Source organism: Rhipicephalus microplus, chromosome 7 (genome assembly GCF_043290135.1).
Source record: "Rhipicephalus microplus isolate Deutch F79 chromosome 7, USDA_Rmic, whole genome shotgun sequence".
In the NCBI taxonomy this organism is placed as follows: domain Eukaryota; kingdom Metazoa; phylum Arthropoda; class Arachnida; order Ixodida; family Ixodidae; genus Rhipicephalus; species Rhipicephalus microplus.
Window position 1 is genome coordinate 86,275,242 of NC_134706.1, and position 144,179 is coordinate 86,419,420.

The following is a 144,179-nucleotide window of genomic DNA, read 5'->3' on the forward strand; positions in this document are numbered from 1 at the left end:
CCATGCAGAGTACATTTCACAAATGCAGCTTGTATTTACGATACCTGGGACCATTAGACATTTTAGGCTATGTAAAGACAACAGTCGTGTTCACTGATCTGTACTAGCAGTTAACGTATGCTGAACGTGTCGCGTATGAGACTATCTGCTTTTGAATGATCGGTTTACGGTCATCGAGCAGTATGTGGACTGTTTTGTTCCACACATTGGTGAGGGCCGGAAAAGAATCAAAGTAGTTCTGTAGCACTACGTTTGAATTCACAGTGAAATATTTCAACCTCGTGTTACCGTACTCGGGTTTGACGTTACAGCACAGTTTAGTATTGCAAAATCTCAATCTGTGGGATCACCTCTTGCCTTCTCGCAGACGATGAGTCGCCCGCATCGATAACACCGAGCGCCATGCCTGACTGGAGGGGCGTAGGTGAGTATACTCGGAATTTATCAAAGGGTTTCCTTTATTGAGGGCACCTGTAACAATAACAAAATAGCCTTTTTCATTGTAACACGATGTAAATAACATATTTAAAGTGAATCGAGGCCGGGGCCGATTTGAACGTGTGCAGACGCGCGCACAATAGCGACGCGCAGGTCACGTGATATATTGATCACATCTGCGTAGGGTGTGGCTGCTCGACACTAATACAGTAAAAAAAAACAAATTAAAAAAGAAAAGTACGCACCCATTCTCATAAGAAGTAATCCACGTATTGAGCCTACTTAACACGAGGATGTTGTTTTAAAAGAAAAGGCACTTATCAGTGCTCATTTCACGATATTCTCTTTGGGACAGCCGAGCGGAGTATTCGGTACCACCGCTCTTTTCGTAAGTATATATTTAACCTTTTTTTAACTGCAGCATGTGCTTTTCGAAGTTAACACTAATAGATCACTCCTAGAGCAAAAGGTCAGATTTCAGTCCCCGAAATGAATGCCGCCGTCTGGACGAGACGGGAATACGAAGCATAAAGCGAGAGACAGACGGTACGATTTTTCATGCGGTGCTGCTTGCGGCGTTGGATCACCTGGAATGCGGCGTACGATGTTTCGAGACACATATAAGGTGAATAGGCAATCATCCGCATGCTCTACCCCCCCCCCCCCCCCCCCCCAAGGCGCCTCTGCATGCACGTTAGGAAGACATCGTATTGTCGTAATGAAGCACAGAACAACCAACTTTGCACAGCCACGCTTCGCTCTATCAAGAAGTGATTATTAAAATTACGCCATCGTGAACAACAACCACGTCACAACAGCAGCAACTTAACGGTAACTCCCGACTCGGACAGATATAGTGAGCACTGCCCGTCGCCTACGCCGCTCACACGGAAACTCGTCACCAAGCCCTTGTTTATGACAACCCGGTTACGCAGTGTACTCTTATGGAATGCGTTAGGATACGGTATTGACTTTCTGAACGTCATCGATGTGAAAAGCAAAGGTGCAAGTGAAGGGAGCCGGCTCACCTAGACGCACGTGTCACTGTGTTTACCTGCGACATGACCTTGCATCCCTGCTGGCGATCTCGCTAGTGGTTTCAGAAGTGGTGTAGTCTTGTAGGAATGGCGCACATCGATCATCACTTCGATCAATAAAGAGTTCTTTCACGTCACAACCGAAATGTACTCGATGTTTCTCACGCCACCGCGAGTGGCGTTGCTGGCAAATGCTCCGAGGCTTGACTCAACCGACTCGTCTTGGCCAAGTTAACTGGAGCGGAAACAGAGAGATGGCGCCACCATCGGTGTGACGACACACGCCTTTCGATCTATCATTGGCCGCGGCCGTGCGTCATTCCGACATGACGACGGAATTATACGCCTGGTTTCATGCACGCCTCGCATATCGACACGATAAAACGCCACGAAGCGTCACCATTCCTTCTGCCGCACTGCCGCGTCAAACGCTGCGTAACACGAAAAAAAAAAAAAAAACATGGCCCGAATCTGCATGTTACACTGCAAATGTCGTCGAAAGACGATAGTCTTGCGTCTGGGGAGAGTGAACAAATCGTTTATTTGATGTTCTGCGCAAGAAAATCGGTGAATGGTATTCTGGAGGCGATGCGTTAGAGTGCCTCGAGCGTGTAGCGAAGGCGAAAAGAGTGCATCGAGGCACGTTAGACCCGAGCGCCATCTGGCAGTTATCTTCGAAAACGAAGGCATGCACGCTCGCGGACAAAGATGCACGCCAGTCTCGGAGGTGATAAGGTGTAGAACGCAAAGCGACGGGCAGGTGCCACCACCGTGTCGTTGTTGCAAAGCGTTGGAAACACCATTTCGAGCACCGCGTTGCACTGTCAGCGCAGCGCGATAAACGCTACAGTCCTTAGAGTTACTTGTGCGTGCCTCTTCCAGCATAAAGACAGACATACGAAACATGGACGTGTTGTTATGGCGCCTCAGGTATGCGCAGCAATTGCTTTTTAATTGACAATCGCACAACTATGAAGGCTAAATCAGAAGCACTATTGGTGGGTGCTGCGGATGGGGTTGACCGTTTGGTGCCGATTGAGGTATCTTTCAAGGCGGACAAACAGACAAATGTACAGACAGACAGACAGACAGACAGACAGACAGACAGACCAAAATTTTTCCGTTGAAGGTCCCCAAGAAAGACTGCCGACTTCAAAAATAATACCGCTTGTCTCATGCGTACAAGCCATACAACACGCTACGTGTTCGCGATAATTGCTATGAATAGGTGAATCGTAGTCGGCGGATGTATACTAAATGAAATGTCGGGAATATGCTCATAGAAAACACCCCGCATTGCCACCCTTTCCCGTTTTCTACATAAGTCGGCAAGTGTAATTTATAACTGTGAATCAAGTCAGGTCGACAGCCGTACGCAATGACGCAGGGCCACCATGCATAAATGAGGAGCTCTGAAAGCATTTATGCCCCGAAAATCACTGTTATACACTTATTCTTTCTGCAGACGCGATCCACCTGAACGTACCCGCATATAATTTCACAGTAATAGCAAGCACAATCCAAGTGTTAGCGAAATAGTGGAGCATGCAGCCATGTTTACAATTATGGCGGTTCACTAGCAAAATATCCAAGCGGGGCAACACGCACTTCACATGTTCGCCTTGATACGAAATTGCTAAACTTGTTCAACTGCAGTCTTAGCGAGAATTATCAGCTGAGCATAAGGTGATAACAGCATAATTGGTATTATTGTAAAATATCTACACTAAAGTGCTGCTGAGTGGAACTCAAGTAATATTTTTTTTTTTAGAGCACGGTACACTGCAAGCAATAGCCACCACGTATTTTTATATGCGAGTAAGCCTATGAATAACGAGGTGTATTTTTAATGTGTTTTACACAGCCGCAGAGAGGTTTGAATGTTCAAATGTCATTTACGTTATACATAGGCCACAGAGTGTACCACAAAAAAAAAAAAAAAAACGAGCACCAGAGAGCAAGGATGGGCGTTTTGGCATGCTCGTATTACTCATGGCTGGCTGATGTGTTGGAGCAGCACAGTTAGAACTTGCCTACCTATAAACTTATGCATTACATGTGAAAAATGCGTAAGCCTAATGCTGAATTAGCACATGCGTTTTAATGGTTAACTCATGTTAGTACATGTTAATCCACTTACGACTGAAAGTAGAGTTCATAAGCTTGTATTTATTCCTACCTGCTTTTCAATTCTGAAGGTCCAGTACGAGGCACGGTGCCCGGTAAGTGTGAGCGGAAGTTTATTTCGCGCGTTTTCACTACACAAGTTGCAATACGATGCGCTATCAGTAGTGTTTATTAAAGCTCTGATGCCACCGTGAGGCTAACAATTCGAGAGATCATTGTATGAATGGCCACATGTCTATAAATCGAGCAGCATTGTAAGACTAGATATGTAAGAACTTATAGGTCAGTGCAGCAGACACAGCTCAACGGATACGAACACATCTGAGAGCTTAAGCAGAAACATTGCAACGCCCTTTAAAAAAAGCACACCAAGCAGCATAACAAAAAATTTAGGCCACCGAAGAAGCTGAAAAAATCGCCTGCGTATCTGCTTGCTTCGTTGCATATGTCGTCGAAGAACGATAGTCTTCTGCCAGCCGTCTTATTCAGCGCAGCATACGAAACACTAGTGTCTTTAGAATGACGTATCTTTATAATGTCTTGTGAAGGTACACACCAGCTTGCGCATTGATGTTGCGCCTGGAATATGCGTAACATTTGCTTTTGATCGACAACATTCACGAGTACGAAGGCAGCCACTAGTTCAAGATGGCTAGGCGTTCAGCAAGTGCCTAAACTCTTACCAGGTGACTGAATAGTGTGACCGACAGACAAACGAACAGACCACCATTTCCGTGTTCAACTATCCTAATAAAGACTATATCGTCTTTAAGACTACTTCGTGAAATGCAGAATGTGCAATAGGTTAATGCTTTTATTGATCCAGTATGTAAAATATTGGATTCAGATTTGTTTACTTGGAACACTTGATTGCGATTAGAGAAGAGTAGCCGGCAGCTGGGGTTGATATGTTTTCGCTAATGTTTGGAAAATTAGTAAGCCATTATGTACGCGTGCGTCCCCCTTGAGTGTTGCGATGCAAAATAAAATTTGGTTGCCTTATTTTCACATGCTCGTTTCCTCACTCTCGTACCACCCTTTCCTGCGTCTGGCCAGGTGACGACGACATGTACCAGATGCTCATCGGGAATGCACCAGTGCAGCACTACTCCGTGGGCCTATCACCCGAAACACCAACCTCAGGTATTTACCACCGTCGATACTATGGCGATGTCGTGGCGCAGTGTGTTCGCAGCTCCATGCTCTCTCTGTTCTTTGCTCAAGCTCCCATGCTTATTCAATGCTCACGAACAGTACAAAGGATAACAGTGCCATTCAATAGTTTTTTATAAAAATTGGCAGATACTACGTACAGTGAGAATCGATGATATGCGAAGCACGATTAAGAAATGTTGATGTGTCAGTTTAAAATCAGCACAACGTTACGAGGTGGAGCTAAATGATGCCGTACATGAATTACGTGTCATGATTATCATGTTTGGATGTGTTGTTTACCTTCGTCATCTATTCACGTTACGTGGTACCAAATTTAGTATATGTGGAGCTAGCAAAACGGCCGCGAGCATGCTATGAGCGGGGTATGTTGTCATGTTCCTACATAACACGCGTGTCAGGATTATGATGTTTGCACCAGTTATCTACTTCGTCATCCATTGACGTCACGTAACACAGAATTTTATATGTGGAGCCAGCAAAACGTCCGCAAGCACATCATAAAGGCCCCAATATACTCCAATTTATATACCGTTGACGCGCGCGCATGCTGGGCACAGTGACGCTACGTTAGCAAAACGCGAGCACGCTATATTCTGACGCAAGGCGCAACCAGTGTCCAGTCGTACAGTGTCCGAATAACGGCGTGGGCTTTCGGATGTCACTTAAAGGCCACTGTCTTTGGAAACTGAAATACTTCATGCTTAATACATGTTTTTTATAAAAGTTGCTAGCAGGTGCCTGAGCTGACTTGTAGTGAATGTACGCCACACAGAAAGAACAAGTTGACATGAAGCTCCCAGCTCTACTCCCATCCTCTGGTTCTGGAGCTTAGGCCGAGTAATATTTTTCCGTCCTACCATGCAGAGCGATATGGTACTGAACGTATACACAATGTAATCGCAGGCCAGATAACGACCATTAGTCAAGCGAGCCTTAACGACGCCGAAAGTTTCACACACAAACAAAGGAGGCACTGTCAGAAGTAGAAACACTTGGTGTTGCGCCTAGTCGTCTAGACGCAACCATGGAGTGAATCTATTGGTGAAACAATCGAGAACTGCAGGTTACTTGATTATTATAATGATTGATTGATCGATATGTGGGGTTTAACGTCCCAAAACCACCATATGGTTATGAGAGACGCCGTAGCGGAGGGCTCCGGAAATTTTGACCACTTCGGGTTCTTTAACGTGTACCCAAATGTAAGCACACGGGCCTACAGAAAACGGCACGTTACTACTAAAATCATGCTGTTAATCTCTTTTTTTGCAGATTATTCTTATTTCGCGTAAGTATAAAGAACATCTTTTATGAAGTCATAAATGGAAGGCGTAATTATGAATAATTTTAATGCGATAGCATCGTGTAAAAAAGACATGGCGACGGGTAGCACATGTGTGTGTTTGCAAATATGGCGACAGCCATTCCTATTTTCTAGACCAAGGCCTACGTGCTCAGCTGGGTGGGCCACATTCAAGAATTGTATTCACCAAGGACCGGCTTGGGTTTTTTTTTTTTGGTAGGGGGGTGGGGGGGAGTCGTGTGTTAAACGGCCATCTTTGGCGACTGGCGGTGACCGTTAAGCTGACTAAATAATTTATTATACCCCGCATAGTTGAAACGTGATAAAATTTCGGGCGGTGGGAGGGGTTTCACGAATTAATGAAACCACTAGAAAACTTGTTTCTGCAAACGAACTCCGGACTTACTACGCATAAAAATTTCAGTGAAAAAAAAAAAACAACAACGACAACGCAAGTTCCAGTAAAGCTTGAAGGAGGGCCCTTTATATTGCCACCCACGCTCACCTGACTTTACGCTATCAGGATTGAGCAGCGGAAAGGACAAGAGAAAAAAATTGGAGCATATCCACGCAGTGCATGATGATGAGTGGGGAGAAACATCCGTCAGTCCGTCCGCGTTTCCGCTCGTCCGTCCGTTTGTCCTTCCGTGCATCCGTTCGCGCATTCAACCGTCTGTGTGCCCATCCGTGCGTCCGTACATGCGGCCATCCCTGTGTTCGTCCGTCCACTCAACCGTGCATCCATCCGTGCATCCGTCTGTCCGTCTGCCCGTCCATCTAGCAAGCACTCCAAGTACCGCCATCTCACATATTGCAGTCATATATTCATCATATAAACGTACCGCCATCCAGCGGACATACCAAGGACTTAACGAGAGCTGGCAAGGCCGGACTAGAAGAGCGGCACGCATGCACTTTCTTACAGCCTGCGCTTCGTGTTTAGTTGCCACCTTCCACCACGGCTAGTTCACAGAACTGTGGCCCAACCCTCGGTAATCTTGCTGTGTTTAGAAAAATTTATTGTCACAGACGTCAATAACATTTCACCAGAACATTTTCTTGTTAGACATACAATGAGGATGATGACGAAACAGACTTCAATTATATGAACATGGATATGAGATGACGTGGATGGGACATGTACATTCGATGATGTGTGTTAAGAAAAAATGTTTCATGATTTCGAGTACTTCGTACTCAACTGTGGGAGAGCACTGAGCCGTGATTGATAGCTGGTCAGCAACGAATCTTCGATGGTTCACACAAACGCAAAACCAAATAAGTGACGCCCAGATGATTTACTATGCTTGGCAACGTTTTTTTGATTCCATATAGTGCTGAAAGTGCGTCCTTTTGTTACTAGTTTTGTTTTAGAAAGCTACAAATTCAAGGCAAAATTTATTGGAGATTAAGCAACCGATACTCGTCTCTGTACGTTATTTAATCAGAAACAACCATCTTTCTATTTATGAAAAGCGTGCGCGGGTTTCCTCCTCAATTCTAAGGAGTGCGCGCGTGCCACTTCTCTAGTCCGGCCGTCGAGGTGGCTACCTACTACTACTACTACTACTACAACCACCACTACTACTACTACTACTACTACTACTACTACTACAACCACCACCACCACTACTACTACTACTACTACTACTACTACTACTACAACCACTACTACTACAACCACTACTACTACTACTACTAATACTACAACCACTACAACAACAACAACAACAACAACAACAACAACAACAACAACAACAACAACAACAACAACAACAACAACAACAACAACAACAACTACTACTACTACTACTACTACTACTACTACTACTACTACTACTACTACTACTACTGCTGCTACTACTACTACTACTACTACTACTACTACTACTACTGCTACTACTACTACTTCTACTACTACTACTACTACTACTACTAACTACTAACTACTACTACTACTCATACATCGCGCACGCACGACCCACGGCGTAAGGATCTTCCCCGCTTCAAACGGCTTATCGCTCGTCGCAGGCCACGCCCGAGTGTATGGAACGCTTGCGACTGTATCCCAATCTTCGGACGAAATAGCGTTCGCGTTTCGAGTTCCGTTGGTTTCAGAAGTACCGCGAGCACCAGCAATTGCACTGGGATAGTAGATCGCGTGTGTATACGACTTCTTGAGCCGGCGACCAGATTTACCGCGTACCGACGATTGCGTCTGTCCTTTGAGGGTTACTTATTTTTCTATGCGCACGTTCTCAAAACAACGAGGTCTGTCTCTAGTGGCTTGTCTTTTGTGCCCTTTACCATAAAACCTAAGTGGGGAATGTTGTAAATGTTCAATTTTGACAACTTGTTGAATATGTATAAAAAGTCATTTTCTTTCTTGCTTTCTTTTTTTCTTTGGCTTCTCTGTTACTAACCTCCTAACAAGCTCTATAAGTTACAAACGAGCTCAAATTAACTGTGGCAGTGATACGTGGCTAGGATCCCACATTTGATACTTGTCATTTCTTTATGCATGAAATCGCCTATGGAGAGTCATGAATCATTGATGAGCAACTATGGAGTTCCTTAAAAATAACTTGAGGGTACTATGGCACTGCAATCATTCAGCGACCACGAGAATGATGGGTAGTACACAGATTTGCCTAGTATTCGTACTTGCGGGCATCGAATCGCACGTGTGGCTTTATTTATTGCTGTGTTTTGGTTTTTTTTGAATGAACGAACGAACCCTTTTGAACTTCGCGACCCAATTGGAAATAGTAAGCATAAAAAAGAATGTGGTGAAGCACAACCTCGGAACATTTGCTGCATTTTGTTTAGTGAGAAATTAGCTCCAAGCCACACGAACACACACGGAGCCAGAAGCAGGCCAGAAGTACGGAGATTAGACAAATCTGTGCACTACTCATTATTCGCATGCTCGCTGAAGCGTCGTGCATTACAGCTCCCATTACACTAGCGCCACAGATAACTCTAGTGGATATTTAGGAAACTCTATGATCGTGAGCACACTTAGGGTGAACATCGCAGCGCGTGTCGCACTGGGCCAACAGAAACACTTACCTACACATATTTGAAGCTCGGCAAATGCGTAGTGCATGGGAAGTGGGACTACTTTAGCACCACGAGCGCCACATCTTCTAGTCGCACCTTCCTCGAAGGTGCTCACCGATAGGTGGCGCTCACGCTAATAGTATAACCATGCGGGAAAAGAAGTGACCATTTGCAGAGCTTATTGTTGGTGTAGTTGGCGTCACTGATACCAACATGCGGCACGCACCCCCGTTCTCGCACCAATCACGATTGAACCTGCCCATAAGGTCCGAACGTAATTGTTCTCAAGTTCTTGGAAGAACACTGAAGAGAAACAGCGGCTTGATTTAGACCGATAAACTGAACTCCGAGATCTAACGCCATAATTTGATGAAATTATCTGAAACTTTGTATGCTACGTTCATGGTCGTCTTTATCGTGTAGAGGCTACGCAAGATTAAGTAGACACCACCAAAATTTACCACGTCACGGTGTTTGGTGCGGGAATCTGATGGGGTGTCTCCACCTTCATTTTCTTTTCGTGTGTTTTTTTTACTTACCGATTACCATGTGGCTGTATGAGTGGTGTTTTCGGGATTCTGAAATCGTACTTTACTTATACGCGACACACCGTTTTGCTCTTCAGTGTGGCTTTAAGTTGAGAGCTACGTGTGCACATACTCTATGTCGTTAGGATGTGAGACGTTCAAGCCACATACACGACAGTGCCTAATTACGGGGAATGCCTCCATTGACAGGAACTACATCACCACCAGCACGTGGGTCTGGTTCTTCCTAATCGTGCTCACGGGCATCATCTCCTTCACAACGACGCTGTTCGTCATCACTTTGGTCGGTGAGTTCAACGCATGTATCTTAAAAAGAATTGCCGAGGTGATGATGAGGACCAAGTGGCGATTGGTCAGTTATTACACAATAATGAAAAAAAAAAGAATATATGGAGTAACAACAACAATAACATCGGCGGTTTTACCTGCCAAAACAAGGATATGATTGTTAAGCACGTTGCAGTGCAGGGCTACAGTAATTTTTGACCTTAGATTGGATTGGAATGGTGGGGTTTAACGTCCTAAAATTACGAATTTTCGACCTTGTGTTGTTTCTTAACATCCACTAACAATCGCACAATACAGCAGTGGTGTTAGCTTCGCGGGAAGGTCGCTAAATTTAGCGTATTTTCAGTTGTGCTAGCGACAATTATATCTCTTCCGAGTCTTAGTGATTTCAGGGGGTACTTCCAAAGTTTAAGGTAGATTGTTTTAAAACACACATAGAAAATTAGGAAACTGCGAGAAGAGTCGAATGGTCGGAACAAGATTTAATGAGGCCAAAGCATATGGGATCAAACTGCTTGTGGCACTGTGATCTTTAGAGTGTAATGCTTACCGGTTCACAGTGGCGTAGCCGTGGGGTAAAAGCGCAGTCCAACGTCATTTGCCATAACAGAGATTGATTCAAAATGTTGTGTAATTAAAAAAATTGGCCCCGAATCGGCATGTTACACTGCAAATGCCGAAAGATGATAGTTTTACGTTTGGAGAGAGTGAACAAAATGTATATTTCACGTTCTGCGCAAGAACATCGGTGAATGGTATTCTGGAGGCGCTGTGTTAGAGTGCCTTGAGCGTGTAGAGGAGGCAAACGAGCGCATCGAGGCACGTCAGACGCGAGCGCCATCTGGAAGTTATCTTCGAAACCGAAGGAAGGCATGCGCACCCGCGGAGAAAGATGCATGCCTGTCTCGAAGGTGATAAGGTGTAGAACGCAAAGCAATGGGCAAGTGCCACCACCGTGTCGTCTTAGCAAAGCGTTGAAAACACTTTTTTGAGCATCGTGTTGCACTGTCAGCGCAGCGTGATAAGTGCTACGGGCATTAGAATTACTTGTGTGTGCCTTCTTTAGTATAAAGGCACACATACAAAACATCGAGGTGTTGTTATGGTGCCTCAGGTATGCGCAATAAGTGCTTTTTAATTGACAATCGCGCGAGCATGAACGCTGAAACTTGAGCAATATTGGTGGGCGCTGCGGATGGGGTTGGCCGTTAAAGATATTGCTTGGTGCCGTTCGGGGTATTGTTATGACGGACAAACAGACAAGTGTACAGACAGACAGATAGACAGACTAACCAAAGTTTTTCAGTCAAAGGTCCCCAAGAAAGACTATCATCTTCAACGAGATCAAAGCACACCTAAGGAGTGAATGATGATTGGTGGGGCGAAGCGTTCGTGAGCATGTGCATGCTTTCGTCCGTCGATACGATCTTGCTTTCGTCCGTTCATGCGCCCGTCTGTACATCTGTCAGTGTGTCAGTCCATCCGTGGGACCATCAGTGCGTCCATCCATACGTCCGTTCTTCCATCCACCCGTTAGTTCATCTGTCTGCCTTTCTGTCTGTTCGTCCGTCCCTGCGTGTGTTCGTGTGGCCGTCCCTCTGTCGGTTCATCCGCGCGTCTGCTCCTGTCTGTCTGTCTGTCTGTCTGTCTGTCTGTCTGTCTGTCTGTCTGTCTGTCTGTCTGTCCGTCCGTCCGTCCGTCCGTCCGTCCGCCCGCCTATTTAGTGAACAGTCCAAGTACCGCCATCTCACATATTTTCATTATGTATTCATTATGTGCAAGTACTGCCTTTTAGCAGACATTCTAAGGACCGCTCTTTCGGGTATGTGCCACCGGTGGTTACGCACTACAACGGGGGACGCACAGGTCACGCCATAAGAAGCTTCGCTCCTAAAAGTTATTCGTTTACGTGCTTTATCAAATAGAAATTAGGACTCATGAAAAAAATTTTCATCCTAATCATTGTTTAGCGACTTTTTGGAAGTGGTCTGGCAACATACAAAAATGCGTTACCACCATTGTATGGTGGCTAGAATTGGGAGGTGACGCCAACGGGAGCTCGGAGCCGCTCCTTCGTTTCGAGCAGCGCGGCGGTGGCGCTGTCGGCGGAATGGTGATGCTAGTTACGCGCGCGCGCCTTGAGCGCGCGGACCTTTCAAAGATGCTGTTGCTGAAGCATGATTCAGATAAATTGGCGATTCAGATAACTCACTGTGACGATGGCTGATAGAACGCCATTTCAAGCATTAAAAGAAATTGGCTGCCGCTGCAAGACTTCTGTGACGTTGAATCTGCGCAAATTAAAGCTTTCGTTCGCATATCCCTGCAGTGTTTTGGAGTGCAAGGCAACGGCGTTTTTTTAAAAAAAAATATTACCAAAGTTCTGGGCGAGGAAAATAAAACAAATATTTATTGCACATCATATTATTAGGAAGATCTATTGCACATCATGGAATACAGGGTAAAATAAAATAAAATGAAAAAATACGCACATTTACATACGCTCGGGAGTAGTTAAAAACATTGAAACATTGCACACAGACAGCGCATCGCTTGGCACTAAGTAATAGGAGGCATACAATCACTTTCCACTCGGCAAAAAAAAAAATCAATAGAGCTTAAAGTTACAATATCAAACTCAAAGCACGCGTCTAAGCTTCAGCAATTTCATTCTTTCCTGCTTAGCGTTTCGTTTGCTGTTCTGGGCTTTCACATGAAAGTGGAGCCTAGTAAGAACATAAAACTTGATAATTTTGTTTGTGAGGGACATACTGTGGTCAGGGCAGCCAATAAGTGTAAGCTTTCTTAACTGCAAGAAGGAAACCAAGTCCATGATGCTGTCAGGTTTGACTTCTGTAACACTGAAGCAGTGGGTAAAAGTGTTCTCGAGAGTGGTCACGAGTTCATTGAGCTTGACTGATGGGTACAGCAGGCCTCCTCGGTCAACAGCAGCCGTGAGGGATGCTGCAGCTGGAGATGGATCGTTCTCGCCTTGTAGGAGCTGCTGGCTGCACTCTGCACATTTGGTGCTTGCAACGCTTTTTCTTGCCACATATCCAGCCATGTAGAATATGAGTCTGGCATCGCTGCTTTGCACGACCATGTCTGCATGCTCGGTGCCGTGGCCGTATTCATTGAGCACTTCATGTGCTTCGGCAAGGTTTCCTACGTCAAGAAGCTCGTCTAATTTCCTCCGAGGAGTGAGGTCCTTTCCGTTGTCAGCTCCCAGCAGACTTCTCAGCAGTCCTGAGGACACATTGCTTCCTTTCGGTGGTTTTGCCAAATTCTGGAAGCTCAAAGTGTTGACCGAGATTAGGAACTGGGAGGCAGTCGGATGATCATTGCATCCAGACATTTGTCGGACGATTCCAAACAGCCTCTCCAGGGGGTCCTGACTCAAGCGGCATGTCATCATATAGCTGAAGTTCAACTTCATCGTCAGGTAGCGGAGAAGGTGTAGCGTGCTTGATAAGGTAACACGAAGCCCCTCGGCTGTACTGCGGCTTAGGAAACCTCCGGAGCCAGCAGCTGTTTCCCAATCGTCCAGGTAAGTCAAGAAGTTTTGAATGCACTTCTCGTGCATCCCTCCAGGCTTAAGTGCACCCTAACTGCACCTTGAAGTAATGGCCTCAATGAGCCTTCTCATTCTTTCCACAAAGCTGACTGTCGCCGCTGTGCTCCCATGCTTTTCTTCGATGGTTGCATTGTACAAGAAAAGGCCTCTGAGGACTTCATCACTGTAAAGCCGCACTGCATAATTTACCCTCATTTTCTCAAAGCCATTGGGATGCACAACCGATTTGCTAATATGAGGCATGGCTTTGAGAGTCGTGTCATGCTGTTCATCAAGCTTCCGGGCACAGTCAATAGGGTCAACACTGGCATGGCCTTCTGGCAGTTTCACGCCCGTTCGAACAAAGGTGTTCCTCACACATTTAAGAAGGTGTGGGAAGTCCGAGATGAAGTGCAGAAAACGTTCTGGGTCTGTAGGGTGCTGCCTTCTACATACTGTGTTTTCTTTCCTGCCGTGTACGCCGAATGAGTGCCACATGCTTCTGTTCCACGCAGCTCCATCAGTGGTGATAAAGTCTACGTGCAGGCCGGCGTTTTCGCTCATGACTACTGCTTCGAGGATTATTTTGCCTAACGTCTCGGACTTCACATTGCTGCGTGATGCGAACACACCAATAATCTGGTGCCACGTGCCTGTAAAAGGCACGAACAATACTACAAGGCCATGGTCACATGCTACGGAGCGCTCACTCTCTGGTGTGAACTTCCCAAGGTCCACAAAACCTTCGATGGTGCCATCGGTTCCCAAGCTCAAGTGTTCAGATAGCTTAATCTCATCAATTAACAGCCCACCATGGCGCTGGAACAAGTCCATAGATTTTGTTTTTTCCGCCACAGCAGCAAACACTTTTTCGCTCAGGCCGAATCCACTCCTGTAACGCTTGAGATATCGACGATGTGATGTTCGAGAAGGCAACGCCATGATGTTGTTTTTGCGTATATGCTCATAGAGGCGTGGGCTTTTCATGGACATAATAAGGCACTCTAGAGCCCATTCACTTTCATACTTCATCCCTTTCGTGGATTTTCTTTTAGCCGCAGCAAAGCACGCCTTGACTTGTTGCTGCTGCTTAATGGGTAGGGCCTTCGCCGCTTCTTCAAATGCTGTAGAATCATTCCGTGCATTCTTTTCTTTCATTTGTTTGATGAGTGATTTAGCCTGCAGGACACTCAGGCGACTCCTTTTCGCTTGCGCTGTTCGCAGCTTAAGCCTGTATGAAAGCTTTTGGGACTGGGCCACATTTTTGCCTTTTCTTCGCCTGTAGGACTCACGATTCAGGAGTAGTCTTCTGAGGTGCTTGCATTGTGGGCAGGCTTTTTCTGGCGTTGGAGCAACCCCACGGCAAGATGGGCTGAAGGTTCTGCCATCAAAAGTCTTCTCCTTGTACTTTAAATTCACTCCAAATTCACCAGTTTTACCAAACCCTCTGCATGGTATCATGGAGTCGACGTCGCGAAGCAACTCTTCTGCCATTTCGATGTCGGTAATGTCAAGGGTCTTTATTTTTGTGGCTTGCACAAAAGCTGTCGCTTGAAGTTTGTTTTCATCTGATGTCATTAGCACATACTTGTCAATAGTCAACTTGTCACCATCTAGTGCGCAAACTGTAAACACCGTGGCGTTGTCGGCTCCAGCAATTAGATGTCGAGCCCAGTAAGCGCTGGGAAGACCACACTTGCGGACGTCGGGAATTGCGGGCACATTCGGAACAGGTATTTGGTTACTGTCGCTTTCTGTGCTGTACGAGCCAGCTGTCTTCTCGCAAGCAGACGTGCTTGGTTCCTGTCGCCGAATTTTCGATGGTAGGCCGCAAGTGGATGTTCTTGACGTCCTTTTCTTCGGCACTTTCTTTGAAAGATACGCAGGAACATTTGGGAATATGGTTGGCACCGCGTCAGATTTCAGCACCGGTTTCCCTCGGGGAATCTGAACAGTTTCGCCGTTTATCGCATGCGTGTAAAAACGCTCAATAAACTGCTCGTCGAAATGAAGCTCACATAGCACCGACTTCACGTCCAACGACTTGTCGGCACGGGGTACGGCTCGTTGCTAGGCTTCGAAGAGGGCAGGGTCTTTGGGAACAGAGAAAAGAGAAGCACGCTGACCTTGCTCCCTCGATGACACATAGCCGCTCGTGCAGCCAGGAGCAAAGCAGTGGCGTTGCCTCGCTTTCGTAGTGCTGGAGTTCATCCTAAGGTCGGCACTCACACTGTCATGTCAGCAACTAAATACATTTTGCCATAAGCGAGACATCAACGCGGAAAACTGCACACACCCAGACACGCTTCCAGAGGCGAACCAGCGAACCCAGCGGCGAGTCGACGAGAGAGCGCGGAGCGCGCGCTTCGCCCGCATCACTATGCCGACAGGAGCGCCGTGGTGGCCGTCGCGGCGGCGCTTGAAAACGAGGATCGCGCGCGCTCGGCGAATATGCGGGCGCTGGCGTCACCTCCCAATTCTAGCCACCATAACCATTGTAACACACGCACCTTTAGCACTTTAACACCATCAAAATGCAAGCGCTCCGGAACTCCGGAATGACGCAGAAACCCGGAATTCACTTCCGTTGCGCCCATAACTGATGAAGGGGCCGATTTTGACAGCAGCCTATCATTTTTTCACGCAGACTCCGAGTATGGGGACAGCACGCCGGCACGTGGCGGGTCGCAAGACGTGTTTTTTGAGGCGTTGCCACCATCGCCGCCACAACCAGTCATTACGCCGTCGCCACGCAACGACACGCACTACGAAGAGATCATATTTTGAACATCTGACCACTTTCTTCGTTTTCCCCCGTCCTCTTTCCCAAATCACAGCACGCAGCGTATATGGCCATTGTAATACATACGTAACTTTTGAATGTGTTCTTCATATTATCTTCATTATCTTCTCGTTACATGCCCCTTACTCAGTTACATAGCTCCTGCACTGCATATTGGCTGCTGCTTTGTTTTCACAGCTTCAATCTCAGCTTTCCAAAGAGTAATGCAGTCATGTGCTCATAAATGCGGGGTGATTCTTAGTGAACTGCCGGCACAGTGAACAGAGCCGTCCGTCCGTCCGTCCGTCCATTCATCCATCTGTCCATCCATCCATCAATCCATCTATTCATTCATACATGCACACATTTGTCCGCCTACGCCTGGGTGGTCTCGGGATCACTTGATCACTTCCTTAACTTCGGATAGGCCAAACGTATTATGAGAGAATTAGAGGGTCTTAAAATACGCCCGACTAGGCGTGGATTAAACAAATACGTGAAAATTCGTCGTGTACGTCGTCAACACTTTACTGCAGACACGTGGGCCACAAACCCGTTTACCACAGGCCGCTGTATGCGTATATATTCGGCATGAGCAACAGGGGATTGAAAATTCACATCTCCACAGGAACTGCTGAAATGGTGCTTGAAAGGCGATCACGTTAAGTAAATTGGACATCGGCAGAGTTGACCGAATGAATGCAAATAATAAATATAAGGGTGCTAGCAGAATTCTGCGTGGCAATCAAGCTTCCCACGAAACAGTCATGCCAGGTCTCGAAGTGTCCTTGGAAAAGGACCCGAGGGAGACGTAATGTTGATAAAACGCCGGTTGTGGTTTCAATGATGGTCCCCTAAATTCAACGTGACAGCGTTACAGAGCTCATTTAGCAGAAATTACGCGTCGGCGTGATGCCGGCGTCACTAATTATGGGCGAGAAATTACCACAATGTACATGACCGAAAAATTGAGAAACATGCAAATAAAATACATCTCGGGGTCCAAGTGATTCTCGAACTCGGTTGCTCGCGTGGCAGGCAGGTGTTCTCGCACATTGCCAGATGTCTGTTTGGAAATACTGTCAAGATGCCTTCCTCTGCTTGAAAATGCCGTCTAAATTACGTTGATTGTTTACAAACACACGCGACCTGTGTACAGGCTTGACAATACAGCACGTAATATCAATATTATTGCGCGGTATAAGCGTATATTGCCATCAGGCGTGATAACCCGTGATTATGTCACAACGACTTCGTGGTTCAAAGCCGGCACAGATATTAGTGCGTGTATTCACTTAAGTCCACGTGGTGGGTACACAGAAAGCTCGAAAAGATTTTCTGCGCATATCGTAATTTAAAGCATGCGATACATTACCCAAAAGGCAGCCATTTACGAAAGCTTGACGGGAACAGCCACTTTCCACTTTATCGATTACATTGTAGTAATCCGCAAGATCTCGAGTAACATCATACAATAAAAACTACGCACTAAGCTGTTGAAGTACGCACCAGGGCAAGATATCGCCGTCGCATTTCAGCTATTAAAAGAGAAGCTTGAGGGTCCACCAATTTTCAAGAACGAGTTTTTTTTTTGGCAATACACTGAGTGGTTGATGTAAAGGTTAAGAGCCTTGGAGTTAATCAGAGGTATGTTCTGAGATATTAAATACAATAAAAATTTTCATTGGTAACACAGATAATGTTGATAGTGTCGCTGTGTATATATAGGTTCAAAACGGCAGCTTTTCCACCATGTTGTCTAAGTCTTCATTTCATGCGGCAAAAATTACAAATAAATGAAACAGATTAGCAGGAAAAAACAACAAAAGGGTGAGTTTTCTTCACCCGGTGCAGTTTTTACGCCCATTTAGTGAAAACTGGCCAGTTACTTTTCTGGAGGAGAATAAAGCAGGGGCCCGCCCGTAGAAAGCCGCCCTCAGTGGTCTAAATTGTTACCACATCAGCACTCATAATACGTGACAGATATCAAAAGCATGCCACAATCCAAGACTCGTGCAAAACATGGATCACTCACCTAAGCAAGTATCGACACCTCTCGTTCCCTTAGAGTAGAAATTTCCGGTCAACATGTAAAGAAGTTCTTTTTATAAAACTAACCTTCAGAGCTCCAAAATTAAATTATTATATGCATAAAGCTGGCCTGGCTGCTTTCCCTTTTTGCTGATTTTGTAACGATGACGAAGCAATCGAGCACTATTTTTTATTGGGTGGCTGCTTCAATTTACTGAGTAAAAACATTCTTAAACTGGCTTTCAATAAAATTAGATTTCATTTGATTTTTTCTAATGTTCTCTCTCGTCATTAGGTTGTTGTCAGCGGGATATCGGTTCCACTACAGAAAGACTCTTGATCTAATCTACACGCTTTTGATTGGAAATCTCTAATTTTGTAAAATTAAATTTGTCAAAACATTTTGCATTGCATTAGATATACAATGATGCCGCAATCACTTTTATAATTTTTTCTCGGCCGATCCTCCAGAGGGGGCGTGAGTCATACATACAGGGCATCATCATCATCATCATCATCATCGTCATCTCATAGAACCGCTTGGCACATGTAGGAGTCTGATTCAAGGAGGAAGAAGATATTGGCAAGCTGGACAGTATTGATATAGATGTCTAGGCAAGCTGGACATCAATATGGTTCTTGGCCGAGCCCCCTTTGTCGACGACTGCCATCAGTATGAGAGGATCATCATCATATTCATCATCATCATCGTCATCACTGGGTGTATTGCGGGCAACTGTTATTCTACAAAAGACTGCTGCTCTGAACTCAATGCGCTTCCTGTAGCTCATTCGTGGAAATGATTTAATAGCAGCCGCAGAGGACCTGCCCACGAATAACGTTTCACTGCGTGTCCATAGCTGGAATGTGGAACGTCCAGAGTTGTTCACTTTAATGGAAGACCCACAGCAGCACTAAAACGCTAACAGTTTGTTGAATGTATTACGCGGCTTTGGAAATTTGTTGATATGTACGGCAGAAAAAATGAGTAGCCCTTTGAGAGTAGGGGTGTGACGCAATTTGTGGCTATAGTTTACACTCTTAGTATCCGGGGTCGCGTTGTCATTGCCAACTATATGGTGAAACCAACTTTTTCACATCGAAAGGAAGCAGCAATCTCTCATAGCATTTTTGACTAGCAGTTGGTGTGTGCCTATAGCATGCAGAACTAGATAACTTGCGCCTAAATGTAGTGCATGCAGTGCACAAGAATGCGTGATAAAAAAAAATGTGCCTGTGGTGGCACGTATGTTGTCATGTAGTGTTTTGATTACTACTAAGAGCACGCATCACACACATGAGAGATTTATAGTAATAATTTTGATGACCTGTATTACGATCTTTATTGCAGGCGAGAAGTGGTAGCTAGATGGTAAAATCGCAAGATTTTCATTCGAATTCGCGATGTTTTTGCTATAAAAACTCTTAATATCTGCTACTAAGTACACGAACATTGGAGGTAATTTTTAACCTTAATTTAACGTTAAATTTCGATAAATAGCTAACTATGAATTTTCAGGAGTTTTATGGTGTGCATGTAGAAGTGTGTGCCACTGTGAGCTTTCACAGTACAATGCATATTAGCTTTACCAACTGCCATTCGTCCATTTCATAATGCAGCATCACGCAATTGGTATAAGTAAACTTCAGATCATTCGTCAACTATGTATTGGGATTGAACGTGCAAGTAATATGCCTAGCTTTCAGTAATAAGAGGATAAGGCAGAACAACAAAAAAAAAACACATGACAACAGATTTATCTGTCGCAGGCGAATTTCGAAATTCCTGATCTTCTACAATGCACACTTCGTGTTAATCGTTCTCTCATATTTCATACCCTATACAGGCCTGAATGTTAGCTGTTCTCATCACAATAGTATTTATTAATCAATTTACAGTGCAGTAACAATGAGATGACTACTCCGCAGAAGAATTTGACCTGATATTAGAGTACAATATGGCAAGCTCAGCTTGAGCAGTCATCAATTGCTGAAACTTTCTCGCAGCGCACGACTCTCCAGCCTCGCTTACTCCGAGCTCGTTAGGTGATTGGAGGCACATAGTTCAGTACACTCGTTACTTTTTAGATGCCAAGCAGCTCATGGCGGAGTTCTATCCAGTGTCCGGCGGGACCACTCTTGCCGTGCACGCGCAACAGCTCACCGAAGCACTGCCAGAACGCTCTCTCTCTCTCCTCTCTCTCTCTCTCTCTCTCTCTCTCTCTCTCTCTCTCTCTCTCTCTCTCTCTCTCTCTCTCTCTCTCTCTCTCTCTCTCTCTCTCTCTCTCTCTCTCTCTCTCTCTCTCTCTCTCTCTCTCTCTCTCTTTCTCTCTCTCCCTCTCTCTCTTTTTTTTTTTCGTGCTTTCACGCCCGAGCACTTCGGCCTGTGTAAGGGTCTGGTTGAGACGCTGTGGCCTCTCCCCTTACACTCTTTCATCAATATTGTAATGGCCTCTGGGAACTAGATTGTGCAAACGCACGTTGAATTGACGTATTGTATCGTAATGAGAACGCGCTGGCACGCGCTATAGCGTGTTCGGGCCCAACGTTATTCGGGCCTGCGTAAGTGGTTGTGTTAAGAGGCTGTGACATTTCGCCCTTATGTGCTCTCAACAATCACATGATCGCATCGGGGAACGAGATTCTACAGACGCGTTTCAACCCACATGCTCCTGGTTGACATGGCGATGAACCGGCGTGGCGTGCTCCCACAAGAGTTCTGGAGGAGTAACAGCAACAGAAACTACAGCAAATTCATGATGTGCTCCACTTGCAAGGACGCGTAAACATCGGGCAAGGTGCCCGTGATCAACGGGACTTCAAGTCTCAAGTAGCATGCTCACCAAAAATAAATTCTTATAAACATTTTAATAAGCTGCACATGTACCAGGCCTTATTTATAGAGCATTTTTCTGAAATATTTTAAGCGGTAACTTTTTTGTGCGCGTGACTACCTTTTGAAACCCACAAAACAGTGGAAAACACGGTAAGAAAAGAAACCTTCCTATAAATCGACCGTTCCGTGCATACTCTCAACTCTAGCTTTTTTATGTTATTCGAGCGTCTCGCTTTTATTTATTCATTCCGGTAGCTTTATATTTTTCACTCGTTAGCACGTAGGCAACATTGCGTAAGTTGTAACGCTTTCGGGCTTTTGTTACGAATAATAATAAAATGCATCAATTAATTTTTTCACAGTTTAGGAGAGTTGCTTGTTGGGAAAGTCGGTACATACTTACTGAAATAGTTGATTTGTTAGTGCCACGTCTCTGCTCTTCCTTTGTGTTTCTAGTGCTCTGCTTTTTCCGATTTCGACGTTTTGTGGCTTTCGCTGTTTACTATTTTTAGAAACCGTTTCATAAAACGTACCGCTTTTAATATTTTTGTTTTTGCTCTGTGCACTGCATAGGCCCAAAAATATAATCCTGAGCTTGGCAGAAAGACCACTTCAATCTATGTGGAGACGTCAGAAGCACTGTTAGGCGGTGCACGAAAGAATCAGTTGAAAAGCGCATATGGCTGAAGATCACATCAACCTCGTTCGCAAAAAGTTTAACCGGAGTCATTTTTGTTTTAGTTGAATTGTTTTGTAGTCTAGTTCCAACATTGCATTATTTTGCATATAAAAAACCAACAGCATTTGCTGTATAAAAATAAGTGGTAGTGTATTCGCAGTACATGATTTTAGCTTTTTTGTTAGTACTTTATTTTGTGAAATGCATATCAAGCTGTTGAAAAACCAAGATAAAACATATTTGGCTCAGACGCCACAAGAGCAGGTGATGAATAGGGAGTTTTATATCCGCATGCTCCGACACATGCGGGATGCATTGCGACGTCGTCACCACAGCCCAGCACGACAAAATTTCTCGCAAATCTCAGCATTACTGCACTTACATATCCGTCACACTCGCCTGACCTCTACTCGTGCAATATTTTGATGTTTTCTCGAGTGAAGAAAGCCCTAAAATGTCACCGCATGGGGAGCGCGGAGGCCATTAAAGAAGCCCAGACAAAAAAGCTGACAGCCCATCCAAGAGAAGTGTTGTTCAAGTGTTTCAAATACCTCAAGAAGCGTTGGAAGCTGTGTGTAGGCTGCAAGGAAAAATATTACGAAGGAGTGCTGGTAAAATGATTACAATGTTAAAGACTTTTTTTTATTAACTCTGTCTCGAAACTTCACGAACCAAGGTTGTGTTTTAACCAATCACAGCATTTCGAAAACCAAAAGTAAGTTCTTAACCGGGAGGGCTTGGATGAAAAGCTAGAATGGCAATCGCTGCTGGAGTCCGTAGAAAGTATGCAGAAGGGTAATAAAGAAACTTTGAAATTACGAAGCCCAAACTCGAAATGTTTTATTGACAAGTGCGTTCAGGTGCGACAGGAAATAACAGCAAACGTGCAATTGCATGAGTTCGGCCATGTCATGAGGTAAAAGTTCCGCTCGTTGCTGATATCGAAACAATCGACGAAAAAGATACCTAAACTATTGTCACTCACATAAGAAAACGCTATTGCATCGTATTTTTTCTTCATCGCCTAGAGTTTTTGCAGTTTCAGCCAGATACCTTCCGTGGGCAATCCCAGTAAAGTCTTTGCAGTATATGTAGGTGGTTTCTGAAGGAAAATGAAGATAAAAAGAAGTTAGACAACTATTCAAAAAATCCCAACGACATAACAATTGCCACCACGCTGAAATAATCGCAGTGATGTTCTGCGAGACTGCAGCCACAAGGTTGGTTTCTATCTATTGGTGAAGTATGTTTGCATACATCCCACGTAGCATTATTTCGACAATTACTTTGTATTTACCGTGAGGAGTCGTGGAATTCGTGATTTACACTTGAAGATTTTTGAAATTGTGCACGTAGCAAACTGCCATTTCTACCTGCTTAACACCACACTGTTAGAACGGTATGGAAGAGTAAGCTTCGGTGAGGTAAGACATGCTTATTTGACTAGGCAAGAATTTAGACAAAATCGCACTTCTCTTTCTTTTGCAGTTTGCGCTATAAGGCCACTGAACTATTGATGATAGTTAAGTGGCGCACGCAAGATAAACGCAGAAGAGCCCACAAACGTGTGCATATCACACGTTCATTGGGAGTGAATATGTGGTTCGCTGAAGTCGATGTCTCTGTGATGGCTGCCGTAAAATTGAAAAGAAACTTCAAATATGAGCAAACAAGGTTGTTTTTTGTTTGAGCAGACGAGAAATGAAGAACAGGTTCATTTAGGTACCCGATTAACCAACTTGAGCAAAGTTTCTTATGCTTAAAAGAAAAAAACGTCATGTTCTAGACAGACGAAGAAGTATAATTTTGATTGAGAGTTTGATAAAAAAAAACGTTTTCCTCATAACGAGAGCAGTGGCAAACTAAGAGCCCATATTTTGAAGAATATGTAAACTCGTCACTATGACACTTAACATCACTATGAAATGTTTTGTTTATAAGTGACTAAGTGTTCAATGAGACCACGAGTTTTAGCAATTAGGCAATCAAGATGTAATCAAAATCAAGATAAAAAATAAGGCTTGTAGTGAACATTTCTTTTCAATATTAGCATATTGTACGAGCTTTTAAAGCAGTCAAAGAATGCAGTTAGGATCGGACAACTTTTTTTCCGAGCAAAAAGGATTTCGTATTTTCTTGTGAATTTGTACACAAAGTATCTCAACATTAACGCTGCTGTTTACGTTGTAATGTTGGTAGCGCGTCACATGCGTCGCAACTCATGATATTGTTACGTGTACAATAACACTGAGTCAGTCGTAAGACACAGTACAGCTCACGCCCGAACGTCAACTTTATCGACTCTCTTCTCGACGCCTTTTTGAATTCGTCCCACTGTACACTGAGAAGGTTAGTGAAAACCCCGCAACACAAACCCTGGTGGCAAAAGCGGCGGCCCGGCGCGTCTATGTGGCCACTGCACAAGAGGCTAGCAGCGTTTGAGCCTTGATACGTGGACGACGTCACGAGGGAATAGAGGTGACGAGGTTGTGGGATTACCCGAGACAAATTCGTACGTAACGTCTGTTACTTGTCAAAGAACGCGGTATGGGCCCGTGAAACGTCAAAGTAGCTTTCTAGAGCGGCCGGCACGTCAAATTGGGGACCAAAGAAGAACAAGGAAACCGACTGAAAATCGTTCTTCGCGATGCCGCTCGTCGTAACGGTGCCTCTGCGTTTATTGAGAAGCAGTCAATCTGTTGCGGCACGCTGACAGGCATGGTCAGCGCGAGCATTATATCATCGCGAGAGCGTTTGGTGATGGACTCTGCAGACTCCAAAATATACGTATCCAGTGGCAACGTTGGTTCACCCCCAAACAAAAGGTAAAAAGGTGAATAGCCAGCAGTGTCATGGCGAGAGGAGTTGTACGTGATTGTCAGGTATGGCAGTGCAAGGCTCCTGTCACGGTGGGCGATCGTCACGTATTTGGACAGCATGTCTGTCAGTGTCCAAATTAAACGCTCTGTAAGCACATTAGTCTAGGAGTGGTATGAGGTCGTGCGCTTAGGCGCTGGGAAGAGCAGGAACGCAGGCTATTGTCAATCACTTGAGCAAGGAAGGTACGCCCTCGGTCTGTCAGCAGTTGGCGTGGGGAACCGTGCACTAAAATAAGGTCTCGAAGCAAAAACTTGGTGACGTCTATGGCGCAACTGCTTGGCAGGGCTTGGGTGCTTGCGTAGCGGGTCATGTAATCGGTAGCAACGGCGACCCTCTTGTTGCCCGAAGTGGATGATGGAAATGGACCGAGTAGATCCAAACCGACTCAAAAGAAACGCTCCGGTGAAGTGTAGATAAGTTGAAGATAAATGGCAGGACGTTTTGACGGCTTCTTGTGGCGCTGACAGATTTCACAGGCGTTGACATTATGTCGCACGAGCGTGCAGAGCCAAGCTAGTAGAAGCGGTGGCGTGCATGGTCGTACGTGTGAGCAGCGACAAGGTGACCAGCAGCTGGTGCGTCATGAAGCTCGCGGAGGACAGTAGAACGCAGGTGCCTACGCACGACGAGCAGCAGATCCGGATTGGTGGATGAGAAGTTGTGCCGATGTAAGGTGTTATCGTTTAAGACAAACAAGCGTACAGAGATGTCATGCGGGGAGGATTGTATTCAGTTGCGTTATTTGGCTTAGGTGCAAATCTCGACGCCGCTAGTCGCCGAGTCGAAGTAGGTGAGAAGAAAAAAAGATGCAGTCGATAGAGTCAGCGTTCGTAGAGTCGACGTCAACCACAGAGTAGCGTGATAAGCAACCCACATCTTGGTGCAGGCTTCCACTCTTGTAGACTACCGTGTAGAGTACTCTTGCAGGTGGTGTGCGCAGCGAGCGAGACTACCTGTAGAATCTTTTAAGGAGGTGAGCCAAAAAAAAGATGGTGGTAGGTGAGCACTGTTAAAGGTTGGCTATAAGTAAGGGAGAATTTCACAACTGCCCATACCGAAGCGAGGCATTCGCGCTCCGTGATTGAATAACTGCGCTTCGAGGAGGACCTACTGGCATAAGCGATCACGTGATTCTGCCCCCATTGTCGCTGTGACAGCACAGCACCGATTCCTTGACCAATGGAGTCAGTGCGGACTACTACTGGTCATGATTGGTCGAAATGGGCTACGACAAGGGAAAACATAAGAAGAGTGACGAGCTTGGAGAATGCTGTTTCTTGGGAAGGACCCCAGTTAAAGGGGTTGTCTTGTTTGAGCAGGTCCGTGAGAGGTCAAAAAATTTCGGCGAAGTCTTTGAAAATCCACAGAAATTAGGAGCATAGCCCCAAAAAGCTACAAACGTCCTTGGTGGTTGTCGGTGCAGGGCAGTCCTTCATGGCTAGATTATTTTCTGTATCCGGTAGTATGCCGGAACCACGCCCAAGCATCGTATTGTGGTGGCACCAGAACTGGCATTTGGACGAATTCAGCTGAAGTACATCTTGAGCTGAATTCTCACGGTGAGTTTCGAAGGTGGGCAAAAATACAATGACGTTGCATAATTAACGTAGACACGTCGCCGACTTGAATTCGTGAAGCATCTTCGTTCAAAAGTGGCTACAGCATCACAGAGGCCGAAAGGCATGACCTTAAAGTGGTGGAGGACATGAGCTGTTACATAGGCCGTCTTCTCTGGGTCCAAGGGATCCTCAGTAATCTGATAATCTGCGACGAAGGTCCATGAGAGAGAAGTACGTGGAACCATGCAGATACTAAAGGGCGTTCTCAATTCACGGTTGAAGGTAGGCGTATTTCCTTGTGATGTTATTGAGGTGGCAATAGTCCAAGAAAAGCGCCACAGTCCTTCTTTTTAACTAAAACTACCAGAGAGGCCCAAGAATTTGTGGATGGCCCTGCAATGTCCTTCCCGTGCATCTTGTTTACTTCCTGTTGAATGACGCCCCGTGCTGATGCAGACACCCTGTAGGGGCGGCGGTGAACAGGACTGGCATCACCAGTGTGTATGCGATGCTGGACGATGGACGTCTGACCTAAAGGTCGATCACCGACATCGAAAATGTCCTTCTTTGTCCCGAAGACATTCTGGGGGGCGTCAACATGTTCAAATGGAAGGTCAGCCGCGGTCATGTTTGACATTTGACGGCTGCCACAATTTGTTTTTGGTGTTGCATGCTGCATAGAAACAACGACATCCAGAGCGAAAGCTCCGACTTGTGAATCCAGCAGCGACCAAAGATGAGCTACAGATATGCCTAGTTGGAGCACGTAAGCAAGCAATATGGCTGGGACCTAAGTGTAATGCGGGCAAATGGGTTTCTCTACCTCGACAAACCTCCTCGTGCCTGGTTTAAGGCGCACGAACACGAAGTAGTGAGCTGGGACATGTTCTACAATATCACTGCACTAACCGAGTGAGTCCGCCATGCCCCACGGGTATAAACAATACTGCTATATACGGTCATAATATAGAAAGGCTGAAGACTATGTTGAGATTGGAAGAGCTATGCCTCACTTTGGAAACACTGTCAGAAGCATCTCCGCAATGTAAAGTAGAGGCTCCCTTGTACATGTAGATCTAAAGTTTTATGAACGCATGCAAGAGAGTGACAGTTAGCCGCAGAAGGGTGTAGACTTTTTACAGACGGCTCTCTAGGTGCCTCCTTAATCCTCGCTGGGCTGCACTTAACAAGCCTTATCCCCCACCCTCCACCCCAAAAAAAGCTCTATCGAGGCTGTGATTTCAGCCTTCATTCTGCCACGCCGAGCCCAGCATGACGGTGTTTTTCCTGTCCCGTGAAAAAGTTTGTAACTTCACGATTGGTACTCACGTCTTTGTACTTGCCGCTTGGCAGTAACCTGTACTTCGTGACGAGAAGGGCCACTGTGAGAGCGATCACCACTTGCGAGAGTGCAGACGCTATGCACTTCCGCGGTCCGAATCCGTAAGGGAGGTACGACATGGGATGTATGTTAGCCTTGTTGGCCCTGCTGAATCTGCACCACGGAACAAAGCCGAGGGTAAAAATATTAGCATAGCATAGCTAATTGACATATAAAATTCGACTCTACGAGACCAGAAATACAATCTACAATTCAAGAGATTGTCAATACGTGTGAGCCTTTTCTTTGTTTACTACTATTTGCCACCCAAAAGTTTGTTCAAAGATCTCCTAGGACAGTGCCCAACGAACTTTGCGCTTTTGGATACTTCTGCCAAAGCATGTCGATTCTGGCATTGTGGCAAAGGCAAAGCTGCTGCTGTCGTTATGGATTGATTATCTCACAGCACGTTCAGAAGAATAAGCGGCTTGGTGAGAACAGGAAATACGTCAACCGCGGTGGAGCAGTGGTTATGGTGCTCAGTCACGGACCCTGAAGGTCGCGTGTTTAATCCTTACTGCAGAGGTCACATTCCGGTGGAGGTGTGTAATGCCAGAGGCTTGCGTACTGTGCAATGTCAGCGCACGTTAAAAAAATGCGGGATGATCGAAACTTCGGGAGTCCTCCTTCACGGCTCCGGAACACAGTCGAGACTCGATAACACTAACTTGCGATAATATTAACTGGTCTCGTATGATGACATTGTAGATTTGGCTCGTAAAACACCAGATGAAACGCATATTGCCAGCATTTAATTTGCGAGGTATGAACGCACGATGGAGTCCACCAAAATTTTCTCGATAGTCTCAGTTGTGACGTTTGTCTCCCAGTTTCATACTGTTTTGGGGGGAATTGTCAGTAATAAGCACCGACTCGACATCCCTGCCGAAGCCAACCCCGTAACGGCTTTATATTTGTTTGCGATGAACACGTATTTAATTACCTTGCGAAAATGGCGGTATATATAAGCCCGGCTGCTTTCATGCTAACTATTGAAGAGTATCAATACTGGGGCCCATGTTTGACGAAATGATGTAACACAGAAGAGAGATGTTCATGAGGCACTAGTATCTATGCTCGCATTGATAATAAAACGAAAACGTCCATTTGACCCAGAGAATGTCGATTACATTCAATCAACAAATACAGGAGGTCCTTAAAGATAGTGCATGACGCTACAAATATACGTATGCACAATATTGCAACTTCAATACCAATATTACTAATTGCCAAGAAAAGTTCGCGATTTTGCATACGGGAGGGTGATACAGAAGTCGGGTTGCATTGGAAATTATGCCAACATTTTCAACACAAGATCGGACTTTAGTACGGCAATCATCTATTGCATCATTGACGTCATCTAGTGATTCACGGTAAAGATATTTGAAGTTTTATTTCAAAAAGCTTGCATTAGAGGGGGGAAAGAAAGTGCGGCTGTGTTTTGAGCCTACACCAAGAAAATTGTCGACGATCAGATTGTGGGCGCGTGAAACGACAATTTTTATGCATTCTATGTCTCCTGTGATGACCTAATGGGCTTCGCAGAAAAATAGTCATTTTCTTTCAGTATTTTGTTTTCGTTCTTTCAAGCGTTCTGTTCTCACATCTAGTCCACGCATGTAGCACACGAATTTCAATAAAATCTAGGTGACAGAGCCAGCCTTCTTGATGCATACATTCCCATATCATCGGTATTGTTCATAGCGCTTAGAGAGGCAAAGATATTATTTCTCGGCAGTGGCCTTTTATTTAGGCCTTATACGAGCTCACTCTAATCTTGAAGTTGAAAAAAGTTTTGCTTCGTTACCGTTCAGGGTCAAACTTTTCGGGTTCTGGCCACAGTGTGGGGTCGTAGTGTAGGTCGAGTGTGGGAACAGAGACGTTCATGCCTTTGAGGATACGAATGCCATTGTACTCGTAGTCCTGGTCACATATCCTGCGCACTGAGCTGCAAGGGCACAATCATTGTCACGGATATACATGACAGGTGGAATAGCCAAAAAAAAAAAGAAATCACTGGCTACAAAGGCGGTTATGACCACTAAACGTAATAAGACACATGCTCATTTCTGCGTTTCATGCTGCTGGTCTAGCGCACGTGCAGGTGGTGTGATGCGTAGTCCATGCGAGATTATCTGGGAGCACTCAAGAAGGTTTCAGCACCTGCTGTTGGGCTTAAGCGCGCAAACGTGAACGGCTGAGTTTGTACTGGAGTCCTCGACTATGAACCTACTGTTGCCGTTCCCTTGACTTTCATATTTTCCCTGAATAAAATATTGAAATCAATCAATCAATCAGTCAATCAATCTTGAACTAACGTAGTCACCCCAGATAAACCGCATGTGTGATGCTGCATTTTTAAACGCCTACGCTGCTTCCTGCGAATCAGATTGTCGACGGTGGCCGACGCTCTGTTAGCCGATATCGATATACGGCGTGTATTGCTTCAGTAGTGACGATTCTTTTCGTGGGCACAGTTTCACCCAAAAAGTGCCGTCTAAGAAAAACAGACTGCTGCCTTCGACAATATCGAAAACCCGTGACATACGGTGGAGGTGCTCGGTAACGACACGAAGAATGCACTTTATCGGTTATATTTATTGCTTATTGTACTTTCTTGCTTTACTATTGCGCTTCCATATGTTTCTGTGTCTAATATTACTTGTGGACGGCAACTTTCAGTCTTCGAAACACTGACTGTTGCCTTCATCAACGTCCCGATTCCGTGACAACAAGCTCAACTAAGGAAACGAACAGACAATGAGGCCGGGGAAAGCACAGGGGATTTTTTTATTGTTTTTAATCATAGGGTGACGATTTTCACCTACGTGGAAAGGAAATAAAAGGCCCGGCATTTATCTGGTTTTTGCGCTTTCTATGACTGTAAGCTCAATGCCCTTTAGCTACAGAAAAAGAATACCATGTTACGTTTGAACCGTGTGTTTAGTGGGAAGAGCAACATCAATACTAAAAACTCCCCGGGCTGGAACTTGAAGTACTGAAGTCTGAGCCAGTAAGCAGATTAAATTAGACAAAAAATACGAAATTCACAGGAAGCAATGTTGTATTCACAAATATTGACAACTTAGCGAGATAGAACATAAAATAAAGGCTGCTTGTTGCTCGGTGCATGATCGGTTGACTGAGCCACATTTCCTAAAAAAATCGTTATTGGCTCACCTGCTGCGCAACAAATACCACATATCCGACGTTTACCTTCACCTTCGCATTTACTTGAGCGTCCATCTGATATTCTAAGTTATGTTTTTTTTTCAGGAATATTCTCTTCTTGCTATATGTGTATGATGCTGCGAGCAAAGTCCATTCCGTTTGTTGAAGATGATGCCTTGCGGGGTGAAAACTTGTCTCAGGGAGGTGACCATACCTGGGAACATAGCTTTTGATTAATGAACTGATCTGGATACGATACTGGGTCAAATAATCTCAGAGAAGTTACATATGGCAAAGCGAGGGGGCATTAGGGAAGAAGTTAGATGTCTGGAAAGTTTAATCACCCCGTGGCTACTGCACAGATTTGCTTGTTCACGAAGGCTCCACAAGAAACTGTGACTTTCATATATGTGGCCATTGTTGATTTGACCTTTTTGTGACGACTATCGGGAACCCTACAAAGGAACCTAGGTAACCTAAATATGCTGGCCAAATGGTGGGTGCGGCGAAAAAGTTATAAAGAAACCCCGTACGGATTTTCAGGTAGAACGCATGCTGTTATCGTCGTCGTGTTTTTCAAGGCCGTTTATTACTTGCTTGCATGACGTTCTGGTGACTCCAAGCACACACACAAAAAGAAATTGATATGCAAGATTATGTGACTGCGCTGGACAGGCAAGGACAGGTGGGCGTGTGCGCGCTGTCTTCGCAATATCTAAAAAAATGACACACGACTAGGCTGAAGCGCGTATCAGGAAGGCGGGCCTAGATGTTGGGAAACTGCGTGTGTGTAGTGGTTTGTGACATATAACGCAACTCTCTATCATGTTTAGTGATAACAGGAATGCGTCATATTGCCGAGTAGCCTGTACGAAATTCTGCTTAGTCCTTTCATTGATCGGATTCTAAGCCGGTTCAAATTGCATTAGTTCTTTGTGAATAACAACAGACACAAGTTTAACCACAAACACTAAGCTGATAAGCATGTGATGTTTTAACAACTTGACGTCCCCTCTTTACCAGAATGAGATCGTGTAAAAATTCTTACGAGATTCAACAAACACTCGTATATGCTACCTAAAGCGCTCAGCTATGCCAAGACGAGATCCTTCATTTTGAACAACTTCAGAAGAGCTGATCAAGAGTGCATAAAAAGCTCATTTTGTTGCTTCGCACAGACTAATGAAGCCATGAAGGGCCCGGGGTGCAATATTTTTCACGTTTTTTAAAAAATACATTGTAGCAATCACAAGAGTGCAAATCAAATAAAATGGACGAAAAACAATATGTCTTCGGTGGGGTCGAACGTACAGCATTAGGGTTACGCGCTATACGCTCTAACGCTCGTCGTGTTCAATTTTTTGAACTCATTATACAATAAGAACAATACCGTTCCTGGCCAACAAGCTTCTGCCAAACAGCGACTACCATGGTGCTCCCGTGCCGCGAACGATGCTATGGGCTCCGGCTGACATGAGCCTTGGTAGTTATCAGGCGGCCAATTCCGCAGCCCGCGCGCTCAATCTCCGGGAACCATCCTCATCCGGCAGCAACCCGGACTCCTAAACTAGTCTCGCTTACACCCTTAACAAGACCGCAAAATCTTACCGATCCAATGATCATATCTATTCGAAACCCTGTTATGGCCTCATAAGGGCGTACGTGCTTTTACGCCTAACCTCTCAAACCCGCTTGCATGGGGAAATGCTCACACTGCGAGGGAAATTCCCATGACATTTTCCACATAGTGTTGGTGAGCCAAAAATTGATTAGTATGAACAATAAAGTTGACCACATTCCGCTAAAGGGAACTATGTGTAGATGCGAAGCCGCGGGTGCTTACGCTTACACTGGCGGCGACGTTGACGCTGGCGCTCATCAAGCCAAAGCTAAGTGAAGACGCCCTTGACTGAATTCCGAACGCGCGGTCCAGTGCTTACATATGCGGGGTCATCAGTGAACGGTTGTGCAGAGCGAGCAGTAGGTTTTGGACTAGCAGACGGCCTTGCAAGGCGGGACAGTTTTGTGGGTGTTACACACGACGAGTGGTGACAGGCTAGGGAGAAAGTGACGGTAACGCGCGCGCACTGCGAGGGAAGGCGTGACCTACCTCGCACCGCCCCAACACCTGCGGCCAGGGGAGCGTGGTGCGGACAGAGTGACAGCGTTACACAGACTAGTCAAAGAGCTGCTTCTCATCTATACGATCCCCAAATCTCATCCCTCTACACCACCCTTCCTGGGAGGACTGGGAACCAGCCCCGCTCGGCCGCTCTCTCCTGTCAGCCCTACAGGCCCTAGTTGACAGTTACCGGGCAGCGGCAGACGCTAATGGGCACCCGTTAAGGAGAGTCTACCTAGTGTGGGGGGCGGCTATTGTGTGGGGAGTCTATCGTGTGGGGGGCGGCCCTTTAAGTAACATTCTCCACTCTCCCTGTAGACATTTCCAGAAAAATAGTTCTCATCATTATCATCATTATAAGAAAGAAAACTACGAAAAAATGACTGCTATACTACCCATGGCTTTATCATCTTTAGATTTCATTCGTTTGTCTCTAATCAAAAATGCCCTGATGCGCACCATTTTTATTTGCACTATTTCATGTTTATGCAGAGCATAGGACCATCTCGAAGGTCACGCAATGAAAGCAACAAAAATATAATATAGCACCTTACCCTGGAAGCGAAGGGTAGAGTCTCGATGATTCGAACAGTACTTGGTGCAAGTACGTCAGTTCACTGAGATTGTCGTACGTGAGCTTGCCCTGCACGGTGGATGGTAGCAAGTCACGAGTGCACTGTTAGGAAAGACTTAAGAGCAGGTGGACAACGAGGTGGCCTTACTGGTTACACCAGAAAAAGAGGTAACGAGAGGAGTGGAGAGACAAAAATTATTAGTTTCAATGACACCAGGAGAATCACGCAATCAGTATAAGCATTATACAGGGAAACGGTTACTAGTACAGCGATCATCTTATTCGCTCGTGTAGTTATACAATCGGCATGGCATGCAACTCCAGACAGTTATCTTAAGGAAGAAAATTACATAGTCGTACAGTGAAGAGATCATGAAAAATTCAAGCCAGTTCCGCACCTGTGCAAATTGAGTAAACAGCGGAGCCTGAGAGCAAGCTACGGCAACTCGCGAAGGCAGATTGAGTTATTTCTTCTTTCCTACTTCATTCCTTATCTGTTTTCATATTTTCCTCTCTCTCACTTACTGTCCTCCGAACCTTTATATCAGTCCCCTTTATCGTCAATTCTCTTTTTCACCCCTTTCTATACTATGATTATGTTATAAGCTGCCATCCTATGTCCTTGTTTTTCTTTTCTCATACCCTCCTCACACCTTAACATGAATCCTACCCATCTTCCCTTCCCTCCCCAACGTCCTTACTAAGCTGAACAATAAAGGTCTATGCTGTGCTTTACTCTCTCTCTTTCTCGCCTCTTTCCCACCTCCTCAATATCATCCACTTTTCTTACTTCTAGCTATACCTTACTATATGCAAGGCTATGCTATACTAAGGAGCTGCTTGGAACATACTGTTTGTGGCGTGGCAAGTATACTATGCAATGCTATGCTATAATTTGTTCTCTCCCCTCCTACTTTTATTCTTTTTCATCTTCAGATTACTGCTGCTCACTGTCACTTCTATTTACCATCACCTAGTTATGCTGTACCATTTGAATGATTATGCTACACGAGGTGCTGCTTGGCACACAACTCCTCCCTGCAGCGCAGACTTACCAAGTTTTGATGGTCGCGCATGGAATTACTGCAAGCTTAAACACCTTCACTGTTAGTTAAAGTTATTGAGAAACACCCCCACTACCACAACCAATACTGCCGCCTCCACCACTGCACCGCCATAGTCTCAGCTCGAGCCTCCTTTAATACAAAATGAAGTTCTCACTCTCTCAACATGGGTATGAGGGTTGTCTAGGCGTTCTCGTGGGTGGACTGGACCGAATCATCAGCAAGGTCTACCAGTGCTACAATGTCTCGGTAACCACTGGAACACAACCTAATGTCCCCTCGATAAAACTTCAAAGACTTATTTTATATACTAGCTGTGCATACACCCTTCGTCGTGACGCTGATTACAACCTCTGATTGACAGAGTCTTAGAGAACGGCCAATTATTGAGGAGGCATTTTCTGACAGTGTTCGAAACTTGGCCGAGTGTCCTCCGTGTCAGGAACCCCACCTTACTTTACTGTGCCACCTGTGTTCAGAAATAGCTTTCACGAAGGTGTAGTCTTTTCGCATGGAAATGGCAGAGACCTCCAGCTGTGACTTATGCAAGAGTTACAAAACAATAGAACATCTTCTGTGTTCCCGTGATAATCTTTTGTGCGAACGCAACGTGCTACGCAAAACGCTGAACAAACTAGATGACTTTTTTTCAGAAGAGATCCTCGGATCATAGCTCTACGCGCCGCAGGCCAAGAAAGCGACGTGGGCATTGTTAGGTTTTTTTTCTCTTTTAAATCGGCCGGATTAAGTGACCGCTTCTAAACGTGCAATGTACAGGCGCAAGTGTACCCTCATGGTGCTCTCTTACCTGTCCTTTGTTTTGTTCTTTAATATCCCTCCTTTACCCTGGTGTAGGCTAGCAAACCACACCCGCGCGTTGTTGATCTCCCTGCCTTTCATTTCTTGCCTTACTCCTCCACCACCATATCTCTGTTTTCTAACGCCCCCCCCTCCCCCACACACACCAGGAACAACAACGATGACGGCGCCTACAGTAACAACATGTAGTGTGTTGTTATTATAAGGTTTGGGCTGGTTTGTAGCTGCTTACTAAGTTGTAGTAAGTGTAGTAATAAGGAAAGAGCGCGATTTTTCAGAAGGCGACAAGGCCGAAGGGATCAATAAGGCCAAGCGCTAGTTCTTGTCGCCGACTCTGGTTTTGTACCCGTATGACAAAGGCGCACTGTTTTTTATTACTGTCGCTTTATTATTAGTCTATCATGACTGGTGGAACGCACTTGCCTCTTTTTCAAGTTGGGCTTTGACTTCGGCTCGAACCTTGTCTTGTACTTCCTGGTGCTCCGACAGAAGGTACGTTGCAAAGGCGAGCGATGAAGCTATGGTGTCAATTCTGCAAGCCACGGTGGGCGCATGCGAAAAGTGTGCTAAATGAATTTATGAATATCACACTTGAAGTGTGGCATCAGAACTAACTTCGTGATCAGTGGGCATTACTTCTTGGAATAAAAATTGGCCGAGTGTGAAGCAGTCGAACGTCTCCACAACTAAACAACGCAAAAAGGTATATCTAAAAAATACTGCACGAAAAATTTTTTGAACTACGCGCTCCTCACCGCGGCACTACGCAATGTGGAGATAATGACTCATGAATTGGTTCAAACAAATATGAAGCGATGAAATATTACTGCAAAAAAAAGCACAAAATGAAAACAAGAAGAAGGGCGGATTTGGCTTTCTCTTGCGAACGTAGCACTCTATTTATCGTAGATTGCACTACCTTATCTCATCTCGTTAAACTAAACACCAGTTCTCCAAAACAAGACATTCAGTTCAAGAATGGGAATCATCAAAACAGCGTAATGAAGATAAATACTTCAACCAAGTGGTCCGATTTACTCACGCCATTTCTCAGAGAGAATATTTTTCACCTATTCATTTGTTAGCAGTAGTGTACAAGCCGTTCTGGTTGAGGAGCGCTACCATAGCGAAGAACGTCGCGTACTGTCGTGCGAATGCGAATGGGTTACAAATCCATACAGCTACTGTATATCAAACAGAATCGAAAGTTGGACTAGTTTTTGATTGCCTGCTTCCATATTCTTTTCTTTCCAATAAATCGTTTTGTTCCTAGAAAGCGCTTGTCCTCTCTTGCTTTGTGTTTATTCGTGTGTTTGAACCGTATCATGTATACCATACTTTTAAGTCGCGGAGTTGCGCGTCTATTTACAAAACGCCGTTTGCCAGCATGCGTTGAGTAGACGTTCAAACTTGGGTCCTACTTTGTGTTTTATGATGCCGCCAGTGCAGTGAACTGGACAAGTTATAGTTATTGTCAATAAAATTCACTGCCGGTCGGCAAAACGTGAGGCATGTCACCTGCAAAAGCAGAGTGAGGCCATCGCCGCCTAGCCGTGGTTGCTCGATGTGCCTACTCGCTACTGTATTATACTTAAAGGTAGCACATGCAGTAATTCTGTGTTCGAGGTCTCTCTCTCTCTCTCTCTCTCACACACACACACCCACACACACACACACGCGCACACACACGCACACACACACACACACACACACACACACACACACACACACACACACACACACACACACACACACACACACACACACACACACACACACACACACACACACACACACACACACACACAAACACACAAACACACACACAGTTAGGTTAACTATAACGAGGCCATGTTTTCCTATCTAATTAAGCTTAACTCAACGTAACAGCCTGTTTGTCTTCATATACATATATTTTAGTTTGCGCTGCCGTATTTACCACAAGAGAACAAATTACCACTTTGCTTGGCGAATAATTTGTATGGAATATGCTTACCCAGCAATAATGAAGATACAGGTGTTCGAGGACGTTATCAGCTCAAGCGGGTGTTGCGTCAAAGTGTGTGATAATTGCCGGCCTGCGGAATGAACGGTAGATATAGTATATGATGGAAAGGCAAATAACTCATGCCTTCAACTACGTACACTGAAACTTGGTCTAATGAAATCCAATTTTAGAAGTTCTCAATCGTACGTAGAATTTTCTATTCCTTTACTTGTGCCCATAGGGTGGATTTTGTTACCAGCACAAACTAGCAATACTTCCTTGGGCACAAATGAATTTTAACGATATTTATCCTGAAATAATGACTTCCAACTCATTCCGACAGAGACGGTTATTTATATAAATTTGATAATATTGTTAAGTCTTAACGTCCGAAAACCACTTTATGATTATGAGAAACACCGTAGTGGAGGGCGCCGAAAATTTCCACCACCTCGGGTTACTTAACGCGCACCTAAATCTATGGAGACAAGCCTCAAGCATTTTCGCTTCCATTGAAATGCGGCCGCCGTAGCCGGGATTTGGTACGGTGACCTGCGGGGACGGTTCTTTCTTCGAGGGGGCTTTTTATCGATATGACGTTAAATTATCGAGACGGCCTAGTCACGGCCCAGGCGTCGTCTTGTCCACCCTGTACGCAGCGCCTCTGCTGGGAACAACGGACTCAGCTGTCAGTCTTCTATGCAGCAAATAGACCTAGGGCGGCTACGGTTGCTTTTGCTAGAATAAAGGGCGCTTAAGATAAACGAAAATACATGGGCTCTCTTCAACAGTCTCTTAAGTTCCTTTCGGTATTTCATGGTTACCGCGACCGATGACATTGATCGTCCCCTCGCAACTTCCTTGTGCGGCCTGCTCGCAGAATCGCTGCGTTCGTTTTCCGTGTCTTTCCATATCAGCAGCCTTTTGCAGCTCCGCGTGACCGACTAACCGGCGTGCCCACCCACACATTGATCAACCCATGATCGGGTGACGTGAAAGGCTTCATCTCCGGGCCACCCCTGCGGACTTTCCGCCTTAATGTCAAGGGTTAGAAGTATTTCCACTGATTTGAGAGATTCTGCAATTCACTTGTCTACACGTTTAAGTCTGACAGGGCCAAAATATTTCCTTCTCGATTTCACGAAGGTACTGATTGAGCGAAATAATTGGACCTCGGCAGTTCCTTAGTGAAATCGAGTTCCAACGAAACAGGATTGATTGATATGTGGGGTTTAACGTCCCAAAACCACCATATGATTATGAGAGACGCCATAGTGGAGGGCTCCGGAAATTTCGACCACCTAGGGTTCTTTAACGTGCACCCAAATCTGAGCACACGGGCCTACAACATTTCCGCCTCCATCGGAAATGCAGCCGCCGCAGCCGGGATTCGAACCCGCGACCTGCGGGTCAGCAGCCGAGTACCTTAGCCACTAGACCGCCGCGGCGGGGCAAAACGAAACAGGAGCAGGTAGGTAAGCGCATATAGTAGATTGTGCAAATCTCGCAGTACTTGCCTTCGGCTTTTGCTTTGCTTATCATGTCTTGTTTTTCGGCATTTAATAGCAACTGAAGCACATCTTCTCGGTCAGGCTGTTGAGGCAAATGACGATGAAAACAGTAAAAAGGTGAAAGAAGTTCTTAGTTCATTTTCACTACAACACTCAATTTGAGAACCTGTCGAAGGTAGATGTTCTGAAAGAATAAAAGTTTGCCAAAAACATCCACTTTATCGGCGCACGTTATGAAACATCAATGACTGTCAATATTTTCCCTGTCGCACTTTCTTTATAAGTGTTTCATTTCAATCACATGTTTGATTGTATGACCTATTTGATGTACCATTGATTATTGATTGTAAGGATTGTAAATGATTCGAGAGAGTGTGTAGTATTGCTTCACTGTAAAAGACAAAACAAATACACTCGGGTGACGACCTGCTCTGTATAATGCAAATGCCTTACAATCAAATGAACAATGGCTGTCTACAGGACGTACATAAAAGTATTATGTATAATTAGTAGAATTAGCTGTGCTGATTGTCTTATACAGTAAAAAAGTATAAACAAAGTATACATTGCCAAAAAGAATAGTCCCAAACCTCCATTGATTAATATATATATCAAATGAGTTATATACCTAAAGAATATCGCCCATATTGAACTTTTCCACTCGTCACGAATTGCGAAAGCTTGCGAAAATTTAATGCTTTCTATTTGTATTGTGCTTTAGAATTTTTTTTAATTTGTATGCCTGAGAGGGCGCTCCATTAAGACGCGATTGAGGCAATTGTGGGCTTGTATGATTTATAAGGCCACTGCCATTTATTTATTAGTAGGTTTCTATTTGCATCTCAATTACAAACTCTTCAAGTTTACCGCACATCATATTGCGGAATGATTGCACGACTTCACTCTTGCGAAACCGATTTTATAGGCGTTGGTCGATTATCGGTCATAAGTAGTAAAACCAACGCGCTAGAAAAGTTGTTTTTCCGCATTTCGACTAGAAAACTAATGTTTCAAGAATGACTTCACCACTGCCACTCAGATGTATTTTGAAAGAGTAGGTTATCGTTTCATCCATGAGTAGATCTAATGATAAATAATGATCATTGATTGTTATCCTAAAACCACCGTCCTAAAACCACCATATGGTTATGAGAGACGCCATAGTGGAGGGATGGTAAATTCGACCTCCTGGGGTTCTCTAAAGTGCACCCACATCTGAACACACGGGCCTACAGTATTTTCGCCCCCATCGAAAATGCAGCCGCCGCAGCCGAGATTTGATCCCGCGACCTGCGGGTCAGCAGCCGAGTACCTTAGCCACTAGACCACCGCGGCGAAATTAACGATGCACCAAGGGCATGGGAGTTAATGTAACATATTGTTGCGTACATGCACGGAGACAAAGAAGCGTATACAGTGAACGCACTTGTCGCCCAGAGCGAGAGAGGAAGAAGAGGATCAGAAGGATCTTTCACCAGTCGGCTGCTTCTGAGCTGCCCCTCACGACCTAATAAACGGCCCCTTTTAACGTCTACCAGTCTCTTTCAAACGTAAAAGAGTGGTGGAGGTGCTGGGTAAGCGCTTCAACTACGGAACGATCGCTGCCACAGCTTCGACGAAGCCGTCGACTTGCCGGTCTCCCACCATCTGCCGTGAGTGACTTCGACATGCCCGAAGAAGCAGGCGTTTCCAGGACGGCACCATCTGGCCCGCTTCCGTACTACCGAGTTCCACCGCCCTTCGGAGGAAAAGCCGAAGAAGATGTCGACGCCTGGCTCACCAAGTACAAACGTGTGGGCAAGTCCAACGGTTGGGATGCAGCCGCTATGCTAGCCAACGTAGTGTTCTCCCTGACCGACACCGCACCGGTATGGTACGAGAACCACGAGGAAGCACTCACGACGTGGGATCTTTTTGTTGAAGAGCTCAGGGTGTGTTTCGGCGACTCGGTTGCTAGAAAGAAGCCGGCTGAGCAAACACTGTCGCAACGGGCACAGCTACCAGGTGAGACATGCACCACTTACATAGAAGTAGTGTTAAGGCTGTGCAAGGTGGTCTCCGCTACCATGTCGGAAGAGGACAAAGTTGGGCATCTGCTCAAAGAGATCGCTGAGGACGTGTATAATTTTCTAATTGGAAAAGAAAGCCTCAACTCTGTGTCCGACGTCATTCAGCATTGCCGAACGTTTGAAACGCTCAAGATGCGTCGAATCGCGCAGAAGTTTGGTCGGCTGGCTAACGTTACAACTGTTGCCAGTGTGGAGATGAATTCTGGCCTCGACCTTTTTTCTACCATTCGACAGATTGTTCGTGAGGAACTGTCCCACCGAGAAATGTCGTGTTCGACAGCTAACCATCGCGAGTTTTGTCTGCCACGTGAGGCTATGGATGTGCCTCCTTTGACCCCATGGCAACCGACGATGAGCGCGGCAACTGTGGAGTACAGCCCAGCCCCACAGTCAAGGATGACAACCAGATTTCCCGCGTCGTGGTACGACCGACGCTCTCAGCGCATGCCTCCTCGACAACCGACGTCTCGGTACGACGCACCCGACCAGTACATCCGTCACACAAGAGCAAAGATGACGCTCTATTCATCGACGACCGACTGATGTTTCGACCTCGGCCAATGTGCTATTCCTGCGGTGTGCCAGGCCACATATCGCGATTTCGCAACCGTCGGGTGACTCCTCGGTATCACCAACCATCCGACTTTTCCCGACCCTTCGAACAGCCTCATGGTGTGCGGCGGCCGGCCCACATACCACCTTATGATAACTATTGGCCCAGCAACTTCCGCAACCACTCCCCGGCATCTGACAGGAGTTTAACGCCCCCACCGCGACCTCGTGCTCATCGTTCTCCTTCACCGCTGCGTCGCAAAGCGCCCTCTTTGCCACCAGAAAACTAGCCAGCGCGGCCAATGGGGGTGAGGTCGCTGGAAATGTGCTACTGAGAGAAATACCTCCTGTGTGAATGCTTAAAAACAAAGTGCGTGTTTTGGTGGATCATGTGCCTGTGATGGCCTTGGTGGACACAGGTGCAACGATTTCCGTGATGAGTGGTTCTTTTAAAGAAGTGTTAGGGCGGAAAGTTGTTTTTACCTGGGATGAAACTTCGACGTTCTGTGGAGTGAGTGGAGAGCCATTGCGCCCTATTGGTGTGTGTAGTGCTGAGGTATTTTTGGGAGGCCTTATGATAACGACAGAGTTTGCGATTATTCCTCGGTCGACACATGATGTCATTCTCGGCATGGACTTCTTGCGAGAATGTGGTGCCACTGTAGACTGTCGCACGGGGAAAGTCTTTGTGAGTGGCCAGATGCCTTCAGAACTTCTGGAAACTCCAGCGAATGACCAAACTACGCTGTGTGTCTGTGGCGATACGTTCATACCTGCGTTGTCTACCGTACGTGTTCCTGTTGTTTGTCGCGGCGCTGATTCTGACAGCTTCGATGCGAGCGTAGAACCAATGCACATAAACTGCGTGAAGAAGAATGTGTTGGTTCCCCATTGTGTGGTGTCGATTGATGGCGGAAGAACTGGCCTATGGACTGTAAACTGTTCCTCTGAGCCCGTGATCCTACCCAATGGTTTGAAATTAGCTTCGGTCAGCAAAGAACACGCGACCTTATCAGTGGTCGAGCTCACAGACGTGCCGGAAGAACGTGACGGAACTGGTTGTCACAATCTAGACGGGGCGCTTATGGCAACGATAAATAAGTCACTTAGCTCAAGCGAGCGCCGAACTTTAATGAATGTGCTGTTGAAGCACGTTTCGGTATTTGACTTTGCGCAGAAGGGCAAAGTAATCCCTATCCCCCTGTCTCGAACGCGCCATACCATCAACACTGGCGCGGCAATTCCGATTCGCCAAAAACCGTATCGTGTTTCCCCGTCAGAAAAACAAATTATCAACGACCAAGTGCAGGAAATGATGCAAAAGGGAGTAGTACAAGAGTCAGCCAGTCCGTGGGCAGCACCGGTAATCCTTGTTAAGAAGAAGGATGGATCTTGGAGATTTTGCGTCGACTATCGCCGACTGAATGCCGTGACTAAAAAGGACGTATACCCGCTGCCCCGTATAGAGGACGCAATAGACTGCTTACATTCGGCCTCTTATTTTTCCTCCGTAGACTTGCGATCCAGTTATTGGCAAATTCCGATGCACCCAGAGGACAAGAAAAAGACTGCCTTTGTAACCCCTGATGGGCTGTTTGAATTCAACGTGATGCCATTTAAACTGTGCAATGCACCGGCAACGTTCGAGAGGTTTATGGACACCATTCTGCGTGGCTTGAAGTGGAACATCTGCGTGTGCTACCTCGACGACGTCGTCATCTTTGGCCGCACGTTCAGTGAACACAACTCTCGTCTGGATACTGGTTTGAACTGCATCCGAAATGCTGGCCTAATTTAAACTCGAAGAAATGCCACTTTGGAGACCGCCAGATGCTTGTGCTCGGGAATCTCGTTGACAAGGCTGGCATCCGCGCTGACCCCCAGAAGACAGCAGCAGTTGCGGCATTCAATGCACCGCGTTCCGTCAAGGAGCTTCGTAGTTTCCTGGGGCTTTGTTCATACTTCCGCCGCTTTATTCCAAAGTTTGCCGACGTTGCGTATCCTCTCACATGCCTCTTACGAAAGGACAATCCCTTTGAGTGGACTCCGGAGTGCGATTATTCATTCCGTCAATTGAAGTTTTTGTTGACGTCACGACCCGTACTTCAGCACTTCAGTCCTTCTGCTCCGACAGAGCTTCATACGGATGCTAGCGGCATAGGTATTGAAGCCGCCCTAGTACAACGTTACGGCGACCGCGAACACGTCATCGCATACGCAAGTCACTCCCTAAGCAGGCCGGAACAAAACTACACTGTTACAGAACAAGAATACCTGACGGTTTTATTTGCAATTCAGTGGTTTAGGTCTTACCTGTACGGACGCCCATTCACAGTCGTAACCGACCACCACTCGTTGTGTTGGCTTGTCAACCTTCGTGACCCTTGTGGCTGCCTTGCGCGCTGGGCGCTCCGGCTACAAGAATACAGTTTTACCGTCGCTTACAAGAGTGGTCGTCGACATGCTGACGCGGACTATCTTTCACGTATGCCACTTAGCACAACAGACTGTGAATCCGATGACCTTGACCAGCTTGTAGCGTCTGTGTCGCCTACGTTCCCGGAATATCCCAGTTTCAGAGCAGAACGGCGGAAGGACGCTAAACTAGCACCACTATTCGCCGCTCCATCCGCTTCCACTAGTGCACGCCATTTCAGTATGCGTGATGAACTGTTGTTCAAAAGGAACTTCTCCAGCAGTGGCGCGCGTTTCCTTCTAGTGGTCCCGGAGAGCCTGCGAACCGTTATTATGAGTGTCATGCATGACGACCCTACATCTGGACATTTAGGTATGGCGCGGACGCTTCACCGGACTAAAGAGCGCTTTTATTGGCCTGGTATGCAGAAGTCTGTTGAGAGTTATGTGGCAAGCTGCATGCAATGTCAGCGTCACAAACATCCATCAACTGGTCCAGCTGGTCTTTTACAGCCAATGCGAACTCGAAGCACACCTTTCGAACAAGTAAGGATAGACTTTCTGGGCCCCTTCCCAAAATCGGCTGAGGGCAACTGATGGATAATTGTTGCGTCGACTACCACACACGCTACTGTGAGACGGCGGCCGTCCCCTCCGCAACTGCCAGTGAAGTCTTGTCGTTTTTGTTACAGTACGTCATCCTCCGACATGGCCCACCTCGCCTGATTATCAGTGTTCGGGGACGACAATTCACAGCGGATGTCGTGGAGGAGCTACTCCGTTTATGTGAATCCCGCCTGCGTCACTCGACACCATACTACCCCCAAACTAATGGTCTGACGGAGCGTACCAACCGCACCATTATCAACATGTTGTCTATGTACGTCTCATGCGACCACAAGAACTGGGATGACGTACTCCCGTTCATTACTTACGCGTTCAACACCGCGAAGCATGAGATTACAGGCTATAGCCCTTTCTTTTTGCTTTATGCACGGTCGCCCCGGCACACAATCGACACAATATTGCCTTTCTGTGACCACGACAACGTCACTGTCGCCGAGACTCTCTGCCTCGCCAAAGAGGCGCGTCGCATAGCTCGACTACGCACATTGGCATCGCAAGACAAAGCGAAGGCACGCTATGACATTCACCATCGACCAGTAATTTATCGCCGTGGTGATCTGGTGTGGTTGTGGACTCCGATGCGCAAGCGCGGGTTATGCCAAAAGTTTTTGGCCACTTACGATGGACCTTTTGTCATCGTCGACAGACTTACAGAGGTCAACTATGTAATCGCTCGTCTTAAGGCGAGTGGTCAACGAGCTGCCAAAACTCAAGTGGTTCATGTTGCCCGCCTGAAACTGTACACGCCACGACAACTCGAATGACTCGTCCGGCGGCCTTCGTCTGTGCGGAGAGAAATGTTGCGTACTTGCACGAAGACAAAGAAGCGTATACGGTGAACGCACTTGTCGCCCAGAGCGAGAGAGGAAGAAGAGGATCAGGAGGATCTTTAACCAGTCGGCCGCTTCTGAGCTGCCCCTCACGACCTAATGAACGGCCCCTTTTAACGTCTACCAGTCTCTTTCAAACGTAACAATATTAAAATCGAATAGAGGAAATGTATAATTAACGCTTGCACAGGTTCTCTGGCTGAGGACACTGCTCTTCTTCCTCAAAACAATACATCAGCAATAATAGAGCGTTATTGGGTAAAATCACTTCTTCGTTCTCACCCTGGCGCATTTAAATGCTTCATTGATGAAATACATAGGCCGAATTGTCTTGTATGAATTCACACGCAGGCCCAATATCATCTTCGTATACCTTATGTCAGTGAGCTTACAGCGTCAAAAGATATAAATAGTGGATGTGGAATTATACAATCTGGTATACTACTTCCCAATGTCTGGCATCGGATGTCCGCGTAAGCTATACTACCGGCATTGGCGTGCGGACTAGGGAGGGGGTGGCTACACCCTCGTCACTTAACAGGGGGGGGGGGGGGACAAAGTCAATCACACACATTGACCTTATAGGGATGAGGGGACGCTGTGACTCGGAGAGAGGGCGCAAAGTGAGCCCCCTACAGTGACAACATAGAAAGGGGAAGTGCTTTGAAAAACTGTTGCCCCCCCCCCCCCCCCCTCCCTGGCTGAAGCGGAACTCTGCTTACGCCTCATTTCATTAAAACGAGACACAAAACAGGTGAAAACTAGTTAGGTGCAACTGTGTGCACGAGCTGTGTTACCAACTACAAGGAACAAGGGCGTAGCCAGGGGGTGGCACACAGGGCACGTGACCCCCCCACCCCAATTTTTTTTCAACGTGGCATAGAGAGCGAAAAATGGTCACTTTAAGGAAGTGCTCCTCCAAAACTCAAAATGATGCCCCCCCCCCCCCATGGAAAAAAATTGTGGCTACGTGCCTGCCAAGGAAGACTTGGATTAAGCTATACCGTATACCTGAAGAGCATAGACATACCTCAGGATTCGCTCTTCTGAGATTGATGATAGGAACCATCCGGTCAAGCATCTCGTCCGAAGGCAGCTGAGTGAAGTAGGAGCGGAATTTGACGAGCAATTTGTGCATTAGGGGACTGTCCGGGAGAAGATCTGAAAATTACAACCAAAATAAATTCAAAAATAAAGTTATGCCATACTCGAACGCTTGAAAACTTTGTGTGGCAGTTCCGCGTGTTACACTTAATGTTTTTAGCGTGACCGAGCCAGAATATTAGTTATTAGATGTTGAATAATAATTAACCATGGAATTAAAAGTAACAAAAGATGAATGAGTGGTTTGGCTCATCGGTGTTCAGTTTTTTACCAGTTTGAAGTGCAAAGAATGGTTAAAAAAGTGACGTTCGGCTGGACAATGTGCACACTCGCCACCATAGGTCGGCAAAAAAGAAGGAAAGTTGAATTCACTCAAACTCACTCAAAAAGTAGACCTCGTGCTTTGGACTCACTCGGACTCAGACTCATCAAAGTTTTTCATAGCCGGACTCGCTAGGACTCGCACTCACGAAAATGTCCTTCAACCATATTCGCCAAAATATTTATCACCCGGAATCACTCTGTCACACAGTCATGACTCGATATGAGTCTGAGTGAGCCCGAGTTGGTCGGCTCATGAGTAAGTTCGCTTTTCTATAGACAAATTATACCAGACATACGTCACGAAAATGCGGTGGCACTGACGTCTGGCATTTGGTTTCGCTTGGTAGGCAAAAGACGCCCTGCCTAACGTAGTTCCTGCCCCTGAAGTAATAACTGGCAGGAAACTTGGGATGTGATGGTGAGTCGCGTCTTACAACATCGTTTTGTTTGTTGGCGCACATCGCAACCCTCATTGCTTAAGGCGCGGGGCATGGAGTCGGGCTTTACCGCCGAAAATTGGGAGCAGTAGTTACGTACGGACGTCGTTGTAATTTTACCCGTAATGTCGATGTCCACCTACCTGTGTTTACAAACATGGAATGGGTCTATATTACCAGAAGAGAGGTCGTTTCACAAGCCAAGCGTATGTAGCGGCGTAGACGTAGAATATCTGCCGGTAAGTGTGAACGAATGCTTGGCCAGCAAAAAGTACCCACAGCTCGATTTGGAAAAGGTGGTTCGAGCTTAAGATAGTTAGTACAGGGCCCCGAAATAGGTAAAAGCGACAGAGGCAGGAAAGAGCGATGACTTTCAGCATTTTAACGTCAGCACTCTTTCCTTTATCTGTTTGTCCTTTCTACTTTTCTTGCGTTGTACCTACAATTTCCTGCGAATAGACTGGTGATTGAGTACGATTGGGTGGGTAGCTGCTCGCGTGAGTGTGAGCAAGTGAATAAATAGCCAATGAATATGTAAGTGATCGTGATATTATCTTAGAGATAGTTGTAGTAGCTGTAGTTATGCATCGAGATTCCTTCGCGAAATGTTTTGTATTTCAGCAGTGATATTCATTTAAGACGTATCCATTACAACGTGATCCTCTACAGGCCATGGGCATATTTAGTTTCTTGTTTTTGTCGGAAAGCAGTTGTGCTGTTTCAAAGAAGGAGTTAGGAGGACCTTAGCGCTACGCCAAACAAAGGTGGTCTGTTACGCTGAAATTGAAGCACCGATTTCTTCAGGTGCAGAGAAAGGCACGTTGTAAAATCACTCGGCACCTTGGCGGCAAATCGGTATTGCCAGTATATATATAATATGTGTAAAGTCTGTATTGTCAGCTATGTGAGAGGCGCCTCCCCCCGGGGCTGGTGCTGCATCCTTAATTTTTTACGATAACTAGATGACCCCAAAAGAGATGCCGAAGGACTTCCCGGCCATGAAGGCGGTGTTTATTTGTTATAACACAAACTCAAACCCTCTTCACCTATGGAGACGCTTCTCCTTTGCAAGCCTGTCCAGAGAAAAGCCTCTTGCACCAACGTATATAGTGACATTAACAAAGCAACTTTCCCCGCAAAACACATATTTGATGTATCACCCAATTCATTGGCAGCCGTTGTAAGGATTCAAGTGATATACTTAACATGAATGTTCTAATGCACTGCCACATTGTTCACAACGTTGTGCTACACCCGACAAATATCGTTGCAAAGCGTCGGAATCCTCGAGACGAAGTTGTTCCAGTATCTATAGGGCTGTATCTGCATTCCCGTAAACTTTTCCCTATTCACGCAAAAGTATCTCCAGGTTATCCTGAAGTATCTAGATCCCCCCCCCCTTTTTTTTTTAGGTGCCAAAAACTATTGAAGCACCACCGACGAATATCATTGGCTAACGGTCGCTTTCGGTAGGCACGTTATTCCTAACGCTTTTCCAGCAACTGGTGAAACGCGTGACCCGATCAGTAACGGGGGAAGGGGGGGATAGCTGACAGGAAGAGAAAGGCCCGTCACCGGTTAGCGAATTGTCCGCTCAACGATGCGGCCGCGGCCAGATGTATTCAGACATACGTGGCTTTGCAATCTTCATAGTTAGGTAGAAAATGGCGGCAGACACCAGCTGTGTGTGAGAAAGGGCCTTGAGAGAAGGCAGTTGTCCATACTTAAGTAAAAGCGAAACATCTACGGTACTTAGGATATTCCATTACGTATAAAACAGATGTATCTCAGTATCTGTATTTTCAGCTTACAACACGTGTCTTTCAACACCTGCATTGCGGAATACCTATCTGCGTATCTCTGCGCAGCCCTGATTGGGTACAACTGTCTGGCTGCTCATTTTACGTGAAGTTACAGTGTAGACATAACATAATATTAGAAAAAATGAAAACTGGCTTATCTTTAAAAAAGCTTTTATTGTGCCTATATTGATACAATTTTCTTGATTCCGAGGGGACCACAAGCGCTGGGGCATATACTGTTACGTTGTCTTTTTTCGCTGACTTCGACAAAAGAGTACTGTTTTCTGCTGGAGAGAAAGTTAATTTGAAGCCAACGTTAGACCGCTGTGACAATGGTTACTTACGAATAAGTTTTCATGTCGAAAACGGTGCTTTACCTTCCATATCGCCATGAAGAATGCCAGATCAAGTCGGAAAATTATTTTGCAATTACATACGATGTAGTATTTGATGGTGTAATAAATGTAAATGACGAAGGCGCTGTCCTCTGTCATCTGGTTCACTATACAGCTTCATCGGCGTATAGCCAGCGGGGTTAGGAACATTTCAAAACCCCCTACCAAAATGTTTCAATTTCGCGTGTCTATGTGCGCACGCAAAGGCCCACACGAACATACATAAACTATAGTTGAACCCGCTACCACCCGAAAAAAGAATAATTCTGGCTACGCTACTGTGCAAGTTCTTCGCTCTTTGCGTTGGCCATCATTGGTGCTCTTCATCTTCAGCCTTAGTGCGACCCTTACTTGGATCCACGTTCGTACTCACAAGTATTCGAAAACGGTATCATTCATAATCCATTTCCTTATTTATTGATCAAAGCTTCTTCCCTACCCCTTCTTTCAGAAATGTTCTCGACAAATATAGCCTGTGTTGACACCTCTTTCAAGAAAAAAATGTCCTGACTCGTTTGCGACCACTTATAACTAGTATTCGAAGGTACTATATAGAACAGCGCCGAGAAGAGCACCGATTACGTAACCATGATTGAAGAAGCTAATTTTAGTCTAACGTACCCATAGTTGACAAAATTGGACTAACTCAGACTCAGACCGGGGCGTGAGTCTTATTCTGAATGAGTCCAGTTGAGGGATATTTTGGTAATCTTGGGTACGAGAGTTTCCAGCTGAACATAATTTTCGTGAATGAGTCCGAGTGAGTGTGGATAGGGAAGGAATTGGTGAGTCTGGTTCCGAGGGAACCGAAAGCACAAAATATAATAAATGAATGAGTGTCAGTGAGCCCCCGAATTTTCGCCGGCCTATGGTACATTCTAACTTTAAACCTTGCCTGCGTTATTATATCTTCGCGTTCTTCTCTTCGCTGCTTCATCCGCATTCATTTTCATCCCCCACTAGCTAAAGCGAAACACATCACGAGAGGATATCTTATGAACGGCTCATTGAGTGGAGCACTCACTGAGCAACAGAAGCGCGGCGCTGCCGAATTGGCCGACGCTTTGGCGAGCTGCCTTGCACAGGGCCTGCGCGGCTTCGTTGTCTCTCTGCACGTCTGTGCGAGCGCCGGCGAAGAACTGCAGACCGAAATCAGTGGCCAGGTTGCAGAACGGTTGGAACACCTCGACGCAGCCGTCAGAGCCCGAGATCTTGGAGTCCATGACGCGCGAGAGCTCCTCGGCGCAGCCGTGCATGACAGAGAAAGCCTGAAATCAACGCAGCCAGGTCATAAGTTGACAGTGTTGCTCCGTAAGCTATGCGCTTTACTAAAAGGCCCTCTAAATGACTGCCTGTTTATTTTGTTTTATTCACCACTCCTTTCTGCACGTCTTACAAGCCTTGAAATTATGAATGAAAAATACACGACCTAAATAAGTGAACAAGGCAACCTTTGACATCAGCGAGTGTGGCCTCCAGAGCGCTTGACTTCACAGGCAACACGAGAACACCCGCGGAACGAGATAAGTTAAAAAAGCAACAAAAATAACTAACAATTAGCAAATGCTAAAAAATGTCACAGTTTCAGCAATGGTGAAGGATTGAATGGGATAGTAGCAAACTGTAATCTTATACAAAGTGAAGAAGACATCTAACTCTCGGATACGATCTGACGCAACTCTACAAAGCACTGGTATGAGACAATACGGCCGCTCAAGGAACACTTTTCGCACAGTCTCTTCGCATTGGGAGTGCAGTCCGTAGAACGATATGCGAGCCGACCGCTGATGACTGCCTAATTAGCGAAATAGCGCGCGTGCCAGCCACGGCGACCACGCCCTTGAAATTGAGGTTCACAGCTACTGCTCAAGCAACACTTTTCCACTCCCCCACCCCATCCCTAGCATCTGTTCATGCTCGTTAAAGTCAAGCGGGCCTATTTTCTGTGCTTCGGAATTCAACGGCCTGTCTAAGAAGGGGGTGGGGGGTGGGGATCCGATTCTATACATTTTTCTAGCGATGAAGATGGGCCAACTCACTTAATTTCTACTTCAGCCGCGATCATCACCCCCGTTAGTCCGCTATTACACTCGAGGAGGACGTATGAAGTGTTGGGGGATCTCATCGATTCGAGCTGTATACGGGGATTGACGGCGACGGTCAAAACAACCCGTCGAGACTGTCGATGTTATTGCTACCCCGGCAAAAACCACAACACACACTGACAGACTACATTGTTTCGCCGCAACAGAAGGCGTAATATTCAAAGGCAAGAGAGCCCGCTGCGCCTGAACAAAATAAATGACTGCAATGTCGACTACCGGCGTGTCTGTTACTTCACTGAAAAGCAGATCTTGAAAGGATTGGAAAAATACAGCCACCCTTAAAAAAAGCATTAAACGTTGCGCAGGAAGAGGCTTATATCAGTTCCGTATAGAGTGAACTAACAGAAGTCTATCACACGTGGGCTCTGGGAGATGAATGACAGATCTAAAGGAAGGGAAGAATGAAGCGGGAAATCCGGAGCCAGCTCTGATAGAGGAGTTCCATAACCACGGGTCCTCGTTCTAAACGGCTGGTATTCGGTTCACACGTGGACTGATGCCGCAAAATCCAGCACGTGCGCACCTTGCATACTCCGTTGGAAAGCAACAAATTCACAGTTAGTGGATCCACATAGAACACAATAACACTAACTCGAAGTTATGGAACATTCATATTCTCCAGTGAAGTTCGGGGGGTGCAACAAGATTCCTCTGGCGTTGTCATATTACTATGTGTGGCTTTACAACCCAAAACCAAGATGTGAATAGTAGATACACCGTAGTGGTGGGCTCCAGAAATTTTCGCCCTCCGGTGTTCTTTAATGTGCACTGACATTACACCACTCTTGGGCCTCTGGCATTTCGTCTCCATCGAAATGTGACTGGCATCGAACCCGCGACCTTTAGGTAAGCAGCCGAGCGCCATAGCCACTGATACACCGAAGCGGACTCCTCTGTCACTATGCCGTTACGACAGCGTAGGATAAGGTGCAGAAGATTGTATTGCGAAGGTAACCACAACGAACTCAATATATTCCACATGATGCGCCCATAATCTTTCGCAGTGCTTAGGAATCTTTTGCGACACATCTTTTCTTGTTCCCTATTTATAAATCACTCCCGGCCTATACCGAATCACAGTTGCAATGTGAGAGCATGTCGTGTCTGCACTATAGTAAGTTTTAGTACTTATACATCCTTCTGTTTAGAAATTTTCTAGAGTAGTTAAAGTCATTAAAATAGTTAAAGCAACGTAGTTAAAGTCGCTAGTTCTTGCAGAATCGACGGCCCACCTTTGGGATGATGCCATATAAAAAAACAGAACAGTTCCTGCCTCAGACATCAATACTTTGCAATCACAATTTTGCCTTGGCCAGAGGTGAACAAGTTGGAAAAAATAAGCAGGAGTAACATTGTTCCGACCCGTGTGCACATAACCCAGTGCAAAAGGTGGTAGATAAAGTCCCTCTATAGAGTGTTAATGCTGAGCTACCACAAAGATGTACTAGAAGCTGTTTTATGATTCATAGTGAGCACAACATATGCTCCAAACAGTCATTACTAGAATGGCAAAGAAAATAACAATGTTTATTATAATGAAAACAACGCACAAGTTGTAGTGTACAGATAGAGCCAAATGAGACATACTTTTGCCACTAAGAGAGCTTTGACAAGGCTAAATGAATAATCTTAGTGAGACCTACTGCTTGAAATCATTCTGGAGCCTTCCACTGCATCGTGTTTCTTTTTCTGGGCTGCAAAGTATTGAGACGCTAAGTTCTGTTAATTAATAAGCCAATATGTCCACTGACTCACCAACTGACCAGCGCGCCAGTGACAGAATGGTTGAATAAATGAATGACTCAACAAATAAATAATAAATGGTAAATAAATAAACAAACAAAATAAATAAATAAATAAATAAATAAAGGAATTAGAATGAAATGAGTAACAAAGTGTTTTGACCCACCTTCTTGATATTGTTCGTCTTGAAGGCGGGAATCAAGACATTCTTCAAGTAGCGCCAATCGTCTCCGGACACCCTGCTGAGTCTAACTTCATTGACAGGAAGGTTTTTCGACACGAGGGCCATGATCTGCCGAAAGAAGAAACGCGTGGATCTAATCGTACTTACACCCATAGCTCTCGAACATTTTAGCTGCATGCGCGAAAACTGACAGCAATATCTGACGGTACTCTCTAAAACGAGCAACGTGATGCGCAACTGTGGCTCTTAGCGAAACGGTTGCTATACTTACTTAGTAGAGTCGTATTTGTAACGAAGCGTTCAGCGAGTGTTTTTCTTGAGAAAAATTGCAGTGTCCCCACAAAAAGCAATTAGTGAATGCGAGAGCAACGAATTGTAATGCTATACACTATTTTCCAAACGCACTGAAGCGCCGCCATCTTGGACTGATTACGTTGCAGTTTAGTATTCGTGTCAAATAAACAAACTGTGCTACGGTGAACTCACACACGCGAAATCGCTTTGACGGCGCATTCAACGTTTCATGACCACAATCATTTCATATTGTGACATAAAAAATCTACAAAAGAAATGCTTACCAGTCCAAGACAGCGGCGCCCACGAGCCGAAAAGAAAATTGTGTACACTAGCTCCTCGAAGACGTGGATTATGCGAATTAAGGCTGGCAGCTTCCTTTTTCGGATTTGATTAACTCTTCAAAACATTGGCTTAAGAAAATGCGGCTGCTCCAGGTAGAATAGCGTATCTGACATCTTCTGTCGTCTTAACGAGAAGTGGTGAGAGCACAACAGATATACGAACTGTTTGCTGATGCCTGCTCAGATAGCGCTCGTGACCGCTTTTTCTTTATTTATTGTAGCATTTTGAAACTATAGTAAGCGAACGAAGACGGGAACAATATGAAGACACACAGAGCGCTCGGAGCCATGGCCCCTGAAGCAATCTCTGTGTGATCTGCTTGTTCCTGTTTCCCGTCTTCATGCGATTACCTGTTTTTTAATGTCGTTGTACCAACTAAGCTCGGAACCAGCCTCCGATTCAGTTTATTGTAGCGCTTGAGACCTGATCCTTATGGTGAAAGTTCATAGATGCAGTTCAAGCGACGCAACCACCTCCCCCTGGACTGGCGTCTCTTCATGGTCTTTACGAAAGAAGGACAAGGTAATTATTCCTTGCTTGAGGAGCACTCAACAGCCGGCCTCACACGCGGATGATGTCATCGCTTGCACCCTCTGTGCGACCGAGTCGGCTGGCTGGTTTCATTTCCGCTACAGCCTCATTCATCATCCGCACTCACGTTGTACTCCTCACTAGTAGAACGTAGTACGCTGCATGAACTTATGTTATATAGATTGTATATGGAAAAGCAGGTAACCGCAAAAATTCGTGGATATCAACCACATAACTGTTATCGCAATTAAGAATCGTGCGTGCCAATTAGAGTCCTCAATTCTAACTCGTCTCACCTGTCGTCCCGTGAAGTACTGAAAGTCGTTGATGAAGATGCGCTTAATCAATTCAAGATCTCGCGTCACGATGCCAGGCATGGCGCCGTTGTAGTAGCTGCAAAGAAAAAAGTAAGAGGCAAACTACGTCTTAAAAGATTATGCCATCCACAGCTAAAGAGAACCATGCGCGGATGACAAGCAGCGGGGGGATGGTGATCGGCACCCACAAAAGCTCGTCTACGTCGCCTCAAGCAGGTGCATCAATATTCAGAGCGTCTACCTGACTAACAGTGCCGATGATCATCATTTGACGCTGGTGACTGCTGCCGTGAATGCTTCCGGTGACCACGACTATAACACTGCTAAACAGCCAGTCCCTCAACGCACATTCCTGAGACATCGAACATGATCCTGTGTTAACCAAAGCAGGCGCGCTTAGTCTCACGGAAACGTGGAACGCCGCAAGACCGACTATCAACGGCCACGAAGTAATCGTTTGTATTCAGGAAGCGTCTCGTTGCCTTCAGCGGCGACTCGGGAGAGATGTGCGTAGAAGAGGACAAAGTGAGAGGGGACGCGAATGCGCGGGGTGGGGGTTGGGGTGTGGATGCTACGGCAGGGGAGAGAAAGGAACGGGTAGGAGAGGAGGAAAAGTAGGAGGGGACGCGTGGGGCAGGGAAAGGGTGGGCGCCGTTGGAGGGAGGGAGTGACGGACACATGCCCCGGCATCACAAGGACGCATCGCAACTAAAACTTGAGAGGGCAATTAGGTATCTTTACGTTCATTAAGCACGGTGCTTGCCTACTCATCTTAACTGTATGGAATTGCGTACTATTCTTACACTCGATGTGACATAGTGACACATGGCCACAACCTCGTCACGTTACCTTGAGTTTTTGGCTCTTACGTGGTGACGTGACTATGCTACAGGACGTGATCACTTAATAGGCTGCTTGAATCAAGCAATGTATGTTGTGTGATTGGGTCGCGCCAATATTTTGGGAGTGACCCAGGTTGGTGCTGGATCTGAGAAACCGAAATTTAAGCGTAAATCCATCAAATACAGTTGAATTACCTGCAAAAGCCCATGTGACGTCCAAGCTGAGTCACAAGGGTGTTCTTGTCTTGCGATGTTAACGCATACGTGTGTTCTCGTATCATAATAAAAACCATTGCAAAACGTCCGGTTTGCCACCGCTACCACACACACAAACACACACAAAAAAGGCAGATCCCACGTGCAGTGGGAATCGATGATATGCGAAGTACGAATGAGGAAGGTTGATATGTCAATTTAAAATCTGCGCAACGTTACGAGGCGAACGTAAAATATGCCGTACATGACTTAAGTGTTATGATTATTATATTTGGGTGTGTCATTTACCTTCGTCGTCTATTCGCATGTGACGTTATGCCAAATTTGGCATATGTAGAGCTAGCGAAATGGCCGTGAACACGCTATGAGCGTAGCATGTAGTCATGTTTTACATGACAAACATATGATGATTATCATGTTTGGACATGTCATTTACTTTCGTCGTCCACATGTCATGATGTCACATGACTTGTGATGAGTTCCATATTACTACATCTCACCTATGTTCATCGTAGAATCACACTGCACAATACCGAATTTCGTGTATATCGAGCTAGCGAAACAGGCCGCGAGCGCGCATGAGCATGGAATTGAAGTCGGTGTTTTATACCAGACATGTCGTGATTTACATATCACCACCTGCCACTTATGTTTGTCATACAGACAGGTCGTGCAAGATCATATTTGTTGTATATCAAGCTAGAAAAACAGCCATCAGCACACTTTAAGCGTGGCATGTAGCTCATGTTGTACACTACATGTACGTCATGATTTTCATGTTACACACATGTCGTTCATGTTAGTCATGCAAGAATGTTTCATCATACCAATTGTAGGATACATGAGGTGAAAGAAACGGCCACAGGAGCACCAGGGCCGTGGCATTCAAACCATACCGTTTGCGCATGACAAATTCTTCATAACAGTCATGATATGACCAGTCGTTAATGTTCGTCTTGGAGTCACGTTATGCCATACCCATTCGGGTGTAAGTCGCGATAACAATATTGTCTCCAGAGCACAGAGTCGTAGGCGGCTAGACAGATAGAATAATAGATACGGTCTACGTCAGCGAAGTTTGCTAAAAATTGCTCCAAATTTAAAATGACCGTCAAAAGGCTCTCGCCCAGGAATAGGCAAGCGGCAACGCCAATAACAAGCTGCTTCGCAGGACGCGAGAGCGCGGCTTGCAGCAGCTTTATGTCTACGCAGAGAGCAAGCTACACCCGAGGTGAGTGCTCGGAGGCAGCGGCAAAATGACAACGCCGATAACAAGCTTCTACCCCGGAGTTGATGACTAGGGAAGTGGAGACTCAATGGCAAAAATACATTTTATGTATGGTAGGCCTGCGTTGTTTCTCATTTACATGCGTGGGTGAGCAATCTCGCAGGTGATTTACGGCAGGAACGATTCCCAGTTCTTCGCCCACTTGTCATGGTTGACTTTGTGGATATGGAGATATTTTTTACGCTGGTTAAAACGCCGTTATTCCCTCAAGGGCATAAGGCATCATTCTGCTTGTGAGGTCAAAGCTTTAGTGCGTATCTCACGCAAACATTTACAGCAAACGAAATGCTGCCAGCAATGACTCATTCGCTTCCGTTAGTCTGGTAGGTTCGCGCAGCTGTAGAGCAACAGGCTACGCAGCGAAGAATAAAGAGAAGCGTGAACCACACAAAAGCTAGCGGTATCAAAATAACTCTGTAGAGAACTCCACTGCGGCATGTAGCTGGGAGTTTTCATAGTTATTAAATATTTTGCAAAGCCATCCTTCATAGTTTTGATATCGCCCCGCCACGGTGGTCTAGTGGCTAAGGTACTCGGCTGCTGACTCGCAGGTCGCGGGATCAAATCCCGGCGGTGGCGGCTGCATTTCAGATGGAGGCGGAAATGTTGTAGGCCCGTGTACTCAGATTTGGGTGCAAGTTAAAGAACCCCAGGTGGTCAAAAATTCCGGAGCCCTCCACTACGGCGCCTCTCATAATCAAACAGTGGTTTCGGGACGTTAAACCCCACAAATCAATAATCAAATCATAGTTTTGATGTCTGATGTGCTGTTCCTAATTTTGTGGGTGAGTTATATTCATCCAAGTTCATAACTCCTGTACAAATGAAAAAGATTATAGAACAAACTTATAACAAAGAAAAACAGAAACAAATATAGTTTGCCGGGACAAGACTGCAATGATCAAGCCGCCAGGCCTGCGTGGAGCGTGCAGCACAGTCGCAGTGAAAGGTGGAAGAGCGTCCTTTCAGAGCCTTTTCTAAACACTCTTTGTGTAACTGCTACAGGCACACTTGCGGGGTACCCACTACGCCATAAATCATCACAATTTTCGCGTAGTAAGTTGGCATTGACTATGTCAACTTTCGTCATTCTTTGGAGAAGCGTGGGACCTGCTACACACTTGCAAGAAATGTTGGGCAATTTTTTTTTATTCTGTGGCTGACGAATATAACAATTAGGCCTCAAACTTTAGTAATGGGTTAACACATTCAACGACACACTGGTTACGCAAATTGCATCGTGTAATACCTGGCTGTTTCTTGGATGTTCTTAAACGCAAGCTTTATTACTCATATGAACGCGAATCCTTTCCAGAGACCCAAACCTGTCTAAAGCCAGCTTGCTACAGAGTTTCAATCCCCGGTGTGGCTTTGTGGTAGAATACCGGGCTGGCACACAGGGAACCCGGGTTCGAATCCCGTTGTGTTCGTGATGTTTTTATCCGCGTACTTCCTAATTTCACGCGATAGTGGTTACGGACACCGGCGATGGCGAACAATTGCGGCGCATGTGACCCTTATTGTGATCTCATAACAGCTTTCGCTGCAAAATATAGAGCAGATACGAAAGAATAAATGTATTGATTACATTGTAGGGATGAGTGATGTTATATTCAAACTCGGAGTGCAATCAACTAAGCTGGTCATTACAAATAGGCTAACTAAAACGCAATAAAGGCAGAAATACGGTAATTAGGGATCGAACACAAGAACAAGTACTTTGTAGCAGAACAGGAAAGTGAACGAATTGAGTGCAGGAACAAAAAGTTTAGTAGGATGTTTTCTGAATCACCCGTTTAAAAGCAAAGCACTAGGGCCAGTTTTAAACAGATGGCAAAGAGACCGACAGGCATCAATAAAGTCAAGAAGATCTGGCCGGGGAGGACACCCTGGAGCCTCCGAATCGCCACTGGCTAATTAAAAAAAATAACAAGAGTTTTTCTCTTATTAGATGCAAAGCAGTGTTTTGACTAGCCTCTGTAACGCTTGATAGATATGTGGGGTTTAACGTCCCAAAACCACCATTTGATTATGAGAAACGCCATAGTGGAGGGCTCCGGAAATTTCGACCACTAAGGGTTCTTTAACGTGCACCCAAATCTGAGTAAACCGGCCTAAAACATTTCCGCCTCCATCGGAAATGCAGCCGCCACAGCCGGGATTCGATAACGCGACCTGCGGGTCAGCAGCCGAGGCCCTCTGTAACTCTGTCCATCCGTGTCTCCGTGCCAATGGGCCGCACCACGTTCTCCCCGCCGCAGTTGTTGGAACGATGCCAAGTAGGTCAAGTCGCAGCTGCTCATCGACGTCACTCTCTTTCACCCGCAGCAGCTGCCAGCTTCTCCCTACACACCTATAGTCGGGTGCAGCCTAAGAATAAATGCATGCTCCACCCCAGTACTGCAGCAAGCCTGTCGTTATTTTGTGGAACAGAACAATGATTGCCAATTTTCGTTCAAACCATAAGCAAATTTTCGCTGGTAATCAATATGTTACGCATAAAATACAATAAAAGTTTGTCTTCTCTTGTTAAAACGTTTCGCTTTGCAGAGCAGTAAAGGCCGAACTTTTCATAAAATTTGTCATAAAATAAAAGTTTCCGATCGAAAACTAACGAAATGAACATGATCCTGTACGGACAAGTAATATGGCTAGAATTCGTGTAATCTGCCTTACGTCATGTAAATAACTGACTGACATTCAGTGAAACATATATACAAATTCTGCCTGGGTGGGACGGTGACCACTGTAGGTGGAGCTTGCATTTATTCTTAGGTCTCCTCCGCCCGCTCGCAACACCCCTCTCCTTCGCTTCACTCTCTCCACCACCCGCAACGCTTGACCGCACGTCGAGTGGAAACATTCTCTCGGCTGGTTTATATAAGACAAAACTTACACAGAAACCAACCCGCCTTCCGTGCATTTGCGTTAAAACGGAAACGTTTACTCGAGTAAAGGCTAAACCAAGTTTTGCTTCAAACTGTTCTTCCAGCACCCACATCGACGCCCGTTTCAGCCGGGTCAACGGTGTGCTCACCACTGCTGCTTCGCAACCCATCATGGTTCCCCTCTAGGAGATGGTCCATAATTTTAAGTAAGTTAGACTTTCACAGTATTGGAAGCACCACTGTTGCAGCGAGAAGGCGCTTGGTACGCGAGAAAACGTGTAAAGACGAAGTATGGTGGGCGAAACCACTATAGTTCCCGTACCATGTTGCCGTGACGTCACAGATTTGTTACGGCGTCTGCAAACACCTACGTAATCATAGATCGGTAAAAACTGTTTACATTTTGTTCTGAGGCCCGAATTCTCAACGCGGCAGCTTCCGGGAGATTTCATTGATCCGCCGTAACCAAAACATTCCCCTCCCCACAACCCCACCGAATTAGTGACGTCATGATGACGTTTTAGAGCTGAAGTTTCGTCCCTAAATTGCAGAGGGAAAATTTGGCCTCTTCATTTCTTTTCTCGCAACTAACCTACACACTAGAGTTTTGAAAAGGGAACCGATTTGTCGAAACTGGCCTAATGTTTCACTTTATCGTCAAGTCCTCTCTGTCTCTCTATCGAGAAGGAATGTGAGACCACACCGGCATGGTCATATGTTTGTTGTTCTTGTCATTATTTTGCTTTTATGGTGGTAATGATGTTCGATTATGGTCTGGATTCTGTTCCAGATTGCCGTGTACTCGAGATAAGTGTGGATACCACAGTGCAACTTACCCAACGACGTCTCCGTACTGCTTCAACCATTTGCTCGAGCATGGACCCATACCCTGAAAAGAATAATACTCTCAGTCATCCTTGATTGTCTCACTTCAACTAATGCATGCAAAAGAACATGCAGCTAACTGATGGTGTCTGCAGATACACGTATTAAAGATTGTTTCTCGAGAGGGGCAAGAGTCTTTTCTATCAAAAGAGTAGTGTTATTGTTAACAGGATGAGAAGTGAAGTGCACGAAGCCATCATAACGTATTTGGGTTCCTGAATTATTTTCTTACCTCTTCATGACCCGCTATGATCCCCAGCATACTGACCATTATGGACAAGCATTTAGTCAAATATCCTGTCATTTTCAATAATATGAAAGAAGTGTAAACAAACAAAGTGCCGTTAAATTACCACGCTGCAGTTCACCACTTGAAGCGTCATGCTCGCTAGGCTTGACATTCGAGACGAGTGTGTACGGGCGTGTTCTTAGGTTTCACCATCCAGCTGAAAACCAATGAGGTTTCAAGGACACGTAATGATTGTCGCCGAGTTACCATGATGCATTCTCATTAGCTTGTCCGTATACTTGGAGGTTCGTGATGTATTTCCTGGGAAACAAAAAAGCTACAGAAAATGCTGACTACTTGAAGTACGCAAGAAACGGGAAGACTTCTAATTTTTATTTCTACATAGTCAGAACACGTATGCTTAGAGTATGCTTAGAATTACAGTTGAGCTTGTTTGTAAGCATTCATTCCAAAAAGTAGACACATACACAAGATAACATTACACGCTTTTGTAGTGTATCGATTTCTCTCGCGTCCGCGTTTGCACCCAGTCGTTTTGACACGCAACTATGTGCGCTGCTTGGTAGGCACTTTTGTGATTCTGCGCGTGTTACTTTGCTGTAATTACGGAAATATGGTGTATGGCAGTGGCACATTTCTAATTCCAGGGTGTGCCCACTGTAGGTATTTAAAACTAACGCGTTAGAAATAACGTCAATGGAGATCAGTTCAGCTCACTTAAAATAATTAAGATGGTATTCGAGTAGTTTGGATTACTTTACACTTTCGCTATCACCCTGCTAGCGTATAATAGGCCATGATTTTGACGGAACCATCAACTCCAACCTGCTTTCACTGTCATACAACAAGTATAACAGTTTTGTGTAGTTCCTAGCAAAGCGTGTCTACGCAGAGTATACTATAGGAAGGAGATGGGAAAGGGAAGTCAAAATGAAGGTGAATGATGCCAGGATGAGAAGGAGGTGAAGGGGTAAAACAGCATAACCACGCACAGCATAATTTCTCCAAGTGTGCTCCGCGGAACCTGCGGGTTCCGCAGGCTACTTCTCAAGGTTGCGCGGGCCACTGATAAATATTCTCTGGTTTCACAATCGCAAAGTCATTTAGATTGTAAATACGAAGCGAAGTCGATCTAAGGAACATCTGTTGCTCACGCCCGAAAGCCAATTAGCACATCTCGGCGCATATCTCACACATCTTAGTTCTAAAGCGATGTTATCTTTCACTGTGATGTATGTATTTTCTGGTCGGTATTCTCACTTGCAGTATTTTGCGTGCTTTCTATATTTTAATGTTTGCGTTTTTTCACATGCTTTGAAAACTGTTCAAGAAAAATTAAATATGTGTTCAACATATTTTTTTAAAGTGTATTCACAGTTTGTTTCTTTTGTCTCTTTTGTGCGACATGTATCTTTTGTGCAACCCACACTTGCCTATGGCTTGTCAAGCAGGCTGGAAGTATGAAATAAAATAAAAATAAATAACAGAAACGCGCGACTTGTACGGAAAGTCCCACCAGCTGCTTGTAGCCAGCCACACTCCGAACACGGGCGGCGTAGTTAAGCTTTTGCACCTGAATCTCGGAGGTCTTATATTACCGCCATACTCACTTCTGCGGTTTAAAGAACTGTGCCCGAGATCCAAAATCAAATTGCGAGCCGACAGATGAATACACGTAGTGGGATAATCAGGGTAAACATTGGAGTGCCTCAGATAGGCTGGCCGACGTTTCGATAGAAGAACCTATCTCTGTCAAAGACGCCTTGTTATCCTTGGCCTTGCCATGGATTACAAGGCGCCTCTGAGAAAGATATGTCCTCCTATCAAAACGTCGACCAGCCTATCTGAGGTGCCCAAGATAAGGCAGGGGACATGGGGCAGCCATTTTCAACCACATATGATTGTGAGCTGGCGTTCTTGACGCTAGACATCTGGTGAATGAGCACAGGAATCAGTTGAATACAGCACCCAAACCGCGGCTGGCCCTGAGTGTTATTGAGTCTCATATTGATTTGTGGGTGCAATGAAACCAAGTTAAATTGCATGATAGGGAGTAAAATTTTAGGAGCGAAGCTCCTGAAGACCTAACAATGTCCATCCGGCGCCAATCTGTCTAGGCGCCATGCGAAGTCAAAGGAGGGGTGAAAAACATACGTTCGCAAAATCGTCTATAGAGCGCACTTAAGATTCAAGAACAGACCGTCCATACACCTCTCCACCTGTCCGTGTACCCATGCATCCGTGCGTTCATCCATGTCTCAATCTGCCTATCCGTGCATCCGTTCATTCCTGCGTGGTCTGTCCGTGCGTGCTTAATTCTATAGTCAGCGACTTCAATGAAGGCAGTGCATTGTTTCGCTCAATCATCAGCATCAATTTCGTGGATAAGCGGAGTTTTTCTGTATACCTTTGCTTTCAGATCTATTGCACGTCAATGTAGCGTAAGCTAAATCAAAAAGAAGAATGCTTGCTTGGAAGTTGGAGAAGGGTAGGTTCCTTGGCAATTGATGGAGCTTAAGGGAGTTCCCTGGGACTGGCATGCTTGAAAACTTCTGATGTACAGTATAGACCAGCCGATATCAGTCATGAACGTATCGGGGACCCCGTGTGGACTAGTGGACGTTGCGAGACACCCATTGCAGTGACACGAATGGTGCTGCGAGTGTAGCTCATAAATTAAGACCACATGGAGCGTGAAGCATCTGCCTTATATTTCTCTCTGGTAAAGAATGGTCAAACTAAAGTACCGCGCCTATTACATCGCAACAGCTTGTCAGAATGCTGTGTGTTTTGCAGCCACATGTAACCAGTTTCTAGCGTATTTGCTCTATAAATATGTAAGTCTGAAACAATCTGCTCATGTGTACATGTCGTAGACATGTACACATGAGCATACACAGAGCCACAAAAGCTTTGCAGCTATTTCACTGACAAAGAAAACACAAGCTACAGCTCCGCCGTATCCCAAACTTCTTATGCTGTGAAGCTTATTAGAACTCGGAAAGGCTGCTGTTGTCGAAAATAGTGGGCATCCAGAAAGCGCGGTTATTTTTTCCCCGAGGAAAGTGATCATCTAATCTGCAAGATGATGTGATCGGAGCAGTTCAGGTAATGGTCTGACAATTACGCTAATTGTTCTACACAAGGTTGACAATGCAATGGCGTCCGCCAAACCGCACATTCGGGAGAAAACATGTGCGCAGTAGTCGGGCACCTAATCACCTGACGTGACAGTTTAGAGTAGATAATATATCGAAGGTCTATAAGCTGCTTTATGACGCCAGTGCTTTGTCTCCAGCGTGGCGCATATGTGTATCTTACCTCCTTCCAGATTTCCAACAGGTTGCCGAATATGAGGTTAGGCTCTGGCCCTGGGATGCCGAGTTCTTTGAACACGGAAAGTGTCCTTTTCCGCCATCTGTACAAGCTGAACAGACGAACTCGATTAGCGGCTGAACATCTCTATAGACTGACCGTAAAGTTCTGAAATCGAAAGGTGGTCAATGCAGAAACATTTACGGGCTTCTTCGCACAAAAGGAGCAAGCATGAAGAGTGACAAGGAAAACATGATTTTTTTTTAGAGCTACGGATACTATCGGTGTCAAATGATATGCATACAGCGGAAAGTATTAGAGACGGCATTGTGCACGCCATCGAGTCATCACCATTTACACGCGTGCGCCACTCAGGTTTGGCAGCTCTGCCAGTGTCTGTTGTGATGACTGGAGGGCGCCCACTACAACAGTGCTAATGCTAGCAGCTCTTAGCGTTTACTTTGACGTAGGCAGTGCATGGCTTTTGGAATAGCACCTCGTGCTCCGCAGTGGGGGTACGCCTGGCCTATTTGCGAAATAAGATGTCAACTTGGCCTCGCTAGTGGACACCAGAAGAACTGGGTTGCGTGAGGGAACTGGCCTTGCCTGAACTTTCTGGCCTCACCACACATGGCAGTGCCTGCGTGTGAGGTAGGCTTGGGGCGAGGTGAATTTGGAATTTTGGCCTGAAACAGCCAGGTCATTGCTTCATTTTACTGCCCAGCTGTGACGTTTGTTTTCTCTGGTGCTCTACCAGTCTTCTTCCTTCTTTTTTGTTCATTGTTTGTGCTGTTAGTAACCCTGTGGCATCGGTCGTTCTGTGAATGCACGCTCCTGCATTTACAGTTCTTTTCTCTGTAAATTGATTAGTCGTTATTATTCAAGGCCTTCGTCTGCACTACTTTGACAACGAATAGCACGCAGCAAGGCCATTGAGGAAATCGGATTGAACTTTGTCTCGAGTTGATCATTTCTGTGTCAGTGAATGATGCAGCGCTCGCGAATGCACACAAACGCAACACTAGTTGTCGCGAATATCTCATTCTTATTTCTATACAACGTTTTCTGATGATTCACGCTCACTCAAACGTGGGCTTAACGGCGATCAGCCGCTCTCTATATAGCAGTGTGATCTTTTACCAAGATAACTAGTCCCCTCACGTTGCCACTTTTAAGTGTTGCCTGTATATGGACCCATGATCGACGGGGTCACCTACAGCTACTGCAGTGTCGCGTGGATAAACACCCATTTCCGGGCATGGAAGAAAGAAGCAAGTTAGAACGGAGCATTACGTAATACGAAAAAACAAGAAACACAGAAAGAGAAAAAGAAAGAAAGAAATAAAGAAGTGGGATAACTGGGGCGCCAACCACCGCTTTCCTCTTTTTCCCGATAGAGGAATGGCTAGAGTTTTCATTGTCGACCTTAACGTGTTTATCGAAAGCTGTTCCACATAAGACAAAACAACCTGATTAGTAGTTACCGACGGTTGGTAAACACTACATGCACCTGTGTGTAACCTACGTCCTGACTGGCATGGGCACTGTTCTTTACTCAGGGCAAGGTCAATCCTCATGAAGAAATGGTGTTATTAGACTGATGCGTCGCGTTCCCTACAATCTGTTGACCAGAAATTACGACGGTTTGTCCGTCATTCAAGCCTGTGCAGAGCTGCTAGACTTTTTATTTTTTGAAAGAGACACCTTTTTCGGTCCCCTCTGAAGTTACTACAAGATATCGCGCTCGTAAAAGCCGACCAATGTGCTTTTTCTTAGGCCGAAAGACAATATGATCCCGTGTAGTGACAATGACAAAAGGCTTTATTTGCAATTTTTAACCTTTGACGAGTGAATTTATGAATACGTGTATAAAAATAGCTGGATACTCAAATAAAGAGTTTTGGTTTGTGGTCAATATACCACAAATTCTAGTATGACCATTGATTGATTTGGGGGGTTTAACGTCCCAAAACCGCCATTTGATTATGAGAGACGCCGTACTGGAGGGCTCCGGAAATTTTGACCACCTGGGGTTCTTTAACGTGCACTCAAATCTGAGTACACGGGCCTACAACATTCCCGCCTCCATCAGAAATGCAGCCGCCGCTGCCGGGAATCGAACCCGCGACCTGAGGGTAAGCAGCCGAGTACCTTAGCCACTAGACCACCATGGAGGGGCCCAGTATGACCATGCCAATGCATCTACTTAATAGTAAATATGTAGACAATTACAGAGGGAAAAGCTCGAGCGATGCTACAGCACAAGTTCTTGAGGGTGCCCTCAGGTATCTCATACTTCTTACAGGCATTAACACTACTCAAGTCATTGTATATGCCATGGCAACCGACTACTGTTGTAATCGTATGATCGTTAGTCCATTGGGACGGCTTCATGCTCTCCCATAGTAGAGTACCGCGTACTATAAATCGTTAAGCACTGATTCCAAATACATATCGAATTGTCTACGAGGGCTTTTCCACATTCACACCCAGGTACACTCGTACTGCGGGATATAACCTCCTTGGGTACCGTGCATGCGATGAAACGCGCTAGAGAAAATCAGTCAACCTATGAATTCTGGAATGGTGAAGGTCAACCATTTATAACCCCAAGAAAGCAAGGATATGTCGAGGAGCTGAGATGCCCCGTTACTTCGTACAGGTCTAAGGGACTACGTATACTGAACTCACTGACACGCATTCAGACATCAATGACAACATGCAAGTTTAAAAAGTGGGAAACCTTTGGGCTTCACATTTAAGAGGTTACAGCCATAGCGTTATACTGTCTTCGGTGCGTACTTCAACCATTTAGTGCATAAGCTTTATTGTGTGATGTTGCTCTAAAAGTTGAAATTGTGGATTAGTCCAATGTAATTGATTAAGTTAAAGTGGTTTGTGTCACTGAATCATTCGCATATGCCTGAATTCCGTGTAATAGGTAACCTGCTTTAAACCCGGGGCAACTATGCCCGCAAAATCTTTGCGACCTTGCTATGCACCCACTCATGGCCTTAAGGGATGCGGGCAGTAACGTGTCTCTTTTGTAATGAGTGGCTGGCTTTAAACTCCGAAGAAGTTATAATAAACACATGTTGTGACTCCCGATGGAAATGTACGCTTGTATACCGCGAAATATTACTGTGTCAATGTAGTCGATGGGCCTAGTACGTCCGTGTTGTATTGCGCAGCCTATATACAGGACACATGTGTTTGGAAATCACGAGTTATTTTCACTGCACGTACAAGCAGAGAAAGTTATTTTCATTGTATTTACAAACAGACGCGTGGCTCCGTGTAAGAAGACTTTTTGCCACGCAAACTACCTCGGTTAGATGCTCAGTCTATTTTATTTTATCGTCAATATTTATTTTACTTGCATCTTCGTTCATTTCTCGGTCACCAACAAGATGACGATTTTTCGCTCGCAACCAATGACACAGATGTTAAATTTTCGCAAAACATGCTTTTAACACTGTCGTGTAAAAGTTGAGCCAGAAGAAATATTCCTCAGGGCGTTTGTGACACCACCGCAGGTTAGCCACTAGCTTGTCCCCCCCCCCCCCCCCCCGACTAGCCTTCGTTGCTACGTAATCAATATGGTCATTCCAGGAAAAGTCCTTTTTGTATAAAACCCCTAAATATTTGTAGCTAGGTACAATCGTGAGGCTTTCGCCATCAAGAGAGTATTTAGTATGTAAAGTATGACGTTTTGTAGAAAACTGAACAATGTTACATTTAGAAAAATTTAGCGTCATATTCCACGTATTGCACCATAGTAGTATCTTGTCGAGGTCACTTTGTAGTTGTACACTGTCATTCAAAGTATTAATTTCACGGTAAAGACAACAGTCATCGGCATACAATCTGAGACGGCTTGATACTCCTTCGCCTATATCATTGATATCAAAAAAAAAAAAGAAGAGGCCCGAGTACAGATCCCTGAGGAACACCTGACAAGACTGTTTTATGTGATGAGGTCATTCCGTTAAGAACAACACACTGTTTTCGGTCAAGGTAAGGTAAGCCTCAATCGGTAAGGTAAGCCTCAATCCACTGGAAAAGCGCCGTGGGAATATTAAGGGCCGACAGTTTTACAAGTAATAAATTGTGTGCTACCGAGTCAAAGGCCTTTTGGAAGTCTCAGAAAATACAGTCCACCTGTTTGCCATTATTAATCGACAAAGCTATATCATGAGAAAACTCAATGAATTGAGTGTCGCATGAGAGACCTCTCCTAAAACCATGCTGTGCTGGGGTGAAAAAATTGTTATCTTAGAGATGAGCGATTAGGTTAGAGTAAATGATATGCTCTAGTACCTTGCATGGAACACTAGTTAGTGAAATAGGTCTGTAGTTTCAACTCTGTGTGTTATTGCCGCTTTTGAATATAGGAACTACATTGGCTGTTTTCCAGTCACGCGGTAAAGCACCGGAATCAAATGACTTTTAATAGAGAATCGTTAGAAAAGGGGCAAACGATGCAGCACAATTCTTTAATACATAATTCGAAATGTGATCGGGTCCGGGGGCTGACTTCACATTCACTTTTCGTTGTAGCGGTATTATTCCCTGCTCGCAAAAGGATATATCACTCATTTGTGCTAAGTTCAAAACAGTTTTCAGGCCACTGGCCTGGGGGATCGACCATACGAATACACATTCGAAGTAGTTACTGAACTGTTCAGCTTTTCCTTTGAGGTCACCGGCATAACTATTGCCATATATATTATCTGGAATGAGAATCTTCGTCGTTCGCTTAGTTCTGACGTACTTCCAGACTTCTTTTGGGTTAGCTTTCAATTTTTCGCCCATTGCATCTAGATACGCGCTTTCTGCCTCGCGCATTTCTTTTGTTATATTTTTACCGAGTTCCTTCCTTTCGTCGTAGAGCTTTTCCATGCCTTGTTTAGCCTTGTGTTCACTATACATCCGCAAGGGTAGACTTACGCAGCACTCCTGATTGCCATTGGGCGCTTTCCACCTCTCGGACTTGAGTACGCACCGAACGTGGTGTGACGCCCTCGGGCGAGCCACTGTCCGTTTCGCCGAAGAAGCCGAATTTTCCGTGCAGCCGGTGAACTCTATTCAACCACTGCGTTCAAATAACCTTGAGTGCGAGATACCAAAAAATGCGCCTGGACCATTTTGAGTCACTCAAACGCCGGAAGCAGGCCTCAAGCACTATTTTACTGCACGCCTCCCTGGCTTAGAACGATGACCAGCCGGTGTCTCCCTGGACTGCCTCCATGACCACTCTTCCATGAGAGCCGAGGGCCACCCGGCCCACCTCTCTCTGTCCACGCTCTAGCCATTCGCGGGTGCTCGTCGATAGGAACAGGAAAACGTTCGCGAAAGTATGGCAAGGCACATGTACCGCCTTTCATAGCTCGTGTACAATGACATACCAATTAAAACCCCACAGGCAGTGCTTCCGTAGGGTGCCAATCGCTCGTAGTGACGACTGCCTCAACCTGGCCTCGTGGACGACGTAGCACTCTCCATTGAAAAGTGTCACCCCGACGTATCGGTACTCGGTGCTGTGAAGGATCGGCTGGCCGTTCGGTAGCACCAGCTCGCATTCGTCCGCTGGCCCAGAAAAACGCAGTACCGCCGTTTTTTTCACATTGAACGTCCGTTTCAGTGAATCCAGGAGGTGGACGGATACGTCTATTAGGTCCTGCAGCTGATCGGTGTTTTTCGTTAAGAGCACCAGGTCATCCGCAAAAACCAGTCCCGGTAGTGTCTAGACCTGTGGCGACCCGGCATACTGGAATCGTAGCGCAAACCCAAGACCCAATTCAATGACGTCGCCCTCTAGCCCAGCAGTGCATAGCATGTACGGTAGCGGGGAGAGTGGACACCCTTGTTTCAGACTTCGACGAACCGACACTGGCTCCGTACTGGTCTGAGCAAAAGTCGCAATCGCCATGTTGTTGCTGTAAAGACCCTGGAGGAGGTCGATCCACGTTGGCGGCATGTCAATGTTCTGCATGCGACAGAGCAGTAAATCGTGTGGAACGATATCGTATGCTTTTGTCACATCCGAAAAAGCAGCCCACGAGACCCCGGGACTCCTTTCTTGCGCTCTCAATGGACTGTGTGAGGACAAACAGGTTGTAATCCAGGCGGCGTCGTCCCCTGAAGCTCAGAGAAAAGCCCATTTGCCTCTGCCCATCCCTTCATCCAGCGTTTCAGCGCCTGGGCGAATACCCTACTGTACATAATGGTATAGTTACTGTGATGGGTCTGTGGTCTCTGAGGAAGCTGGCATCTCCTCCTCGTTTCGGCACCAGACACACACGACTTTGGAGCCACTCAGCTGGTATCGGGTCTCCTGAATGATGCCTGTATAGATCGTCGCCAGGTGCTCTCGGGCTCGTTCGCCAAGGCACTTCATGAGCCCTACCGTAATACCCATAATGCCACGGCTTGGGTGGCGGTGCGTAATCTAGTGAGCATTGTTGGAATCATCGAAAGGGAGGCCTTGAGCGGCGAGCTGAGAAGTGTACAATAGAAACACCGGGGTACACGCCCGCGCCATCGGACAAGGTGCGAGCATAAGAAGCTTGTCGGAGTAGCTTCTAAAAACAGATGAACGCGAAAAATAAAAATCCCCCTTTGTGCGAGGACAGTACAAAGAGATTCTGCGTGGAAGCCGAGCATATCTTACGACAAAGCAACGTCAGGGCTAGAATCTTCTTCGAAAAAGGACGGCGTACAGGCGTTGCAAGAAGGCAACGTAATGTGTGCTGGAAGTGTAGGCTATCCGCTTTCGCAACAACCTAAGAATTTTTGCGTATAGAATTCTATGGCTGTTGAAGATGAAGCGCTCTAGACCCTGCAAGTTTGTACGCGACATTTTCCGACTGTAGCATGCGTTTTGTTCGCATGACACTGATGAGTGCCCGCTGTGAGTACAATGATCTCAATGCAGTCTATGGGCCTAGTACGCCCACGATCTACGTATGTACATCCAAGCAAACATGCTGATAAATCTCGGATCGCTTGGCTCACAGCACACTCACACACAAAAAATAGTACAGGATGCTTCGCAAAGCATACACCTGCCGGAAAGTTTATTCATTGCTCTTGAGCAAGCTTCTTGTTTCATTGTGTTCTGCGAATTCTGTCCTAACCAATGATTTCTTGAAATGACAATGATGATCAAGCGACACAGTTCAATTCTTTGTCTATGTATATTTATTTATTTTTAGTTCTAGCCGCTGTAAAAAAAATCTCTGGTATCGTAGCGACTTTCACTTACTCATCGGTTGGAGCTTTTTGCATGAAAATGTATTGGGCGATGTGAATCACGATTAAAACACGACGCAATGTTTATAGCGTGAGAAAAGCGCAAAATTCAAATAAAGAAAACGAGTGAATGGGGCCACCACTACCATTATCCATGAATTAGTTCAGGTTTGCTTTCCGTTCAGACTCGCTTGCGGAATAACGTTTCTAGTTGAAATGAAAATTGCAGGTACACGAAGGTTCTTGGTTCGGGTTCAGCTTCCCGCTAGCACGCACTCATAAACCATACTTTTTAGCGTTGCTTCTTTTTTTTATAACATCCGGACAATGTCTTTTATTATTCAGTTATGTACGATACAGCCGGTAGACATCCGGTGTGATGCCGTACACGGGTCATGAACGTGGAGCTGCGACTAGTTTTGCGAACATATCTACATGTCTCGAATCTTCAATGACGCCCCAAAGTATATAATTATACGTATCCAAATTCTACATCCACTGCCTTCCCCAATTTTATTTTTTACTGCAGAGGTCGCACACTAATATAACTCCGTCGGGTGTAGAAATCACTTGCCACGTTTATATAGATTTCACGGGATATGAGCGTCACAAAAAAAGCCTTCTTTTGTTAATTTTATTCATGCCACTAACTTTCTGTACACATGTGGGAAGTCAGGTAGCTATTCGTAGCCGGCAGGGTAAATATTTTTATGGTCAAGGAAAATTGCATTTGTGGCGCCCTAGTGCGGGCCACAAAAATCAGACTCGGAGTAGGAGATGACGATGACGACGCACCAAGCACGAGATGGTTGCACCTGTTCATGTTCCCGTCTGTGTAAACTGCTTCGCATAAAATGCATATTTTGTGGTAATTCGTGAAAACAGGCAGAGATGTGTCTTAGTTGTGATACCACAAACTATGTGTTTTATAAGAAGCAGCTTAGACAGACGAGAACAAGAAAAGGTGCACCAGCTCGTGCTTGGTTCGTCGTCGTCGTCCTCGCCTTCTCCTGGTCGGAAGCATGTCGTAAGTTCTTGTGGCCTGCACTAGTGCGCCACACCTGTGAGACATATTGATTGACAGGAAAATTGATTCCAATGTTCGCAGTTCCTTGAACTAACCGACTGAGCAAATATTGGGATATCGACAAAGCCAAGTGAACCATCATCAATACTGTGAAGTTTCTGACACACGTACGTCACCAAGGCGAGCGCTAAGCTCATGGTTGCCTCCTTTAAGCCCGCTTTGTCCCCCGTCGGACGTCCTTTACGACGTTCCTTTACGAGCGAAGAGTAGAAAGAGGGGGGGGGGGGGGGTATGTCACTGAGATATATGTTCTGTTGTAGAAAGATTCTGAATCGAATCAAGGCGTTTTGATCACATATCTCTCAATTAGAAAAATTGAATTTCGTCTAGTCATTATATCATTCATTAAAGTTACAATTATTATGTGATCCCCTCGATCTCATTACTCGTTTTTAGCCAATCCTCCAGAGTGGGTTTGAGCCATGCATTTAGGCCACCACCACCACCACCACCACCACCACCACCATCATCATCATCATCATCATCATCATCATCATCCTTATCATCATCATCATCACCACCATCATCATCATCATCATTTGAGTTCAGCTCCTGGCGAGTGCTTTCGAATTAAAGTGTCTCCATGCCCATCACAGTGCCTTTCGAAGTAGTGTTTTGAGAGGGGGTGCGCGCATATCGAGGCACCCTATCTCGAATGTGACTGTAGCGTGAGCTATAGGGGTGCCGGTTGGAACTAGCCGTTTTTATTGACGCTAGAAAAAAATTTAAAAAAATTCGCGGACGCCTGTCCATGTGCAGCGTTACTGTAAAAAATGGTGCCATGGGCTCACGGATTTCGCAGCGAGTTTTGCAATGGATATTAGAAGCGCACCCGTAATCAGGGTTCATATCGTTGCTCTAGCGTTGTATAACTGAGAAGTAAACAATAGCCATTTTCGTGTACGAAAATTCTCCTATGCTCCTATGCGAAATTTGCTTCTCACACAGCTTATCCTTTAATAGGTCATTGTAAATTACAAACTTTAGCTTAGGGCTGTTCTCTCCAAGTACACGGTAAAGAAAGCGTAATCATTTTCTCGCCAATTACTTCGTTTGAGTAACTTCGCAACATACACTCGACTGCATATGCACGCACGTTTTCTGCCACAGCACGTTGTCAGAAAACTTCTAACCATAAAATGAGAACACGGAGAAACGAAAACAAAATATGAAAGCAAAACCAGCGCTTGATGATAATTCAGTGCTTGCGTGTTTTTCTTTGCGAGTGCGTGAACGCGGCGTTTGTGCGCAGATTAATCGGTATCCCAAGGTGGTGATGGTGATGATGATGAATCCCGGAAGAATGGCACAGTCACTACGGGGGATCGAAGAGGGCACAGACACCACGAGGTGTTTGTAGTAGAAGTTGTGCAACAAAATAATGAAATAATAAAGCAGAAAAAGAGGGGAAAAGAAAGGCGGAAACTATCCGAAAAAAGAAAATCTGAAGATAAACAAAAATATTTGTGATAACTTTGGTACTTTCAATACAATGCTACTCGCAGTTATACATATGCACTAATTAATTGATATAGTTAACGTAAAAGTATTAATGAACGACAGTGTTGAAGTTGTACTGATAGTATTAACATGAAACTCGCTTTGATTATTTTAAATAAATAAATAGAGCATCGTAAATGAACCTGTTGCAGTGCCCTAGTGCCGACGCCCACAGGAAGAGCAGTGCCGACGTGAAAAGCTCAAGGTAACTTTTTAAAAAAGGCGGTATCTTCGACATTCCACATGGAAATGTGGTATATCGCAGATCGAGGAACTTACATGCATTACGGACATTGTCAAAGATTATCACCGCAACAGATTTTGGTTGTCGTCCTTACAACAATCGTCGTTGCAAGGTTCGCAACCACATGACGAAGACATTTTCTGTTAAGGGCACTGCATCACACTTTCATTTGAAAGTAAAAGGGGATTGCGACTGTGGCACAAGCAATGTTGTGTACATGCTTGATTAATCTGTGTGCAAACTCCAATACAGAGTGCTCGATCGTGTCCTACGCTCTCATAAGCATTAGCGAAATTCAAGGTCATTAAAGCAGCGCATTGGTTTTCCCATGTGTGTTTTGCTTAAAATATGATTAACTTGAAAGCATTCTTCAAGATGTCTATATAATAATCGCTCTATCAGCTTTACGAGATTCGAAGTTAGGGAAATTGGCCGAATGGTATGTATGACATAACCAGCGCCCTGTTTAGCAGCGGTAATATTTTTGCCACTTTCCAATCTGAATGGATGCATGCGTTTTCTATAGAAAAAAGTTTCTATAGAAAAATGTTTTGACTAGTCAAATATGTTCATCATAAAGTCATGTTCTGCCATACCAAGTTTGGTATCAATACCATTATTGAAACGGCCAAGAGAGCTAAAAGTCGTAGGCGGCTAGATAGACAATAGATAGATAAATAGATAGATAGATAGATAGATAGATAGATAGATAGATAGATAGATAGATAGATAGATAGATAGACATGCTCAAAGTCACCGAAGTTCGCTAAGAAATGCTTCGCATTTAAAAACCGCACGACTGATCACGCTGCACAACCATTCACTGGCCACTCGTACATGTAGACACTGGCCACTCCGTATACATGTAGACACTGGCCACTCCGTATACATGTATACACGTAGCGCCCCGCTATTTTGGCCAGCTGGCCGCCCAGAAAAAGAAGCGAGCTGCGTGGCATGCGGTGCGTGAGCCACGAGGAATTCAGAACGGCTTAGCTCCTGGCCTGGCTGGACGCTGCATCTGCGACCTCACCTACGCCTGCGTCCTAAATAAAAGCCACGACGACGGCACGGCCTCATGAACTGCCGTCTCGCCTCACGTTCCTCAACACGAGTTCAGTCAAGAAAGTCTTTAATTGGATTTCACTCTACGTTGAAAGCAACGCTTCTCCTTCATTAAATAAATAAGAATAATAAAGGTGAAATTACTATTGAGCATTCCTAAACCTCAAATAAAATGCAACATTCACGCAATACCCCAACTACTTCGCGACGCATTTACTTGAGCTCCCCCCGTGGGAAGATGCGGGCGGCAGCTTTAGGGGCGAAGCTCCTAAAGCCGGGTATGTCCATACACGTCTTTTGGGACCGATTTGTAAACACCCGTTTTATGACCCACACAGCAGGTGGTGCAAGTGTGACAGACAGACAGACAGACAGACAGACAGACAGACAGACAGGCAGGCAGGCAGGCAGGCAGGCAGGCAGGCAGGCAGGCAGGCAGGCAGGCAGGCAAACGAGAGGGCGGGCAGACGGACAGACGAACGGATGTACGAACGCATTGGCGGACGCACAGATGGACAGACGCACAGAAGCGTGGATGGACGGGCAGAATAATGGACAGACGCATGGACGGACAGACAGACGGACGCACGGACAGACTCACAAACGGACGGACGGACAGACAGAAGCCCGCACCGTGGAGTTTTTTCGGGAGAGTTACGGTTTATCGATGATATCCCCCTGTCGAGTATCATCAATCATTTTGTGAATATGGCATACTTCTTTAGGTTTCTTTATAAGGTTTTGCCAGGATTTAGATCGGTGATGCTAAGTTGTTTCTAGGCTGACTCTTTGGGCTGTTAAAATGACTGTAGAACGTTCTAAACTCTCCAGGTAACACTTTACTACATAGTACACCAATAAACTATGCCAGAGTGGTTGTTTTGGCCGGTATATACATTGTCAATAGAAAGAAAAAAAACTGCTAACGACAGGGTAACAGTACAACCACGGACAGCATTTATTCCATATCTGTCCAGCTGTTCGCTCTGTTGGCTTTCTTATATAAACTAGTAAAACCTTAAGATCAGGCAGGTTGAATAGCACGACCAAGGTGTTCGTTGTTGCGAAGGGTGTTGTGGCTATACAGTGACACAGTACCTGTAAAGAAGCGCCGCGAATGCCGCCAGACATGCCGTTGCGAACATCGCTCCCCTCTCTTCGACGACGAAATGAGCTCAGTTGATCACGGTTGCTAATAAAACAGCAGGTTTTCCGTCGTATTTCTCCGCAGTGCACCGTTCTTCGAACCTCAGTTAGAGCATCCGGTTAACCTTCATGAACGGATGTATACGATATATTTAAGCTGAATATTACCAGGGCCCGCGCAACAGCTGCGTGGCATCCGACAAAGTGGAGCCCCGGTTAATCTTTACGCCTGCACGGTGAAATGCGGGACACGTGAGCGCGTTTGATCGTCATATTGTGTGTGTCTGTGTTAGTGTACGGTGTTTCGCTGTGTCGATACAACATGCTTAATCCCCTGGCTCCGCGCTGCCACCAATAGTGTTTAGGCCTTCCTGACGACAAAATATGTAGATAAAAAAATTGGCCCCGTATCCTCATGTTACACTGCAAATGTCGTCGAAAGACGATAGTCTTGCGTCCGGAGAGAGTGAACAAAACGCTTATTTGATGCACTGCTCAAGAAAATCGGTGAATGGTATTTCGGAGGCGCTGTGTTAGAGTGCCTCGAGCTTGCAGCGGAGGCGAACGAGCGCATCAAGTCCCGTCACACGTGAGACATGAGCGCCATCTGGCAGTTATCTTGGAAAACGAAGCGCGCGCACCCTGCGCGCCCGTCTCGGAGATGATAAGATGTAAAACACATGGGGACGGGTTGGTGCCACCACCATGCCGTCTTATCAAAGCGTTGAAAACACACACCTTTTCGTGCAACCGTTGCACAATCAGCGCAACGTGATGAACCCGACGGTGCTTATAATTACTTATGTATGCCTTTTCCAGTAAGAGACACACATACAGACTATTAACGTGTTGTTATGTTGCCTGAGATATGCGCAATAATTGCTTTATAATTGACAATCGCGCAAGTATGAGCTGAGTGTTGAGCAATATTGGTGGGCACTGCGGATGGTGCCAGCCGTTTGGAATATCGTTTGGCCACTTTGGTGCCATTTAGGGTACCGTTAAGCGCAGACAAACAGACAAATATACAGACAGACAGATGGACCAAACTTTTTGCGTTGAAAGTTCCCAAGAAATACTATCGTCTTTAAAAGTAGGAAATGCTGGGAACATACCGAGCGAAATATGCAGCATTTGCCACTTGAGGCAACGTCGACAACTGGGCTAAGTGGTATGGTACAATTTTAGGTCCCTAAACAATGTCCCTTTTACGCCCCGAAAGAACGATACGTTCAAGGAACACACCGTAGTGGAAGGCTCCAGAAAATTTGGCTGTTTCATGCACTTTAGTCTAAGCATACGAGCTTCTAGTGTTCATCACCCATCGAAATGCTGTCACACATTCGCTGTCGTTCCCGTGACCTTTGGACCAGCGGTGGAGCACCATAGTCACATGACCACCATGGCCAGTTCGTTCGGTTGTTTGTTCAGGAAAAAGTGTAACGATTTGGTGTACTTGGTACCATACTTGGTACCATGAAAGAGCAGGAATCCGTCCCGAGTTTATCGCACGGGGCTTTTAGCGTAAGCGAGCAATAACAGAAACGAAGCCTGATGGACCCATTTAGCGCCTGTTCTGCCCATAACAATTCGTCCGTGTTGTTAGCGCGGCTTCTCTAAAGAATACGACTTGCGTACAGGCGGGAAAATTCATTGGTTTTAACGCTACCATAGTAGATTAAATAGACAGACAGCAGTGTTGAGGAGCCGTATGCTTAGAGTATCCTGTTGAACATCTGTTATATTAGTCATTCATGAGATGCGCCGGTTCCGACCTTGTGAGACTGCACACCAACTAACCGAAACACCACTCTACCACCGAAGACAAACAGCGACATTTTTCTTTTTTTTGTGCCTTGGTAACCTCATTCCATTTCTTTAGTTGTTTTTTAAAAAAAAGTTACAATAGTGGCAGTATACCGATGGAAGTTGCTCCTATTGGGCCACTTTTTGGGCAGGCTTCTGAATTTCCCCCTTTTTCGTTAAGCCAAAACTGGATGTTGAAAATGTAGGTAGTTAACATAGCAAACAATTTCTAGATATTTTTGTTGTGCAGTTAGGAAGCAGACCACAAACTTGCACATTTGAAGGCTCAATTAACAGTTGACCAAATAATATTGTAGTTTCTGAAATCTGGGCTAATGCGTGGAGAACAATAAGTGAGGATTAGAAATAAAAATAATTGAGTCAGGACTATAGGTTTTTTCATATAATTGTAAAAACAGCTGCATTGTAAGAATGTTAAAGCGAAATATAAGAGCTATCATTTGTGCTTCAAGCTATAACACTGTATTTGCAGTATACAAAGTAAGTCCTAAGCAAAGCCTTAAAGCCTGTCTTTTCAATAAAACGAGTGGCCGAAGCTTGTAGGCTAGCACACCAGAAAAAAGGACGCAGCCAAACTCTAACACAGTCGGACATAAGTTTTATATATTGTTGCGGGGAGGATGACTGAAAAGGACGTAATATTTACAGTCGACAGTAGTGATGGCAAAAACAACCAAAATGGTGAGAGCAGGCACCACTTAGTCCTCTTCCTCTTCGTCTTCTTGGTGAGCAGTACATAACATTACCCTCCGGCGGTGACGGCACCGACTCGGTGGAGCCGGAGAAGGGCTGCAGTGAACGTGGTCACTGTACATGTGTGTTGGGGGAGTCCGGTGTAAGGTAAGGCTTCAAACGGACAACGTGAACGATGTCCGTGCGGGGTGTCGTGAACGAGGACGAAGATAATTGTTCGACTGCATACGTGACGTTGGTCACTTGGCGGCACACACGGTATGGCCCAGAGTAGAGGAACAGTAGCTTCCCAGAAAGCCTAATACGGCGTGCTGGAGTTCACAGGAGAACAAGAGATCCTGGGGGAAAGTAAGCGTTTCAGTGACGGCTGCCGATTTTCAGCCCGCTTGCGAGTCAGTTAGCCCAACACGCGCAAGTTGACGTGCATGGTCGGCGCGAGCTATAGCTTCTTAAGCGTATTAAGTGGGTGAGTACGTCGAAGGAGGCATTGTTCTGCTTTACGCGCTCAGCAAAGACACAACCACACGAGACGCTAGCTAGCAAGGGACTGTTTATTGATGGCTGCCGCGCCGCGCGCGCGCCCTCTCTCAAGGTGGCCAGGTGAGGTGGGATCATCCCGATTTATTAAGCGGTGGCCCGCCTGGTACATCCTCCTTTTTCTTTAGGTGATGTAGTCGGCAAAGCGCGTCGGTGCTCTACGTGGCCTAGTTGATCTTCTGAGACTCGAGTCGGCTGCTTCTTGTGCCTGGCAAGTGACCTTATGCTGGGACGGGACCACGTCGGGGTCCCTTGATGGTTGACTTGCAATGGGTGGTGCACGTGCAGCTGACTGGTTCAGTAGAGCATCCGATGCAGGCGCCTGTTGTGACGGATGTCGTTCCTTTCGTGATGCGGATGCTGTTGTCAAATCGGGCGCTGTATCTGATGTTGAATGTTGTCTATGCTGTATAGGCGACGGGATTATCGGTGCGACATCCTTGTCATCCAGTGGGTCTAAGTGTTCGGGCGTCCTTTTTAGATGCTGACGATTCCTTCGATAACGCCGGCCTTCATCTGTACAGACTATGTAAGATCTAGGGCCAGCAAGTTTCTCTACTCGGGCTTTCGGAAACCACCCCTTGTCGTTTCTTATTCTGACGACGTCCCCTTCGGAGAGAGGTGTGAGAGGTATGCCTTTGCCGTGATCCTGTGGATGTTTCCGCACTGACGATGTCGAAGCCGATGAGAAGTCTGGAAGTCGTCCCCGAAGCATCCGTCCCATAAGGAGCTGACTTGGTGTGCGTCCGTCTATCAGGGGCGAGATTCGATAATTGAGCAGTGCAACCCAGAACTCCTCGCCAGCGTACTCACTTTTCTTCAAGAGGCGCTTTACGACCTGTACCCCTTTCTCAGCTAGACCATTGGCCCTGGGGAAGTGTGGACTGGATATGGTATGAGTAAAATCGTATTTTACTGCAAACTGTCTAAACTCTCGCGATGTGAACTGTGGTCCTCCATCGGTACAGACTTCAATGGGTATACCGTGGCGAGCAAACATGGTCCCTAGTGTGTCCACTACGACCTGACTTGTTGACTGAGGCAACTGTTCCACTTCTGGGTAGTTGGAGTAGGCACAGTACGCAACCAGGTAACGCTTGCCCCCATGGTCAAATAGGTCGACACCAATTCGCTGCCACGGCCGCGTTGGGATTTCCCTCGATAACAGTGGCTCTGAAGGTTGCCGGTAGGCAAAGTGCTGACATGTGGCACACTTGCTAATGAGTGACTTGATGTCAGCATTCATCCCAGGCCAGTACATCAGAAGGCGTGCTCTGGCTTTGCACTTGCTCATTCCCAAATGGCCTTCATGAAGACGTTGCAGCATGGATCGCCTCAGACTCTTTGGGATTACCACCCTGCTGCCCCGCAAAAGCACTCCATCAACATATGACAGTTCTGACAAACATGGAGCTAGTTCGCCTGAGACTGGTCGTCCTTCCTGGAGTGCCTCCACCACTTGCTTGAGGTATGGGTCCGCCAGGATTGCAGAGGTCAGTTCAGTCTTCGTGTTCTCACTTACGATGCTGGCTAGCACGCGAGTCGCATGGATGCATACGTCTTGTTCGCTTTCTCCGTCACTCGGTTGGGTTCCTGGAATTCGGGACAGTGTGTCCGCCACTAGCAGATGCTTCCCAGGAACATATTGCAATTTGATATCAAAAGGCATTAGCCTCAAGAAATAGCGCTGCAATCGTGGCGGCATTTCACTCAGGTTCTTTTGTGAAATAGCAAGCAAAGGTCGGTGGTCTGTTTCGACTGTCACTGATAACCCCAGTACGAACTCCCGGAAACGCTCACAAGCAAACGTCACGGCCAGCGCTTCCTTTTCAATTTGGGCATATTTTGTTTCAGCCTTTGAGAGCACCCTTGAAGCATAACCCACTGGGCGCCAATCTTGGTCATGGAGTTGAAGAAGAGCAGCACCTACTGCAAAGCTTGATGCATCAGCTGAGAGTTTCGTTTGCTTCAATGGGTCAAAAACTGCGATCACTGGAGCCGATGTCAAAGCCTTAATAAGATCTTTCCATTCTTTGTCATGGTGAACTTCCCATATGAATTCAACATCATTCTTTATCAATGACCTAAGGGCGTCAGTTCTTTTTGAGAGATTAGGTATGAATTTGCCAAAGTAATTCATAATACCTAAAAACCTTTGAACTTCCTGTTTACTCGACGGCTTTTGCATGTTGGCAACGCATTCAATGAGACTAGCATCGGGTTTTATTCCTTCTTTGCTGATACAATCTCCCAGGAATTTAACTTCGGCCTTCGCGAACAGACACTTTTCTTTGTTCAGTGTCAGGCCAGCCTTTCTCGCTGCCATCAGTGCTGCACGCAGGCGTTGATCATGCTGCTCTTTTGATGCACCCCAAATTAAAATATCATCGACATATACGCGTGTGCCCGGCAGGTTTTCAAACACTTCCGTCATTGCCTTCTGAAATACTTCGGGGGCGGACGCGATACCAAATGGCAGGCGCAAAAATCGGTATCTTCCGAACGGCGTGCTAAAGGTGCAGATCTTTGAAGTGTCTTCGTCTAAGGGGATCTGGTGAAACCCGCTATTGGCATCAAGCTTGGTGAACATCACCGCTCCTGCCAGCTCTGCTTCTATTTCTTCACGTGAGGGTAGCTGATAATGCTCGCGTTTAAGGCTTCGATTAATGTACCGCGGGTCTAGGCATATTCGCATGCGGCCATTCTTCTTCATAATAAGAACAAGTGGACTCACCCAGTCTGACGGCTCTTCCATTTTGCATATGATGCCCTGCGAGACCATCCGGGCCAACTCCTGCTTAAGTGGCGCTCGCAGTGCGTGTGGCACTTTCCTCGGCGGCATGATCGTGGGGCGCGCATCATCCTTCATTGCCAGCGAATATGGTCTACGGATGCAGCCCAGACCGTGGAATAACTCCGGGAACTCGGTGACCCAGTCGGTGCTAACGTCACTTCTTGAAGATACATCGTGAACGCGGGAAATCAGCCCAAAACGTTCTGCTGCATTCAATCCGAGTAGGACTTGCTTGCCTCTCTTGACCACAAAAAAACTGATATTCTCTTGCTGCTCTCCTAGACGTAGTGGCAGACTGATAACGCCCAAATGATGTATTTTGCTTCCTTCGTAGTTAGTAAGTACTGTGGTCGATGGCCGCACCATGGTCGGCAAACGCATCCTGCGAAAGTACGAGTACGGCAATATGTTCGCTTGCGCTCCTGTATCCACTTTCAGTTCTGTCGGGTGCCCGGCAAGGTCCCCTGCCACCGTCCAATCCTGATTTTTGGACACGTTTCTGATTTGTACCGTGAGAACTTGAATGTCTTCATCGGTAGCGTCCGAGGACTCCTCCAGTGCATCTTCTGTTGCAGCGACGCCTAACTCATGAACGCCGCGTCTACTCCTGCAGCAAGCTGCAAAATGGTTTCTTTTGTTGCACAGCGTGCACGTTTTTCCAAACGCTGGGCAGCGTCTTGGTCCGTGAATCTTGCCACAGTAGCCACAGCGTCGACGTTGTCCGCTCGTACGAGACTGTCCGGCAGCGTTTGCAATTTTTTCGACTCTCTGCACTTTCGCTTCGCTTTCAAGAGCCCGGTTCTGCGTTGCTGCCAGTTCCGCGGCTTTGCAGATTTCTACAGCTGATTCTAGGGTTAAGTCCTTCTCCTGAAGCAGGCGTGCACGTAGCTTCTTGTCGACGATACCGCACACTATCTGGTCCCTCACCATCGAGTCCCTAAGTTCGCCAAAATTACAAGTCTGTGCTTTCAACTGAATGTCGCGCAAAAACTGTTCGAAAGGTTCACCATCCTGTTGTTGCCGACTGCGCAGAACGTACCTCTCGAATGTCTCGTTGCACCGAGGCGTGCAGTAGTCTTCGAAGGCTTTGACGATCGAGTCATAGTCCTCTCGTTGTTCTGCTGATAGAGGTAGGGTGTTAAACACTTCAATTGCCTCTGGGCCCGCGACGTGTAGAAAGATGGCAGCCTTCTGTGCTGGCGTCCGTTTCTTGTTGGTCTCAGTAGCTTTGAAGTAGAGTTCGATTCGTTGGCGGAACTTTTTCCAGTTGTCGGCCGGAGTATTTGTCAGTACAAGTGGCTCGGGTGGTGGTAGGCAGTCCATCTTCAGCGCAGGGTTCGACTGTTACACTTCTGACACCATGTTCTGCTTTACGCGCTCAGCAAAGACACAACCACACGAGACGCTAGCTAGCAAGGGACTGTTTATTGATGGCTGCCGCGCCGCGCGCGCGCCCTCTCTCAAGGTGGCCAGGTGAGGTGGGATCATCCCGATTTATTAAGCGGTGGCCCGCCTGGTACAGGCATCATCGTGTTTATAGGCCATGTTGGATTTCGGCCAAACAAAAGAAAGAAAGGTGATAGCCCGCCGTCTCGTGCCATGACGTATTGTAGGCAAATGTGACAAAAGGCAACGCTGCATCCCAATCTTGGTGGTTCGGCAGTCACGTACATTGCTAGCACGTCGGTAATGGTTCGGTTCATCCGCTCCGTCAAGCCATTTGTCGGTGAATGGTAGGCCGTGGTTAGCTTATGTTTGGTTGTGCAAGACATTAAGATATCATTGATGACCCGAGATCAAAACTGCCGTTCACAATGCATCAGAAGCTGCCGCGGCGCTCCGTGTTGAAAGATGATGTTGTGGAGCAAGAAGTCCACAACGTCGGTCGTGCAGCTGGTGAGAAGTGCACGAGTAATTGCGAAGCGTGTGGCATAGTCCATGGCAATGGCGATCCATCGATTTTACGAGACAGACGTGGGAAACAGACTAAGCAAGTCGAGGTTGACACAATGAAACGATTCATATGGAACGTCGAGTGATTGTAGACAGCCGGCAGGTGGGATTGTTGACTTCTTCCGGCGCTGACAAAGACTGCACGAGGTCACGTAACGACGTACTGACATATACATTCCTGGCCAGTCCAACCGACGGCGTGCACGATCGTAAGTGCGGAAAATGCCAAGGTGCCCCGGCATCGGCGCGTCGTGAAGCTGAGCCAGAACCGTCGAAAGAAGGTGTACCGGAATCACAACCAAGAGGTCAGGACCATCGGGTACCAGACTACGCCGTAGCAAGGTGCCGTCACGTAGTACGAAGACACGAAGGGATGAATCGGGAGCTGTAGAGTTGAGGTGATTGATAATGTTGCGAAGAGTCGGGTCACGTCGTTGCTCAGTAGAAATGTTGAACAGGTCAGTTATAGCACGCACAGACGGAATGATATCGTTCGCTGAAGAGTCTGGTGGGTTGACGGGATAACGGGACAGGCAGTCGACGACTTGATGCAAGCGGTCAGACTGTTAGACAACAGTGAACGCGTACTCTTGAAGTCGTAGTGCCCAAAGACCAAGTCGACCAGCCGGATCTTTGAGTGAAGACAGCCAGCATATGGCGTGGTGATCCCTTACCACGGCAAAGGGTCTGCCGTAATGATAGGGACAAAATTTCCCGGCAGCCCAAACAAGAGCAAGGTACTCTTTCTCGGCTATATAATAGTTCCGCTCAGCGTCGGAGAGGAGGCGGCTGGCGTAAGCAATGGCGCAGTCGTGACCACGTTGATTTTGGCCAAGGACAGCGCCGATACCATGTACACTGGCATAGGTGCGTACTTCGGTAGGCGCAGAGTCGTCTAAATGGGCCAACACAGGTGGTGACGTCAGTCGGTCGACGAGATGGAAAAAAGCCGACACTTGGTCAGGTCCCCAAGAGAAAGGGGCGTCTTTAAAAAAAAAACATGTGAGGGGCTGCGCAATGACTGCAAAATCTTTAACAAGGCGGCAAAAATACGAGCACAGGCAAAAAAAAACAAGCGAACGTCCTTGAAAGAACGTGGAATAGAGAAGTTGGTGAAAGCGCATATTTTTCTGGATCAGGTCGTATACCGGCAGCGTCAATTAGATAGACAGCATGGTGATCTCTCGGCGGCCAAAGCGGCATTTTGAAGAGTTGAGTTGAAGACCAGCGGTGCGAAAGACTTGCAAATAGCCGACAAGCGTTACAGGGAACTGGAGAAAGTTGGGAAGAAAACGACAACATCGTCTAGGTAGCAGAGCCTTATGAACCACTTGAAAACCCTCAGTAGCGAGTCCATCATGCGCTCAAATGTTGCGGGTGCGTTGCACAACCCAAAGGGCATGGAGTTAAACTGGTATTGATCATCGGGTGTAGTCAAGTCGGTCTTTTCCCAATCAGTTTCATCGACAGCTACTTGCCAATAGCCCGAACGAAGGTCGATAGAATAAAGTACCGTGCGCCATGAAGGGAATCAAGGGTGTCGTCTATTCGCTGCAATGGGTAGACGTTTTTCTTGGTGATTTTGTTCAGGTGCTGGTAGTCGACGCAGAACCGCGAGGTGTCATCTTTCTTTTTTACAAGTACCACAGGTGACGCCCAAGGACTCGAAGATGGCTCGATGATGTCCTTAGCGAGCATCTTGTCAACTTACGTTTGAATGAAGCGGCGCTCGGTAGCCGAGACCAGGTAAGAGCATCGATGAATCGGTCTTGCGTCCGCGGTGTCAACTTGATGGGTCACCAGAGATGTTCGTCCCAGTTTTGGTGAAGTGAAATAAAAAACGTCGCTGTATGACGCCAACAAAGGGCGTACGTCCAGGATTTGAGAAGGGTTCAGGTTCGGGGGAATCATGTTGTCGAACGCGTCATTAGGTGTCAGGCTCGAAGCAGGGCTGCCCGGAGGTGGCTGTGGGACATCAATGGCCAGGGCAACCGGGTCGTTTGCGTCTAAAGGTGATAATTTGCCCAGCATGATACCTTCAGGAAGCAGTTGTGCGCAGCGACAATGTTCAGGACAGATATGCAAGTGTTGTTTGCAGACACAGTCACAAGAGAGTGAGGCAGAGCTACTCGTCGTGTCAGAACAACGTCGAAGGAGGGGGTAATCAAGTAGTCGCCATCACGTACCGGTAGGTTCGCGTTAAAGGAGGCGTAAGTCGTGGTACCTGGGTACATGCGAACAAACTGGACGAGAAATAAACGTGGTGGCGACGCGATAGTGAGGTCAGGTATAGCAGGAAGCTCTAACAGTAACAAACCAAGTGAACAGTCGATCAGCGCTAAATGCGTGCTCAAAAAGTCGTGGCCGAGGATTAGGTCATAAGGGCACTCGTCAAGAACAGCAAAGAGGACTGACGTCTTCTGATCATCGAAGCTCACATGCGCAGAACACATTCCAACGACGGTAGGTGCACGGCCATCGGATACGCAAACAACAGGTGATGAGGCGGGTTTAATGACTTTACGAAGACGGCTAGAAAGGTGAGCGCTCATGACTGATAATTGAGCACCTGTGTCGATGAGTGCCAAAACAGACACACCATCTACTTCAACGTCCAAAAGGATTTGCCGATTTACCAGACTTAAGAGACAATTTACAGGTCAATATTACAGGTCAATATACAGGCATTACCTCCGGGAGCTGCCCTGATCAGTTTTATGAGGAGGGACGGCGTGCGAAAGGTCAAGGGGAGCGACGGGGCATAGGTGACCGGGGACGTCGCTGGGTCTGAGGGGATGGCGAGCGGTCGTAACGTGTGGTCGATCTTCGGGCATTGCGGTTCGGTGGGTCCTCATGGTTGTTAAAAGGGGAGAATTTGGTGTCGTCTGGACGGTATGATGCACGTAGAGACGATGGCGATGGTAGCGACAATAGCGGGATATGTGGCCGACACCATTGCAGTTGAAACATATCGGCCTGTGATCACGTGTGCGCCACTGGTTCAGATCACGGTACCTGGAATTGATTGATTGATTTGTGGGGTTTAACGTCCCAAAACCACTACATGATTATGAGAGACGCCGTAGTGGAGGGATCCGGAAATTTCGACCACCTGGGGTTCTTTAACGTGCACCCAAATCTGAGTACACGGGCCTACAACATTTCCGCCTCGGTACCTGAAATACGTCTGTTGTGGCCGGTAGTATGAAGCAGGGCTGACCATGGGACAACTTAGGGCACGTAGTGGCTGGATGCCTGCATTGGCCAGTTCTTTGCGCTCGAAGGCCTGAATTAGTGACACTGTCGGGTGACTTCCTTGTGAGAACGAGCCTGGGGAGCAGGTGGAGAGTCTGCCTCGATCTCTCGGCGAACAAGGCGCAAGGTGCCCTCGGTACTGGGTGGCGGCTAAATCTGGTTGTCTTCGTGCGACGACGTGGCAGCAGTGTTAGGGAGCCGAAGAAATGGCTGCGTGACTCGTCGGCTCTTTGCTTCTTCGAACCGCCTGCACTCCCTGATAATGTCTTCAATGATGGAGCAGTCTTTATACACAAGCAAGTGAAAGGCGTCGTCAGCGATGCCTTTCAGAATGTGGCTTACTTTGTCAGCTTCGGGAATTTGGCCATGAACTTGCCGACACAAGGCTAATATATCTTGTATGTACACCATGCGCGGCTCCGTTGAGGTTTCGGCCCGGCATGAGAGTTCCTTCTGGGCGGCTCACTGGCGTGCAATAGGCTTTCCGAACAGGTCTTTCATTTTAAATGCGAAGCGATTCTTGGCAACTTCGGTGGCTTTGAGCGTATCTATCTATCTATCTATCTATCTATCTATCTATCTATCTATCTATCTATCTATCTATCTATCTATCTATCTATCTATCTATCTATCTATCTATCTATCTATCTATCTATCTATCTATCTATCTATCTATCTATCTATCTATCTATCTATCTATCTATCTATCTATCTATCTATCTATCTATCTATCTATCTATCTATCTATCTATCTATCTATCTATCTATCTATCTATCTATCTATCTATCTATCTATCTATCTATCTATCTATCTATCTATCTATCTATCTATCTATCTATCTATCTATCTATCTATCTATCTATCTATCTATCTATCTATCTATCAATCTATCTATCTATCTATCTATCTATCTATCTATCTATCTATCTATCTATCTATCTATCTATCTAGCTGCATACGACTTTTAGCTCTCCTGGCCGTTTGGATTATGGTATTGATACCAAACTTGGTATGATATAACGTGACTGAATGACGAACATATTTGATTAGTAATCAGATGAAAATCATGACATGTATGACACAAATGTCATGATTTACATGTCATGGTCTTGCTGCTGTTGCGGTGGTTTCATTCACATGATATGTTGCGAAACTCGTATGGTATGATATGACTGCATGGCGAACACAAGTGACAGACCCTAACATCAAAATCATGGCATGCGTGTCATGTAAAAACATGGCTACATGCCACACTCACGATGTGCTCGCATATACCAAGTTTGGTATTTCGGGACGTGAATGGATGACGAACGCATGCGACTGGTGCAAGCATGATAATCATGAAATGCGTGTAATTTAACAACATGACTACATGCCATGCTCATGATGTGCTCGCGGCCATTTCGCTAGCTTCTCATGAACAGAATTCGGTATTAAGGGACGTGAATGAATGACGAAGGTATGCGACTGGTCCAAACATGATCATCATGAAATGCGTGTCATGTAAAAACATGACTTCATGCTACGATCATGACGCGCTCGTGGCCGTTGCGCTAGCTTCACATGTACTGAATTCGGTATTACGTGACGCGAACGGACGACACAGGTAAATGACACGTCCAAAAATGATAATCATGACATGCGTGTCATGTAACTTGACTACGTCCCACACTCATGATGCACTGGTGGCCGTTTCGATACCTTCACATACGCCAAAATTTGGTATTACGTCACGTCAGTGGATGACGAATGTACGTGACTGGTGAACAAGATAATCATGAGATGCGTGCCATGTAAGAACAATAATACGCGCCACACTGAAGGCGCCAATACAATTCGACGTGAGCTGGCGCACGTGCGCTCCGGCGTTCGTTTTATCGGGGCACGCCGGCGATGCCATGCCAGCGCCGATATCCCCCTAGTAGAGATCAGTGGATTTGTCCACTGACCTTCATTTTGGATCTGCGTGCCATAGACCTCACAAATACCCAGAGGGAAGTGTGGTGCCAGCGTCTAAGCGAATTTCTTAAGGGGCGATGTTGGAGCGCTGGGAATGATGGTATATGTGTCTGTGAGCTTGTGTTGGCTGGTGTCGAGCGAGGCTTTGGCTCCAAAGTGAATACGACTGCGTAAAAAAAGCTTCTCTAAAACAAAATGTTTATGAGAGAATCTCATTAAAGCTTATTACATTCTAAAATAAAAATCTACTCCCCTTGACGGCACAAGCGAACGGCGAAGGAAAGAAACAGATGACATAAATGTGGCGGAAAGAGCCCTCGCTTTGTCATCTGCCTGCCAAGTTTAGCGGCTGTTGGTTACTTCTTACGCTTCGTAAAATTGAGCATCAACGTAGAAGGTTCAAGTGTTAAACACATTTCTGTACAATGACAAAAATAAATAGCTTTTTACGTGCTCTTTTAGTAAAAAATCAATCAATTTAACGTGAAGCCAGTCGCGTCTTAGAGGTATACAAATCCGAGTCAAGTTTGAAGCTCACGTATCCCGTCATTCCCTTGCATCCAGCAGCTCACTAGCGCCAGATTTACCTCTAGTCATGATTGTGAGAACTCTATGCTGCATGCCATATACTTGTATGCGCGCGCCGCACTGCGTTGCTTTGACGCATGCGCGTTTGAGCGCACACGGCGCGCCTCCGTCACGAAGAGAGGCAGACGCAGTGCCGTCTAAGGCCGCGTTCACACTGAGCATTCCGGCCGCCGAAAGTGCTCCGAATCCGGTTCGGCGGTGGCGAGATCCGCCGAAAGGGCCCTCTCCGCGCCGATCGCTCTCGGACCAATTTTTGCGGCGTCTGCCGCCGAATCGGTCCCCGCGGACCAATAGGAGCGCTAGTCAAGGAATTTCGAAAAATGACGGCCAAGCCCTGCTCACTTGTTATGCCGCAGTGCACGTAACTGAATGTTGAAACGAATGGGAGTTTAACCTACTATGTGCCTACTTCGCCTCCGTATTTCGTGAAAGAGGTGACCGAGCTTGCTGTTGGCGTGACCGAGTTTGTTGCGGTTTTGCAGAGCAAAATGAACCCACCAACGCCGCTGGCGTCGGTGGTGTTTCTGCTATTCGTGCATTACAAGACAGCCACTTGCCAGCAAAGTAAGCAGTACTGTCTTTTCTTGCTTCTTGCGTACGAGAATCGTCGAAGTATACACCACCGTATAGCGTAGTGGCGTTTGCGAGCCGTGACAACAACCGGGTGACAGCGCATCCATCCCGCGTTCGCCCCGTAGTAGATGGCATATTCGGTGGCGTGGGGCGCGTCCAGTGCGAACGACGCTGCGTTTCGGCGGCAGGGGAATTTCTAGAAACACAGCACACTTTTGCGGACACCATGTTTGGATTCCGCCCTCAGAAGTCAGCCCAGGATATACTTCTACAGCTCCACCATGACATATTAGATCCTGTTGAATGTCCCCACAATGACAAGGTAGTCCTGGCCTTGGATATTAAAGGAGCATTCGACAACGTGAAGCATGAGGTAATCCTTGACCACCTCAGTCAGACCAACTGTGGTTATAAAACATTCAATTATGTTAGACAGTTTCTTACAGACCGTCAAGCCTACATACGATGAGGAACATGGGCCTTACGTCATCGGCTCGAGGGGAACTCCTCAAGGCGCGGTCCTCTCTCCTCTCCTTTTTAATATAGCCATGCTTCATCTTCCCCCCAAATTGGCTTCTTTACCAGGGATACATCACGCTCTTTACGCGGATGATATCACAATCTGGGCCACGCAAGGTAACCTGGGTCACATGGAGTCATGCCTGCAAGCAGCAGCGACTGTAGTCGACGACTACGCAACCTACTGCGGACTCCAGTGTGCCCCGGCTAAGTCAGAATTTGTGCACGTACGTCCCTCCCCTCAGGACACAACTCAGCTCCATATCAGTCTTCCCTCGGGACCGATCCGTGAGGCCAAGGAGATCCGCGTCCTTGGCCTATTCATACACCACCAACGCAAGGCCGACACCACAATAGCCAAACTTCGCACGGTGGGAGACCAGGTGGGCCGTATGGTCCGCCGGGTCTCCAACAAGCGGGGCGGATTACGAAGCAGGGATGCAATGCGGCTTGCCCATGCTTTCGTAACGAGTAGAATACTCTACTCGACTCCCTACTTGCACCTATGCAAACACGAGGATGATCAACTCGAGGTCATCCACCGTAAAGTTATCAAGCGGGCTCTCCACCTCCCTATCACCACGTCCAACCAGAGACTTCTGGCCCTAGGCGTGGTGAATACCTACCGGGAACTTCGAGAAGCCCACCTCGTTAACCAATACACGCGCCTTGCACAGACCCATTCCGGTCGCCGCCTCTTGGACCGAATACACATCAAACACGATTACTATATTGAGGAAAGGGTGCGAGTGCCAGAACCTTGGAGACGCGCCCTCCGGGTCCGACCCCTTCCCCGCAACATGTCCAAAGAAAACCACAGTGGTCGCCGCCAGGCGCGCGCGGAAGCGTTGCAGCGACACTTTGGTCAAGAGGAACACGTGTGCTACGTGGACGTTGCCGGCCCGCACCACGGGGGGTGGTATACTGCCGCAGTCATACACAACGCAAACACCGTAAACGGGCTCACTTTCAAAGCCTACAGCGCAACACACGCGGAGGAGGTTGCCATCGCTCTGGCTCTCACCTATCCCTCTTCTAAACATATCATCACCGACTCACGAGGGGCCTGTCGGAACTATCAGCTAGGGTGGGCTTCACCGCTTGCTCAGCGCATACTGGAACCTAGCTGCCGATACGTTAATCCAACTCCGCGAAATCTGGTTTGGGCACCCGGTCACCAAGGACTCAGGGGTAACGAACAGGCCGATCAGGCCGCCCGCGCACTCTCTTCCCGGGCTATCTCCCTGTCTTTGGAAGCCTACTCGCAATCAGACAATGCGGCCCTTTCATTCAAAGATATTACCAATTACTACAAGGAGGAGCACCGGCGCTATCCAGACCCTTGTAAGGGACTGCATCGCGCTGACGAGCGCCTCCTTTTAAAACTGTTTACCAATACCGTACTGTGCCCGGCGGTGCTAAAACATTTCAACTCATCCTTTGATGGCACGTGCCAGTTCTGTGGTGAGGTGGCTGACACCTTTCACATCGTCTGGGCGTGCCAGTCTAATCCATCTATCCCCCCCAACCCCAATCCCACGAGAGAGGACTGGGAGGCGGCCCTGCTCGGCTGTCAAGACCTGAAGGCCCAAGAGGCTCTGGTTCAACGTGCGCGGGCGGCGTTGCTTGCCAATGGAGCCCCGGAATAGGGGTTCCACCTAGTGCTGTGAGGGTAGGAGGCCAATAAGGCCCCAACCCAATCACCTCTTTGTAACCATGTAATGGTTATTAAATGTTTTCACCACCACCAGGGGAATTTCGGTCGCTGTAGAAAGCGGATGTTTCAGTGTGAACTAGGCATAAGAAACGTCGTGGGCGCGAAACGCAGCATGTTGCAGTTTGCGCAGGCGGCAAGCTCGCCGCACCGACGGACGCCGGTCGCGCCTGGCGTCGCACTATACAGTGCCCCCGTTTTGCTAGCGTGGCGTCACTGCGCCCAGCCTACGCGTTCGTCAACGTTGCGTCAGAGTATATTGGACTTTTTATGACGCGCTTGCCGCCGTTGCGCTAGCTCCACATGTACCAAATTTGGTATCACGGGAAGTGCATAAGACGACGGAGGAAAAATGACACGTCTAAACCTGTTAATCATAATATGCGTTTCACAGAAAACATGACTACATGCTACGCTCATAGCGTTCTCGCGACCGTTTCACTAGTTCGACATTTACCAAATTTGATATTACGTGACGAGAATGGACGATGAATGTAAACGACACGTCCAAATATAATAATCATAATATGGATTTGATGTAAAACATGACTACACGCTACGCTCATAGCATGCTCGCGGCCGTTTCGCTAGCTTCATATATAACAAAGTTCGTATCAGGTGACGTTTACAGATGACGAAGTTAAACGAAACGTCCATACATGATAATTTCGACACGGAAGTCATGTAGGGCATAATTTACCTCCGCCTCTTATCGTTGTGCTGATTTTACGGTGACTTATCACCCTTCCTCATTCGTGCTTCGCATATCATCGATTCCCGCTGCATGTACGTAGGATCTGCCAATTTTTTTTTTTGTTTGCATACGTCTCAGCTGGTCAGATCCTCCTCGTACATGTCGAACCACACACTAGCCGTGCCCCTGAAGTAGTAGCTGGCATATGCGAGCCTCAAATTTGCATCCCAGCGGTTGGTCTTGGTGACGCGCCCGTAGTCGGCCAGCAACTTCTCATTCACGTTATCAGTCCCGCAGAAGAGGCCAGGGTCTCGAGGCTGGGTGACAGCAACGTGGCTCGGGGAATTCTGCATAGCGGGAGCTGGATTGACAACATTGTCTGTCGACATGATGGTCTGTCCAAGACGACGCCCGCTGCCAAGTTCTGTCTTGCGTGAAGTGAGTACCCCACACCTTCCACCAATGACGTTATGGGGAGGATGACATAAAAGGGCGTAATATTTATCGTCCACAGTAGTGATGGCAAAAAAATTGGCAGATCCCAGGTACAGTGGGAATCGATGGTATGCGAAGCACGAATGAGAAATGCTGATATGTCACATTAAAATCAGCACAACGTTACGAGGTGGAGGTAAATTATGCTGTACATGACTTCCACGCGATGATTATCGTGTTTGGATGGGTTGTTTAACTTCGTCATCTATTCATGTCACGTGATACCAAATTTATTATATGTGGAGCTAGCGAAATAGCCGCGAGCACGCTATGAGCATCGTATATTGTCGTGTTACATGACACGCGTGTCAGGGTTATCAAGTTTGCACCAGTCATATATTTGGTCATCTATTTACGTCACATGAGACCACATTTGGTATATGTGGAGCTAGCAAAACGGCCGCGGGCGCATCAGGAAGGGCCCAATATACTGCGATGTAGCGTTGACGGGCGCGCACGCTGGGCACAGTGACACAACCTTAGCAAAATGTGAGCACTTTATAGTCGGACGCCAGGCGCGACCAGCGTCCGTCGGCGCGGCCCGACGGCAACCGACGCGAAATGTGACATGCTGCATTTCACGCCCATGCGTTAGCCAGACAACAATAGAGAGTTTCAGTACTGCGGAATGGTGCTACGTACGCATCACGCAAGCGCCTTGCGTTACGTGGCGTCGTTTGCCACTAATCGGCTTTTAGTACGCCGTAGTACCCGCGTACGTAACGAGCGTGAAGCATGTTGCGCCTTCTGGTGTGTCAAAGTAGAAGCACGTGTTGTTGACAGCCAATGTGAGCCAATCCAAGTGTTATAGCCAGATTAGGGTCATATTTTAAGCCACAGAGCAAGTCATTGCTTGCCTTCGATGCCGCCATTTTGCAAAACGAAGTCTCGCGCTGTCGCGAACTTGTTCGAGAGCGGCGCGATCACCTCCTACGTACGCACGCACGCATCTCATGCGTGCGTACGTAGCGGCTGCGTACGTAATGCGATACGTGCGCGTTGCGGTCTGTGCATGCGCACTACGCAGAACGTGGCGTCCTTACGTACGCAACGCCGCCACGTACGCAGCGTACGCAGTACTAAAACTCTCTAATGCGTCTTCCTCTTTTCGGGACTGAGGGACGCCGGACGCGCTGAAACGCGCATGTGCCTGCGAGTAAATGGCAGGACCGGTGCCTGGCGCGGCGACGTCGGTGCGACGCAACGAAATGAATGCCGGCGAGCACACGCACCGCGTCACGTCGAAATGTATTGGCGCCTTGACTGTGGCTTGTAGTCATGTTCTCACAGGACACGCATCTCATGATTATCATGTTCGCACCAGTCACATACCTTCGTCATCCTTGGCGTAACGCAATACCAAATTTGGCATATCTGAAGCTAGCGAAACGGCCGCGAGCGCATCATCAGTGTGGCATGTAGTCATGTAGGTACATCACAGGAATGTTGTCATGATCATGTTTGGATGTGTCATTTACCTATGTCATCTGTTCCCGTCGCGTAATACCGAGTTTGGTACATGTGAAGCTAGCGAAACGGATGCGAGCGCAGCATGAGCGAAGCATGTAGTCATGTTGTTATATGACACGCATCTCATGTTTATCATGTTCGCACCAGTATCATACCCTCGTCATTCATTCACGTCCGTAATACCAAATGTGGTATATGTGACGCTAGCGAAACGGCCGCGAGAGCATCATAGCGTGGCATGTAGTCATGTGGTTACATGACACGCATGTCATGATTTTCGTGTTAGGGTCTGTCGCTTGTGTTCGCCATGTAATTATACCGTACTATACCAGTTTTGCAACATGCAATGTGAACGAAACCACCGCAGAAGCTGGAAGACCATGAAATGTAAATCATGACATTCATGACGTACATGTCATGATTTTCATGTTATGATTAGTCAGATATGTTCTTCATACAGCCATGTTATGCTATACCGAGTTTGGTATCGATACCATTATCGAAACGGCCAGGAGAGCTAAAAGTCGTAGGCGGCTAGATAGATAGATAGATAGATAGATAGATAGATAGATAGATAGATAGATAGATAGATAGATAGATAGATAGATAGATAGATAGATAGATATGCTCAAAGTCGCTGAAGTTCACCAAGAAATGCTTCGCATTTAAAACAACCAAAATGGCGAGAGCCGGCACAACCTAGTCCTCCTCTTCTTTGTCATCTACGTAAGTGGAACACAACAATATTATCAAAAGTGCCTTGCTTCTCATCCCAGATCTGCAGCTTCTCAACTTCCCCAACACGCCCATTGCGTGTACTCCTTTTATCGCGATGTATTCAGTATGGGGGCGCCAGTTCATATGATCATTATAAATAACTCCGAGGTATTTTGTTTTTACTTGTAGAATATCTTGGAGCTTATACTTAAAGTATATATGTGCACATGATTTGGAACAGGAAAGACAGGAATAGCGCATTTATTGGCATTCAGGTTACACATCAAGCCATCCAGTCTATGTTCGAGACAGCTAGTTTAAGCGAGAAGCGCCAGTGATACAGATTAGCTTGTTTGTTTGTTTATCCCTTTTATCCTGGCGCAACCCACCACGGGGGATCGGCCATGAAATGAATGGTGCCTTGCCATTTAAAAGGAAATGTTCATATTTTCTAAATGTTAAATTTTTATAATTATGCTTGATTTTCATAACATTTTTTTTTCTCGATGAACTTAGCATTCAATTCTTCTCGTCTCCCGAATGAAATCGCAAACAGCCTTGTAAACGCTATGTGGCTGAAACCCAACACGATAGCTTCAAAGGACAGAAGAACCGGAAGGGATACATTTAATCTCAACCTTCGAAGCGGTTCGTCTAGAAGTTTTTTCTTTGATTGGTGAGTGATTTGCACATTAGAAAAAAATAATCAAGAGATTCACACTCATTGCGATGGAGGCTTAAAGGTGACTGTACCTGACCAGACCTGTATAGGCAAAAATTCAGTGGAGGACTCGGCATCGTATTTTGGTAACTGCGATTTCGGTACTTCCGGAGGAACACCAACGATTCTCCCACTGATAATTGAGGTGGGGGAACTCAGAAACTAACAACGCAGACTTAGCAAAGTTGTCCGATATGGGAAATTTTTTCAAAGCGCGCCGCAGTTACAAACGCCAACGTCGGCAAAATAGACATTATCGGTGCGTTACATAATAAAAGCGCTAGTGCATCCGCTTGTTCATTTTGAGGTATACCTTTCCGCCCTGGTACCCACACCAAGCGAATAATACGTATATGTCTTGGAATGAGGGCATAAAGTATTTCTAAAGAAATTGAAAAATTTGATGCCGGTAATGAGGAAAATATGGATATGCTGTCTGTCAAATGACGGCTTCTGATAATGATATAGTAATTTTCGTACAGCTAATCTAATGGCGAGTAATTCTGCATGATAAATAGGAGTAAAGTCAGGTAAGTGAATTGAAAAAGACCAATCCAAAGATAATGATACAATTCCCACCCCTGCCTTTTCTTCACAAACAAACTGTCAGTTGCTATCACTGCAGCCATTTCTAATCTAGTTAAATGATCCTTCAAAATGCAATTTAAGTATCTACTGAGTAAATGCTTGCAATTCTTGGGAAATATGTCGTCAAATTCTATTCGACTTGTTTGTACAGATCTGCTTATGATTATACTTCACGGAGCTGCACTTGTAATGTTTCCAATTGTGTCTGTGGGAGGATGACTTGGGGACAATGTAATTTGGCCACTGATGGCCGAAAAAGTCCGTTTGATGTTCAAGAAAAATATATTGCGATCTCATCAATGGTGATGCATAGTTCTTAAGATGTGTACACATGGTTAGGATGTTAAACCGTGTACGAAGAGAAGACAGGCGTGCTTCTTTGTATAAAATAGTATTTGATACGAATTTTGAAAGTCCAAGACATAATCATAATGACTCGCGTTCTAAAAGAACCAGTGGTCGTAGTTTGTATGCCGGTGCCCCATAGAACAAGACGCAGCCGAACTATAATATCGGGCGAATATACATGCAGTAAATCATGATGAGAACATCACGGCGTAAACCTGAACGTTAGTTTTCGAGTCTACGAAGCATTCCCAATGCACGTGTTCCTTTGGCACACATATTTTCTATATGTGGACTCCAATTAAATTTTTCAGTATAAGTAATTCCATGTACTTAACAGATTCTACCTGCGGGATAACGTCCTGCCGGTAATGTAAAGCGATATGCACCGGAACACTCAGAGGAAAAACTACCATCGCACTTTTTTGACATTCAGTGATAAGTTTATTTTTCTAACCACGTTTCTAGAGCGTTCTTATACGTCTGCAGACTTCGATAAAGGGAATACCTGCAGCTGTAGCAAAAAAACGCGATATCATCGACATACACATACACTTGCACGTCCATCTGTATAGGGATAGTGCACAGTAAAAAAAATAATAGTGGCAATAACACTGATTCTTGTGGGAAGCCTCTAGTTCGTTTGTGCCTTAAAGACGACAAACCAGATTGAGAACAGTAAAATTATCTGTCGTTTAAGAAGGAATGTACCAATGCTACAAAGTATGGAGGTAGACCTGCGTTTTAAAGTAAATTAATTAGTTTTGAATGTTCCACGATGTCATAAGCTTTTGTGATGTCCAGGGTTACTAAGGTGGCATATTGTTTTTTATAACGGGCAAGCTTTATTCTATTTCCAAATCGACATGGGCACACCAAGTGGAGCAACCACGCCTGAAGCCAATTTGGCATGGACTCAAGACCATGTCATAATTGAACCAATTATCTAGCCTAATGTGTAAGATCTTTTCAATTAACTTTACCAGATTTGATGTAAGTGCTATAGGCCTGATATCATCTCACGTAAACCCAGCACCTCTTTTTAAATAAAGGAATCAGCAATTCTCCAATCAGGTGGAATCCAAGAGTTTCTGACAGAGTGGTTAAGCAATGCCAGGAGGTCCTGGGGTAGAACCTTATGGATGATTTTTATTGTCGAAGTAGTTATGCTATCGGGACCTGGCGCAGTAATGGGCAAGTTTCTCACTACTTGTTCCAACTCCGAAGCAGTGATCTCCTCAAAACCGTCGCTTTTCTCAGGAGATCGCGAGTGGTGTGAGAAGGCAGACGACAGGCGACTTTCAAGTCCTTTTGCAATAACTTCGGGAAAACTAGACAATTCACTTGGAGTAGAAACCACCGATTCAATGTTGTTGGATGAAGGTATGAGCTTTTTAGTTCTGAGGAAAGTAAAGAGGGATTTCCTGTTGCTAGGTTTTGACATGAACTTAGAACGCTGACTATCAGAGCTGTCTTTCGCAGCGGCAACTGTTCTCTTAAAAATGTCAGCCGCATATTTATAATCTCCCCAATTTCTAGAGCGTTGGTTGTAAAGTAGTTTACGCCACGTATTTATTCTTAGCCTGTAATCGCGTGCGTAAGCTGAATTCCTCCAAGGATTAGAAGGACCTTTGTTAGATCCCTTTATATTTACGTTGATTTTCAATTTATTTAATGACTCCTTATGACGTTACTTAAATTCATGGCTGTTAGCTCTTCACTTTCAACTCTTTGATTTGACCAGGCGGCCTGTAGTGATTTTTCAAATGTACTAAAATTTACGTGAGTTATTGAGTGGCTGGTTACAGAGGTCACCGGACATACAATCTTAAAATATATAGGCAAGTGGTGACTACTTGTACCCAAGTTCAGGGTAGACCATGTAGAGATAGTGTGGTTAGGACTGTAGAAAGTTAGGTCAATCATGGAACGAGACCAACTACTAACAAAAGTGGGTGTTCATGTGTTAATGCATATTAGGTTATACTGTGAAACCCGATCCCACAAACGCTTTCCACTCATATCGGTTCTGAAACCCCACTATGTATGATGAGAATTAAAGTCACCCGCCAATACTATTTGTTTCCTACACAACGAAATTACAGAATTAGGCGCAGAAGTATCTTGAACACCAGCTGCAAAATATGCATTCACTAACGAAGAAAGAGGGCATCCTCGAAGAGAGATCTAACGCTAAAATTTCACTGTCTAAATTCATTACTTGACCTGCATTTTAACTCGATGAGCAATTTTCGAAGTAATAAATTTTCGAAGTGGCCAACCCTAGAGGGCCGGTATAACCTAAAGATGCGGTAGTTTTTTATGTAAAAACTCTTTTCTTGTGAAAGACAAGTTTCTTGCAAAAGAATTACATCAGGAACATATTGATTACAAAGGTGGTATTAATCAGTTGGAGAAAATATTGACCGGCAGTTCCACTGTAATATTTTTATTTCACCTATCTTGACAAAATACCAGCAATGTGAACTGCCTTCTCAAAAATACTGTCTCTCAAAAAGTCCTCTTTTGAATCGCTTTCTTTTTGATATTTTTTACTCTTGACCTTGTGATTCACTAGAGAAACCTGAGCTACAGGCGACGTACGCCATTTCATGTTTCTAGATTCTGAATCCATTTGCGATTCATGAGAACTTGAATCAGAACTCCAGTCCTAGTCTTGCTCGACTGGTTCATGTTAGACGAACCTGGTTTTGGGGAACACACCTTTTAATCGACAGGTATTATTTCTTTGCGGGTAGTTACCGTTGAACCTCATTCTATAAAACACACATTAAGCTCATTAGGTGGTGAGGATGGCCAAGAAGTAATACCTGGATGTATAACGCTCTGCAGCATTTGTGTCATCTGTACGCTCACTGTAATTGTACAAATGATTTGGTTAAGGTTAGAAAAAAATTTCCCATAGCTTTTGCCATGGACGTTTCAATAGTTGATGCTATTACATGTGCGAGAGAGGAATCTATCGCCTGATTGAGACGACTCGTAGCACTGGCATATCCCCTAGACCGCTCTACAATGATAACTTGAGCTTCGCGTATAGAACATTGTTTTTGTTGAACAATTTCCATTATTTGCATTTCCTGAGCCCTTGCAGGGCAGTTAATGTTGTAAGCTGCGTGATAATAGTTGTACAGGCAACAACGCCTTTCATGTGCTGTACATTCTTGAGCGTTATGTTGCCCTGCACACACCTGACGACGGACCACCGATCTGCACCCCTTTTAAGCTGTGACCGTAACGCCAGAATTTGGCGCATTGCAGTGGACGAGGGAGGGATTACCGATTCAACCCGGTATATGAGTGGCTACGTCTTCATTTTGGTTGGTCGAGTTGTACCGGCAAACGTAACTATCACCGACTCAGTCGGGATCTTCCTTTTGTCGACGATACGTGAGCACCGGAACACTGATACGGCTCCTGCTACGGAAAACATTTCTAAAACCTCTGAGGAAGTTTGGCTAAAATCCGCTCCACGAACTGAACCTTTGAAACATGCCAAATGTGGAGGTATGAAACAGCTCACCAGTAGAGATGTAAAATTTGTGCATCTGCTGCCCAGGCCTGGTCCGGCGAACAGCAAAGAATACCTCCGCGACCGAACTGTCGCACCTCAGTAATCAACTGGTTGTGTTCAGTCACCTTTCGAAGCTCTTCCTGAATGCTTTTGGGATTTTTTTCCGAATGGAATGTCCGTTGGTGGGAACCAGGTCCATTGGAACGCTGCTCACACCGCTGCGCAAAAAAATTGGCAGCATATCCACGGAGTGAATTCGTCCGTCCATTCATTTTGCTTCCATCCATCCATGCATCCGTCTGTGTGACCGTCCATGCGTCCATCCGCCCGTCCGTACGTGCGTATGTTCGTGCGTCCGTCCCTGCGTTCATCCATGCATCCGCCCCTGCGTCCGTTCATGCGTCCATCCATGCATCTGTCTGTGTGTCCGTTCGTCCATCTATTCAACACTCCAAGCAACACCATCTCGCATCTTTTCATCATATATTCCCCATATAGAAGCACCGCCATCCAGCGGACATTCCAAGGACTAAACGAGAGGTGGCACACGCACACTTTCTTACGGCTTGCGCTTTGGGTCTACTTCCCACCTTTAACCACCTCAAATTTCACGGTATATACTAGTTCACTGTATTCATGGCACTGCGGCCCAACGATCGCTAAACCTTTCTAAAACCAAGGAGGTTACGCCCAGCGAGTATAACGTAGCAACCGTTTCCTGTCAGATAGTGCTCAATGTACATGCCAATGACTTCTAAAAGGAAATGAGAGACAGGAGAATTTGGTTTTTACTTTCTTACGGCTTGCGCTTCGCATCTGCTTCCCACCTTTAACCACCTCGAGTTCATGGTATATACTAGCTCATTATATTCATGGCCCTGCGGCTCAACGCACGCTAAACCTTTCTAAAACTAAGGAGGTTACACCCAGCGAGTATAACGTTGCAACCCTTTCTTGTCCGATAGTGCTCAATGTACATGCCAATGCGCACGCTGCGAATTTCGAATTGTTCAACAACGCACAGAAGAAATATCCCACCAGCACCACCTTGGAGGTCAAACTTGTATGACTGGTTACACACTACTACTACTACGAACATAAGGGACGAACGGGTGCCGCTATAAGAAGCTTCGACCCTAAAAACAATATGGCCTGTTGGGTGTTTCGACAGCGGTATGCGCCGTCCTTCTCATGCTCCTCTAGTGTAGCGCGTTGTTGCTTTGGGGCCACAAGACGGGTCGTCGAGTTGAGGGTTTTTCTGACGAGTCTTGAACTTGGCCATCAGCTGATCAACACTCCTTGCTATACACAATTGTATTTAAAAGATGATTCTTGGGATACTCGAACACGGAAATTTGTCTGCCTGCCTGCCTGCCTGCCTGCCTGCCTGTCTGTCTGTCTATCTATCTATCTATCTATCTATCTATCTATCTATCTATCTATCTATCTATCTATCTATCTATCTATCTATCTATCTATCTATCTATCTATCTATCTATCTATCTATCTATCTATCTATCTATCTATCTATCTATCTATCTATCTATCTATCTATCTATCTATCTATCTATCTATCTATCTATCTATCTATCTATCTATCTATCTATCTATCTATCTATCTATCTATCTATCTATCTATCTATCTATCTATCTATCTATCTATCTATCTATCTATCTATCTATCTATCTATCTATCTATCTATCTATCTATCTATCTATCTATCTATCTATCTATCTATCTATCTATCTATCTATCTATCTATCTATCTATCTATCTATCTATCTATCTATCTATCTATCTATCTAGACACCTACGTCTTCTAGCTCCCCTGGCTGTCTGGATAATGCCATTGATACCGAAAGTGGTATGGCTCAACTGATGCTATGACGAGTATGAGTGACTTGTCATAACATAAAAATCATGACATGAATGTCATGATTTACATTTCGTGGTCTTGCTGCTGTTGCGATGGTTTCGTTTGCGTAACATGCAAAACTGGTATTGTATGACACGACTGCATAGCGAACATAAGTGACAGGCCCTAACGTGGAAATCATGACAGTCATGTCATGGTTTTTATGTTATGACTAGTCATGACTGCACGCCACGCTCATGGTGCGCTCGCGGTCATTTCGCTAGATTCACATGTACCAAAGTTGGTATTACAGGACATGAATAGATGATGAAAGTACATGACTGGTGCAAACATAATAATCATAAGATGCGTGTCATGTAAGAACGTGACTAAATGCCACGCTCATGATACGCTCGTGGCCGTTGCGCTAGCTTCACATGTATAAAATTTGGTACCAGGTGAGTTGAGTAGACGCCGAAGGTAAGTTCAAACATGATAATTATGTTATGCGTGTCATGTAAATCATGACTACATGCTACGCTCATAGCGTCTTCGTGGCCATTTTGCTAGCTCCACTGGTATCAGGTGACATCAATAGAGGAGGAAGGCAAATGACACGTCCAAACATGATACTCATGGCATGGAAGTCATGTGCGGCATTATTTACTTCCACGTCATAACGTTGTGCTCATTTTAACGTGACATATCAACCTTCTTCAGTCGTGCTTCATTTATTCCGACGGTATGGTACGTGGGCTCTGCCAATTTTCAGGGGCAAAGCTTCTTATAATAAAACCCGTTCGTTCCTTGTAGCCGTTGTAGTGTGTAACAAGTATAACATTTTGACCCCCCAAGCTAGTTCCGGTGAGAGATTTCTTCTGTGCGTTGTTGAACAATAAAAGATAGTGCTCAGTGTACATGCCAATGGCTGCTAAGGGGGAATGAAAGACAAGAGCTTTCGGCTTTTAGTTTATGCGCACGCTGCGATCCTCATTAGCAGCCATTGACATGTACATTGAGCTTTATCTGACAGTAAAAGGTTGCACGTTATACTCGCTGGGCGTAACCTCCTTGGTTTTAGAAAGGTTTAGCGAGCGTTGGGCCGCAGTGCCATGAATACAGGGAACTAGTATATACCATGAACTCGAGGTGGTTAAAGGTGAGAAGTAGACCCGAAGCGCAAGCCGTAAGAAAGTGTGCGTATGCCACCTCGTTTAGACCTTGGAATTGTGGTGTACACGTATCCCGAAGGAGTACGGCCACCAGCGTGGGTCCGGTCTTAGCGAGCCGCTGGGCACGCGTTAACCGTCGCCGTGGCGGGAAACACGATACTGCTCAAGTCGCAACACTTTATTGTGGCAACACCAAACGCAGTACAGCCCGTTGCAAATAGGCGCGGCGGGAAAGCAAGTAGGCTTATCCACGCCACGGGCACAAAGTACTACACAGGGGTGCCACGAGCACGTCTCCGCGGTAAAGGTGATCCACGGAGACACCGGAACAAAGGGCCCGGTTGCTCGAGCGAGGGCAAAGGCGCTCGCGTTGGCTTCGAAGGGAGACGGGTCGGCGTAGCTAGGCCACGCACTAGGACACCGTACTGCCCTTCGGCCGTGAGTACGCAGCGGGGCAACAAAAGGTGAGCGTTCGCATCGGGCGCGAGGCGCCGTCAGCGAAGTCCGACGAGCCCCGAGCGACGGGACTCGACGGACGGAAAAGAATGCGTGGCTCACCGTTTGAAGTCCCGGACTGTACTCCCCGCTCCCGACGCAGCGCGCGAAAACCTCTTGGGAGGCTCCCCGCGCGGCGCCACAGTCAACATCCGCTACCGGGTGGGGGAGTTAAACGTCACTCCGCCCTTCCCAGCGCGGCAGACAGCAAAGGAGGGTAGGCATGTCGGGACATGAGAAAAGAGGCGGCAAAGCCCGCGCAAAGGCAGCGGGCCAGCCTCAATTCCCACATCCCCCTCTCCTAAATTTGCCCTTTACCGGTCTGCAAAAGGCAGCCGGACGTCACCCATGCAGTTAAAATGACACTGCTATGAGCGACAGCTAACCTCAGTCTAGCCCTGTTACTGCTGATAAAAAAAAAGATTACCAATGAGGAACAAAAACATAAATAACAAAATAAACACATGACACTATACAAATAACTGCGGAAGGGAGCACAGAAACGTGGCACTAGTGTTCGTGGTGCTGAAGGGGGATAGCGTCCACTGCGCGTAGGGGCGGAAAGGCGTGACAGTGTCCGCTGGGTGCGATGCCCGAGTGCGAGGTCAGAGGTACGGGAGGGGGCTCACTGATGGCTCGTTGCTGCTCTTGATAAGCCGCGAGTCCGACGAAAGCCAATTCGGTTGTTCAGAGGCCCCGCATTTCTGGCTCGATGAGGGAGCTGGACGTTGCGGGAAGCCGGGCCTCTCCGGTGGTCAGGGAGGCCGAACCAAAATTGGCTGCGAGGCGCCCCGGCGTTGGCCGGCAGCATATAGCTGCTTTCAGCTGGCCTCGCGCAGGAGCCATGGTGGTAAAGGCAGCGGCGGGGCTTCTTCGACGACGGCCGAGAGCAGAGCACAGCCAGATGGTCTGACGTCAGTGGGTCAATGACCCCCCAGCACCTCCAGCGTCCGCATCGATGGGGGGAAGCCATGACGCACTCTTCGCGGGCTCGCACTGAAGCGTCACGCACTCACACACGCACACACACCGCCGACGGCTGCGCGAGCGTAGGCGCAAAGCGTCCTTCGTCTCTCTCTCTCCCGGCAAGCACCGACACGCAAGGTCACACACAGCTCCCTTCGCGGTAGACGAAACGAACACGAAAAAAAGTAAAACAGAGCAAAAACGACACTCAATATCTGGCAAAAACATAAAACACAAATAACACTTAATATTAGAAAAAGAAACATAAAATACACATGGACACTTCAAAAAAAAACACTGGCAGCAGACAGAGCGGGGTCAACTTCTTTACGAGAAAAGGCCGTAAAGAAGCTAACCTATGCTGAGGCTAGACAGTAAACTGAGGGCCTTCGGTTGCGGAGAAGTCCGCCGTCCGGCGCGAAATCACAAAGGTGACCGCTTCCTCAGATTATACCGGTGCGGGGTCCGAATGCGGTCCGCCGCTCCGGGTGTGCCCGTTGCTTGCGCGAAGTGCCGCAGGGCACTGGCGCAAGCTCGTCAGACCATGACAAAGGGCTTCAGGTCTGCGATGTGGGCACGGCTGAGTTTTCCCAAAGGGGATCTTTCAGCTAGTACGCGCCACGGACGCTCACTGACAATCGGTTCATAAGACCGGGCGGCTTTCCAACCCTTGGCTCAACCGCTTGTCAGACGTGGCAGGCACGGAATAGCGATAAAAGCCACGCTTCGTGCCGGGCCAGGTCACAAAATTGCTCAGTTTGCAAAAACTTTCGAGCCACTCAGGTGACCGGCCATGGATTCGTCGTGAGAGGATCGCAACAGTGCGGCTCTCAGACTTTTGGGCATAACCACCTTAAACGGGTCTATGGACTCGTCGTCAGTGGCTATATATTTCAGCAGGAGCCCGTCATGGTCCAGCAAAATGAATCCGCCGGGGACTCAGCGACACACGCTGTTTCAGCCCCCTAATCGCGCCCGCCGCAGAACAAGCAGCGTAACGGCGCTCCGCGCCTCGTCAAGACGGTTTAACGGCGCCCGCCGCAAAGCAAGCAGCGTATACGGCGCTCCGTCCCTCCGAGACTCGAAACGGATCACTTTGCTGAGCCTTCAGTAGCTCTTCGCTGCCGAAAGCAATTCCCATTCTCCCAAATGGGGGAGTCTGGTATCGCGCCCACTCAGGACCGCAGCAACCGCCGCGTGAGTCGGCGTTACGGGTTCGCTCTCGGCCTCGTGGCCTTCGGAAAGCTCCCCCGCTCCGCCGCTTCGCGGTGCGCCGCTTACCTGGATAGCAGCCAAGGTTTGTCCGCATGGGGACTCACCCTCCTCGCCGAATGGCGGCGAAGCTGCTGTTTCGCCCCCGACGCTTGCATGTGCTAAGGCACCGCGAGCGGCCGTCGCACCGAAATCCAGGTTCTCGGCAGACAACAGGGGGCACGAGATAGCGCGTCAGCTACCACGTAGCGGTGTATTCACCACAAAAAGGGGTGACGACACAGGCGAGCGCCGAAGCGCGCCCGTCGATAGAGGCGGTGGCCTCTTGCTGCAACGCGGCATGCCACGAAGCAGACATGTTGCGACGAGCCCGAATCGCGCAGGCGAACTGACTCGCTAAGAGCAGTCAAAAGCTAGAGCTTTTGATACCGCGTTGGGCGCCAGTGTGGTGTACACGTATCCCGAAGGAGTACGGCCACCAGCGTGGGTCCGGTCTTAGCGAGCCGCTGGGCACGCGTTAACCGTCGCCGTGGCGGGAAACACGATACTGCTCAAGTCGCAACACTTTATTGTGGCAACACCAAACGCAGTACAGCCCGTTGCAAATAGGCGCGGCGGGAAAGCAAGTAGGCTTATCCACGCCACGGGCACAAAGTACTACACAGGGGTGCCACGAGCACGTCTCCGCGGTAAAGGTGATCCACGGAGACACCGGAACAAAGGGCCCGGTTGCTCGAGCGAGGGCAAAGGCGCTCGCGTTGGCTTCGAAGGGAGACGGGTCGGCGTAGCTAGGCCACGCACTAGGACACCGTACTGCCCTTCGGCCGTGAGTACGCAGCGGGGCAACAAAAGGTGAGCGTTCGCATCGGGCGCGAGGCGCCGTCAGCGAAGTCCGACGAGCCCCGAGCGACGGGACTCGACGGACGGAAAAGAATGCGTGGCTCACCGTTTGAAGTCCCGGACTGTACTCCCCGCTCCCGACGCAGCGCGCGAAAACCTCTTGGGAGGCTCCCCGCGCGGCGCCACAGTCAACATCCGCTACCGGGTGGGGGAGTTAAACGTCACTCCGCCCTTCCCAGCGCGGCAGACAGCAAAGGAGGGTAGGCATGTCGGGACATGAGAAAAGAGGCGGCAAAGCCCGCGCAAAGGCAGCGGGCCAGCCTCAATTCCCACAGAATGTCCGCTGAATGGCGGTGCTTCTATATGGAAAATATATGATGAAAAGATGCGAGACGAACGGGTGCCACTATAAGGAGCTTCGCCCCTAAAGATTGGCAGATCCCACACTTGGAGTGTTGAATAAATTGACGGAGGACACACAGACAGATATGCATGGATGGACGCATGAACGGACGCAGGGGCGTATGCATGGACGAATGCAGGGACGGACGCACGAACAGATGCACGCACGGACGGGTGGATGTACGCATGGACGGTCACGCAGATGGACGCATGGACGGACGGAAGCAAGAACGAATGGACGGAGGGATGCTTCGCCCCACTCTACATCATTCACTCCGTGGATAAGCTGCCATTTTTTTTCTTTTTCAAGCCTCCTCCTTTGTGCGCTATTATTGGCAGACATTTACACGGCATCATAACACGCTTTTTTCCTGTGTGGCAGTAGTATGGTTAAATAATGAACTGAATACCTAATTTATTTGTCACCTTACTTTTTATTATCTAAGTTTTCAATTAAGCTTTTTGGGTATCACGCAGACATCAGCAGTGTAACCGGATCCAGCACGGAGACTTGTCTGGATTGTGTAATTGAGATAGGATCTGTTGGGATGGAAGATGATGACGTTTTTCGATTCTATACCGGGAGTGAAACGTCCTTGGTTTTAGGAAGAGACGGCACCCTGCTCTCCCATATTTGAGTACGAAGTACTTGAAATCGTTAAACACTTTTTCTAACTATATATATCAACTTCTTCGTCGGGACGATAATATGCTCTCCCATAGTAGTGTATCAAGTACTCTAGATTGTTAACCACTTTTATAAACACATATTTGTCGATGTGGCCTCATTAGGTGAGGCAAGTGTGAGGTCCACGGAAGGGCTCTCAGCTCTTTGAGTACCGAATACTCTAAATCCTGAACAATCTTTTTCTAAACACATACGCAGGCTTGCGTACAGTTGTCGCAGATAGGGAAAGCTTATTGTTCTCCCATAGTTGAGCACATTGCAATCTAAATTGTCGAATATGTCTTCTAAACACTTGTGCGCTGCACCGGTAAATTACCTGGGACAGCTTATGCCCTCCCCTAGTAGAGTATATAACACTCTAAAACATTGACCAATTCTTAAAAAAAAAACTCGCAGCACTCCTGTAGTTGAGAACAAAGTACTCGAAATCGTAAAACACTAAACACTGTTTGAAAGCACTAAATGCTCTGAATTGGTAAAATGTTTTGTTGTTTTGTCGGGTTTTGTGGGGCAAATACGACTATGGCTATATTGCGCCTAGGGAAAGATATCTTTGTATACAACAGGAATATTAAAAACAGGTCCTAATAATTTTGGTAATAAGGGTCAGAGTAGTTCCAGTACATTTATAGCTTTTAGGAGTGAGATGAGATTCTTCAGTTCTAATGTAGGGTTTTCGCCAATAAAAAAGCTGGATGAAATGGTGTTTGTTGATGGTATAGCGGCTGAAAAAAAGTTTCCGTTCCCGCTCTAGTTATGTACAAGAGATCAAAAAACGGTTTACTGTCAAGATTTCTCCACACCTCTGAGAAGTTGGTTGTTGCTCCTTACGCAGAAGGTAGCTATGGGTCAGGTGTTTATGCCAGATTCGTAGTCTGCACGGAACTACTTCTATGAAACGCTCCTAGTGTCTGCATGACTTCCATTCACCAATAGTTGGTTAGATAACAAGGAGTTTGTTTGTTAGATTTTTATACCACTTTAGTTGCCAGTGTTTGTTGAGTGATCACCTAAATGCTGCTACACATTTGGTAGAAGGTATTTCTAGGTTTTTTATGCGCAATTTTGCTGCCATGTTTGCACTGTTATCTGCCCTTTCATTTCCTTTTACACCGACATGACTTGAGATTCAACAGAATTTTATAGCTTTCCCGGTTTCGTTTGCCTCTGCGGCTAGTCTCAATATATCTCCTACAATGGGGAGCCGTTTGTTTTTTTTGGATGCGAGTGATTGGAGTATGCTCAGAAAATCACTATATATAACTGTGTTGTGGCTGTTGTCTTCTATTGCTTTTTTTACCCCTGTGTTTATCGCGAAGAGTTCAGTGGTAAAATCGAAGCATGATTGGGTACGTGTATGCCCTCTTCCCACTCCTCTCCGATAACTCCACAGCCCACATGTTCCTGTGTTTTAGATCCGTCGGTGTAAAATTCTGTGAAGCCTTGGTAAGTTTTCTGCATAGAGTAGAATTGCGGTATGAAGTATTCCCTCGGCGTTTCCCTCTTTTTGAGCTTTGTAAGCCTGAAGTCGCTGATTTTTCCATGGCGGAATAGCTTGTGGTTTTTTAGAGACGTACAGATAGTTTCTGGAATATTTAATTTTGGACAAACCTCTTCTAATCTGAGGCAGAGCGGTTTTACAGCAGAAGGCTTATTAGTCTATAGGAGTCTTTCCCTGCATTGTGCAACAATGTTAAAACATGGATGTGAGGGTAATGAGTGAATTTTTAGTGCGCATGTTGCTAAAAGTAAACACCATCTGGCCTCTAGGCATGATTCGTTAGCTTCTACACGTAGGCTTTCTGCTGGGGATGTTCTGTATGCTCCCGTGGCTAGTCGGAGAGCATGGTTATGAATGGGGTCTAGTTTTTGGAGGTATGACGGTCTGGCGGATCCGTATACAGTACAACCGTAATCAAGGATGCTGCGTACCAATGATCGATATAGATGAAGAATGCATACTCTATCGGAGTCCCAGCTTTTTCTAGAGAGCATCATTAGAATAGTGAGAGAGTTATTTGCTTTTGTCATCAGAGCATTCATATGAGGTACAAAACTTAGTGATTTATCAAATATAACACCAAGAAACTTGTGTTCTTTTCTTACGGGCAGATTCTGTTTGTTAAGCCATAAATTAGGGTCAGGTTGGAGTCCTCTTTTGCGTCAAAACAGCACGGTCGCCGTTTTGTCGTTTGAAAACCTGAAGCCATTTTTATCTGCCCATTCAGATAGTTTATTTATACTTTGTAGTATCTGTCATTCGCAGGTGTGTATGTTGGAAGAGCGACATGCAACTTCTAGGTAATCCACATATACGGAATGCTTTATAGTACGGGGTACTTATTTTGCAAAGGAATTCGTTTTCAAGATAAAAAGGGTTGTGCTAAAAATACAGCCCTGTAGTACCCCATTCTCCTGAGTGAAAGTACGCGAGAGGGTAGTGCCAATGCTAACCTGAAAAGTGCGATTTGCGAGAAAGTTCAATAAACAGTAGAACATTCTGCCTCTTATTCCCATATTGGCCACGTCGCACAGGATTCCGAACCTCCAGGTAGTATCATAAGTCGAAGCATCATAAGCCCTTTCTAAGTAGAAGAAAACTACTCGGCACTGTTGCTTATGTATGAATTTTTCTCGTATTGTGTGTTCTAAGCGGACAAGGTGGTCTAATGTTGATCTCATTTGTCTAAAACCACACTGGTTAGTGTATAGAAGGTTACGTTGTTCAAGGATGAACACAAGCCTGACATTTATTATGCTTTCGAATGATTTTGCTAAACAACTTGTTAAGGCTATAGGGCGGTAGCTATTGGGTAGAGTAAGTGGTTTCCCTGTCTTAAGAAAAGTTATGACAACAGCCTTTTTTCATGCTAGAGGCATTTTGCCCGTAACCCACACCTTGTTGAAAAACTTGAGCAACGCATACGTTGCGCTTTCAGATAGGTGTTGGATCATTGCGTAATGAACGTTGTCAAGGCCTGGAGCAGTTTGCTTTCGTGTTTTGAGTGCATTTGTCAATTCGTCGATGGTGATTAGGCTGTTATATTCTTTCTTTGTTACGCCTTTGGCAGGGAGTTTCTGCTTTTCCATTTTTGATTTGTATGAAACGAAAGCCGGATTGTAGCTTGCCGAACTTGATATATGTGCAAAATGCTCTCCTAAAATGTTTGCCTGATCTTCGATTGTGGTCTGAACACCAGGAGGAGTGAGCAGAGTGATAGTATAGGCTGTGTAATCCCCGTTCATTTTTCGGACACCCTCCCATACTTTTTTGCTTGGTGGTGAGTTATTCATGGAAGATACATATTTTTGCCAAGACACTTTTTCTGCTTGTTTGCGAATGTAGCGTGCCTGCGATCAAGCTCGTTTGAAGTTTACTAAATTTGTGTACGTCGGGTATCTCCTGAAAGCACCCCATGCTTTGTTTTGTTTCTTCTTCGCAGCGCGGCACGGTTCGGCTCACCATGGTTTCCTATGTTTTCGCACTAGTGCCGATGTCTGTGGTATTGATATGGATGCCGCTGCTAGGAGACAGATAGCCTTTTCGTTTATTTCGTCTACGCTCAGACGCTCATCGTATTTTTCTTCTAGAGAAGCATAGCTAGTGTAGAGGGTCCAGTTTGCTAAGTGTAGCTTCCACCTTTGCGGTTTGGTGGGTAGTGGGGTTGGCAGGCTCAGATGTATGAGGCATGGCAGGTGGTTGCTGCCGTATGGATTATCATGAACTTTCCAACTTAAGTGGACGTAGAAATCCGATGAGCAGAGACCCAAGTCAAGACAACTCATCTTTCCTGTGCTTGGTGTGCAGTGTGTTGGAGCATTTGTGTTAATGATGCAAATGTCGTTAGTCAGAATGATGTCTTCTATGATTTGCCCCCTGGATTCTGTTGTCATACTGCCCCACATCAATCTGTGTGCATTAAAGTCGCCGACCAAAATAAAAGGTTTTGGAAGCTGTTCAATGAGTTCTTCTAGGTCTCTAACAGTTACCTGCGTATGAGGAAGAAGGTATATAGAAGAAATGGTTACTGTTTTGAATGATACTACACTAACCGCAACTGCTTCCAAAACGGTTTGTAACCGTATGTCTTGTGATGGAGTATTGCATTTCATGATGATTGCAACGCCGCCAGATAGGCGACCTATAGTGCCACGTTCTCGGTGAAAAAATCTGTTCTGTCTAAGAAAGTTCGTATTTTTCAGACCTAGATTTGTTTCCTGAACGCATAAAGCCGAAGGAGAGAAGCGATTTAAAATGTTTTTCATATCACCTAGATTGCGCAGGAGTCCACGGCAGTTCCAGTATACAATGAGTGTCATTTTTTGTTAGGCATTAGCATCGTCAGTGTTTTGTTGCACAGTAGGGTATGCAATATGCGATATAAAATTTAAGTTTTGCTTTTTTGTTGGTTTCGGAATATAGGTGTAACACATTTCTAGTCACTTCCCTTTTCCTGAGGCAGCAACTGGTTAACGACCTGATTTACCTCGGCCAAGAGGCAAAGCAGGCTGTTTCAGGGCAGGTGTTCCCGGTGTAGTAGTCGTTGTGTCCATTGCTTCGTCGGGAAGCTTAGACACTGAAGGTGTTCAAGCTGCTTGCCTGTAGACGCAGCATATTTTGGAGGTGTTTTATCTGCAGGTAAGGGTACCTTAGGGATAGCGCACGTCGCAATGGATTCCACAACAGAATCTACTTGCGGTGTGTTAGTTGTTAATGTGGGCCTTGCTTCAAGAGCCAAGCCTTTTGAGCACCTGATGGCGCCTCACGAGGGAGCGAAGGCAGTGCCAGATCAGCGAAGCCGTACTGGCAGGCAACCTGCAGACACCAGACGCCGCTCTGCTCCCCGGTGAGCTGCATCCGCATAGCGCGAGCCTGAGAACATCGCGTGCTTTCGGCGAGCCTCGGGGTGTGTGAGATGTTCGTTTACTTTCAGTTGCATGATTTTGTTCTCTTTCTTGAAGATGTCGCAAGATCTTGAGTACGCGGGGTGTGCTCCGCCACAGTTGCAGCATTTGTGACTGTTGAGTCACAATCCTCTGGCGGGTGGTTTTTGCCTCCACATTTCGCACAAGTGATCGTTTCTCGACCGGCCTGCGAACCATGTCCGTACCGTTGACACTTAAAGCATCTCCTTGGATTAGGGACATATGCCCGGACAGGACAGCTTAAGTGTGCTAAATTTACCCTTTCTGGTAGATTGTTGTGGTCAAACGTGATAACTATGTGTTTGGTCTTTATCTCCTCCTTGGCTCTTCTGATAGTAATCCTTCAGACAGCACTGACTCCTTGATTTTGCAGACTTTCCAGAATATCTGTGTCGGTTTCATTCATTAACTGTTTTTCAGAAATGACCCCTTGCACAGTATTCGAGCTGCGGTGCGGTGTGACAGTGACTGTTTGTCCGGCAATTTCTTTGTGCTTCTGGCGAGCTTCACTTTGTTCTTTTGTCTGTACTTCAATCAAGAGGTCGCCTGATGAAAGGTTTTTTACCTTGTAGTCTGTACCGACTGCCCTTTCTAGGGACTTTGCGATCTTGAAGACCGATTTCGATGGCATTGGTTCTTTGTCTTTAGTTGAGTGAGCAACTAAGAACTTTGGGAATGTTTCAGGAAACTTATCTTTCCTTTAGACTTCGGTGTGGCTTTTTTCTCAGGCCGATCATTTTTTCTTAGAGTGAATAGATACAATGCATTATGTATAAGCAACGGGTTGTGAATATGTCAGCTGAGGTTCACCCCCACACTCTCAGCAAGGTCCCGGAGCCTCCGACCTGATAAACAGGGGAAGGCCTGTCGGCCAGGGCTTGACCAAGACCCCGACCGCCCCCGTTCACGGTTTCTAACCCTCGACCTTGCAACCTGTAGCCACGGTGTGAGTAACAGCGTCAGTTTGGGGGCTAAGGGTTCCGTGGTGGCGCCAAGCACCATTACCTTGATAGCTCAAGATACCCTAGCGGGTAGCTCAGGTCCATGGTGCCGCTACGCACCAAACACCCGCCGAAGCAGACGCCCCTGTGGGGTTAAAATTTTTAATCACACCTTACGTGGGATATTTTAAACGTTCCGATGTGCACCAGAAAACGCGGTTGTACTACCACGACCGCTGCATATCGAGTTGTCCTGGCGCTGTTGGGAGCGAGAAAGCAGTGATTTGTATCGGGCCTGATGTAGCGCGAGAGGTCTATTATTTTCGTTCTCTACCGAACCCGCTGCAACAAAAACCAAAAGTTTGCGATTAGGCAGAGCCGCCAACGTAGTGCAATTCTTAGCCGAGAACATCTCGCTGCGTCACATCATCCCATATTTAAGCCACTCATTACAGGGGCAAAACTCCTTAAGCCGTGGGTTGTGCGTCCATGATGTATGTAGTAGTAGTCGTCACAGTAGTAGGTAGCCACCTCCCGTTTAGTGCTTCGAATGTCGGCTGAATGGAGGTGATTCTTTATCATGAGTATATGATGAAAAGATGCAAGACGACCATACTTGGAGTGTTGACTAGATGTATGGACGGACAGATGGAGAAACGGATAGATGGAAGGACGCACGAACGGACAGACAAACAGACAAGCAGACAATCGGATGGGTGGAGGCACGGACACACGGACGGATGGACAAGCAGAAGACTCGATGGAGGGACAGACAGCCAGATGGACAGACTTACGCACAGATGCACAGATGGACGCGTGGACGGATGTACGAATGAACGCATGAGCTGACGGACGCACGGACGGACGCATGGATGTATGCATGGACAGAGGGAAGCTAGAAAGAACGAATGGACGGAAGCACGGACGGGCTGACCGACGCTTCGCCCCCACTAATCATCACTCACACCGTGAATATGCTGTGGTTTTTCAATGCACCTTTCCCGCCGTTGTTGTCTAGCGGCTAAGGTACTCGCAGGTCGCGGGATTGAATCCCAGCTATGGCAGCTGCATTTGCGATGGAGGCGAAAATGCTGTAGGCCCATGTGTTCAGATTTAGGTGCGCGTAAAGAACTCCAGTTGGTCAAAATTTCTGAAGCCCTCCACTATGGCGTCTCTCTTAATAATATGAGTTTTGGGATGTTAAACCCCACATATCACCTAAACCTTCACGCGTGAGCATCGAGCCCCCCAGTCGATAAGAAGCGTTAAGAGAACAAATACCGAGTCAAACGCACGCAGAAGCAGGAAGCCACATATAAAGAGGTGAGAGGAAGGGGATCTAAACCCCCTACACAATGACATGTTTTTATAACTTGACTTTTCAGAGTACACTAAAATATTAGTCGTACTGATGCACCCCCTCTTTCTAAAAAGAAAATTCTGCGTAGCCTTGCGCTGAACGTTTACAGTTGGCGAAACAGAATATAGTGTTGATAATTGATTGATTGATATGTGGGGTTTAACGTCCCAAAACCACTTCATGATAATGAGAGACGCCGTAGTGGAGGGCTCCTGAAATTTCGACCACCTGGGAACAGAATATAGTGTGTCGCTGTACAAATGCGCACTGTAAATTTCACCTTTTCGATAGTATGACGTTTTAAAACTTGTTCAAGTCTAACGTAGTCGGACGAGAAATGCACTACCTAAACATAGTACCTGGGCATTGCATGGTTATTGTTACTGGGGCGGTAACTTGTCACCTAAATGCGTGTACTTCTCTCTCTCTCTCTCTCTCTCTCTCTATATATATATATATATATATATATATATATATATATATATATATATATATATATATATATATATATATATATATATATATATATAATTAAGAATGAAGGAGCACACTTACGAAAATTTGATAATTGTTTACTCTACGTTTCGGCCATGGCACGGCCTTCGTCAGGATTCAAGGATTCAAGGATGACGAAGGCACGGCCTTCGTCAGGATATATATATATATATATATATATATATATATATATATATATTGGGAAAGAAGTATATACTTAAGGGCGCGTTTTCCTGTATTTTGACACATTGTTAATGAGATATAACAGCCAATAATGCCAAGACATGTATAGGGGAAGTTATTAGAACCAATGTAATGTGAATAAGAAGAAAGAAAAGTGGCTGAAAAAGAACCTGCCGTGAGCAGGAACGGGGGGGGGGGGTCGTGCTCACCCCATGGAAGATTTTTTTTCGCAAAGATTTGACGCACACAAATTGGCGAAATGCTGATCAGTTGCTCCATTACCACCGACTAGCAACTGGGATGAAGGCTGAAGTGGAAGAGATGAAAAAACAACCACATGCCAGGAGTCCATAGAGAATTACATTGGCGGTGGTGGTGGGACGCGTTGCCCACTTGTCAGAGACTGTCACAGTGTCGTTCCCAATGATCACAGCATAGTTCTCAATGATCGCTGCCCCAACTGCGGAAAAATAGAAGCGATATCCATAATATGTTGAAATGCGCGGAGGTCAAGTGCGTGTGACACGCCGAGAGGCATTAATACAGAGTCGGTCTCTTCGCGCGGACAGCGAAAGATGGACTTGTTTGAACAACTAGAGTATAAAGTTGGGCATGTTGGTAAGACATACTTAATCAACGCAGCGCGTTTTAAAACATAGGACAGGGGAAGGGACAGAACGGAGCGATTACTTCCATCAAAATTTTATTTCAAGGAGCGTACATATATATGCTCATGAAACTCGAAAACAACAGACAAACAGATGAAAAACCCCTCCAAGCGCTACCTTCTGTCCCTTCCCCTGTCGTGTGTTTTAAAACGTGCCACGTCGATGAAGTTGTTTGAACAACTCGCATTTTTGTCTCAATTTTTGTATTATGATCTAAGCGCCGTTTAGACGAAGCACGCCGACAAATGTCATACCCCACGCTACGAAAGATAACAATGGTCATTACCCTACCAAAGATACGGAAACGCAAGGTGAAGAATACTACCTCAGAAGGTGGAGTACGCCATTTTCGGGGTAAGGAAGGGGAATATTCAATTTCGTATACTGCCGTTTTAAGAGTAATTCGCAGGAAAAAGGAGTCGAGGATCCTATGAACCGGCCTAAGATATGTTTTGAGTGCAAATGTTGCTTCTCGTCACAAGTATTATGCGATTATGAGCCAGCTTAGTGGGATTTTCAATTCCTTCCTCTCTCTTTTTTTCTTCAGTGATCGCTGATCTGCGATAGCATTGCAATGCAATGCATAATTACCAGTGCCATCCATCCGTCCATCCATACGCCTGTCAGTCTATTCATCTGTCCATCTTTCCATACATGCATCCGTTCATCTATCCATCTGTCCGTCTGTGCATCCGTCTGCCTGTCCATCCATGCACCTCGCCTCTCATCTGGCTCCAATCCTTTCACAATTGAAAGAGCAGTGTACTATTCTGCGGAGACTCTTTAGGGAGAGCCTACTGTTATCCCGAGGTACGAAACATGGTGCTCTAACTGGTTCTATGACGATTCAAAACCGCGTCACTATTACAAAACAAATTTTGATTGTTTGTGGGATCCTAATACGAAACCAGCGCGTCATGATTAATTTTTTTTGCATCACTTGCTTGAAGCCGCCGTTGCCGGACGCCAGTCCGTTTTATCTCTCGATGAACCACCTATGCTTTGCGCCTAAAGAGCCCTGGTACCACGTGTGCACCTCATTGTTGCAGGTAGGCAATCTGTGTGTTTATTTATCTTTCGCAGGGTTCGTGTGATTAAAAGAAAACACGCTATCTCACCGCTTCATTTCATTGTCTTTATTGGTGATAGTCACGAGCAACGGCAGGTGAACTTTAGGTTCACTTGAATAAACTTTGTTGCCAGACGACTGTTTTGTAGTGTAACAAACAAGCCGCCCTCTTGAGGTCTCCGATAAGATACCCGTGGCAGCGTGTTTAATACGTATTCCATAGAACCACACTGGTACTAGAGAAATCCCATTTTCGCGGTGACGAGCTCATCGAAATTTCACGTTTGCTTTTGGAAGCAAAAAAAAAAGTAAGGTCCAGCCTTTGCTGCATAGTGAATGAAACGGGAGCAAATATAAATTGAAGCTATGAAAAAAGACAATTTTCTACCGCTGAGTCATATTGGTATTAAAAAAAAAAACAGGCAACCATGTTGGCGTACGTGTTCAGATATTTTAGTCGTGGCTGCATGATGTAACTCAGTACGGTCGATCGGCCATGAATTGTGAAGGCGTAAATGTTCTTAGAGTGCCAAAAATGAAATAAAGAACAGCGCTAGAAAAATAGTTTGTAAACAAGCAAAATGTCATAATAATAATGTTTTTGCGGAATACTTTTATATTGGGAGAGCTGATTTTCTTCGACTCGTCTTTTATAATTTTAGAATTTGTAAAAAAAATAGACATTACTATTTCTTTTCTGAAAAAAAAAATTCAGCCAGCTCACCGCGATGAAAAACATTGGAGAGCCAAGCTGGAAGCAAGTGAGAGTATGTTATTGACTAGCGAAACGACGTTCATCACCATCATGATCATTTAGAAGTATTATACACAGTAATCGTTTAGCATCATTATGATCATCATCGCCATTTTATTTTCTCTGTTCGTTCTTTCATCTCTTCATGCACAATTCGTTACTTGACCCGAAAGACGCCTATAGCAGCAGAAGCTCGTTAAGGAGAACACGATTATTTCAAACATACAGTTATTCAAGTGGACGTTCTGGTTCTAGAACAGCCCTGCGTGTTCGAGAAGAGGGACACTCCCGATAATTTGAACAATTTGGTAACCACAATGGTCAATTAAATTTGGAACCTAGAATATTGAATTGCTTTTCACAAACGTGGGCTCAGTGGGACCACGATGCCTTGCATAACCAAATCAAGCCAAACTCGCTCTAGACAGTTCTCATATTTACTCATCCATTCACTCATCTGCTGCGAAAGAGCATCATTTCTCGGAAAATGAAAATTCGCATGCTACGCTGGAACTCCCGGGCAATGAACACACGATGCTCATCGAGTTGTGACAAAAGAAGGCAAGCGAATGAAATACGGTGATTACTTTTATTTTGGTAGCGTACATTTCCGCCACATTATTAAACGTGATTTACAGCATTCCGATATTAACGATCACTGCTCACATGATTACGTTTCGGTGCGTGCTTCTGCGTACTGATGAATTCCGTTCGCACTTTGACTTTCACGATCTTAACTTTGTGAAATTGGCCACCATTAACGAGTATATAGGAGCACCGAATGCGCCAACACAAGTGAAGTGTTGGCGTTTTTAGGCTCTGCCCACACATTTTGGCATAATTTCTGTACACTTTGGCACTCGGCCACTACTTTAAACTTCGCGTATTTTGATTAACTTTAGTCTTCTTCGAGCTCGAATAAACGAGCCTTTACTTTGCTATAGCACTAGTACCGCGGTGACAGAGAGCAGTTAAGACAGCTTTGTTGTAAAAAGAGTGTCTCTTTGGTGACCCGTCACACTAACAAGACTGTCATGCGTATCATGCGTAAGGAAGATGACAGGCGGCTGTACAAAGTCAGGCCTTGAAGGACCAGCTTTGGATGATTTGGAGAGCCCATAACATGGCGGTAATGTTTGGCCTGCACATTCCGACATAATAGGGGCCAGCTGCAGAACAGGAAGTCATGTTTTGGAGGACCCCAAAAAACACAATTACCTCCATTCATTCATGACAACCTCTCTGATTACTTTGCACAAAGGTGGCATGATTTGGGACAATGTTGTAGTGGACCACTACCAGCGCCTTCATTGGGAGGAATACCGCTAAAGAAAGCTGAGTTCAAGCAAATGACTTTGTACAATTAGCTTCGTTTGGTTTTCTAACCTGCTTTGTTCAGTAAAGAATTGTTATATGGTTTAGGGGTAACTATCGAAAGCTAGCATTTTTGCACAATTTGTTTCATTCTCTCTGTTTTATAGAGTGGAACGCACATTTGTGAGGGCCCGTAAACTACATGGGCAAGATTTGAGAAGGAAGATGACTGTGCTGGTGTACACGGGTGCCGAATAATGGGTAAGCGTTTTGAGCTATATTTGTCAGATAAGACAGTTCTATACCGTAAGAAATAGAAATAGAAGTTGCAGTCATCTCCCGCAAGTCAGAATTAGTAGTCCCACTGCCTGGAGTGTCGTTGCGCCATGTATAATCTCCTATAGCCAGCGTTGTAAGTCTCTACTTCTTGTCCTGGAGTTCGCGCTGGTTCAAGTAATATGGTCCCAAAACCACGTGGTTATCTGCCACGTTGGCGCGATTCGCTATCCAAGCGAGTACGACCACGAAGCGCTCATAGGAAGGAAATTCGACTCGGAACTCTCCAAATTCCAAGACCATATTTGGATGGCCTCCGTGAGTTAGCCATGTTTATGACCACGCTCATGTCCCGAGCAGCGGCTGCAGAATCAGCAGAGCCCGTGAAACGGGGGCGTACATTAGTAGACCAGTTCACATTGAAGAAAAAAAAAGAGGGAAAAAGGATCCGTCCGTCCCCCTATCCGTCCGTCTGTCTGTGTGTCTGCCTGTCTGTCCGTCCATGCATTCGTCCATCCGTTCATCTATCTGTCTGTTGTTATTGATCTTAAATATAAATTACCGTAATGACTACACATATTCGCACGCTGTAGCAATCTGCTCGGACACGACAAGACGCAGTGCGAGACAAAAAAGCCAATGTCGTCGCTGAGGTGAAGCAACGATTGCGATAGCAACAAAGTGGAATGTCATGTGAAGAACGCCAAGCAGATCAAAGCGTTCAGCACACTGGTGAAAAGCAAAGAAGGCGCAAGAACATAACACACATGATTGACACGTGATAATAATGTTCGCAGCTCAATAACTAACGCGCTGCTCAAACAAAAAGGACGCACGAAAACTGCGCACAGGTTCACACTGGATGAGCGCAAGTTTTATCTCTTCTTAAGCAATATGAAAATGACTAGCAATGTACGATTGAATTGCCTGACAGTAATCGCTGGCAGTTTTTAGATTTGAATATCGAGTTCTGTACTGACCAGGTCTGTTGGTGTTATGCCCCGTGTACAAGAAAGGCGCATCTGCCATATGACTCCTGCCACTCAAAGCTCGTTAAAGGAGTTATGCGTCACTATGTCTTGAATATGCCCTCAGAAATTCGTGTGTCCACATGATGCACTGCACTGTCTACAACCACTTGGTCAGGCTAGCTTCAGCTGGGTTCCCTGGTTCACTTGTCACTGGTGTCGCTGAAAGTCAATGTGAGAAAAGTGAAAAAAAAGAGGCCCCGCCGTGGTGGTCTAGTGGCTAAGGTACTCGGCTGCTGACCCGCAGGGCGCGGGTTCGAATCCCGGCTGCGGCGGCTGCATTTCCGATGGAGGCGGAAATGTTGTAGGCCCGTGTACTCAGATTTGGGTGCACGTTAAAGAACCCCAGGTGGTCTAAATTTTCGGAGCCCTCCACTACGGCGTCTCTCATAATCATATAGTGGTTTTGGGACGTTAAACCCCACATATCAATCAATCAAAAAAAAAGAGGGCTCCTAGTGCAGTAGCCGAGGTCTTCCGTGGATAGGTAAGACTGGGGGCTGTGCCATATGTGCACAAGTTGGCCCATAACCTAAAAAGGTTGCGAGCCAATATTGTGTTCCACTTGTTTTTGCATCGTCTAGGCAGCTTGGACTGCTTTGTTTTCATATAGAAAAAGAAAAGCCGGCAATGTAAGAGAATGCGGGACTCAGATGGGCTATTTTATTAAGGCTGTGTTGAAGGGGTAGCATACGAGATAGTTGCAACACGTGGCTGTGCTTACATACGACAAACTGGCAGATGTCTAAATGAGCAGATCCGGGAGCACGAACGAAATGTTGAGAAAGAGAAAGAACGCCCAAATTCACCTAAACATATTAAAAATTGCCCTTCAAACTTTTGTGCACCACGCTTTTCTGTCATGCGGGTCATCGCCGGCAGGAAAGACAGAACAGCCTGAGAATCAATAAAAGAGTTTTTTATCGGCGAAGAATGTGACATGAATTCTAGTGAAATTTACGTAGGGCTGCATGACTCCGTAAAAAAGTTTATTGAGCATGCGCTTTGGGACCACCAAGTATGTAAACACAAATACTGCGCACGCGCTGACAAGCGCACGCGTGAATTTCCGCGAGTAAATCAGTTGTTGGTGGCACTCTGTCCCATGTCCTCTCTCATGGTTGCGTTTTTTCGCGCCTTAAGATCAATAATGAGCGTACACAAATTGAACCGAACAAAAAGTGCTCTTAAGGTATTTGAATGCCCCTGTACTGCATTCTATGACCTCTACGTTTTGCCTGGAAAACTGCGCTATCCAAATCAGGTGAAGTGGAGAACGCGGCTGAAAAATTGGGCACAGGAGCCTAATAAATGAATTCTTCGAAGAGAGGTTCAGCTTATGGTAAATGGGGTAAGCATAAAGGGAAAACAGACGATGTCATATTTATACGTTAAAAGTTACACTTAGGCACAGGACATGCAGAACCTCCGGCATCATCGGGAATACACTCGTGTTCGATACATGAAATATCGAGAGTCTATGGGTCTCTGTAGTATGACGCCGCCATACTGTAAGACTGGCACGTCTCCCTACCATAAGGAAATGTTTAACTTCTGCCCCCGCTCTCACTACGGGGCAGCATCGCTCTTGAACAAAAGTACGTGCGATAATGCCGACATCGTCCTTTAGGCTACGGCACAGTCTACGCGCAAGAATTCTTTCCATAGTGGTAGTGGTGGTGGTGAAACATTATTGCCAAAAAATGGGTCTTGAAGGGCACTCTTCTAGGCGCCCGGTACAGAGGCATCTTTCTATAAATCACCCTCTTTCTTTATTTTTCAGCTGACCTGAGCTGGCAGTATCAACACTCACTCCGTAAGTACGCTTCGAAAGTACGTGAAAGGTGAAGAGAGTTCACGAAACGGGGGCTCTGTTAGAGCTCGTCATGACGCCGCTATAGTGCTTCCAGGTGAAAAAGCATGTTCGCAAGGGCGCCCCGAACTGCAATAGGTGTATCTTTCCCTAACAAGCATGAGTTTTTTCCGCATTACGTCTTCTGAACACCGAAGTAATAATATTAGGTTCAACATCACAGTGTGCTGCGAGGCAACATCCATTGAAATTTTCTATTTTTATAATACTCTTACTACGTACTAAGCTATATTGATTTTGTCTAACGAATTTTCGCTTTTATGCATAGGTGCCATCGCTGGTCCATTGCCTGGTAAGATAAAATTTTTTCAATTCACCCACTTTGGAAGATATTCATCCCGTTCAGCTCCCCCTGCGTTATGTGCTATGGGAATTGGAGAAGCTTCACTCGTCTCCTGTGTGTGTTGTAGCTTGTGTCTCTGTTTTTTGCGTCACGCTACCTGCTGAGGTAAGCTCTACTTCTGAACGCTTGGCGACTAAAAGAGAAGAAGCTATCCGCGGCCAGAAAGGCGAACTTTGGCTCGAGCGGCTGGTCGTCAGAGCGGAAATGTTCCCACACGAGGCCCTATGCTCCCTGAGCGCACCGATATTGATATTGTCAAACACATTTAAATTACCAAAGCAAGGCTGGCCAGCGGCAAGCGCCTAAACAAACTGCCTTCTCGGACAACTACGATTCACGCACAGTTGCACGCAAATACAGTAAAAAATGAAAAAAAAAATCGTGGGCACAACCGCACCTGCCAATCAACGACCGTATCTTTAACGGGAAGCTGAATAGGTTTTAGACTTCGATAAAACTTCATGTTCAGCAAGGACTGGCATTATCGTCGACAGTTCCATAATTTTGTGGTCACTGCAACATGATCTTCAGAATACGCCAACGAAAAGTTTGTTCACGATGGTGAGGAGCTGGAAAGTACGCGGACTACCGAAAAACACAGGACAATGCCGAATTCGCAGCCATGCCCAATTAGCACGCCCAACTGGCAGTCATTCAAAAAGCTTCTCTTGCTCCGACTATGCAAGCGTGCTGAAAGCTTGGGCGTGAAAGCCTACGCCCTCTTCGGCTCCTTTGGAGGAGACGTGTGGCACTCCGACGAAAAGTTCCCGCCACTCACTGATCTGAACTGCGAGAGTGCTGCTTCTGCGACGATGGCTAAAGAGAGTATGGCAATGCTGTTAGTTCTGAAACGGGGTTACGGTACCTGCAATAACGGCAAATAGATGGGTACCATGGTGTCTTCAACCGTAGTCTCTGTGACACTGATGTGCCGTGGTATCAGTGATTTGAGGTGACCACGCTTTCAGCAATGCTTCTGTTGCAGCTAAGGCGACATACAAAGAATAAGGTCACTCCGTTCGCTCAGCATCGCAAGAAGCCCTGTGTACAGAGTTTCTGTTTTTAAACAAGTGTAGCCCACCTTCACTTCAGAAAAGTGTCACATGGCTTTTGTCGTTCACCAGCGATCAAACTGCTCTTACACGCTCTAGAGTCGAAGCAACATCGAATGCTTTACGCCAGTACGTCAGCCACCCACTGCTTTGGGAAACAAAATGTGCATGGCGATCTTGCTATCGGCGTGTTCGACAACAACAGGGCCACGTGCCACAATTTGGGTGACGGGTCACCCATGCTAATCATCTTCAGGTCCAACTGCCTAGTGGCGCGAAATGAAGGTTATCACGCGAGCGCCAAAGAAGAACTGCAACAGCGCCATGTCACCCTTTCGAGAGGATGGTGGTATCATGCAAGGTTAACTCACTCTTCTGGCTGTTCCTCAAGCTGCTATCACTCCCGTCTTAGGAAGCTGCATGAATAAACGAAGCAGTGCCAAGCACCAGTAATAAAACGTCTTTCCCAACGCTCTTGTTAACAGTTGCGCAAGCCCCGTCGTGGTGGTCTAGTGGCTGTGGTACTCGGCTGCTGAACCGCAGGTCGCGGGATCGAATGCCGGCTACGGCAGCTGCATTTTCGATCGTGGCGGAAATGCTGTAGGCCCGTGTGCTCAGATTTGGGTGCACGTCAAACAACCTTAGGTGGTCGAAATTTCCGGTGCCGTCCACTACGGCGTCTCATAATCATAAGGTGATTTTGGGACGTTAAACTCCATTATTAATATTACTATTATTATTAACACTTGCGAAGATAAGATGGATGGACAGATGGATGGATGAACTTCATTTGGTATTTCAGAACAAGCACGTTGCGGGCCACTCCACGTCGGAACAGAAAGACAAAGTCTCTGCTGCGTCACGGGCCCGGTGGACTGCCCATAGCTGTTGTTCGAGTCCGCAGCTTGCAATAGCACCCTCCCACTTGGACGTCGTGGTGACTTCCCACAGCGTAACGCGGGGCACTGCCAGAGCATGTGTTTGAAGGTAGCTATATCGTGGCAGTTGGAACATGGATTAGTTGGCTGTATTTCGGGAGAAATTTTGTGAGGCCACGAAGAATAAACTTGATCGCATTGAATGGAAGGCTCAAATAAATGAAAAGAGCGTACGTTCCGTTGTAGTAGGGGTGATGGATGTATCATGAAACAGCCAACTAAGAAAGGAAGAATGCGCAAGCTTGATTTTCACGGCTTCGAAACGTGCCGCTATGCCGCTGGGAAGTTCAGCAGGTCGACGCTAGTGCGGTAACCTTTGATTGATATGTGGGGTTTAACGTCCCAAAACCACCATATGATTTTGAGAGACGCCGTAGTGGAGGGCTCTGGAAATTTTGACCACCCGGGGTTCTTTAACGTGCACCTAAGTTTGTGTACACGGGCCTACAGTGCGATAACCTTTATATTACGTGCGATTGTACTTGCCACCAAAGTTGCGCCAATGACGCTATTCACCATCGATCCACTGAAAAATCAAGGACGACACAAACGGTTGGCAAATGTGAATTATGAGTTCTGGGCATGCGCAGGAAATATTGGGGAAAAAGCTTTATTGAACTGTCCCAAACGAGCGCTGTCATTACCACCGGGGCCACTCGTTTGAGCTGCGCTGCTCAGCCGTCTGTACACAGTGCTTGGGTAGTGATTTTTGAAGTGATGCAGGGTGCATTTCGTTGCAGAGTGTGTGATCAGCTGTAGATGTGAATTCTGTCACTTCTATACAGTGTGCTCAATACACTCGCTAGTTATTCCCGTATTCGCGTTCACAGAGCCGAACAGTGCACAATATTCTTCTCTCTCTCTCTCTCTCTCTCTCTCTCTCACACACACACACATAAAAGAAAACAACAAACATACACGCATGTGCTCTGGCAGACGAATCTACAGACAGGCGGACGCAGAAACACGAAAAATGAGCTGAGCTGGCTCATAACCGACACGTTGTTGCTGAAGAAACCATAACAGATAATCTTTGTTAAGTCGAAATCTAAAGGAAAATTCGTTATTTTATCCTTTGAGAATTTCTGTTTGCAAAGAAACTAAGTTTTTCTACGCTTTCCTTGGTTTACCTTTTTAGTGATGCCATGTATTTTCGACTACCAAAAACTTTGCCTCATAGTTTTTTTCTTTATTTTCATGAGCACATTTACGGTCCTAACTTTTTCGCTCCGCATTACTCAACTTTCCGGCCGCAGATGATACGGCATTTCAGTTGGAAGTTGGAAGTCCACCACACCGCCTACCCTCGCAGCAGGCTGCCCCCTTGTACCACATCACACGAGTCACAGACAGCAGGTTCCCCTCATGTGAGTCACAACAACTGTTCCGACGGATGTAGACAACGGTGGATAGATGTTACGGCGTAGTTCGAAGGCGCATAGTTAAAGAACTCCGATGTAAGTCAAGATGCTCTGTGTTCGCTTCTGTTGTTCTCGTTATATTACCTTAAATGTAATTGAGGCATAGAATGGCGAGCAGCGGTTGACTTTAATCATTGAGTAAGTAGGCTTCTCGCTCATCACCACTTTGTCGCTTCAGCTATCTCTTGCCCTTAAGCACAGCGTATCATCGTGACAAAACAAGGAGTATACTAAAGACTGCATGAAAAGATCGGCTGTGGTTCAGCATGATTCAAGGGGCCACGTCACAGGGCTCTTTCTCTAAAACTTGTGTATATGTGGCACCTATAGTCGAACACAGACTTAGAAAACAAGCGGTATGTTTTTGCTGAGAATGGGGATGAATATGAACCTGCAGCGGCTGGCGCACATAATTTTCCCGTGCATGTGCCGGCTGGCCAGTGGCTTTGCTGCCCGGCTTCGGTGCAAAACTATTTCTTTCAGCATTTAGGAAATGGGTGGTCGCGCGTCTTGTCATCTGAGGGGGGCTCTTCTGCCTTTTTAAGACGGGCACGATTATAACTGCCAAGTTACCTACCGAGTCCAAGCATTGCTGAAGTGTATTGATTGACGAATCTATATGGAACCAAATATTTAGGCATGATTCGTTGTTTTTTGTCGGACTAGCCTCGCAGTGCCACTGTGAATAAACCTCATTGCGTATAAACATCAGCCCAAATAAAGATCGTTGCGAGGCTTTTGTAAGCCTGCGTAAACTGTTGGGTTAGCTAATTCATTCCATTCCCGGACAACTCTTTCAAATGGTAGCCCAGGTTGCGCATAAGCAGACATCTCGGCGATGATCTCAAAGTTCGTTACCACGTTCAACTATAGCATCGGGCTTGTGCGACCAAGTTCGCGGCTAGAGCGACTGGTCACGCGTGGCAGCTTTTGTCGAAAAGCCACTTCAGAACTCAGGCGCTCCTTGCGGGATTTTATGGTCACCTGACTACTGTCGCCAATCTTCGAACTCGTCAGATGTGTAGAAACAGGAAGTAAGAACAGTTTGTGATAAGTGTGGCAAGTTTGACAAGCTAGCCAAGATACGCAACTTCGAATGGGCATGACTTCGGAATATTCTGCTCAGCAGTAATAATAATTATAGGGTCTTAACGTCTCAATACCACGATGTGGTTATGAGAGGCACCATAGTAGACCACTCCAGAATCTTTATACCATATGGTGTCATTTAACGTGCACTGACATCGCGCAGCACACGCCCTTCTGGATCAAGCCACTTCCTAGAAATGTGGTCGCGGGGCCCCCACGACGCTCTCCGCCAAGCCCAGGTGACCATGCCTCACGCCAAGTACGCTGACCACCCGGCCGTTGCCTGCGTGGATGTGGCCCGTTACAACTCATCCACAGACACCTTCGTAGTAGTCTACACGTCGCCTTCCTCAGCACCTTCTGGTCCTGCAATCGTGGCCGGCACTGTTCGAACACCCTACGCCATCGAAGTGGAGGAGGTGGCCATCACTTTGGCTGTGACCTCGGCCGACGCTCGCGTCATACTCAGCGACTCCAAACGAGCCTTCTCTGATTTCTCGCGAGGTATTGTCTCGCCTACCACCCAACGACTCCTTCGCCCGCTACTGCAGCAAGATGAGCAGCGCCATTTATAACTGAACTGGGTCCCCGCCCATTCGGGTAACCCTGGCAACGGGACAGCTCACCAACGCGCTTGAGGACTCGTCGAGCAAGTGGTAGGATCTACAGAGTCAGGCGCCCCGGTGCCGGAGACCCTGGTCACTTACCACGACATGACCCAGCACTATCGTCTCGAGCGATACACCAATCCAGCCCTCCACATCAGTCTTCCCAAGCGGCCTCAGGTCGCCTGGCGTCGCCTACAGACGTACACGCCCTCTCGTATTTTCCTACACCCACCCAGACAACGATCGACGCTGCTGCCTTTGCGGTGGTATGGGATTGTATTGAATCTGTGGTTGCTTGGAAAAGAAAGAAAGCACTATTTTCTGCAGGCCTTGCGGGAGCACGGCTCAGCGCCTTGTAGAGGATGGGAGGAGGGGGGATATAAGATAATGTGGGAAAGATATAGTTAGATCAAAAAATAAGACAGGCAAGTGACAGAAAAAGAAGTAGATAAGAAAGTTGGGAGCCGGACGAAGAAGTACGAGGACGGGGCACCACACGAAGAAGACTTCACGGCGTCAGGAGGTCGCGGAGGGTTAACCAGTCGGTGAGAGCTACGCTGGAGTCGGAGATCATGGGAGGCACAACCGTTCAGCTTGAAATTCTACGAGCAACTCTCCTGGTCACTGCTACCCAGATGATACCCTTCCCCCCGACCTCTTCCAGCCACCCCCTATCGAGGAAAAATGGGAGGTTCCTCTTTGCAGCACCGACAGGGACATCCAAACACGGATTCTGGAACGAGTGCAAGACGTGTAGAGAGGCACAGCCTGGCAGCCTACTTGGCTTAGCCTCCCTCATCTTTCACTTTTGCGATGAAATAACGTTGTCACTCACTCACTCACTCACTCACTCAAACATGCCGGTACCACGGCCGGGACAAACCCGCGGGACCTTCGGGTCACACGCCAAGAACCTTAGGTAATGATTCGCCGCGGCGGACTATTCTACTTGGTAGTGCGAATGGTTTGTCTTATTCTAAAGGACATTTTATTGCCATGCGCTAAAAGCGTGTTATTGGTGTGATTGTGATAGTATACATTCTTGCGTATTCCAAAATGAACACGGCTTAAAGTTAGCGCTTATGTGGTCTACGTCTATATCATTTGTATTCCTGTCTTATGCGCCACCTATTCGAAGTTTGCGAGTCAAGAGCAGTGTGAGCAGACGCGAATTCGATGTCGATGTAGATATAAGTCGCACTAGCAGATTTGAACGTTGGTTGCCTCGCGTCGCTCTTTTGTCACCAGCGGCGAGTAGTCGGGCAATGGCAGCTAGCCACACGTGTAAATGAGTGTTTAGTAAAAGCCCTCCATTCAAAGTCCTATCCGTTTAGGTGTTACGAACGTCCGATTAATGAGCCGGAACGGGATACACGACTGTAAATGGTGAAGTCGAGGGTTCTCAATGACGACCAGGATGATACGGGTGGCGGGAAAGTTTCGTCACTTGCGCACTCGCCTTTGAACACTTTGAGAAGAGCGATGACAATTAAAAAGTGCCACTCTGACAAATAGGTGCGCGCAAGGTCTACGATGACGCATGCGCGAAGCTTACGTCGCAGTGCAGTGTAAGTTTGCTGTTGCGTCACTTAATAATGCAGGAGACAGTAATGAGTTCTTAGGCCCACTTGTACCGAATACAACAGTACAAAATAAATGCGAACGCAGTTGCCAACATCTCATCTACTGTAAAAAGCCGTTTTCAGGGGTGAAGCTCCTTAAGCCGTGTGTCATGCGTCCCCTATGTATGTGTGAAGTAGTAGTAGTAGTAGTAGTAGTAGTAGTAGTAGTAGTAGTAGTAGTAGTAGTAGTAGTAGTAGTAGTAGTAGTAGTAGTAGGTAGCCACCTCGGTTTGTCTTTCGAATTCTCGTTAGATGATGGTACTTGCATATGATGACTATATAATAAAAAGATTCGAGATGGTGGTACTTGGAGAGTTCACTAATGAACGTACGGACGGACAGACGTACAGACAGACGAACAGACAGACAAACGGACGGACGGACGGACGGACGGACGGACAGACAGACAGACAGACAGACAGACAGACAGACAGACAGAGACAGACAGACAGGCAGATAGACAGAGACAGACAGAAGGACAGACAGACAGACAGACAGACAGACAGACAGACAGACAGACAGACAGACAGACAGACAGACAGACAGACAGACAGACAGACAGACAGACAGATGAATGGACGAATGGATAGACGGCCGCACAGATGAACGCACGGAAGCACGGATGCCCGGATGGACGGACGCAAGCAAGAACGAACGGACGTAGGGGAGCACGAACGAACGGACGGATGCTTCGCTCCAATCATATTTCAATCCATGGGTTCGCTGTGATTTTTCTTACAGGAATTCTTAAACATTTCACAGCAGATATGGTGATTGCGTCAATTTTAGAGCGTACATGGCCCTGATGATTGAGTCAAGGCTCCCCGTCCCAGAACGAGCATGTTATTATGGCCGACGCCGTAGTGGAGGCCTCCGGAAGTTTCAACCACCTGGGTATTTTGTACATGTGGCTAAAGAAAAGTAGGTGCACGCGTCAAGGTTTTTCTCCTTCATCAAAATTACGGCTCTCGTGGCCTGGATTCGACCACACTACCTTAAGGTCAGCAGTTCTGCAACATAACTTCCAGACCTCCGTAGTGGGCAGGCTACTGGCGTCACGTATGTAAAAACTACAGATTTCACGGAAACATGAAAAGCTTCCCGTAAACGAACTTGTAGGTTACCTCGAAAAACAGTTTTAAAGGATAGTTAGCCGTAGAATGTTCACCAGTAATGCATAAACAACTATTTGTGTTGCTCTATACAATGAGTATCAGTCTGCCACGTACATGAAGTAGCGCTCAAATAAACAAAGACTGCTTGCTTCAATACTTACCAAGATTTACCAAGCGCTTGAAAATCCGCACATCTGTTCTCCTTAGTAAAAGCACTCTTCGTCTCTGCAAACAGATGGCAGAAAGAAACAGTAAGTATGCGATTTTTTGTAACATTTTATGACTATATCAAGTTAGTTTATTTGCGGTAGTATACATAAGTATTGTTGCGAGACACAAGAAAAGCAAAGCGTAATCGTCGTTGCAGCTACAGAAAAAAAACTGCATACATTGTGCATTGCACGCGGCTCATGTTCGGGTAGAATACAGGCTTGCAGATGAAGCTTAAAGCCATCTCTCTGAACAAAAGCATTTGCGATGATCGCTGCAACATTAAAACCACTTCTCAGCAAGATTCTGAATAAAAAAAATTCCACGGATTTATGGCAAGGCTGTTTTGTTCAGAAACAATACTCGCAGTTGTTTAGCTGTGTTACACCGCGGGTAATTACTAACTGTCATTGGGAACATTGGTCGCGTTAACCGCATAATTTGTTCATTCACTATAATTTGTAAACCACTTTTAATGTGGCATTCTTTCGATTTGCATGTGGTTTTGTTTTGCTAAGTTGGCTCATTTTCCTGCGATGATTAGTAGAGCTTTGGTTTCGTTCATGATTTAGTAAACAAAGGCTGCTTTAATATACATTCATTCCGAGAACATAATTTATAAATCCTATACGAAGCTTGCGGTCTCAGAAATGTTTTTCGCACCCTGCCAACTTGTCATTTTAGCTTGCTGTTTTACGCCCGAACCAGACATCCATCCTATTTTGTTCCTAAATGAATAACAGAAGATCGCAGCTAGGGGGTCGAAGAAACGGGACGCACTGCTTGGGAGTTCGGCCAACTTTCAAGGGCAGGGGCGCGAAAATACGAACCTTCGGAAGGTGAAATTACCAGTAACAATCTGGGAATGTCTATGAAGCTCACCGAAAGTAAGAGTTTATTGAGGTCAGCCAATTCTTGACCGCTACACCTACTTTCTTTTCGTGCCATGCCATGGCAGTTGTGAACACCAATGCACGACCAGGTGGCGTCATTACTTCCACCGCAATTGTCTCCTCATCTCAAGCTTCACTGAGGGGAGTACAGGCCCCCTGACTTACCTCACTGCTTAACACAATGGAAGTTGGTTAAGCGGAGGAAGACGCCATTTCTGCACAGGAAACTCCAAAGCAACAAGACTGCGAAGTGAGCCATGCACGTACGAAGAATAATCGGGCAACCTACGCGGAAATTCACCCAGACGGGCAAGGGGACGCTGCGTGAACAGACCTGGAGGACCATAAGAGACGAGCGTCTAGGAAAACACAGAAAATGATGATGATATGTAGGGTTTTACGTCCCAAAACGACCATATGATTATGAAAGACATTGTAGTGAAGGGCTCTGGAAATTTCGACCACCTGGGGTTCTTTGACGTGCACCGAAATCTCAGCACACGGGCCTACAATATTTCCGCCTCCATCGGAAATGCAGCCGCCGCAGCCGGGATTCGATCAACATAGAGAAAATGAACACAGCCTCTAAGCATCCGCGCTTTGCAAAAGAAGACATTAAGGTCCGACCGAAGGATGGCTTTAACACAGCTGGATACAACATTGACCTAATAGACGACTGCATACTGGGAACAACTGGGCTTTTACGCCCGAAGAAGCGCTGAAGAAATCTATTCGCATCAGCGAGGGGTTGTGACAGCGCCTAGCCCACCACTGATCATTGAAGGGAGTACACATGTGCTCGCAAGAGAAGAAAAATACAGTGCAATGAAAGACTTCCGCATTGAAGACGGAACATACGAAGTCACCACATACTTGACGGTGCTGGAAGATACGGTGGCGGAATCTACCCAAGGGATACCAGACCATGATACCTCCGGATATATGGAGGAAAGCCTAGGGAACGAGGGTAACGCCGGTGTATTACACGCTAAAAGATTGGGTTGCATCAATCACATGATTATTGTTTTCCAGAACACGTATGTACCATGTCACGTGCACTACAGGAGTTGTGAGTACCACTGCGTACTTTACAAGAAGCAATAATAAACGTTTTACGTGTGCGGATGACCATAGGACACAAATCGAACACTTGCCCACGGCCGCAAACAAAAAGGTGCCGTGGATGTGGCAGCGCCGAGCCCACTGCCGATCGTCGGTGCGAGCTAAATGGCTTCTTTGTGGGAGGGATCATTCAACAAGTGACAAGAAATGCAAGGCCAGCTTTGAAACCCCGTACTGGGTCACGAAGTGACAACGGGCGATAAAGTCAGCAGAAAATGTTTTGAGCGAACGCGGACGCACGGAGAACGAGGAGCACGTCGACGACACCGCAGCGTTCGATCGGTTAAGCTCGCATTCCCGCTCCTGTACCCGCACCCGATCGAGCAGCCGCAAGAAGAAAGACAGAGCTAAGCCGAGGGTCAGTTTCGGTGCCCCGGAGCATGTCAACCCTCCAGTCTGGAAGCACACCAGCGCAGGAAGAGGGTCGGAGGACAAGTCGGCAGCGTATGCCCTCGACTGTCCGAGGTAAGCTGGGCAGATGCCGCCTCCGGCAGACGTGCGAAGGTCGAGGCTGCTCCAGCCAACGCTAATTCCAAGAGAAACAAAGAGTTGGCACAGATTAAGCAGATGCTTATGCACGTTACTAAGGACAACGTCACACTTCGAGACGACAGTAACAATCTTAAGGAAGAAAATGCTATATTGAGAAACGCAGTCAAGGACAGTAAAAATGTAGCGAAAATTGCTTAAATTCCGGAGGCAACAATTATAGTGGGCAAGAGCGGACTGTGCTTACGAAAACGAAGGGCACATAGATTAAATGGCTGTGAAAGAAGTACGTACAGGCGAGAGAGTAAGACAAAACAGGTGCATTGAGAGGTAGAACTCTAAATCGAGCAAGATAGAAAAATTTCGCAGATCCCACGTGCCTGGGAATCGACGTTATGCGAAGCATGCGTAGGAAAGATGACCATGTTGCAATTTTTTTAATTGAGCGGCACGTCATAAAATGACGCTAAATATATGTACAAATGTTGCAGATGTTTGTACAAATGTTGCAGAGTTGAAGATGTTTGAGCTGGTGAGCTGACCAGTTGTTTGTACTTGCGCAAGGATGCCAACTGGATTATGCGTATTAGCAACACCAGAAGCTGATATGAAGCGCTGATGTTTCATGGCTTTATGGCCCTGGACACGGCCGCATAAATCAACTTCAGCGCATGGCAACTATGGACGTTAACCTGACGTGACGGCTTTATCAAAGGAATACATATACAATGTTCCTAAAATTGGGTACCGGCAGCACAGCAAACCACTGCTGACGTTTCACGAAGATTTGCGTCTATTTGAAAAGTAGTTCCGTGACCTGGCCTTGCTCTGCGGTAAAATGCTTCATTGCAACGCAGAATGCTTGGGTTCTATTCCAGCTGGGACCCTGACATCTATTCTTGGCATTCTTAGGGTCGACGCTACTGATGTCGGGTATTTCTTAATGCCTGCGCGTCAAAATTGCCTATGTGTGTTCTCGTCTTTCCTGGGCAGATAATAACTGTGGAACATTCCCGCATACCAGCGGCACATCTTGCCTGTGGGTATGTGCCACTGTCCGGCGGGAAGTGTTTGACAATGTACGTGACGGCATTGTAACATCATTCATGTCCTGACCAGCACGTCATATTTGTCAAACCATCTTGCCCTTCCATGATAATTTTGGTTCACACCAAGTTAAAAGTTAAGGGGCGTACCGCTAGAGCACCGAACGTAAGCGGCTAGATAGATAGATAGATACGCTCAAAGTTGACGAGAGAGAAGTAGAGAGAGAACAGAACTTTATTTTCGTCAGACTCAAAGTCACTGAAGTTCGCTAAGAAATGCCTCGTATTTAAATGCACTTGAAAAGAAAATGGAGGACATGTTCAGCCAGATTACTAAATTGGTGCAGCAGCAGTTCGCCACAATGGAAGAGCAGATGCAGCAGCAATCAGGCACCATGCAAGTGCACGTAGGTGAGCTTGAAGCAAAGTTGTCTGTAGCAATCGGTCATTCTACCTCGTCGCCGAGGTTCCCAAGAAAGCAGTTGCGGGCCTATTAAAACGACTAAATACCTTACAGGAGGTGCGCGGTAACAGAGAGGAGCAAGCACTGATAAACAATAATACCACCATGGCTACTCCAAACACATATTCGGCCTGGCAGTGGAAATCAGGAGTTATCGTATGAGTTACCGTGCGAAGGGGTTCTAGTAGCAAGGCTACGAGTCATATATGAGGGAATTTTGTGGAGTTTCTGGTCTTTATATTTTCTGTTTTCATCAACTCCTTACGTGCCTTCACGTGCCTTCACATATATGGCTTCGTTTGACATCATCAAGATCTCGATGTTGGATTATTAACTCGGTGGGACGTGAAGTTTGTTAATACCGTGTTAATGTTATCAGCACACTGCACGCAGGTCTTTTGTTATTCATAAGCTAATCAAAATGTTACAGTGGCATCGTTATCAAATTGAAGGAGACTTACCATCTTGTGGTTATCCTTTATTGATGTCATTAGCACCACCTTGTTAGAGTATAGGTATGGTAAGAACCTGCGTTCATGACGTCACGTGAAATGCATCAATAACGTTTGTTTTTCTAGTTCGATACCGGTCATTTTTCATGACGAGTGGAGGCAGCTTTCGTTTAATGGCGCTATAAGATTGCATATTAGGACTCTGAAATGTTAGAATGAAGCCCACGTGGTATGCAGCGTGATAACCTAATCTGGTAGCATCGACATGGTGAAAAACGTGTTAGGGTGCTATCAAGTAATATGACAGTGACAAAGAAAACCGTCTTCTGGGCCATCCTTCGCAGGGTGTTCTACCCGGGCCACATCTGGTGGCTATTCATACTGGTCCTGGTCTCTACTGCCACCAGCTTCACAATTGCATTCACCTTGTTTGTTCTCGTCGGTGGGTGCACTCATTCTTTTTACGCGAACCGCTAAGATTCACAATTGGCGCAACCACTTTAAAAATGTTTACTACGCTAATGTGCAATGTTTACAATACATGAGTGCACTGTCATGGTTGTGCAGTAAAGGCCTCTGCGGAGTTCCGTGGTTGTTGTGCTGGGGAACCACACGCACCTCTGTCATGAGTGTTAGGTAAAGAAAAACACAAGTTTTACTATAGCGGAACACATGCACAGGTTCATTCGCCAGCCGAGTGGGATGTGCAGTTTCTGTGCGGCACGTCTCGGCGGTGCTTCCGTTGTGTGCGGCGGCCTTAATTCACATCACACTGCGTGTGCGTATCAAAGCTATTGGCAGAGTCCTCATGGGCGCCATCTACCTATGTGTGCCGCCGTGTCGCCCGGAGTGTGCTCGACCTCGTATTGGATGGGTATTTTTACAGGTACTCCTTTCACAGATCCTCCTCGATCCTCTCCACGATAGAACACAGTGCACCAGGGTCCATAATGTGGTGAGCTGACTCCGTTTCCGCGAACCGTGTGCTGCAGTGCCAGTTGTGGGCGTCATCTTTTACAACATTGCGCAGTGCGCGCGCGCGGTCAGGACGGTGTGTCGTGTGCTGGCTGGAACCCCAGTGCCAGACATCAAGCGACTGAACCTTCGAGCAGATCACCGGCTGGCACAGCGGAACGCTTGGAGATGGCAGAGGACTGAACTATTTGCAACCGCATCGATGCGGTATCGAGAAGCCACGCTCACTGGCCGTCACCGTGACCGGGGTTGGTCCAGCCTCTGCCGCAGCTTCGACGACCCGCGCTAACAGCGGTGTGCATGGCTCATTTTCGGCGCACTTGTCCGACCTCGAGTGCCCCAATATTCGGAGCTCTCCATCGCCGTGGCGTTTGGCATCTGTACCACGCACCTGGCCGAAGCACTCGCCGACACATTCGCTGGCCCGCCTGTGAACAACGTTCTCGTTACCGCCCCCGTGCTCGCAGCTCACGCGACGCTTGAACCTTTCGCGCCCCCACGCTAATTTTCCACAGCAGACATCGTGGAGGCAATCTGTGAGCTGTGCTCCGTGGAATTCAGCATCCGTGAACTTCGTGATGTCGTCGACTCTCGCAAGAGCAGCTTAGCTACCGGGGCCACCACCTATCAGATGCTACGGAACTTAGACAACGGCCAACTTCCACAGCTCCTCAATGCCTTCAACGTCATCTGGCACACAGGAGCGTTACCATATCCACATTCACAAGAGGGGGAAGCCAGAGTCGGACTTGACCTCGTACCAGCCCGTGTCACTCACCTCGGCTGCGGGAAAAGCCTTCGAGGCAGTGGCGCTTCGGCGGCTACAGCGGATCGCTTCTGCACTCGATTTCCTTGCGGCTGAACGGAATGGCTTCCGAGCTTACCGGGCAACAGCGGACTCACTCTACGTCATAATTAGTTTTCTGGAAGGAATTAAACACCACAAGGAGACTGATACCTCTTCCTGTTTGACGCAAAGAGTGCCTTCGGGTCTCTCCCTCACGTCACCATCATGGACGCCACTCGTGACACACGCGTGTGCGGGAACTTGTGGAGATATGTGAATGCATTCCTCAGTGGCCGGACGTTTTGTGTACGCGTCAGCGGCGAACTTAGCGGGTCTCGGTCTGTGAACGCTCGTGTGCCGCAGAGCATCGTGCTGAGCCTTTTTTTTGTTGTTCAACATCGTAATTGCGCGCCTTACCGACTTCTTTTCCCGCAAAATAGCGTACAAGGTGTGTGCTGCTGTTTACGCCAACAACGTCGCGCTCTTCACGAGTATACCAACATCCCGTAGCCCCCAAGTGGGAGAGGGCCTCCAGTCTGCCATTGACAGCGTAAAAAGCTTCATTGCTGGCGTGGACCTCAAGCTATGTGCCACTAAAACAGAGGCGCTCATGGCCCACCCGAGCCCGATGGCACTGCGCCATACCGCAAGTTTCACTCCGCTGACGTCTACTTTCGTGGCGGTGGAGGGTCCGTTACCTCGGCCTCACAATCAACCACCGACTCAGCTGAAAACCCGAGGTGGCGGACATCCGTGAGGGATCGCGGTGAATTGCAGGCGCAGCCTCCCGCTTCATCAGCAGCGGCAAAAGCTGCTCCCAGGACCTCGAATTTCGCCGGTACAACGCAGTCGCCATCAGGATGGCAATGTAAGCAGTCCTGATCGTGGCGCTCAAACCCGTACAGTAAGCCTTGTTTTGTGCTGACCACCACGGCGTCGGGCGTCGCATTTTCGGCGTGCCGCGTAACTCACCAATGGGTCTCACCTAGGAGTAAGCCACCCAGGCTTCGCTCACGCTGAGGGCATATAATGGAGCACTCAGTCACACTCACTGAATGTATTTCACCCCGTAAGGACGATGGCTAACACAATGGCTGCTCTGTCGTCTATGCTGGGCATGGGACAACGCACCTTGAAGTATCTCGCACTCGTGCCGGACACACCAGACTGTGGCTGGCAGCATATTCCACCTCATCAGGATCATAGCCTCATCGTAGCGATCACGATCCCCGGCATCAGGGCCAAGCGCAACAACCCTAAGTGTGTGCTTCGACAGAAGGCTGCAGCGATCATTGAGGAGCGTCTCTCCGACCATGTCCTTGTGTTCCCTGATGGTTTGGTAACAGAAGACGGCTCGGCGGGGACAGCAAGTGAGATCTTTTTGCTTGCCCTGCACGGAAAGTGCTGGCTCCGCTTCGCCGCAGATCAACTCGCTGGTTACTACTACCATCAGCAGCAGTGTTGTGCTACTCGCGCCCAGCACCTCTCACCCTCGCGCGGGGAGAACGCGGCACCCCAATAGCGCAGCGACTAACGTGGAAGTTCACGGCGACTATGCGGAGTGGTTGGAACGTGGTGTTTGAGTGGGTGTCGCCTCACGCTGGTTTACGCCGCAACGAAACTGTGGATGCCCTAGCCAAAGAGGCTCGCTATCCAGCACGCCCGTCTCTTCCACCGTCCGCGTGGGTGACGTTGCGTGACTACGTATAGCGCGACATGGGCGTGCACTACATCCCGACTCAATTGCGGCCACCGGGAACACCCCTGAGACTTCTACTAAGAATCGGTCTCAGCAGACATGCCCTGGCTTTTCTCTTTCGCCTCCGCACTGATTTCAGTTGCACTGCGTTAAGGCAGTTCTGGCTCACTGGGAGCGGTAGTCCTTGGTAGCTAGAGGAAACTCTTGAGCACGTACTGCTCCAGCCCCGGCTAGGATGACCACCACAGCCAGCTCTTCGGCGTTTATGGTCACCTGGGACTGCCACACGTGAGTGTCACCCATTTTCCGTTCGCCGGTGCTCACCCCACCGCACTCGGGCAGGCGCTACACGCCCTGCTCGACGTTTTTGGTGACACCGAACTCTTAGCTCACCTCTGAAGAGACCCGTACTACTGTGTGTGAGCTGTTTACCTTCCTGCTGTGCCGAGATCTTCCTGCGTCATAGCGTGGGCTCGTGACAAGTTGTTTACATGCCTACTTCCCGTCCCTGTCAAACTGCCTGACGGCTTCCCTCGTTTCGGAGGCGGTGCGTGCGTGTGTGCGCGCGGCGAGAGCAGCAGCGAGTGCGTTTGCCCTCTTTTCTTCGGCTTACTTTTCTCCCAAATTCCTTATTCTTTCCCTTCCTCATTTCCCATGCCCATGTGTCGTTGTTGAGGTGACTTCCTCTGAAAGAGGTACTTACGACGACACACTTTTCTCTTCCTTTTTCTCTCTCTCAAAACCACTTCGCACGGGGATGTGGAAGGCTCTCAGCAAAATCACGAACTGCGCGTACACCCTACGATGCCTTTCCTGCGCTGACAGAATCCATGTATACACGGATGGCTCTACAACCCAGACTAGCTCCAACAGTGCCACCGTCATTCCATCGCGACTCATCAACATCACATACAAACCTTGTCACTTGAGCACATCGACTGGTCCAGAATTAGTTGCCCTACGAAGTGCAATCACTTATATCGAGCAACAACTGGCTAATAAATGGGCAGTATTCTGCGACTCCAAAATGGCTCTACAATGTCTTTAGTCGGCAGTTCATCGCGGGTCGTACAGGCAACTTGAGTGGCAGATCAGAGAAACGCTGCACTATGCGACCTAACAAGGACACAACGTTGTGTTCCACTGGCTACTTAGTCATTGCGGTATCTCTGGCTACGACCTCGCTGATGAAACAGCCAGAAATGCACACGTACAAACAAACTAATACTTTTACTTAGGATTGACGCCGCTAGATACATAAGTAAGCTGGCGCAGAACATGACATTCCAGAAGTGGTAGTCATCACAGTTCGCACATCATCGACTGTATTCTCTCGACCAATCTCTACGACTGCGGCTACCCTCTAGTTTTTCCCGGGAGGAAGGTACAGTGTTGTGGTGGCTGTGTGTGGGCGTAGCCTTCACCAATGGCTACTCATTTAAAATTGGGATGGCTGACAGCGTGGAGAGCAACGACTGCGCCTTCGATGAGACTATTGAACTCCTCTTATGTTATATAAGCACTTCATCAGCGTTACGTGTACACCTCGAGATGAAAGTTTGATCTTGAGTATTTATTTACCATCTATCACAATAAATTAATTAGGTATGCTTATTTAAGAGGGTCACGTGGAAAGGACTGGTTATCTGGCACTTGGCGCCAAAATTTACACAAAAACTTGGACGACGTTTGTGCTGCGCCTTCAAGTGCCGCACGCGACAGGGCAATCGGGGCCCCGTTCGCATAGCCGCAGTCGTTCGAATAAAGGAAGAGATCGAGTAGCCGTACCATAGCCTTCTCATTCACTTGTACGTCAAGAAATTCGTTCTCTCCGTAAGATGTGGCCCATACCTGCATACCAGCGTTCACCTTACGTGAGTATGCACCAGAGGTGATTTCTTACGAGGCTTGATGATGGACTCGTGCTGACCGAGGATGCCGACAGATTGATTAAGAGTCACTTTCTAGAAGTAGAATACCTAGGCCAAGTACGCCCAGCTGTGTCTATGAATACCGTAAGCCCCACTCACTGAACTTGGTCTATGCTGAGCTACCAACTTCGACTGCCTATACCTCACCAATTCAAAGGGTTCCGGCATGTCGCTGGCTCTGTTGTAATTTTGTCGAAGAAATGGCACGACACGCAGACAGGACTCTAGACGCTGTCGTGTACCGGTCTACCGCTTTCATTCGTTGCCACAAATGCAACATTCCAATGCGTCGTACACAGCAAGACGCTTCATTTTACCTGCGTTGGCATGGCCTTCTGTAAGAACATGACATTGAGAAATTTAAACGTAGGTTGCATCACACTTCGCCGGTTTCCATGCAAATACAGGACACATGAAAACAAACAGCGGATTCAGCGATGTCAGCGTTGTGAATAATATTCACAATATCTTTTTCGCTCTCGCCATCTGCTCATGCCACTGACGTCAAAAGAAGTCCGTCCAGCCATTCGTATCAATGTACCACACTGATTACACAAAATAAACATCGTCAATGATTCTTACAATATTTCCCTGATCGGACCGCACCCCTCATCATTGCCAGTTACTTTAGAAACGATTGATGAGAACCCAACAATGTCTGGTTCTTGCGCTACATAGAAGACGTGTTCGTCGTGGACAGGTCATCGCAAGACTTCTTTCCTACATCCAGCACAGGAGAAATTATTGCTCATTTCTTTGTGACAAGCACCCAGATATTTCCAAGAGGTTTACTGTATACCTCCAGCTTCACTGCCTATAGATCTCTCGTCGCCGCTACCAGCAACGAATGCGATAGCACGTCTTGTCCAGCAACTGGTGCTGGCCAATAAAAGTTGGTATGGCCTTCTTCGAAAGAGGGCAAGAAAACCTTTCACACATGAGCATGCGTTCAATAACTTGCGTGAATTTTCTGCCACAATCAGCCCTACATATCTGCTTGCCACTTGTATTGTTAGAACTCATGTTGCCGTTGGCGTCGTAAAGCAAGGGTAAAGAACTGTTTTTGCGATACGTACGTGCTTCATCGACGAGTAGCATGTTTATACGTATAAAATTTGTGCATACCTTTAGCGTCATTACGTGAGATTTGCTCAATAAAAGATTATATTACATCCACCTTCTCACCGCATGATATGCATAACATCAATTTTCACGTTACGTGGGTTCTGCCGATTTCCTTATTAAACCACAGTAGTTATTACTGTGAATATTTTCGATGTCCATGTCATTGTGCCTACAATTACCGATCGATTAACCCTAACTCGGCAATGCGCTGCCCTCCTGGTAAGATCAGATGCTGGAAAGACAATCCCAGGAAGGTGTTGGTATTGCATTCAAATCTTGGAGCACAGCAAACGTTCTGTGCCGCCAGAAAACTTTCTGAG

At 46.5% G+C, this 144,179-nt stretch overlaps 2 protein-coding genes across 3 annotated transcripts; one reads left to right on the top strand and one right to left on the bottom strand.

Moving 5' to 3' along the window:
- Nucleotides 1-372: 372 nt before the first annotated feature.
- On the top strand, nt 373-16,364 carry LOC142767004 (uncharacterized). Of its 2 annotated transcripts, none has more exons than XM_075868218.1 (5): nt 373-424; nt 4,659-4,745; nt 6,051-6,066; nt 9,882-9,979; nt 16,181-16,364. In XM_075868218.1, exons 1-5 carry the CDS (start codon nt 403-405, stop codon nt 16,318-16,320), a joined length of 363 nt encoding a protein of 120 aa, XP_075724333.1. In that variant the 5' UTR covers nt 373-402; the 3' UTR covers nt 16,321-16,364. The 2 variants fall into 2 exon arrangements, with proteins under 2 accessions (XP_075724333.1, XP_075724334.1); XM_075868219.1 differs by lacking the exon at nt 373-424 and adding an exon at nt 3,601-3,697.
- A 6,312-nt stretch (nt 16,365-22,676) lies between these two features.
- On the bottom strand, nt 22,677-77,075 carry LOC119179006 (cytochrome P450 3A56). Its single transcript, XM_037430089.2, has 14 exons — nt 76,936-77,075; nt 64,694-64,799; nt 61,074-61,126; nt 54,983-55,079; nt 53,499-53,624; nt 50,509-50,752; nt 46,453-46,583; nt 38,936-39,011; nt 37,428-37,509; nt 35,855-35,963; nt 33,529-33,617; nt 29,489-29,629; nt 27,630-27,795; nt 22,677-22,963 (listed from the first exon to the last, which is right to left on the bottom strand). Exons 1-14 carry the CDS (start codon nt 76,980-76,982, stop codon nt 22,886-22,888), a joined length of 1,545 nt encoding a protein of 514 aa, XP_037285986.2. The 5' UTR covers nt 76,983-77,075; the 3' UTR covers nt 22,677-22,885.
- Nucleotides 77,076-144,179: the final 67,104 nt, after the last annotated feature.

What these genes read in the sequence shown, in the direction of transcription:
- LOC119179006 (XM_037430089.2), bottom strand. Translation starts at nt 76,982, where the DNA reads ATGTTCGCAACGGCATGTCTGGCGGCATTCGCGGCGCTTCTTTACAG. An exon ending in CAGTACGGAGACGTCGTTGG is followed by an intron (nt 55,080 to 61,073) that starts GTAAGTTGCACT and finishes TTTTCTTTGCAG; the next exon opens with CTACTACAACGGCGCCATGC. An exon ending in TGTATCTTCATTATTGCTGG is followed by an intron (nt 35,964 to 37,427) that starts GTAAGCATATTC and finishes CGTGGCTTGCAG; the next exon opens with AATTGACACCATAGCTTCAT.
- LOC142767004 (XM_075868218.1), top strand. Translation starts at nt 403, where the DNA reads ATGCCTGACTGGAGGGGCGTAG. An exon ending in GCCTGACTGGAGGGGCGTAG is followed by an intron (nt 425 to 4,658) that starts GTGAGTATACTC and finishes GCGTCTGGCCAG; the next exon opens with GTGACGACGACATGTACCAG. An exon ending in GTTCGTCATCACTTTGGTCG is followed by an intron (nt 9,980 to 16,180) that starts GTGAGTTCAACG and finishes TTTTTCACGCAG; the next exon opens with ACTCCGAGTATGGGGACAGC.